The sequence below is a fragment of the Elaeis guineensis genome, chromosome 6 (genome assembly GCF_000442705.2).
Source record: "Elaeis guineensis isolate ETL-2024a chromosome 6, EG11, whole genome shotgun sequence".
Taxonomy (NCBI): Eukaryota; Viridiplantae; Streptophyta; class Magnoliopsida; order Arecales; family Arecaceae; genus Elaeis; species Elaeis guineensis.
The window spans coordinates 127,740,902-127,882,293 of NC_025998.2; the positions used below are offsets into that span (position 1 = coordinate 127,740,902).

The 141,392-nt window shown below is 39.3% G+C and overlaps 12 protein-coding genes, 2 long non-coding RNA genes, 1 other non-coding gene and 1 pseudogene across 26 annotated transcripts; 12 read left to right on the top strand and 4 right to left on the bottom strand.

Moving 5' to 3' along the window:
* The first annotated feature begins 1,787 nt into the window (after positions 1–1,787).
* On the top strand, positions 1,788–6,371 carry LOC105046648 (14-3-3-like protein GF14 iota). Its single transcript, XM_010925302.4, has 7 exons — positions 1,788–1,952; positions 3,138–3,444; positions 4,678–4,765; positions 4,831–4,940; positions 5,022–5,170; positions 5,778–5,827; positions 5,942–6,371. Exons 1-7 carry the CDS (start codon positions 1,880–1,882, stop codon positions 5,945–5,947), a joined length of 783 nt encoding a protein of 260 aa, XP_010923604.1. The 5' UTR covers positions 1,788–1,879; the 3' UTR covers positions 5,948–6,371.
* An 18,966-nt stretch (positions 6,372–25,337) lies between these two features.
* Positions 25,338–27,869, top strand: LOC140851011 (uncharacterized). Of its 3 annotated transcripts, none has more exons than XR_012142198.1 (3): positions 25,338–25,457; positions 27,203–27,263; positions 27,756–27,861. It is a non-coding gene; the product is annotated as an uncharacterized lncRNA (long non-coding RNA). The 3 variants fall into 3 exon arrangements; XR_012142199.1 differs by having other exon boundaries at positions 25,350–25,977; positions 27,756–27,869; XR_012142200.1 differs by lacking the exon at positions 27,756–27,861 and adding an exon at positions 27,459–27,744 and having other exon boundaries at positions 25,350–25,977.
* A 277-nt stretch (positions 27,870–28,146) lies between these two features.
* Positions 28,147–39,145, top strand: LOC105046651 (uncharacterized). 2 transcript variants are annotated; one of them, XM_029265010.2, is made up of 8 exons: positions 28,147–31,136; positions 31,246–31,391; positions 31,765–32,386; positions 32,471–33,819; positions 34,018–34,066; positions 34,148–34,395; positions 34,584–34,691; positions 38,538–39,145. In XM_029265010.2, the coding sequence occupies exons 1-8, from the start codon at positions 28,473–28,475 to the stop codon at positions 38,761–38,763; spliced, it is 5,412 nt and encodes a 1,803-aa protein (XP_029120843.1). In that variant the 5' UTR covers positions 28,147–28,472; the 3' UTR covers positions 38,764–39,145. The 2 variants fall into 2 exon arrangements, with proteins under 2 accessions (XP_029120843.1, XP_019706995.1); XM_019851436.2 differs by having other exon boundaries at positions 31,765–33,819; positions 38,538–39,144.
* Positions 39,146–41,506: 2,361 nt separating this feature from the next.
* On the top strand, positions 41,507–41,579 carry TRNAK-CUU (transfer RNA lysine (anticodon CUU)). Its single transcript has one exon. It is a non-coding gene; the product is annotated as a tRNA-Lys (tRNA).
* Positions 41,580–45,067: 3,488 nt separating this feature from the next.
* Positions 45,068–50,888, top strand: LOC105046652 (protein CANDIDATE G-PROTEIN COUPLED RECEPTOR 2). Its single transcript, XM_010925304.3, has 6 exons — positions 45,068–45,632; positions 48,045–48,236; positions 49,931–50,093; positions 50,186–50,288; positions 50,373–50,454; positions 50,565–50,888. Exons 1-6 carry the CDS (start codon positions 45,075–45,077, stop codon positions 50,640–50,642), a joined length of 1,176 nt encoding a protein of 391 aa, XP_010923606.2. The 5' UTR covers positions 45,068–45,074; the 3' UTR covers positions 50,643–50,888.
* A 4,798-nt stretch (positions 50,889–55,686) lies between these two features.
* On the top strand, positions 55,687–57,799 carry LOC105046653 (PLASMODESMATA CALLOSE-BINDING PROTEIN 2). 2 transcript variants are annotated; one of them, XM_029265012.2, is made up of 6 exons: positions 55,687–55,926; positions 56,014–56,122; positions 56,283–56,347; positions 56,476–56,715; positions 56,797–56,830; positions 57,332–57,799. In XM_029265012.2, exons 2-6 carry the CDS (start codon positions 56,115–56,117, stop codon positions 57,534–57,536), a joined length of 552 nt encoding a protein of 183 aa, XP_029120845.1. In that variant the 5' UTR covers positions 55,687–55,926; positions 56,014–56,114; the 3' UTR covers positions 57,537–57,799. The 2 variants fall into 2 exon arrangements, with proteins under 2 accessions (XP_029120845.1, XP_010923610.1); XM_010925308.3 differs by lacking the exons at positions 56,014–56,122; positions 56,283–56,347 and having other exon boundaries at positions 55,688–55,926.
* A 5,459-nt stretch (positions 57,800–63,258) lies between these two features.
* LOC105046654 (ATP synthase subunit gamma, mitochondrial) lies at positions 63,259–69,348 on the top strand. 3 transcript variants are annotated; one of them, XM_019851424.3, is made up of 10 exons: positions 63,272–63,493; positions 63,600–63,752; positions 63,977–64,041; positions 64,157–64,309; positions 65,938–66,051; positions 66,145–66,272; positions 67,473–67,595; positions 67,686–67,805; positions 68,826–68,947; positions 69,058–69,348. In XM_019851424.3, exons 1-10 carry the CDS (start codon positions 63,396–63,398, stop codon positions 69,125–69,127), a joined length of 1,146 nt encoding a protein of 381 aa, XP_019706983.1. In that variant the 5' UTR covers positions 63,272–63,395; the 3' UTR covers positions 69,128–69,348. The 3 variants fall into 3 exon arrangements, with proteins under 3 accessions (XP_019706985.1, XP_019706983.1, XP_019706984.1); XM_019851426.3 differs by lacking the exon at positions 63,600–63,752 and having other exon boundaries at positions 63,259–63,493; positions 63,998–64,041; XM_019851425.3 differs by lacking the exon at positions 63,600–63,752 and having other exon boundaries at positions 63,277–63,493.
* A 598-nt stretch (positions 69,349–69,946) lies between these two features.
* On the bottom strand, positions 69,947–73,053 carry LOC105046655 (uncharacterized). Of its 2 annotated transcripts, XM_029265013.2 has the most exons (4): positions 72,612–73,053; positions 71,478–71,822; positions 70,404–70,915; positions 69,947–70,302 (listed from the first exon to the last, which is right to left on the bottom strand). In XM_029265013.2, the coding sequence occupies exons 1-3, from the start codon at positions 72,906–72,908 to the stop codon at positions 70,406–70,408; spliced, it is 1,152 nt and encodes a 383-aa protein (XP_029120846.1). In that variant the 5' UTR covers positions 72,909–73,053; the 3' UTR covers positions 69,947–70,302; positions 70,404–70,405. The 2 variants fall into 2 exon arrangements, with proteins under 2 accessions (XP_029120846.1, XP_010923612.1); XM_010925310.4 differs by having other exon boundaries at positions 69,947–70,915.
* A 3,401-nt stretch (positions 73,054–76,454) lies between these two features.
* Positions 76,455–83,022, top strand: LOC105046656 (uncharacterized). Its single transcript, XM_010925311.3, has 4 exons — positions 76,455–76,617; positions 76,775–77,975; positions 81,122–81,552; positions 82,115–83,022. Exons 2-4 carry the CDS (start codon positions 77,159–77,161, stop codon positions 82,910–82,912), a joined length of 2,046 nt encoding a protein of 681 aa, XP_010923613.2. The 5' UTR covers positions 76,455–76,617; positions 76,775–77,158; the 3' UTR covers positions 82,913–83,022.
* A 706-nt stretch (positions 83,023–83,728) lies between these two features.
* LOC105046693 (uncharacterized) lies at positions 83,729–87,611 on the bottom strand (annotated as a pseudogene).
* Positions 87,612–91,660: 4,049 nt separating this feature from the next.
* On the top strand, positions 91,661–93,199 carry LOC105046657 (presenilin-like protein At2g29900). Its single transcript, XM_010925312.4, has one exon. It carries the CDS (start codon positions 91,768–91,770, stop codon positions 93,052–93,054), a length of 1,287 nt encoding a protein of 428 aa, XP_010923614.3. The 5' UTR covers positions 91,661–91,767; the 3' UTR covers positions 93,055–93,199.
* A 5,837-nt stretch (positions 93,200–99,036) lies between these two features.
* Positions 99,037–99,354, top strand: LOC109505986 (E3 ubiquitin-protein ligase MPSR1-like). Its single transcript, XM_073260125.1, has one exon. It carries the CDS (start codon positions 99,037–99,039, stop codon positions 99,352–99,354), a length of 318 nt encoding a protein of 105 aa, XP_073116226.1.
* A 1,655-nt stretch (positions 99,355–101,009) lies between these two features.
* LOC105046659 (uncharacterized) lies at positions 101,010–113,694 on the bottom strand. The gene is made up of 3 exons (XR_832290.4): positions 113,559–113,694; positions 101,450–101,676; positions 101,010–101,328 (listed from the first exon to the last, which is right to left on the bottom strand). It is a non-coding gene; the product is annotated as an uncharacterized lncRNA (long non-coding RNA).
* Positions 113,686–117,496, top strand: LOC105046660 (uncharacterized). Of its 2 annotated transcripts, none has more exons than XM_010925314.4 (4): positions 113,686–114,571; positions 115,065–115,343; positions 116,582–117,090; positions 117,200–117,496. In XM_010925314.4, the coding sequence occupies exons 1-4, from the start codon at positions 114,180–114,182 to the stop codon at positions 117,211–117,213; spliced, it is 1,194 nt and encodes a 397-aa protein (XP_010923616.1). In that variant the 5' UTR covers positions 113,686–114,179; the 3' UTR covers positions 117,214–117,496. The 2 variants fall into 2 exon arrangements, with proteins under 2 accessions (XP_010923616.1, XP_010923617.1); XM_010925315.4 differs by having other exon boundaries at positions 115,074–115,343.
* A 4,786-nt stretch (positions 117,497–122,282) lies between these two features.
* Positions 122,283–129,461, top strand: LOC105046661 (LRR receptor-like serine/threonine-protein kinase RPK2). Of its 4 annotated transcripts, XM_029265016.2 has the most exons (4): positions 122,283–125,958; positions 126,630–126,847; positions 128,494–129,034; positions 129,119–129,461. In XM_029265016.2, the coding sequence occupies exon 1, from the start codon at positions 122,553–122,555 to the stop codon at positions 125,913–125,915; it is 3,363 nt and encodes a 1,120-aa protein (XP_029120849.1). In that variant the 5' UTR covers positions 122,283–122,552; the 3' UTR covers positions 125,916–125,958; positions 126,630–126,847; positions 128,494–129,034; positions 129,119–129,461. The 4 variants fall into 4 exon arrangements, with proteins under 4 accessions (XP_029120849.1, XP_010923620.1, XP_010923619.1 ...); XM_010925318.3 differs by having other exon boundaries at positions 122,283–125,962; positions 128,494–129,461; XM_010925317.3 differs by having other exon boundaries at positions 128,494–129,461.
* Positions 129,462–130,516: 1,055 nt separating this feature from the next.
* On the bottom strand, positions 130,517–132,973 carry LOC105046662 (ninja-family protein AFP3). Its single transcript, XM_010925319.4, has 2 exons — positions 132,012–132,973; positions 130,517–130,944 (listed from the first exon to the last, which is right to left on the bottom strand). Exons 1-2 carry the CDS (start codon positions 132,628–132,630, stop codon positions 130,640–130,642), a joined length of 924 nt encoding a protein of 307 aa, XP_010923621.1. The 5' UTR covers positions 132,631–132,973; the 3' UTR covers positions 130,517–130,639.
* Between the last annotated feature and the right edge of the window lie 8,419 nt (positions 132,974–141,392).

Here is a 141,392-nt window from a genome sequence, read left to right on the forward strand (position 1 = left end):
TACACGGTTGCTGCCTACCATCTAGAGAAGGATATCTATAAATCCTATCTTAGAAGAAATCTGATTTTCCTCAATCAGACCAGTCTCCTCCATCATCTTCCTTTGCTTGTCACTAATGCGCATGACTCCCTATTCAAATCACACTCTCTCAGGCTGTCAAATCCATTAAATCCTCTCTTTAACCACCTATTATCCAGTAGTTTAGACATATGACTCAGGAGAAATCATCAAATACATACGGAAACTACCATATGTAAAGTAAGATCCTATCTCCTCTCTTCTTAAATGATGGTCTCTATCATCCAGCTAGTAGATTCTGTCGCCCAACAAGTGGATTTTAAACACGTGGATTTCATAAATTTTTTTAGTCTTAAATGTAATGCATCTTAAATATAAATATATCAACTATTGGATGGATGATGTGTGGTAACTCAACTAAAAGACATGTAGGATATTGGATGTGCGATACTTGTCGCATTGGGAGAGCACCGGCTTCCCCTTTAATGTAATTATATAGATTATCCTACAAGCTCAACAAAAAAAAAAAAAAATCAAATAATCCAACAAAAAAGTGGCACCATAACCCCTTTTCTTTATAAATAAATATTTTATTAGCATAAAATATAGTTTTAATTTGCTAAATCTTGCTGGGAATAAATTTGTATATTATCAAGAATTTTAATTTTGCGTTCAAAGTCTCTATTATCACATCAACAAATGATTCGAATAACAAATAATTCTTCTCTCATGCCAATTTTAACCAAAATTTATTTTATCTTAATGTTCTAAAATAACTGATTATCAATTTTAATAAATCTAAAATAACTTTTCTCCTTAGTCTCGTTAATATCTCACAAAGTGGTTGCAAATAAATAATCATGTCCATTTCTAAACCAATTAAGTTTGAAGGTTTAAATGTTTCCTTTTACTCCTTTTTTTTATTATGATTTTCTTTAAATTGCATATCAATTGATCAACTATTGCAATGTCTACATTAATTTCCAAGGAAGGTTTTAACAAGCCAAACGTGGGTAAGATCGAGATTTCCCCATAGCTGACTTGTGAACATTCATTAGGCAAATAAATTCCAACAAACAAGCCAACACAATACAACAAAGTTTAACAAATTAAGTGAGACTCAAAGCTTAGCCAAATCTATTCCCAATTAAGAAGTGGAGCTTCATTTAAGCATAATTAGAGATGAGACTAGAAATCATCTTATTTGATTAGTTTTGATCCTTTTTTTTTTCACGATAAGATAATTGTGTTGGTAAACACTCCTTCCATTGATACAAAAGAAAACCTTGGTTCCCTTTTGCCCTTATTTCAGCTGTTGACCAGCTTCAACCCATCCTAGTTCTAATTTTAGGGAAAATTATGTTAGATCCAATATAAGAATGCATGCCCAATCTTACTTGAGCTTTCAACCTATGGAAACCCCCCAAACCAATGGAAGGGAAACAAACCGAACCGGCCATTTTCCGGTTCATTGACCGGCTCACTGTCCGAGACGTTGGAAATGGAGGCGGGCCAGGAAATCTTTATTTATTTATACGTTCACATTCCAGAAAGAAACAGACAAGAGGGCATCCGTCACCCCTAATCGCGGCAAGAGAGCACCACACGTTCACCCAAGCAACGGACGGTCCAGATCGGCCCAGCGAAGACCCCGACGGGTTCCTCTCATCACGATTCGCGCGGGGTCGTTCAAACCGGAGGAACGGACGGGTGGATCCTGGCCCCCCCCACCCCCACCCCACCTCCACCCATAAAGTCCTCGACCCTTCACGCCATCCTTTTTTCTCCATCCCTCTCGCTCTTGTTTTTTCTTCTTCCCTCTTGCTTTGAAGCGTTTTCTAGGGTTCGAAGGATTTCGCCAATGTCGACGGAGAAGGAGAGGGAGCGCCATGTCTACTTGGCGAAGCTTGCGGAGCAAGCCGAGCGCTACGATGGTGAGCCTCAGATCCATGCTTTCCCTTGTCTCGCCTTGAAGCCCTGTGTTTTTTCGGCGTTTTCTGGCCTAGATTTCATCTGCTATAGTTTGTTTTTCATCGAGTTACATTTTCTCTGTATTCACAATCGAATAGGCCTTGGATCGGTTCCTTGGCGCATTTCCCTGTGCTTTTCTTTGCCTTTTTTTTCGATTTTTCGAGAAATGTCGGTTTTGTTTTAGTATAAGAGTTATCTCTTTCATTTGATTGGCATTTTGATTCTTGTTAGCTCGATTTTTTAGCTAGATCTATTTTTGCTTGTTTGATGCCCATTTGGATTATTGTTATTGTTACTAATATATTTGTGTTTAGGATGAGCTTTTTTGTTCATGATATAAAATATTGAAATCGCATGTTTTAATCTGTTATTTGAATTCCTTGGATGATCTTGGAGGTTTATTTGTTTGCTTATGATCTTTTTTGGCAATGTAAACGATCATAAGGTCAGCGGTTGTACAGTTTTGTGCCTGTAATCCTTTGCCAATTGCGAGAGAGAGGTATCGGCAATGAAAATATTATTTACAATTTGATGTGGATAGCATGAGATTTTTTTTGGATGGGTTTCATAACTGTTGGTAATATTTGTCAAATTTTCAGGAAAACGATAATATCCAGGATTTATTAATTATTTTCAAGCATAAGCAGAAACAAATCTGAAGGTGCAAATTTTGAATAAATATGATTTCACGTTATTGTAATGTCCATTAAGAAATTTTTGGGGAGGAATATGCCATCTGAGTACAGATGTAATACTAAATCAAATTTATTTCATGGATTTGTATACCATAAAGATGGTCATTTGGTGTGCACTGCTATGAATGGATGGTTGTAAGTTTTAGCTTCAAATAATGCCTGGGTTGGGTTCAGCATCTCATAGGTGTTGGAACATTACTTGTCATCCCCTCTTCCATTTGGAGGACATTCCATGTTTGAAACTTGCGAGGTGGTTCTCCAAGTATTTAGACCTGGGTAATTCTACTAGGTGGACCTTCACTCTGCTTTCATAAAAAATAATGAAGTATTAATTCGTCTATATTTCTTGCATTGTTTTTTTATTTGCTACCCATGGTATGAGTTATTTCTAACAAGTTTTTTGGCACCTGTTATGGCCATAATAGTCTGATAGTTGTTGCTCTCCTGATCCAGAAATGGTCGAAAGTATGAAGAATGTTGCCAGGCTTGATGTGGAGCTGACAGTTGAGGAGAGAAACCTCCTCTCAGTGGGTTATAAAAATGTTATTGGGGCTCGCCGAGCATCATGGCGCATCATGTCATCAATCGAGCAGAAAGAGGAGTCAAAAGGAAATGAACAAAATGTTAAGCTAATTAAAAATTATTGTCAAAAGGTGGAAGAAGAACTCACTAGGATATGCAATGATATATTGAGTATAATAGATCAGCACCTGATTCCATCTTCCAGCTCCGTTGAGTCGACAGTTTTCTACTATAAGATGTAAGTAATTGTTTCTGCTTGATTATATTTCTTATTCTGTAGTATTTGTTTAAAGGTTACGCCGACAAGAAATATTTGGAAGTTACTTGATACTACTGAGCTAACCTATCGAGATAATGGCTTCTTAAAGAGAGGCTTCATTTCCAGATTCTACATGGCATCTTTTTTTTCTTTCCAAAAAAAAAAACTCATGTAATCATGGCTAATATTTGGTTGCCCTCATGCATCAATGATAGAAGTGCTCAAAAACCAGGCGGCTGTCACTTAAGCCTGGTGTGTCTTGGACGGGCATGGGCCTAGTTTTTCAGCCCGACGGGCTGGGCTGTGCCAGAAATTTGGCCCTTCCTTTAAACAGGCCAGGCTTGGGATTGCATTGACCCAGCCCAAGATTGGCCCAAGCCCATCCTGAGCCTAGTTATTTAAATTGATACATACATACATGCATATAATATCCCTTAAATACTCTTAGAGTTCTACAAAATTACATCCCTAACTTAACCCTTAAATCCCTAATCCTATGGTCTCCTTGCCTCACCGCACCTCCTCGCTGCATCCTTCGCTCCCCCTCTTGCCATCACCATGTCATCCACTACCCCTCTCACTGCCACCGCAATTCAAAAAGCCGGAGGCCTGACGTTTGAAGCTACTGGGCTTGGGCCTAGCTAAGTTTAGTTATGTGTGGGGCTGAGCCTGAACCTGGCTCGGCCCGCCCGATTAGCATATGCCGAATCAATGAAATGGTGCAGAAGACATTCATATGTGTTTATCAGATGTGGCGGTCCAAATCCAGAAATTAGTAAGTGCTTCAATAATCTATAGAAATATATTTGCCGTCAATTAACTAATATTACTTTCTTCTTTTGGTCATTGCTTTCAACTATGGTAGTAACACGGGAAAGTAACACACGGCAAAATATGCCTACAGCTGATCCATTAGTAAATTGTTTGTCATGATTTTCACTTATATGATCGAGTGGTTGCATTGATATACCACAATTTTAGTCTTCTAACTAAACGTTTGTTTTAATCATCATTTTTTTGGTTCTCTTCAGTGGCGACTAGACATCTATATGCTTGCATTATGTATGTCATTGTCCCCATCTTGCTAAGGATAGAAATTTAGATGATCAGTCCCCACTTCTCAAGAGATCAGCTGGGCCTGTCCTTTTCTATCTATTGATGACCAATTCTGAAAGATTTACTTATTTCTCCATCTGATTGTGTACAATGCAGGAAGGGTGATTATTACCGTTATCTTGCAGAGTTTAAGACTGACCAAGAAAGAAAAGAAGCAGCTGATCAGTCTTTGAAGGGCTATCAGGCATGTCCAATATTTGTACTTTATTTTATGCCACTACTCTCTCTTACATTGTTTCATTTCTTTAGGCTGCCTCTAACACGGCCAACACAGATCTGCCCCCGACCCATCCAATCCGTCTTGGTCTTGCACTGAACTTCTCAGTTTTTTATTATGAAATTATGAATTCCCCTGAAAGGTATAACCAAGTCTTTCTAATATTTCATTTGAAGTGTTACCTTCCTCAATTTCCTAGAATAATATTTGGACATTTTTTCAGGGCATGTCATTTGGCAAAACAAGCTTTTGATGAGGCGATTGCAGAACTGGATAGTTTAAGCGAAGAATCATACAAGGATAGCACATTAATTATGCAGTTGTTGAGGGACAATCTTACCCTTTGGACTTCTGATTTACCTGAGGATGGAGGTATTGTACTATAAATATTACTTGATATATTACATTCTACCATGTTACATGTGAATGTATTCTTATCCAGTAAAAACAAAAAGAGAAACATAATAGCATTGGAAACTCAAACAAAGTCCCTCAGTTATTTTCTTTTTCAGCACAACCCACATTCGTAATAAGTCAAATATGCTTAACATCCTTTTTATATTAGTTATGATGTTCTCCCCTGTTTCTAAACCCTGTTTTGAATGTGCTTTATACTTTATAGTGACTATGAATTTTGCATGCGTGAACCAGTTGTTTGTATATGTATGTGCTCCCAAATTGCGGCTGATCATTTGGGTTTGCTGCATCTATGAAGTAATGTTAGCTAGATGGATTCTCAACTCTCACCTTCTGTTGGGGCGGGAGGTGTCAGCTGGCTTAGTAAAGTCACTGAGTATTGGTACCACCAGTGACCTGGGTATAATCCCACCCTTCAATTTTGACCCAGCTTCCTCCCCTCTGCCTGCATCATGGATTTTTTTCAACAGTAAAAGGAAACTGAAAGGATGCAAGCCTTGGCTTTGAATTATGCTTGATTAGAAAAGCCAATTCAATTAGCCTAATCTGACATGCATTGCAGGTGATGATGGTTTGAAGGGTGATGAGGCTAAACCGGCTGCCGAGCCTGAGGTATGACAGATCAGAATTGTTGTCTTTTCCCATGAAACAGTTGGTTGGGAGTGCTGATTTTTTTTTTTTTTTCTCTGTATTAACAATAGAGTAACTTTTGTTTTTCGCTCTCAGAACTAATGGTGATGCTCATGTTCTGCAAAATTGGGTCTGTCTTATACTTGGCAGCCATGAGGTATCGGTATTCACAAGGGGGCTCTTTGGTTGAATGGGAGTTGTTCCATTAGATGTCAAACTATGGATCTCTTTCTTAAAAGGGGTTTTATATTTTCTGTTTTATATCATGATAGGAGAAGGCCAGTCTGCTGTCTTCCTGATCTTCCTTCCTTTTTTGTCCCCCTTTTTTATTATGATGAAGCATCGTATGGTGGTCTGTATTATGTTTGAACAGATGCAGTTGGTGGTGGACTGGCAGTGGTGGTGTTGCTTTGTGTTGTTTCCTTTGTTTCATTTATTTTCCTAAATGTTTCTGAATTATCTGCTGAATCAACTTGTATCTCTTTTTACAGAACTATATAATTTTCTAAATTGCTGTTTTCCAGTATATTTAATCCAAATTCTAGGTTGCAAGGCTTGTAAGCTAATGTTATTAGCTATCTGGAAAATTAAAAGGTGGCAACCTCTCTCTTAGGCAACAATCATTTATTTCCAGAGATTTATCCTGGGAACATTGCTTGAGGTCCCATATTGCGGTATGTGTTGTACCAACTGATATGGTGTGTGCATGTGCGGTGATGTGCTGAGGATCATCACTGACGGTTGAGAGAGGTTTAGACCTCTAAATGTGTGGTCTGGTAGAATGAGGTTGAGAACGCTTGCTCTCAATTGAGCAGCTGCTTGAACAAAATGGTAAAGTGCCCATGCTGCCTAGTGATGGGACAAGTTGTTTAACTGATGGTGCATTAAAGATAGCTTGTGCAATTAAACCTCCACCTGTGTTCTTCAGATTTTATCCAGATTCAGCAGGAGAGATGTAATTTTATCCTAAAATTTACCAATGCTTTTGAGTCTTTCAGGTTATGTTTGAGATGATGTTCCAGCGTATTTTTATTGCACTTTTATCAATGAGTCGATCATGTCACCGAAGAGGAGTGGGGCAGAGGAAAAGAGAGGAACAAAAGCAAGGGAAATTTTTTGTTGCAGCATCATTGTCGGTAAATGCCCTTTCAATATTGCTGAAATGTATGTTGGTGATCTTATGCGAATAGTAAATTCCAGGTTCAAGCCGGTGTGAAAGTGTTTGGTTGGTATGGTTATCACCAATTTTTTTTCATGAGAATACTCCATTGAGTAGGAATGTCGTGCAAGCAATTGCCATGGTGAAGCAACAAGCGGCTACCACTCAAATCGTATACAAGCCCACCAGTTGATAACTTGTGACGTGCAGCTACCAGTCAATAGTATACAAGCAACTAACTGAAAGCTTGCAAGATTTATACATAAACTGATAAGCAGAAGCCGTGTACATCTCCAACCTCGATCAACTTCCCATTTACGAGCCCTTTTGCTTAAGGGATTAATGCATAAACTGACAAACAGAAGTCATGTACATCTCCAACCTCGAGCAGCTTCTCATTACCAGCCCTTTCACTTTAGGCGCAAGCCTTTGGTATTTGTGATGTCACATTTGGCTCGTGACATCAAAGACCCTAACAAGGTTAGGATGAAGATTAGGCTAGGCCGATTTGAACCTGAAACCTGCTACACCAAATCAGTAGTTGGAATCCTCTAGGTGGAACTGAGTTTGTTAACCTCCCGAGATTTATTAATTGTGATCAATATTAACAAGTGAAGGTTTTCTTCACTTCTCCAGAAAAAAAAAAAAATGTCCATATTGATGTTCCAATAAGAAGACAGTCTCAGTAACTCAAGGTCACAACTCAATTTAGAGTAATCCCAAACATAGTTGTGAGCTTTTAATTGGTCCATTTTGCAGACAAATAGAATTTACAAAGGATATGCCCCGAAGGAATCTGTCAATTTCCTTCGGTGGACTTGCAATCAAACATGCATGAAGAAGGTGGCAAGGCTTTGCCATCTTTCAGTTCCTGAAACATGGTGACCTCGTTTTTGAAAAGGAAAGGTGAAGCTATGCATATGTACATCAACAGAACATTCTTACAGCACGTAGAGAAGAAAAAAAAAAGAGGGGGTTGGGGGAGGGGGGGGGGGGGTGGTGTGGTGCGGGGGTGGGAGGGTGGAGGAGGAGGGGACAGATGGGTGAAATATCTGAAAGAGGGAAATGCGGCTTCTGGTACCGAGCTTTGTGCAGGTGAGGCTCAGCCAAAACTCGAGTGCTGTTAATAGCTCTCAGCTCCTGTAATTCAAGGAAAATTTTAGACATAACAAAAAATGACAGCAAGATGAACCTAAACTTTAAATTAGAAAGATAATTGGAACTTAAGTGGTCTCTCTCTTCCATGTCGCACAGTAATCTGAAAATCATTTACCTCTACTAGTATATGTTATTGCTCGTCCTTGACATAAAAAAGCTGTGGCAAAGAAAAATCTTCCTCCCGACATAAAGTCAGTGTCTCTTCATCACCCGGTTTCTGAATTGACGAGGAAAACACATCTAACTGCTTTAGTTGATGGTCTATCATCCAGAATCCAACATTTGACACAACTTTCATCTGAACAAACTAATTAGAAATCCAAGACCAGGAATTTGGATTCCAGCAATTTACAACATTACAACAGCTAATATAACATGCAAACTCGACTTTGAAGCCACATGTTGGATGTGGCTTGCAAACATCCAAAACCTACTTGAAAAAGAAGATTTTATGTTTAAAACATTGCTCAAGTATGGCAAGGATCTGAAAAGTATTCTTCAAAAAGCAACAACAAAAAAAAAAATTTGTTGCAACTTCTAAGAGAGGCGTTTAAGAGGTTTTGGTTAAAATAAATAGCTAACAAATGCCCTTAAGAAGCATCGGTTTTGTAACTTCTTGACTTTAAAAATCCCCAACAAAAAAATTTTTAAAAAAAGTGAATGAGAAAACAGGCGAGAACACTGACAGAATACACTGGGTGGATGCCGTCAAAGGTAGTTTTGTATGGTTGGTCATGTATAATGAGATTAAAAAACAAATAAATAAATCACTCACATAAAAGCAAATGCCTATGTGAAATGCATTAACAAAAGATTATATAGATGGATAAATTTTTAACTAATATATATATATATATGGACACACACACAAAAAAATTGACAAGAAGATGAATCGGAAGCATCCATTTAAAGAGTCAAAAAATAAGTACTTTAGGAGATCTAACGGTTGCACCAAGACAAGTGAAGGGGAAAACTGACATCATATTGCCATGCATAACAGAAAATGACTGGTTTCCTTCCTATTAACAAATGGGGGAAGAAAATTTACAATCCGAAATAAAGGTGCCAGGGTTTCTTTCAAGTTAGGAGCCTGTACAGAAGTTGTTGAACTGCATAAAGGCATTCAGGTGTGATACTCTAAAATGAAGCACCATGAAAGGTCGTATAGAAACAAATAGTGCTGCGCTGGTCAGCTTTATGCAGTGAGAAATGCATATATAAAAGGATCCCCACCTCAACTTATCAACAACAACGACAATTAAAGTATGTTTACATAAAACCTTAAAGTGAATGAATTTTATGAAAACCTCTATTTGATTGCTTTTTATAAAACATGGTTTAGAAAAACTGACTGGCTGTTAAACCAAAAATGAGTTGTGAAAAAACTGACAAAAGAACTGACACCATGAAGCAGGACCAATACAAATCATTGAGAGAGAGCAAAAAAACTGACACCATGAAGCAGGACCAATACCATGCAACAATGATCAAAACAACCTAGCCTAACAAAGAATGCACTTATTGGTGTGATTTGCATGATTATCTAGGGGTTATCTAATCTTTAAACGTACACAGTTATTACATAAGAAAACATCATTCAGACAATCAATAGTTTTCCACTGACAAAAGATTAGCAATCAGCATTTAAAAACCAACAATTAAGAATCTACCTTTGAAGTACTTTTATTTGTCTTCCTTTGATGGATGAGGCTCTATAAGGTTAAGGACCACTTTGTAGACATAAAAGCACCTTATTTAAAGCCTCTGAAGTTGAATTCAATAACTTCTTCGCAGAGCATCAATAATATCCTTGGCCTTTCATTTCCAATGCAGAATGCAAGGACGAGGAGCTATCACCCATCCAATTTCCACCATCAGTGTCTTCTGCTTTCCCACTAAAACCACAAAGGGGTTCTTGCACATTTTCCTATTTAAAAAACCTTTTGTATAATTGATTGATATACAAGAGTTAAACAAGACATTACAGAAGGGTTGGTTATATATAAGCTTGGTGCAAGGGAATCTTCATTGTTCAAGCATTATCTAGGTTCTTCTCTCTAAGATGCGAATATAAATAAAATCTGCAACATCTATTGCACACCTGCATAAGACTACTCTTGTTGACATGTTTCATAGTGACATGAAGCCCCTCTAAGTCAATACCTTCAAGTCAAACTGCAGGCTTGGTATTTCATCTGATTTTGCATCTTATGCCCACAGTTAAAACAATAAGACATGTAACAAGCACAGTCTTACTCTTTAGCATAGAAGTTTCTCTTCCCACCAACTACTGTCATATAGCAAAGGTCATTGAGTGAATGAAACAGTCCATCAGAAAATACTCACCATCAGGGCATGACCATGACAATTAACCTGGGTACATGTATTGTAGTGGGCTTCAGAATGATACTTCACAATAAAAACCTACGAAAGCTCATTGAAGACTAACATATCTATATTATAGTGTACAACAAATACCATGACACTTGAAAGTTCAAATGGCATGGTTGTGTGTACCATGCATTTGTAGCATCAGTTTGTGTCATGACATATTGGTGCAGCAAAAAATACTACAACTGGTACATAATGGCAGGCTAACTTTGTACAGTTTGTTCATCAATCATATTAATCATGCAGGTAGTTTACTCCCTCACTGCACTCTCATTTACTCACCCAACAACAACTAACCATTGCAATATCTGCACCCTCATTTACTCACCAACAGCAACAGCCAATAAGAACTAACCATTGCAACCATCTACACTGATTATGCTGTAGAACTAGCATTTAGTAACACTGCACAGCATTCTACAAACTGCCTCTGTCTCTACATTCTCTTTTTTGTTAGGGGTGGCTGAAATCTATATGCTCGTCAGCCTTCTAATTCACCTCCAGCTCCAAAAGAAACACCAGACAATGTAATTGCCTTCTTTTAAACTTCAGAAAAATGCTAGTCTAGACCCATTTGTGTGTATTTTTTAGCATCCCCTAGAAACTCGATTGCAATATCTTTGGTGATCGAAAGGTTCTTAGACATTCTCTTGTTTACCTTCTGAAATTAATCACTTCCTCTTGGAAGTATCCACTTAAAATATGAATTGGACCTTCTATGTTTAATACAATTTTTCTCCATATAAAATATTCATTACTTGATTTTCCTTGATAACATGAACACAAACCAGTTGACATTCTGTTACAACATCATAAATCTTGAAATTGTAAGAAACTGTCCTCCAACAAGAACTAATAGAGCTCTACTGAACTTGAGTAAGGTGACAGAGTTTATTACCGCAATCAGCAAAAGACGAGAAATTTTTGTTACCTTTTCCTACAAAGTTCTTTATGTGCCAATAGTTCACTTCCACTTTCTTTTATGCATTATAAATGACTTCATGACTTCATGAAATGAGACAATGAATCCTTGGCATTATAATTTGATTGTTTTACTGGTTACAAGGATTGGATCCCTTCACTTATCTGGTTCTCCACCTCCAAAAGCCAATCAAAAGTTTCATCTTAAGACATGTAGAATACCATTTCATTTTTGCATAGAATTAAGATTAAAACCTCTAACACACCCATGCTTCTAAGCATCTGAGCCATCAACAGTCATCAGGGTCCTGTCTCAAACCAAACATCAGATATATATATATATATATATATATATATATATATATATATATATATATATATATATATATATATATATATGTTGCGGCCAATCGCCTCGTCGCCCGATCGCCGGGAAGCGTGCACCTGCAAAAGGAAGTCCGCACTGACCGGAGGCGGCTCCGGCGGGGACCCTCCGACGGTCAAGTCAGAGAGGTGACTGGGCAACAGTGAAATGCAGACAGAGAGCTCTGAGAAGGAGAGAGGGAGAGGAAGAGAGAGAGGAGCGAGCCTGCGTATGTGGGAGAGACGAGCGGATCCCCCTCTGCACTGTTGCCTTCCCCGATATATATAGTGGAGCGCGGTATGGCGCCATCATTAATGACGCGGACAAGTGAGGAACTGTCAACTCACTGTAGACTGTCAGAGCCGCCGTGAAAATGTCATGTCGCCGTGTGGCCGTCTAATCACCAGGGTTGACCTCGCTCTCGGCGGGACAATGCCCCTGGGGAACTGTGCCGCATGTCCGTGTCAGAGCTGACAAGGTCTGGCGGCTGTACGGCGATGAGAGGAGACGGCCGACCCTTGGTCGGTGGCCAGCAGAGTGGCGTCGGGTTCCTCCGTCAGTCGGCGAGTTTCATGTGAGTCGGCCTCTGGGTTTGGTCGGTCGGGAGGGATACGCCCGACATACCTCCGGTCGGCGATTGGGCCATTGAAAAGGCCGTCAGTAGCGTCCGTTAGTCGGGCACTCCCGGCTTTCAGTCGGGGCGCTCCGATAGTCGATCGGTCGATATGCCCGTCAGTTGGCCAGTCGGAGACGGTCAGTCGGGCCGCCAGTCGGAGACGGTCGGTCGGGCCGCCAGTCGGAGACGGTCGGTCGGGCCGCCAGTCGGAGACGGTCGGTCGGGCCGCCAGCCGGTCGGGCCCTCCGATAATCGGTCGGTCGGTCGGTGGGTATCCCCCAACAGTTGCCCCCCTCCACTCCTAAGTCGGGTGGTGAGCTGGCGACTAGGAGTGGATTTGTCGTACGCGAGGATCCGACCGTACCGCCGATGGATACGGTGTCCGGCGCCCTATAAATGTCGAGAGGTTTGCTGGCGTCCGACATCCAGTCGGAGCCAGGCGTCTCGTCCCATCAGCATCAGGTGTCGGTCGGCGCCGGACGTCCCACCGTGCCGGGTATCCCGCTGGTGTCAGCGATAAAATCGGTGCCAGGTGTCATGTCCCATCGGGAAGTGGAACCGTCGTGTCCCATCGGGAAGTGGAACCGTCATTCCCGCCGTTCCCTCGGGAACTCCAAACGTTGCGTCCTGTCGGGAAGACAAAACGTCGCGTCCCGCCGCGACACGTGGCGTGTGGCCATCGGTTCGCGTTCGGTGGAGCGGATGGAGGCGACGTGGCGCAATCTGAAGGGGGGCGCGTCGAACCGTTGGATCGTGGGATGGCCCTGATGATGCCACGCGGCGAAATCTGGGGAGTCTTCGCTGGGCGTGCCTTCATCTCGACCGTTGGGGAGCACTATATATACAAAGTTACCCCCACATGGTTTTTTTTTTACCCCTCTCATTTTTACAGTCGAGATTCTGCCCACTTGAGCCTCCGCTCCAGGTACTTCTCCGCTCTGTCTCCCATTTGCGACTCTTTCCTTCCAAGGGCTAGAGTAGCCTTCCCCCTCTTTCTTTTTTCTTTCTTCCTTGCCATTTCTTTGAGCTCATGGCTAGGACGTCCCCATGAGGTAGTCGGTCGGGTGAGCCGACCGAAGACACTCGGTCGTCCCCGGAGGTGGAGGCTTCTTCACTTTCGGGGCCGAACGTCGATCGGCTCCGGGAGCAGTACTGCGTCCCGGAGCAGATTCGGCTGTTCGCCCCTGGCGCCGATGGTCGGGTTAATAGCCCGCCCGAGGGTCAGGTGGCCTTCTATCTGGAGGATCTCCGGGCCGGCCTTCGATTCCCGATTCCGGAGTTCGTCCGGAACGTTCTGGACTATTACGGGTTATGCCCGGCACAACTTGCGCCGAACTCGGTTCGGCTGATAGTCAGCTTCGCCCTCCTGTGTCGGCTTTTGCCGACCGAACCTCGGATCTCTCTTTTCCGAGTTTTCTTTGTCCTCCGCCCTCACCCTAAAGCCCGAGGGTGGTGGTACTTCATTCCTCGGAAAGGGCTCTCTTTCATTACTGGTCTTCCAACATCCATTCACGGATGGAAGAACCAGTTCTTCTTCACGTCGTCCTCTGCCCCTTGGGGGTTTCCAGTCCGTTGGGGGAACCCCCGAACCGATCCAAATGAGAACAGTCGGGTGGAGGCCGATGATCGGGAGGACTTCCATCGGCTAAAGGATATCTCGGTGCCGAAGCAAAGCGAGCTCGTCACCGAGCAGGCCTTGTACGACGCCGGCCTTAGCCCGGTCCCCCGTTTAGGTCGGTTTGCATTCTCCCGACATCTTCATTTTCTTTTCTGTCTTCTTCTTTAGCTCTAACCTTTCGTCGTCTTTTTCAGATATGCCGCCGAGGACGCGACTGTCGGCAGCCGACATACGTCAGCACGCCGTGAGGAAGAGGCCGGCGGCAGGTGCCGGACCGTCGCAGCCTCCCAAGAGGCCCCGCGTGGTTCCGCCGAGCGAACCAGCCGGGTCGGAGGCGGAGCCGGTGATCGCACTGTCGGTGCCGACAGTGCTTGTTGATGTCCCGTCCGAGGGACCGTCAGTCGGGGGAGCTGCTTCGCCCGACCGTCGAGCGGCTGACTCTGCCGGGGGCTCGCCGACCGCCCAGCAGATTCCGGAGGTTCGGGAGGAAGTCCGCGAACCTGAGCTGCCGACGCATGCCACCGCCGCGCCGTCTGCCGAGACTCGATCGGGCTCGAGCTTGCCGTCTATCTCCGACGTCAGGGCCTGGACGGCAAGCCGAGGTAAGGCCCCAATGGCGTCGGGTGACGAAGGTCGGTCGGCGGGCGGGTCGGCCGACTTTCCGCTTCCCGAGGGTGCGTCGGGCCTGGCCAACCACGACTTGGCCAGGAGACTATGCCAAGCACTCCTCCTTCCCGCCGACATCGAAGCGATGAAGAACCAGCGTGTCTCCGACATGCTGTCGTCCTTCTATCCGATGATGATCCGGGTAAGCTCCCCTTCCCTCTGTTTTTAATCGTAGCATCGCAAGTTCGGCTTACTAACAGTCGGCTCTTTTTTGTGCAGCTGGTCTTCAACATATCCGAGCTGGAGGCCGGATATCGGAAGTTTGGGGACATGCGCGCGTCCTGGAGAGATAAGGTCGCGGGCCTCGAAGCCGAGAAGGCCATCCTTCTCGACCAATTTCAACAGTCGGTCGACCGGGAGAACCGACTCGAGGGGGAGGTCTCCCGATTTTCGGAGGAGATCTCCGGACTCAAGGAGGCCAAGGCGTCGCTGGAGTCGGAGCTCAAGTCGGCGAAGGATGACGCGGCCAAGAAGTCCCGGACCATCCGTCGGCTCCGACACGAGCGAGACAGCGTCGGCAAAGAGTTGGAGGGCGAGCGCGAGCAACTTCGGGCGAGTCTCGAGAACCTCGCTAAGGCTGAAGAGGGCCATGCCGCCGCTCAGGCCGACGCAGACGTTGCCAAAGCCGAATCAGAGTCGGCGAAGGTGGCTTTGGGTCGGGCGGTCGAGGTCTTCCGGGACTCAGAGGAGTACCGCGAAGAGCTCCTAGAGAGCGGCTACCTCTCGTACCAAGTCGGGTACGAGGATGCCCGGGAAGCCGTTCGGAGCTTGTACCCCGAACTTGACCTCAGCAACGTGGTTCTGCCAGGGTCGGAGGCCCCAGCTGCGGAGGAGACGGCCGGACCAGCGTCGGATGGTCTCTCCACCAGGGCGGAAGCCGAAGACGTCGCAGAGCCGGTTGCCGAAGACCAGTCGGCTCCGATGGCTGAAGTCGGAGCAGATCTTCCGACCAACTCGCATCGTCGTCCAGTGGAGGACGTCGACCCCGATGATTAGTCGGTTTTATTTTGTCTTCTGTTTTGCTTTGGATTGTAATCGGGCTTCGGCCTTTACCTTGTAGACTTTCCTTTGTTTATGGAAAAAATTTCTTTAAGTCTTGAATGAATTCTTCTTTTGCCTTCTCCCCCAGTTTGCAATGCCAAACATGTCTGCAATGTCGAACGTTAGTCGCTGACTTAGTCAAGTCGCCAACTCGCATAAGTCGGTAGGGCTTCAGCAACTTGTTCAGCCCCGAGAGTAAAATGTGTCCCGACTTTAGGTCGGGTTCCGACAGTCGAAGTCGGCGTCCGGCGCAGTGTCGGAGAAATGATAGTAAGTCGGGTCCCCATACCCCTGCGTCGGGTTCGATGTTTTTCGACGTCCGGTGGTAAGCCGAATGTCGTTCAGCCGGCCGTTGGTCGGTCGGCAAGTCGTAGATGCGACAAAGGTCGCGTCGTGTGATGGACGGTGGCAAGCCGAACATCCCTCGACCGGCCGTAGCTCGGTCGGAAGTCGCGACAATAGTCGCGTGGGCTTTTTGCCTTTCTTCGGTCGGGGCCCGATCGGCCTGTCGGCCGACGGATTCTGCCCGAAAATTCGACCGTAGAGGGAGCATGAACTCCCGTTCATAAGAGTCCGTCGGCCCTTTGTGGAGGTCCGACAAGTCGTCGAAGGAGTATTGACTCCCGTCGTTGTAGATGCATCGGTCCGTGTAAGGGGCCGATGTGTCGTCGGTGCCAGGTCCGCGTCGGCGCGTCGGGGCTGAGCGCCGACCGGTAGTGGAAGAGTTAGAACTCCAATTTTTCAAACTGGACATGTATTCCGACAATTGAATTACAAAATTCACTGGCAATACAGCTTCAAGTTGTCGGCGTTCCAAGTCCGGGGAATGGTTTTTCCCTCAAGGGTTTCCAGCCGATAGGCTCTCGGCCCGAAGGTGTCAGCGACCCTGTAGGGTCCTTCCCAGTTGGGAGCCAACTTCCCTTGGTCCAAGGGCTTCGACACCTCCGCCTTCCTCAAGACTAGGTCGCCAGGCCTGAAGAGCTTTGGTCTGACCTTGGCGTTGTAGTACCGGGCGACCCTCTGTCGGTATGAGGCCATTCGGATTTGAGCCTCATTTCGCAGTTCGGGGAGAAGGTCTAGGTCGGCCCTCCGACTTTCGGAGTTGTCCGGCTCGTGGTACTGCTCGACCCTTGAAGACGGCAGGCCAATCTCGAGCGGGATCACAGCTTCTGTCCCGTAGGCCAAACTGAACGGCGACTCTCCGGTCGGGACACGGGGGGTCGTTCGGTAAGCCCATAGGACGGAGCCCAGCTCGTCGACCCAGAGACCTTTGGCTTCGTTCAGTCGGGTCTTGAGTCCATGGAGCAAGGTTCGGTTCGTCACCTCAACCTCACCGTTGGACTGTGGGTGCCCGACTGAAGTTAGTCGATGACGGATGTGGAGCCTGGCGCAGAAGTCCTTGAAGTCTTGGTTGTCGAATTGCCGTCCGTTGTCGGTGATGATGGTGTGCGGCAATCCGAACCTGAAGATGATGGACTTTTGGACGAAGTCCTCCATCTTCCGCTCGGTGATCTGCGCCAAGGGCTCGGCCTCGACCCACTTCGTGAAGTAGTCGATGGCGACAACGATGAACTTCCTCTGGCCCGACGCCGGTGGGAAGGGGCCGAGAATATCGACTCCCCACTGAGCGAAGGGCCATGGAGCGACAATGGGAGTGATTTGGCTGGCCGGTTGGTGCTGAATATTGGCATACTTCTGACATGGCTCGCACCTTCGGACCAACTCTGCCGCATCCTTCCTCATGGTCGGCCAGTAGTAGCCCTGTCGTAAGACTTTGAAGGCTAAGGACTTGCCCCCCAAGTGATTCCCACAAATTCCCTCGTGAACCTCTCGGAGGGCGTAGTCAGCGTCGGTCGGTCCCAAGCACTTAAGCAGAGGGAGGGAGAACGACCTCTTGTAGAGTCGGCCGTCCATGATCACATATTGTGACGCCGACCATCGGAGTCGCTTGGCCTCCGCGGGATCTTCGGGACTGGTCCCGTCAGACAGGTACCGGACGATCGGGTCCATCCAACTTGGTTCGGACGTTAGCTGCTGCACTTCTTCGACCCGATCGATGCTCGGCTGCTGGAGGTTTTTGACAAACGTCCGACCCAAAGAATCATAGGCCGACGTTGCCAATCTGGAGAGAGCGTCGGCACGGGCGTTCTCCATCCTGGGAATATGGGAGATCTCGAAATGCTCGAGGCGGGCCACGAGATCCTTTACCTTCTAAAGATACTTGATCATGGTCGGATCTCGCGCCTCGAAGTCGCCCTTGACCTGCCCCACGATCAGCTGAGAGTCGAAGAATGCCCGGAGGCTGTCGACGCCCAGTTCCTTCGCCATCCTCAAGCCCGCGAGGAGTGCCTCGTATTCGGCTTGATTGTTGGAGGCCTTGAAGTCGAACCGGAGGGCGTATTCGGTGACTACCCCATCCGAATTCGTGAGCAGGAGCCCGGCCCCGCTTCCCTGAGCGTTGGAGGCTCCGTCGATGTGAAGTACCCAGGTGGAGATCGGGTTTGGCTCAGAGACCGAACCTCGTCCCGGGCCTTCAGCTCCCGACGGTCGGTCGGTCGTCGGGCATTCAGCGATGAAGTCGGCCAAGACCTGAGCCTTCAAGGCAGGCCTCGGTCGGTACTGAATGTCGAACTCGCTAAGCTTCATTGCCCACTTAGCGAGTCGTCCGGATGTGTCGGGTCGGCGCAGTATGGCCCTCAGGGGCTGGTTGGTGAGTACCACGATGGCGTGGGCCTGGAAGTATGGTCGGAGCCGTTGCGCGGAGATGGTCAGGGCGAAAACCATCTTTTTCGTCTCCGAGTATCTTGCTTCGGCGCCGTGGAGCACTTTGCTGGTGTAGTAGATGGGCTGATGGGTTCGGCACTTGTTTTCCCGAACGAGCACCGAGCTGATCGCCTCAGAAGATGTAGCCAAGTAGAGATACAAGGTCTTCCCGACCTGCGGCTTCACGAGCAGCGGCGGGGAAGCCAAGTATCTTTTCAGGTCTTCAAAGGCCTGTTCGCACTCATCCGACCAAGAGAAACCGTTCGCCTGGCGCAGGGTCTTGAAGAACGGGAGGCACCTTTCAGCTGATCGGGAAATGAATCGGCTAAGAGCGACGATTCTTCCGTTCAGTTGTTGGACCTCCTTCTTGGTGTTCGGATGACGCATGTCGAGGATCGCCTTTATCTTCTCAGGGTTGGCCTCGATCCCTCTCTGAGAAACGAGGAATCCGAGGAACTCCCCCGAGGTCACCCCGAAGGCACATTTGGTCGGGTTGAGCTTCATTCGGTGTCGTCGAAGGGTGCGGAAGGTCTCCTCGAGATCCTGAACATGGTCTGGGATCTGCGTGCTCTTCACCAGCATGTCGTCCACATACACTTCCATGTTACGGCCGATTTGGTCTTTGAAGACCTTATTGACGAGTCGCTGGTAGGTGGCGCCGGCATTCTTCAATCCGAAGGGCATCACCCGATAACAGTAGAGGCCCTTGGGGGTCACGAACGCGGTGTGCTCCTCGTCTTCAGGCGCCATCCGAATCTGATTGTACCCGACGAAGGCGTCCATGAAGCTGAGCAGTCGAAATCCGGACGTCGCATCCACCAGCTGGTCGATCTTCGGGAGTGGAAAGCTATCCTTCGGGCATGCTCGGTTGAGGTCGGTATAGTCGATGCAGATCCTCCATTTCCCGTTGGCTTTCTTGACCATGACGACATTGGCGAGCCAATCGGGATACGTGGATTCCCGAATGAAGCCCACTTCGAGCAGCTTGTCCACTTCCTCGTCGATGGCCTTCTGCCTTTCTGGGGCGAAGGACCTTTTCTTCTGCCTCACCGGTTTCATCGTCGGGTCGATGTTGAGTCGGTGAGTCATTGTTTCCGGAGGGATGCCCGACATATCTGCTGCCGACCATGCGAATATGTCGGCGTTGGCCGTCAGCAGCTCCGTCAGTCGGTGGCGTTCGGCGCCGGGCAATCGAGACCCGACCCAAACTTTTCTGTCGGGATTTTCTCCTATCGGGATCGCCTCGAGCTGCTCGGCCGGCGAACCCCGCTCTTCTTCCTCCCATTGATCCAGTTTGTCGATTGTCAGGGGATCCTTTGTCTCATCGCTTTGGGCGGAGATTTGGAAGCATCGTCGGGCGAGCTGTTGATCTCCGCGCATCTCCCCGACTCCGTTTTTGGTCGGGAATCGAACAAGGAGATGGTACGTCGAGACGACCGCCCTGAGGGCGTTCAATCCGGGTCGCCCGAGTATGGCGTTGTAGGCCGAAGGAACTTGGACGACCGCGAAAATGAGGGAGACTGTGCTTTGCCGTGGTTCGGTACCGACCGTCACGGGCAGGGTGATTTTTGGATCTGTCGGGGTGGAGAAAGCCGACTATCGGCCGGGGGCCTGCTTGGTTCGGCGGGCTCCCGACCTTTTCTTCGCTTCTCCTTCGGACCCCTGGGCTCGACCAAGCGTCGGTCGGACGCTCCTTCGTCCGCGCGCATATACTTGTATGCGCGCTCCAGTAGCTCGGCGTACGTCCGGGGGAGGGTCTTGTCCAGAGAATAAGTAAATCGGGACGACCTCAGGCCCCTCTTCATGGCTGAAACCGCCATGTCTTCGTTGAGGTCCCGGACCTCGAGCGTGGCCGCGTTGAATCGCGCCACGAAGTGTCGGAGCGTCTCGTTTTCCCCCTGCTTGAGGGAGAAAAGGCTATCCGACGTTCGCGGCGGCTTTCGGCTGGTGCTGAAATGGGCCACGAACGAGTGCTTGAGCTGCGCGAAGGAATGGACACTGCCCGATCGAAGACCGGAGTACCAAGCCCTGGCAGCCTTGCGAAGTGTGGCGGGGAAGCCGATGCAAAAAAGAGCGTCGGTTGCCCCTTGAATTGTCATGAGAGCTTTATAGCTCTCGAGATGGTCGACTGGGTCGGTGGAGCCGTCGTATGGCTCCATGTTCGGCATTTTGAACCGACTGGGAATCGGCTCATCGAGGACCAGTCGAGAGAGAGGCTGGGCGGTCTGGAAGTCGACGTCGTTCGAAGACTTCTGGCCGTCCATCTGCAGTTGGGCGAGCCGGCGGTCGATCTCCTCGAACCGTCGCTCGTAGTCGTCCGCTCGTCGATGCTGGGAGACCCCGGGAGTGGAGCCTCCGGAGGATTCTGAAAGAGAGGCCGACGGTGTGCGCGGCCGCTTTTCCTTCCTCGCCCGTTCCAACGGGGAAGGAGAGGGCCGCTGAGACCGTCGGTCGTCGCGCCGCGGTCGCCCCTCCTCCTCTCCGTGGGAGCGCTGTTGAGAGCGCTCGCTTGGAGGCGACAGGGGTCGGCGCGGCCGTCGGCGGCTGCTCCTGGAAGGCATAGGTCGGGCCGCCGGTTGTTGCTGGAGGCTTTTGACTGCGTCGGTCAGTACGGTCATCTGCCGTACGATGGCCGCAATCTGGGCCTCCGTGGTCACTGCAGGGCGCGGAGAGCTAGGCTCCGCCGCCGGTGGGGGCGGGGAGGCTTCTTCCCGGCGGGAAGAGCGCCTTGCCGACCCAGTGACTCTCGATCGTTGAGCTCTTGTCTTTGTCATGCTATCCCCTACCTGGCGCGCCAATCTGTTGCGGCCAATCGCCTCGTCGCCCGATCGCCGGGAAGCGTGCACCTGCAAAAGGAAGTCCGCACTGACCGGAGGCGGCTCCGGCGGGGACCCTCCGACGGTCAAGTCAGAGAGGTGACTGGGCAACAGTGAAATGCAGACAGAGAGCTCTGAGAAGAAGAGAGGGAGAGGAAGAGAGAGAGGAGCGAGCCTGCGTATGTGGGAGAGACGAGCGGATCCCCCTCTGCACTGTTGCCTTCCCCGATATATATAGTGGAGCGCGGTATGGCGCCATCATTAATGGCGCGGACAAGTGAGGAACTGTCAACTCACTGTAGACTGTCAGAGCCACCGTGAAAATGTCATGTCGCCGTGTGGCCGTCTAATCACCAGGGTTGACCTCGCTCTCGGCGGGACAATGCCCCTGGGGAACTGTGCCGCATGTCCGTGTCAGAGCTGACAAGGTCTGGCGGCTGTACGGCGATGAGAGGAGACGGCCGACCCTTGGTCGGTGGCCAGCAGAGTGGCGTCGGGTTCCTCCGTCAGTCGGCGAGTTTCATGTGAGTCGGCCTCTGGGTTTGGTCGGTCGGGAGGGATACGCCCGACATACCTCCGGTCGGCGATTGGGCCATTGAAAAGGCCGTCAGTAGCGTCCGTTAGTCGGACACTCCCGGCTTTCAGTCGGGGCGCTCCGATAGTCGATCGGTCGATATGCCCGTCAGTTGGCCAGTCGGAGACGGTCGGTCGGGCCGCCAGTCGGAGACGGTCGGTCGGGCCGCCAGCCGGTCGGGCCCTCCGATAATCGGTCGGTCGGTCGGTGGGTATCCCCCAACAGTTGCCCCCCTCCACTCCTAAGTCGGGTGGTGAGCTGGCGACTAGGAGTGGATTTGTCGTACGCGAGGATCCGACCGTACCGCCGATGGATACGGTGTCCGGCGCCCTATAAATGTCGAGAGGTTTGCTGGCGCCCGACATCCAGTCGGCGCCAGGCGTCTCGTCCCATCAGCATCAGGTGTCGGTCGGCGCCGGACGTCCCGCCGTGTCGGGTATCCCGCTGGTGTCAGCGATAAAACCGGTGCCAGGTGTCATGTCCCATCGGGAAGTGGAACCGTCGTGTCCCATCGGGAAGTGGAACCGTCATTCCCGCCGTTCCTTCGGGAACTCCAAACGTTGCGTCCCGTCGGGAAGACAAAACGTCGCGTCCCGCCGCGACACGTGGCGTGTGGCCATCGGTGTATCATGCTAATATAAATAAATAGACACATCAATCGTAAATCTTGTAAAATGGCTATCTTTGTACTGCTCTTTATTTTACTTTCTAATGAAGAGATGATATCCTTTGCTCGGGACATAAGATGGAGAATAATGATAATGATTGTAGCATTTTAGACTAACAAAGTAACTTTGTGACGGTGACAACTTCCAACCTCTAACTTATCCCTCCCATTATCACTCCCTACCATCCTGAGTGGAGATCCAAGTAGAATTTTAGTTGAGCCTGAATCTAGTGTATCAGGTTATAAAAAAGGCTAAGATATTTATAGATGTTATTTAATGATCCTTTAGGATCTATTTGGATATTTTTATAGAACTGAACTAAAAAATTTATAAGAATTGGATCTGTTAGTCAATTTGACTTATATTTTCTAAGAATTTGTCTAAACCTGATCATAGCCTTTGGACTGCAATAAAGAAAAGATATATGAAGATTTCTTCTACAAGATTTTGGCTAGATGATATTTGGTTGATATATGTCTATACTTACATAGATGATCTAATGCACAAATCCTATAGAATTTTCAATTTAGTCCTATAATAATATCCAAACAAATTCTTATGATTCATTAAATTCTACCATTTAACCTACTCTATGCATGCAAATTTAAGATGCATAGTTTTAAGGCCTGTTCTTTAGTGGGTAAATATCATGAAAAAGTTGATCAACTTTTTCATTGATCAACTTACCCATGTTCTCATAGTTTTCAAAATGAATAAGTTTCTTTTCCATGGGTAGCATTTACCCATAAAATGAGGAAAAATCTTACCCATCTAGAGGCTGGCTAAATCATTTTTTCATCAATCGGAAAAGTAACTCTTTTAATTCATTCCTTATATACCCTTAACCATATAATAATATAATATAATATTTATATAATATAATATAATAATATAATAATATATAACAATATAATATTATAATATATTATAAATTAATATTAATAATATATTATTAGATATAATAATATTATATAGTATATATTATATTATATTAATATCTTATAATATTATAATATAATATAATATTAATATAATATAATATAATATAATAATGTATAATAATAAAATAACATAATATATCAATATTTTATGTTATAATATACTAATATAACAATATAATATAATACAATAATATATAATAATAAAACATATCGTATTATATATTTATATAATACTATAATAATATAATAATATATATAATATATTATAATATACTATAATAGATTATAATAATATAATATATAGCAATATAATAACATAATATATTATATATTAATATTTTAATATATTATACTATATTATACTATATAATAATATTATATAATACAATATATATTATATTATAATAATATATAACAATAAAATAACACAATATATTAATATTTTATACTATAATATTATAAATAATAATATAATATACCATTATAATATAATAATATAATATATTCTTGCATATTAATATATATTAATATAATGCAATATAATATATTATATTATATATTAATATATTATAATATATTACAATATAAGAATATAACAATATATTATATTATATATTTATATAATATATGATAATAATATAATATATTTTATATAAAATAGTATATATTAATATAATATAATATATTATAACAATATAATATAGTATAATATTTATATAATAAAGAGTATTATAAAAAATATAGATAGATCATAGCAACTTATCCAAAAAAATACTAGTACAAAAGAATATAGCTAACAAATTCTCGAGCCATTTTCCACTGCATAAAAGAACATGAATAAATTATTTTTCTGTATAAATATGGTCTGAAAAATATTTATCTAGAAAAATATAATTTTTTAGATAAATCTTTTATCCATAAAAGAATGAGTCCAAAAGAAAATTAAAATTTTTATACATGCATGGTATTTTATACTAAATTATTAACATATATCTAATTAAAAAAAAATAAATATATTTTTATTTTTATAGAACTCAACCATACAAGTAGGATGTTTCTCCCGCTATACAATTACTTTTGGGTGGAGTTTTCCTTGTTTAGAGTCAGCTGCATGCACTCAGGTTCCAACATTTTTTTTTAACATTTTTCTTGCCAAGAACAAAAAGAAGATATTAAATAGTCTTTAGAAGCTAAGTTACAATGACTACATTGGTTAATGAACTCGTATTTACCTTGTTGACTGGGAACAGTTCCAACATTTAACGATTATTACCGTACCCAGTGCAATTAACAAAATCCAAATCACCATCAATAACCTCCTTAATTATATCTTGTCCACTAAATACCACTTAATTATCAATCAATTTCTGACAAGAAACGCAGCATCGGGACCAAAAAAAAAAAAAAAAAAAAGAAAGAAAAGAAAAAGGAAAAAACGAACCGCCGCCTTTCAGGTCCACTGACCGGTCGGACATTTTCTCACGGCCTTGTGATCACTTTAGCCTTGGAAAGGCCAAAACGATAACGGAACCGGTACAATGCCGAACACCATCCGGCCCGTCACGAACCCAAACATAACGTCCGTCACGAACACCGTCCCCGCCACCAAAATGCCATCGGCACCGCGAAATCTCTTTGAGCGCATATCAGACGGACCTGATTCGCCGTCGATGGGGGATGGCAAAATGGACGGTCTTGATTACCCAAAACCCTCAGCCTAATTAAATCCCAACTTCGGGTCCAAGCCTACCCGGTTCGGATCCGAACCGGCGTTCTTGCCGCACCCCGAGTTCGTTGAAATATTCGATCACTTTATGTTTGCTCCGCAGCTCCATTCTCGCCGAGGGAGGGAGCTCAGAAGGCTTCGATTGCCCCTCGTTCGTCTTCCAACCCTAACCCTAGCTCGAAATCCAGAGGTATAAATGCTTACCCTGGTCTTGGGGGTATCGTTTTCGATCTTCATTCGTGGAACTCGTAGGCAATCCAAGTAAGCTAGCTGGAACCTCTCCATCTCCCTCGCTGGATGGGCGGTCCCCGTTTCAGAGCGATTCTTGTCTAGGTTTCTGGTTCTTTCTTTACTGGATGGGCGTTGGTTTTCGACATTTTTTTCCGCGTGATGATAATCATCTGCAGAGATTTTGGCAGTTGTTCTTGCGTGAATTGCGCGGACGAAGCTCGGGAAGGGGGTGCTTTCGGCATTTCGGCCCTGGTGTTCAATGGCAAGTGTGGTTTTTGGAAGTGGGTTAGGTGGGGAGGTGCATTCTAGGGTTTGGTGCTTCTTTTTGTCGTCCGTGCTGTGTAGAATTTCTCAGTTTATAGAGAAATGCCCACCTTTCGCTTCACTGATGCTTGAAGGAAGTGCAGTTTTGGGTTTTTAGGCCGTGGTTTTATGAGAATCGAGTTTCTTTTTGAGTTCGAGCATTTTGAACTAAATCGGTAGCAGTTAGGAATCGTTCAGGTTGCTTTTTTTTTTTTTTTTTTTGGTAGATTTTCTAATGTATGGAAGTATCGCTGCCATAAAATTTGAACTATTTTTTACTATATACTGCATCCATTTGTTTTCCTCCCGAAGAACGACGGTTCGTAGTTTTTAACTGGGGATATTAATTTGTTTCCGTGGAGCATGATTCTTTTCGAGGTGAGTATTGTTATTGTTTATAAAACCAGTTAAAATTGTTGAAGAATGTACCTCATAACAGATCAACTGTGGTACATGGTTTCTTTGCTGGAGCGTCGTCTATTGGACAGAATCTCCTCTTTCATCTTTCCCAATCTATGCAGAGTTCTTACTCTTTTAGTCGTGAATTTATGATAAATGTCTTAATTTTGCTGCATCATGCAATGTAGCATTTTAGACGCACTTCCTGATGGTTTAGGGACCAAAATGTTCGATCCTTCCTACAAATATCAGAGGTGGTTCACCTGGCCGCTAAGCTGTTTTAGTGTTCTTGTCTGATGGTTGTTCCCTTTGTTTTCTAGGATAGAAAGTTCTGATCCATGTTTTCCATCACCTGCTCTCACACTTCGTTCGCATTTGGCTTTGATAATGCAAATGACAAAAAAAAAAGATCACTGGTTCATTTCACCTACTTTCTTTTCTATTTCTTTTACGAAGAAAGTGCTCCATTGACCTTTCACTGACATGCCACTGCTTGTGTCCTTATTGCCACCTGGTCAATCGAAAATGCCATCTTTTTTTTTTATTTTTTTTTTAAAAATCAAATTATTATTCACATTGGTTCCATATGTTATATGATTATTTTCTGCTTTCTGACAATCCTAATCATCAAACTTCCTTTCAGACATCGGATTCATATTCCAGGTTTTATTTTGTCATTCAAGTAGAGTTTAATTGGGAGTTTAAAAAAGATGATGGTGCAACGAGGCCACATTGTGTTGTATGTGTTTATGTACATCTTTTCAAGCAAAATTCTTTTGAGTTATTTTTTTCTGTAGATCACTTGACTTACATCCCTTTTGTGATAGTACCTTTAATCTTTTTTCCTTTGAGACCATTGGTGTCCCCAGCTTGCAATTTGAACCAAAAGGAATAAAGATATAAATATTTCTAAGTGCAGAGTATTTTCTTTTTATTTAACTGTCTTTTCTGTTCACACTACTTTTGGCTGAATGTTATCTGAGTGCATGTTTCTACACGCAGGCCCAGCATGAATTCTTGATGGAAAAATGTCTGCAAGAATGGTACCAGGTGCTTCTCAAAGGTAAATTTTCATTACTATTCTTTTTTCTCGCCATATTTCACATTGATTAATCAGGTATCGATAGCCTCATTATTTTGAGCTATGATGCTCTTTTTTTGACTATTTACATGGTTTTCTAAATTATTTTGTTTTATTCACCGATTTCTTCACCAAGATATAGCATACTTTATGATGGCGATATTTTGAATTTATTAGGTTAGCTAGAAGGTATGAATGAGAGAAAAAAGGCTTTCAAATAAGAAGCCAGAAATTAATGCATTATAAGAAGACTCATTAAAGGATGAACATCTGCTTTTGTTGGACTGTGCACTCTTTTCTGGTTGTTTTCTTCATGTTGCTTTGGAGAAGTTATTACTGCAGTCCTGATGATTGTGGGAAGTGTAGTGTTAGCATGACTTCAGCTGCCATGAATGGTCACATAACATTGTTCTGGTGGGAGTTTGAATTATGCAATTGCACTTGCTTATTGACCATCTTTTTGTTGCTCTCTAGGACTGAGAGGCTGTTGAAGTTTACACATTCATTTCCATCTGGGTAGATTGCCCATAATGTTCCTAAACAATACAAAAGCACTAGCACTGGTTACTGCAAACGACCTCATCTATGCCTGTGAATGAAGTTGCTGAGAGGATCCATAACTTTACTGAGCAAGACAGCCTCTCTCAAATTCTTCAATCTCAAGTACAAGAAAGTTGGCCAGCTTTAAACAACAATCTGTCGGTTGGTACCCAAAGGCAGAAGGGAGTTCTTCATAATTTTGATTCAAAGAACTACATTGCTCATTCTTCAGGTGTGAACTTATATTTATCCAGTGAATTGCCTTTTCTGTTACCTGGATTGGGAACCTCAGTATCTCCAAAAGATTGCTAAAAGTTCAGTCTAGTTGCAACATGTGATTGTTTGTTAATTTCTTCATCTGTGTTTTGTACATCTTTCTCTGCATTTTTGGCAGACTGACTTGCAAAGTGAAATGAAGAAATCAAATTATTTTGATATCTTCTCATTGATTTGATTGAACAAATAGGAAGCTTCCTTTTGCAATTTCATGTATAGCTATTTGTGATTGGTCTGCTTTTGACAGAGTCTGAGCAGGGAAATGGCAGACAGTCTTTGCGAGTGCCTTTTGGCACAAATTTGATGCAGCCAACCCTAAACTGAGAATGTGCTAGAAACCAATCTAGAGGCCAAGAATTCAACTCAAATGGATCTATGCATGGTTCTCATGGTCTTTACCCAAGTTCCAGTCAAGTGGGGTTTCTAAGGGATGGAACAACTTCTGATAGTCATAGTCTACCACTGAGAGGCTTACAGACTTTTGAGTTGCAGCAGGGAAAGGCTCCTGAATATGGCTCTGGTCTTAAAAGAAGTTCAGAGAGGTCTGATGTAGTTGAAGCTTCTGCAAATTTTCGTTTTTTTGGTGGTCAACAACAGCTCCTTATGAGCCAACACCCAGGACTATCACAACCTAGCTCTAGGCAGCAGCAAGGATTTAAAGATATGCAATTATGGCAACAACACTTGATGCACAAACAGCTACAAGAGATTCAGAGGCAGCAGCAACTTCAGCAATTGGACCAGGGGGAAAGGCCATGGAGTTTACATGCTCAGCTACCTGGAGTTGCAAGACAAGCAGTTGTCGATCAGTTTCCAGGTGTGCTGAATGGCATGCCTGTTGGTGATTCATCTAATTACATGTGGTCAAATGAGTGTTCGGAAGGTGAATTGAAGACTCCAAGCAGCTCTCATATGCTCCTTGCTGGGAGTATGAGCATCGCTCAGTGTAGTGGTTCTTCCATGCATGGAATTTCAAATGAGCTTACATTTTCACATGACCAGGGTCAATTAATGCGACCTTTGGGATTTGTTTCACAACTTGATCAATCTTTGAATAGGACTCCTGTTTCCTACATGCGAGGCTTTTCAATTTATTTCTCCCAGTTCCAAGGAATGTCTCATGATTGCACTGATGCATTGATCAAGGCAGATGGGAACGAGGCAGAGAAGTCATCAATTCAGTCATCTGCACTAAATTGTTTTCAAAGTGATCATTTTATGGTTCCTGAGCAGGGATGCTTACAGGACAGTGTTTTGATTGCTAAGCAGGCATTTCAAGGAAAGGGTTCATTTGCGACTGCTTCAGTGCAAGGTTCGAATGTCATTGCCACATCAGGTAACTGTCGCCGGACAGATCATGCCTCACGTAATTTGCAGGCTCAAGAATTTCAAGGTAGGCAGGAAGAAAATGATTGGTCAGGAAGCTTACAAGAAGAGGCAATGATGCAGATAAAGCCTTCTTGTGGTGGATCTAGTCTAGGTCCGACAGAAGAAAAACAACTGTTTGGTGCAGATGATGATGGCAATTGTGCTTCTTCTTTTGGAAGTAGTATCACAAACTCAACAGGTTTTCTGCATGATAAACCTTTGGAAAGTAATGACCATTTTGGTGCATTTCCTTCTATTCAAAGTGGGAGCTGGAGTGCTCTTATGCAAGAGGCTGTGGAAGCTTCAAGCAGCAATTCTGGACTACATGAAGAGTGGAGTGGCTTGAGTTTCCAGAAAACGGATCTATCGAGTGGGAACAGGTCTGCTGCATTAAGTGATAATGGAAAGCAGCAAACGATGTGGGATGATAGCAATCAGCAGAGTGCATCATCTATGACCTCAAGACCTTTTGCTTTGTTTAATGATGCTGATGCCAGCTCAAATTGCCATACAGCCCCTAGTTTTCCGCACCCTACTCCATTTGCATATAAACTGAATGAGAGAGTATCAACTGATGCTTCCCATGAGTCCATTCAACAACCATCAAAAGAAGCTAGTGATGAGCATCTAGATCAGAGTCACCAGCAAAAGCAATCTGTAGGGGAAACCTTTCAGGCACAAATGCACTTGGATAATGTGTCTAACTGTGTTCAGGAAGGACAGATGTATCAACAGTCGGTAAACTTTGCACAATCTACAGGCATGGAGTTGAACTTGCAGAACATGCAGGCTTTGGTTCACCAACAGAAGATGCCTTTGCCTAATGTAAATAGCCAGCTTAGTAACAAGCCAAATGGATGGAACATCAATGCGTCGCTGTCTCCTGATAAATTAAAAGCCCATGATAATAATGTCACGAATCAAGATGCTAATTTTCATATGGAAAAGAATTATGACAGCAGTATTTGGAAGGTTGGTAGAAATGAAGCAGCTGTATCCTTCCCTAACTTTTCTGGTGGGTTACAGCCCGTTAGATCTGACAGTGGCAATCCTATATTGAGCAAGGATGATGCCTGTATGGGTGACTTTGCTGCTATTACAACTTCAAGCACCTTGACATTTAATCAGGAAATAAATCATCAGGTTCTTAACAGGCGTCAGGGTGATCATGGAAAACATGTTGCTGTTGACTCTTCTGTGAAATATAAAGGAGATGAAAATTTTACAAAATATCAAAATCAGTTAACTATGGGTCAACATGCTTGGGACTCATCCTTAAATAATACTGACCAAGGATCAAGTGAAAAATATAACAACAAACAAGAAAATAGCCTCCCAGAAGAGGTTGCTAATGAAGGCTATGATTACAGACCACCACATCCCACCCTGCCTGCTGATCCAGGAGGTTGTGCAAGAGAGAATTTAGCTGGAAATGAATACCATCCTTTGGAGATCAATGGCCAAAAATTGCCTGGCCAATCTAGTTGGAAAATTTTGGGGCCTCACAGGTTTCAGTATCACCCCAAGGGAAATTCGGGGATGAATATGGAAACTGATTCCCAAAATGACAGAGCATATTCTCAGAGCACTTCCCACTTGGTAGTTCAAGGTTTGAAGAATCAGGAGCAACCTGGACATTTTGTTGAATACAGTGCTGTTCATATGGGAAAGGTATATGGTGAACTTATTGCAGATAGTTTTTAGTAAAATGAGTTTCACTTATTTTTCCTTCTATCCTTTTTGTTGGCTGGAAGCATTGATTTTATTTTTTGTGTTATAGGGGCACTTAATTGGTACACAAAGGAGTGCAAACGAAACTGAAGAAATACAATACGAAGGCCCCATTCCTGGCCATGACTCTGATTTGCCTTCATTTGATGGATCAGCTTTTCATTTTTCTCAGAATAGATGTGCTGGCCGGTCAAGGTTAGTAATGGCTTTTAGTATTTGCTGCTAATGTATTGTTATAAGCACCTGAATATCAATTCTTGGAAAAAATGTCCCTCCACAATGATTTTTTGTGCATTAACGTAACAGGCTTGTAAAATAGGTCCTTACATTTTTTTTTCCTTTTGTAAGCATGCAACTCATGAGAAATCAACCAGTGCAACGAAACTATACTCAGATTTCTGGTTATCAAATTTTGTAATAACACTTTTTGATAAAAGTTCATATTTCTTCTTTTAATCCCTGTTGATTCTTCTTGCCATCCTGCTACTTTTTGCTATAGTGTTTGTCAGGGAATTAGCTTCCGTATGTATGCCTTTTTCTAACACAGCAGTAAATACAACTGTTGTAGTCAAAATATGCTTGATCTTCTTCACAAGGTGGATCAATCAAGGGAAAGAAACACTGTTGCATGTTTCAGTGATTCTGATCATAGTGCAGCATCTGAGATCCCTGAGTCAGCGGCATCTGATGGTTCTGCTCATCTTCAGCATATCCATTCATCTGTCTTGAAAGGGTTTGGTTTAAAATTGGCTCCACCATCTCAAAGAAAACCACTTTCAAACCATTACTTGCCCTCACAGACTTCGTTACAAGCATTAAATGATTGCGATCCAAAGGATCTGGACTCAGGGGCAGGAGACAAAGATCAGATGTGGTTGACATCGACATCCACCACTAGAATCCCATCTATCCCTCCACATGAAACATCTGAGGGAGAAAATTTGGATAATGAGTCAGGTATATCTGGACAGGCTAGCAAGTCAAGTATTTATGAAAACTCCTTGTCTCCCTCCTCACTTCCATATGCATGGAACAAAGATATCTCTAATGCAAATGAACTAGCATCAATGGACTATTCAGCAAGACCTTTTGGAAGCCAAGCTGATGAAGATGGTCATAGCAAACACACCTCTCATCTTAATGTGACCAATGACTCAATTGGTGGAGCTTTAGCTGATCAATCTGCTCAGGTCTCACTACCTAGTGTGGATGCCAGAGTTTCCTCTTCCAGACTTGTGTCCTCTGCTGACACTTATGCACTCTTTGCTTCGCAGGTTTATTTGCTAGATTCAGGGCATTCTCAGCTGATTAATGCAAATATTCATGTAATAAATTCAGGCCAACAACTCTCTCTTGCGGAAACAAAATCAATTGAGCAGCATTCTGCTACAGCAGGCTTTTCTCAACAAGGTGGTTTTTCAACAATGCTACATAATGTATCGCCAAGTATATCATCCCAACAACGCCTAGCTGGAGCCCAGCCTCAAAAGACAGTGCCCATTGTAAATCAGTCTACAAGTCCATTACCTAGCATGAGGGTCACAAATTCTTGTACCATGCATATGACTGTTGATGACAGAAACAGGAGAGGACCAAGTGCTCCATGTGAGTTTGGTGCATCTTCTATTGATTCCTTGGATGCTGCTCCGATGAAAGGCAGTGCATCCCAAGGGCAAGAAGTGGTGCAAAAACATCTCTCTGATGGAAATTCTGCTGTCTCTGTTCGATCACTGATCTGTCTACACCAGCAAGATTTCAATAGAGCACAACATGGACAGGACTCAAATTTTGCCTCTTTATATCATGATATGGGTGCCTCTGAACGAACTGTAAAATCACTAGATGCTCATACACAAGACTACTCCCTCCTTCAGCAGATGAAGGTGAAGGGTGTAGAGCCTGATCCTAGCAAACAGGTTGGAAAGAGGCTCAAAGGAGCAGATTTATATTCTGATGCTGTGCAGATGGGGTGGACAAGAGGTCAGAGGTTTATTTTTGGACAGAATCCAGTTTTGAAAGAAGTGGATGCAAGCATCCATCATAGTTCATTTCCTTCTGATGTCAAAATGCTGAGCTTTTCTTCAAAGGAAAATGAAGACAAAAGTGCAAGCACATGTTCTCAGATCACTGGTAGAGATTTTCCTTCTCAAGATCTACTTGCCTCAATACAGCATGATATGCAGAATCATGCAAAATCTCCTATTAAAAGTTCCAAGTCAACAGTGAATGAACAGCCACAGATTAGTCCGCAAATGGCTCCTTCCTGGTTTGTGCAGTATGGGGCCTATAAAGATGGTCAAATTCTAGCAATGCGTGATGGATTCAGTAATTCTCAAAGGACTGCAAATAGTGCCACCTGCTTCTTTGCAAAGGTTTCTGAGAGCATGCATAACAGTACTCTGGTGGAACAAGGATTTAATTCCAGTAAGGTCGGTACCCTCCAGCAGAACGCATCATCCACCATCATAGCTACCACTGATGATTCACCTTCTCATTCTCTACCTCTGGATGCCATTGATAATAATGTGATTCTAATGCCAAAGAAGCGTAAAAGTTCAACTGTGGAACTGTTACCTTGGCACAAGGAGGTGATGCAAGGTTCTAGAAGGCTGCAAACTATCAGGTGGCATTCAAAAAATAGCAACTTGCTCAATGGCTTCTTTTTTTTTTTTTTTATTAATTGGGTTCATTGTGGTCGTGCATGCATCCTTATGTTGGGGCAAGGACTACGTGTTTGCATGTTACCACATAAGCTTAAGTGCGTGCTTGTTGTGTCTGTCTCTCCTAGTTAATAATTGGTGTTCTTTCTTATTTTTTACAGCACGGCGGAGTTAGATTGGGCTCAGGTTGCCAATAGGCTAATTGAGAAGGTTCGTTTCGCATTTTGTGATTCTTTGTCTTGCTCCATGGCATTTTGGTACTGGAGTATATTGACCACTTATGCCCTACAGGTTGGAGATGAATTCAAGATGATGGAGGATTGCTCATCAATTACTCAATTGCGTAGAAGGCTTGTCTTGACAACTCTGCTTATGCAACAACTCATCCCCTCTGTACCAGCTAGATTTCTTAATGCAGATGCAACTGCTTCTTATGAAAGTCTTGCATACTTCATTGCTAAATTAGCACTAGGAGATGCATGCAGCCTTATCTCTTGCTCAGGAAATGATTCTCACATGCTTTTGAGCAATAGAAAAATGTAAGCTTTATAGCATTGCACATTTCAAAATGAGCAAGCTGCTTGCTTGTAAAATGCTAAAAGCATCTGACATGTGTGCTATATTTAATCCTTCGCTAACATAGATTCTGGATATCTTGGACTCACATGGTTAACTAGATGCTTCTCATTTTAAACATAATTAAATTTTTTCTTTAAAACTTGTTCAGGAGATCTGAAGAGCTTAAGTCCTCTGAGAAGTCAGGAGACTCTTTCTTTTCAGAAGTCATAGGAAATTTTATTGGAAGATTAGAAGAACTTGAAAGCAATCTCTTGAGGTAAGTGTGAGCTTTATATTGTAACGTTTTGCTTCAGTCAAGTTATTATTGCTATTGCTGCTGCTCATGATATTCATATTTAAAGTCACAAATAAAAATATGATGCCATTGTTTACATAGATCTCAAGTGCACTTTTCAAAACGTAGGTCTCTCATCTCATTAATGACAGGGCTATGCCCATATATTTCACCTATCTGAATTATCCTTGGAAGTCAATCAGCGACCAATTCTCGCTGAATTGTTTCTTCACAACTTGTTGATACAGTCTGTTAGCCATTGCAGTATCGAATTGGTCAATGGCCTCATCTCAATTTTTCAACTTATTGTCCAATTCAATATTGCTGCTACCTGCACCAAGGTTTTATTTTGTCTTTGCTCTCAATATCTACCATGTTGGCTGTATAGATCAATCGATATGCTGTACCAGAGTCAAACACATGGATATGGTATTGAAAAACTCTTAACATCCTGACGCTTCAGATCCTTAAAGAGCACCTTGTATGCAGCATGCATGCATGCATGCTGTGATAGATAAGTTTGAAGTCTCTAATATGCATATATGTACCATCCTGCATGATTATATGCAAATAAATTGTTGATGCTAAAATGATTGGAATGGCAATATAGACACTGATATTGGATATTGCAAATTATTATGCTTTAAAACAGAGGCATGATGGTTAATTGTATCTGTGCATATACTCATACATGTGTATCAATGTTATGCATAAGCACCCAAATAACTGCATATATGCATCTGACTTGCATAACCATACCATCATGCAAATATACTAGTTGATGCTTATTTTACCAAATCATAGGACTGATGGAACTCATCAGGATTGGTATCATCATGAATATAGCTATGTCCTGTCACTTTGGCCCCAAAACATAAACTGAAGGAGTGTTGAATAAAGAGGACCTAACAAAGCTCTGGTACCTCAATCTAATTTTACATCTTTTAACTGTATAGAATTACTGATTTAAGATGGTATGATTTATCAGTATTTCGGTTTTGATCTAATTGCATGATGAAGAAGGAACCCACTGTTTGCTTCTACTTATTTTGAAAGGTTTTTATGATAGGTGAAAGTTCACTGAATTGAATTTCTTATTCCTTTTTTTTTCCATTGCGTGTTCTCTTGAACTGATGTTAAGAAGATCTAAATTGGCTGGTGCCTGAGATTCTTGGAGGCTTATTTTTGTCTGGTGGACATGAGAAGAAGGATGAGAAGGTTCTTGGTGTGGAGATGTCAGAACATGATTCACAATTCATTACAGTTGGTGATTTGGAAGAAAGAATTAGAGCCATTGACCAGACATAAAAAGGGCCACTGAGGGGCACAAGGCTCCCGCTATTGCAAGGTCTTGGGATGGATAGATATATACAGCCTTACGCTCATGTGCTTGGTGGCTGTTTCCGTGTTTGACACCCAAGTCACAATGGAGCAACCTTATCGTTGCGCCAAGGCTCACCCTCAGCCATTAAGAAAACATCAAGGAAATATTTTTGTTAATATTAAATAAAAGCTCTGATATTTGAAAACTTTAAGAAAGGAAGGCCAGCAAGTTTTTTACTACTTGGTCTACTTTTTCTAGCAAAGGCATGTTGAAAGGGGATTGCATTTTCCTTATTTTAACATTACTGGTGGAAATTCCTAGCAGGGCATATATTTTGAGGGAAGAGGAGGGGATAAATTAGCCTACGTAGTGTGAGTAGGGAAATATAACAAATATGTTTAGACTACCCTTCTCCAAAGATCGCCTAGACAAATTATTGTCTTTTCTTCATTCTCAATTTGCTTTGTATGGGTAATGTGATCAAATCTGCAGATGTCTAAGAGACCATTGCCAGGCATTTACATATCGTATAGGCTTGTTTCAGCAGCATGCATGCTTAGGTGCATTGATATAAATCACCAATTAAATATATTGGGAATAATAAAGCCGATTATTGGCTCTTGACTTGGAAACTTTGGGAGAGAGATCTTGGAGGATCTTTGCTAGATGAAAAGGTAGATTGCTCTCATTAAGAGCTTTGACGATTTTTGTAAAGGCAGCTGTGTCCTACATTTCAATGTACATATTTTCTGCCTTTTGAAGTTTATAAGAGTAAACTAGGGGGCATGCAAATCAAGTTAAATGGATGGGCAAAAGGAGATGATATTGAGAAAGAGATCCATCTTACCGACTAAGACAAGGTTCATATGAATCTGATAGAATGGGTCTGTCTGAAGGATAGGAAATGGGTCATCTGGAATGTGTATCTGGACAAAAGGGAGGAAAAAGAATGTTGAACAAAATACTATGGAAGGTACCATAAATGTCTAAATTCAAAAAACTTCAAAATGGATAGTAAATGGATGCATGTTATATTCAAGAAATTTCAAAATGTAGAATTACATGACATAGCTAATGCATATGGATCACACTCTTATTGAGATTATAATAATGTTAAACATGGGATATGTTTTTTAAATCTGTTGTAAAGACTAATAAATAAAATAAGTGGGATATGTACATAATAAAGACCAAGAGACAGTTCAGTATAATTTATGTAATAGTTATATGGTTTAAGCCAAAAGTTTGTAGAGGAACTTAAAACAAAAAGCATTTTGTATAGCCAATTAATCTATAAGAGCATTCACCTATCTCATGTTTTGCAAGCATGTCTTCTGTTTCTATGTTATGATGCTCGATCTTTGGCTTTGAGGTAGCCAACAAATTAAAGAAAATAATGGATTTTTATATTATAATTTTCTTTCTTGTATAGGCAGTCTTAGCAATTAAGGAAAATCATACAACTATAAGTTCTGTGAATTGGTTGCAAGCATGTGTTCAACAACAGTCTCTTAGCCATGTAGAAAAATTTAGGTATTATATAGGTCTTAGATGAATCAATTGCTGCTATTCAGATTTCAGATTGTCATGTGAGCTATTTGTGAACTAAGTGTTAATCATTGAGACAAACTTTGCATGAACACTGAAGTGGAAATTTAGAGAAGCATTGAGACAAAGGGGCAAAAATTGATATCAAAATGTTTACAATGGTATAATTTTGTGGGAATGCATATTGAAATGAGGTCCCTGATCAAATTTCTAATGGAAGATATGACTTGCATGTTTGACTACTATGCTATCTTCATCCAAAATGATAAACTAATAGATGGAGGACTGGTATGACATGATCATCTTTTTTTTCTTTTTTTTTTTTTTTAATGAAACTGTCATGACCATCTTGAATGAAGAGTAGGGGATTCATGCAGAAGGGGTGGAGGATAATGCATTAGAAATATAAAGATTTAAGATGGTAGTGGGTTGTAGCGTTAGATAGGAATGCAGTCAGATCTACATTATCAAAACCTATTTGGATAGACAATGCTTGGTACATGATCACTTTCACAATTGTAGAAATAGAAAACCTTGTTGGATGGTTAGGAATAACCATCCAATGTCCTTTGTATTACTGGAAAGACCTTTAAAGTTAGAGAATTAGTTGAGCTTTTGCCTTTGTATTGGATATTCAAGAAAAAGGGTGGTTGTTCATTTAGCAAGGCATTCGATGAAGAGCCAAAGGAGGTTAAATCATAATGCCATAACCATTGATGCCTGTTTTGTTTTCACGTATGACTGAATAGATGTTGCAAAGGGAGCGCTGTAGGCTCTTTTTTAATGGAAAAAGAGCTTATGAGTTTTTTTTTTCCCTTGATAGATTACATGCTTATGACCATGGAAGAAATGTGTTCTTGTATTATCAACATAAATATATCAAAAGCCAACTTGTTTTGATATCTCATCATATTCCTGCCTTCTTGAGTTTCATCTGATCAATTTGTCTGTTTCAGATTGGAGAAGAGGTCCATACTAGATTTAAGAGTGGAATGCCGGGATTTGGAGAGGTGTTCCATCATCAATCGTTTTGCAAAGTTCCATGGTCGGGCTCAGGCAGACAGAGTTGGGAGCTCGTTGACCTCCGAAGATGCACCTCACAGAGAATTTCACCAGATAAAGGTGCCAGCTTTTGCCATGCCTGGAAATTTTGCTGAGGGGGGCCTATGTTTCTCTCTCTAGATCATTAACTAGTCGATTGGTTTTTCCTTCATCCTTGTGTTATCATCAATCATCTTTGGTGTTTTATGCACATCGTTCATACACAAGTAAACACAAACAGTAGTGGGGAAGTAGTTGCATCCACTAAATATTATGAAGAAGCTGATGCAACAATCTAGGGGCGTTGGTTTTTTGAAATCGATTGCTGTGGGTGGTCTTTTCTCTGTTGTGCCTTGGGTATAGGTTTTTGTATGTTCATGAAAGAGGAGGTTTGGCTTATCCATGTCATTTTTCAAATGGAAAGGCTTATTATTTGTTTATATGAGAAATGGCTATGATGCTTGGGTTACTCATAATCATCCAATTCATCCTTGACTGGATCTTGCTATTTTGCAGTCATATCAGAATGAAAGGTACTGTGTTACATAAAGACAGAACAAATGGTAATGCTACCATTCTTTGGCATTGTTTTTTTGGCTGGCAACATTTTGGTACGGATGGGGTTGGCAGTTAGTCTCTGGACTTGTGGCCAGACGTTTAAATTAGCAGACTCAGGCAGCTACGTTTCTTACAGCAGTGCTGTGAATGGGCTCCACTTGAACAGTAGGAAACTAGGAATTCTGGTGGATAGTCCTTCAGGAATGGCCGTTATCTCTCCTTTTCAACGCCCACCGATATCTTGTTTTTTATTGATAAATTCTTTATTTTAATTCGGACATTGGACAGGCAAATCCAACGGTAGCCCCTCGGTTTCTGGACCACCAAGTGACTTTAGCTGTCAGTTTTCTTAGTCATCATGAAAAGGGTTCGATCGTTGTCCCTTTTGCAGAATTCTAAATCCATCAAAGGACAGCTATTAACTTCCAACTTGGAAGCTGTGCTGCTGCTGCTGCCGTAGAATCACTTGATTGTCAGCTATAAAATTGCCTTCTCCTACAACGCCATTGTGAGGTTGATAGCCTGATATTTATATATTGGTAAGAATAGCCTGATTATATTTTAAGTGGTGTTTGTGTACCTTGTGAGTTATATATTTTCTTTTGGGTACAGAGAAAAACAATTCACGCTATCCTGTTATATGTGCACCCATTTCTTCCATGTCCCGCAAAATTGGCCAGCCGGTCAGCTGTGTTTCTTTGGCCTCGCAAAACACATGGCTTTGGAATGTGAGTGGAGGAGATGAAGTCTAAGCGATGCCAATTGCAAAGAACTGATAAAGTCCCACGCAAAACAATTACCGCTTAGAATTGCACATGCTATATTTTTTTTTACATTAACTTCTCAATATCCTGTTTTGTCGTCCAAAGAGAAACTTCCTAATTTCGTATACTGTTGTAGGTGAGATGAAGATGGGAGCCACACATTGGGAGCAAATCCTTTCATCCTGGGTCAGCCCTGCACTTACGTGCAATTTTGTCCTTCACTTGAGTCAAGACGAAAGTTAATAAGATTGATGGGTCGCATTAATCTAAATCTATACCCGTCCCACAAGTAAAAATTTATTATCCATATCCATCCCGTATCTATCTCGGATCGGATCGATTAGATCGGGTTAAATAAAAATATCGGTCTGATCGATTGCGTTGGATAGATAAGAGAGATTGGTTCAGTCGGATCGGATACATATAAATAATATAAAATTATTATAATTTTGAAAGGGGTAGATACTAAGGTTATATTGGGTCGCTTCGAATCGGAGTATATCATTATCCATATCCAATCCAAATTTACTTCGAATATTTTCTCTAGAATCTATACTCGTTCTGTGTTCTAATCAGATCCGATAAAATCTATCTCATTTGGATCGGATTAGATCGAATATCCGATAAATCGACTAAAATTATCATCCCTAATCGGCCTCTCAAATGTATGATATTTACTAAATAATCTGCCGGCAGGAAAAGAAATAGTGCTCCATTTGGAGTGGAATGCATGATATTCTCCTGTTCTCTTTTCGGTCATTATGTTTTATTTTGGCCCGTAATATGTTGCAGCTGCATTTCAGTCCGTAAATTCTCCAATTTTTTTCCCTGCCACATGGATGCGGAGATTCGGATGAAGCTCTCGTTAACTAGAGTAACGCCGGGGGCCGGGGGGGGTCACCTCGTGCAAGAATTGGTGTGATGTATGTGTATTAGCACGTTGCCAAGCCAACATTATGTGAGCTTAAGAAACTTTTTTTTTTTTTTGGATAACATGAGCTTAAGAAACTTTATACCCTCGTAGATGCCTCAGAATGGTTATTAGCTAGCAATACGTGTCGTCATAGAGTATGTTTTGCGAGCAGTATTGGAGTGAGGGATGCGGCAACGTGTTACACGTTGGACCCTTGGATTATTGCCATGTCACCTTCTAAACCACGATGCCCCTGCCATTGTGTAGATGGCGCGAATTGTGATCCTGCCAAGGTTTAAGATAGGTCTTGCTGCCTCAAGGAAATTAAGCAGTTATGGAACAGCATGGCAAATGTAACCCAAAACCAAAAAAAGAAACCGATTCTGATCGAAGTAGCCAATCTATGGGATGCATCTAAATCCGCATATAGAACCACAATCTCTGCTGCTAGCTTTGCATTCGGAGGATCTGAAAATGGCTTCCTTCATTATTTCGTGGAAACGAGCGAAGTGTGGAAGCTAGAGCTAAAGCAAGGTACAAAGCTATAAGCTATGGATTGGCATCAAAATAACGTGTATTTGAAAATTGGGTGGGTTTCACAGCATAAATTGAAAAGTGATAATTTTGAATGGGTAGGTTTCGTACACCAGCCCGTCTAGCTCAGCCGGTAGAGCGCAAGGCTCTTAACCTTGTGGTCGTGGGTTCGAGCCCCACGGTGGGCGTGAAAAAAGCTTTTTAATTATCAGATTTACGTTACAAAAAATAAAACGCCAGATTTCTTAGTTCTTATTTCTCTCTTAACTTCCCTCTCTATTTATTTTCCTCCGTTTTAACACACAATGTACGTTTCATCAAGATTCATTACAAAAAGTAAAATATCATTTCATTCTAATTTAAGAAATATAAGAGAATACAAAGGATTGATGAAAAAATTCCTGAAAAATTGACAACAACGTAAGCAAATTGGCCACTAATGTGAAAAATTGTTCTAAATCTACTGCTTCACATGTGTAAACTTATATTTGTCTATTTATTTCCTGAATAGGAATTCTAATAGGATTTTTTTAAAAACTTTTATTCATTTTATATAGTTCTCGATCATTAACAAATAAAACCATTCAACCTCTCTTCAAAAGCACCCCCACAACAATGTTTTAACATGGTTAAAGCCAACTAAGTATTTCTAAAAATAAATTTTCAGATTTTTGAAACATGTAACAGCATTCTTGGTTGCAAAGAAAATTGTTTCAAAAAATTATTTTGCTTGAAAAATCTAGTCTTTTTGCTAGTTTTATTTAAAAAATAAACAAGTTCGGAAAGCATATAACTAGTATTTCAAAATCTTTCCCTTTCACTGGAAAGACTTTTTTTTTTATTTTTATGCTTGGATTTCCTTTAACGCAAATATACGCTAAGGGATTCTCCTTATTGCAATATTATTTAGATGCTCAAAAAATTATTTGATTGAATAAACCTAAATAAATCTATTTATATTTATCCAGATTTACAAAATAACTAAACAAGAGAAAATAATAGTGGCAAAATGTCACATTGAAAGTACTCCAACACTCAAAATTAAATGATAATATAATTATGAAAAAAAATAGAGTCCGCAAATAAAAGTCCACTTTGGGTGAGGGGGTGGGCAAAAGTAAATAATAGTCGCAATATGCCATGTTGAAAGCACTTCAACATGCAAATTTAAATGATAATACAAATAGAAAAAAAATGGTGTCCACAAATAAAAGCCCACTTAGTTAGGGAGAGAGAGAGAGTTTAGATTGTGATATTCTTATAAACATCTTCTCTAAAAAAAAAATTCTTATGAACTTCTCATGAAAGGTACGAAAGATTTTTCAGATCTCAAATAAAGATAAAGCAAAATAGGTTACACCGTGACGTTAAAATGGAAAATTCATTGCTATCACCCACATCTCTCCAACAAATAATTGATGTCACTCGAATATTGTGACTTCCAATTAAATAGTATACTATAAAATTTGGCATGAACAAATCTTACAAAATGTTGTAAATGGATGTAGAACTCTATGATAATGGATAGTCATCAAGTTTGCTTTTATGATTGTAAACACGATTGTATCCAATTAAGAAACTGGGAATATAATGCTAATGATAATTTTATGAATAAATTCGGGCAATCACAGAAATAGTTTCATGAATTTAATATAAATAGCAAGAATAGGATTACAAGAAGAATAAATCAAAAAGCATGAGAAGAAATCAATAATTCTGTTTGATTTGAAATTTGCTTTTGCTAGTATTATCTTTCTTTAGCCCTATATGTTTACCTTTATTTAGGGCTCACTATAGTTGATCGATGGTAGACATAGACATCACCATCGCAAAGCATTGACTATTATTTATTAATAAAATATGAAATGGAGTGAACAACTAGAAGAAGACCAAATACTGTTATTTAAGTTTCAATAATAATCAGATTTGAAGTTATAACTATAATGATTTGCTTGTATCTCAATAGAAAGATACCTTTCTTTTTCATATTGAATCCTAGTTTAAAAATCACCTGAAAGTTTAAATGGCCCCATTTTGCTAATATTTGTATATTTTTGTGATCCCACAAAGGGTAACCGAACCACATGAACAAATTATTAGCACAATCAAAATTTCTGAGATAGAAACCAATCATTTTCATAAAAATAACTTTTGGGGTACAAGCAACTACCAGTTACCATCACTATATAGCTCGACAAGCTATTCATCACAATGATTTTGGGTCACAAGAGCTCTTAACTTTTTTTTTTTTAAATTTATCACTTAAACTTTGTCATGTAGAATAACTCATCCTTAATCAAAATAGTACCAAAAAAGAAATGAGTTGATTAAAGAATAGCCGAAATACTATTTCAAACTTTACTCATATAAAACAAGATGAACAAATTATTAGCACAATCAAAATTTTTGAGATAGAAACCAATTATTTTCATAAAATATCTTTTTGCGTACAAGCAACTGCTAGTTACCATTGCTATATAGCTCAACAAACTGTTCATAACGATGACTTTGGGTCACAAGGGCTCTTACTTTTTTTTTTAATCATCTAAACTTTATTACGTAGAATAACTCATCCTTAACCAAAATAGTACCAAAAAAGAAATGAGTTGATTAAAGAATAGCTGAAATACTTTTTCAAACTTTACTCATATAAAACAAGATGATAAATTTGGTCATTGATCACAATGCAATAAGAATAAAAAATACAAAGTTGTCAGCTAAACAAAAGCATGCATAAGATATGATGATAAAAAAGACAAATGATATTTACTATTTAGATACATCAACATGCCTACTACAAATGTTGGACATCTATGTTTCATATGCCGTTAACATATGTTACTGCCATATTTTCTATATTCATTCATTAGTAAAAGCATAAGAGCTAAATGCAAACAATTATGATGACAATTTAATTTTTTGTGAGCAAGGATGAGAGTGGAACAGATGGTCCTAAAATTTTGCTAAATTATACGAGTAGAGTTATAAATACCAGGCATAACTCATAAAATAAGTAAATAATTTTATTTTTGATAGATAAATTAAGCACAAATGATGATGAGATTACTAATAGACTAGCAAGGTTAAGACCCGTCGTGTCTTTATTTATTATCTGGGAGCTCTCGTCCTCAAGTTTCTTTAAGATTAACTTCGATGATAGTGTATTTGGTGATAATGATGATATGGGGTTTATTATTCGTCACCTGCTTTCAGGCCTCATGATGATAAGAGGGAATCATCTCTTTGGTATCTCAATCTCAAGAGTGGAGCTAAGGGTTGCTTATCCAATAACACCTATGGGGGATATGTTCTGGGCACTGATCATCTCATTATCAAGGGTGATTTTGCTATAGCAGTGGGGTGAATCTAGGGGTAGTTGGAATCCATGCACTCTTATCCCATACTTCATACCTTAGAACATTCCGAGGATGGTGTAAAGATATGCTTCCATGGATGTTAGACATGATTATTGGGAGGTAAATGGTCCTACGAACTTAGTTGCTTCTTATGTGACTCACCACTTTGGTGATGCTTTGTGGAAGGAGGCGGCTGATGTTTCTGTTGCCTCATATGATATTTTATTTTGTTAAAAAAAATTACTGGTACTAATTGATGGAAGACTAATTTGATCCGGTACTTCTTTTGACGAATTTGACCCATGACATCCGTTCGATTAACGGGTAATGTGCGTTAAGATACGCGACATCGGATCGCGGCGGAAGGGCCGATATGGGTCAGAGACTCCGCGTCTCGTTCTCAATTTGACTGCGCAAGCGTTCTCTCTTCTTCCTCCGTACGACCTAGGGTTAGGGTTTCTGAGAACTTCTCCTTCCGATCTCCGGCGTTTGACGATTTCTTCTGTTTTTAACCCTGGATCGAGGTTTTCGATTCGACTGGCTTCGAGTTCGAGGGTTTCTCGTGATGTGCTTCCGCGAAGAACCCCGGAGATGAGAGGATTGGAGCAAATCTCGGGGATCCCTCTCGCGATCTCGCCGGAAGGGCATCCTCCGGCGGACGGACAGGGGAGCGGGCCGGTGTTGTCGTCATGGGTCTCGGAGTGTCATGGGATCTGGTACAACATCGCCCTGATCGTTCCATCGGTCCTTTTCGTCGTGTACCTGGCTTCCCAGGCGCGGAGGAGCTTCGCAAAGCTCACCTATGGCCGGTCTTACATCATGATCGCGTACTACGCCCTCTTATGGTTCGTTAGCATTTTGAATCTCTTGTGGTGCGCTCTCCAGGTATGCTAATCTTTCTTGCTTTTTCCTAGAAGATGCTAAGATTTTAGTCTTCGGTATTCCTGTTGCTTTTCGATTAAGTTTTTTGAATAGGTTTCAAGAGTGCAACTGAGGGTTCACCTCAATCGACAATTCTCTTAAAAGTTAAAAGCTTGATATTTTAGTAGTCGATACTGACTTTTCTTGCCTCCTGCTGCGTTAGATGTCTAAAAAACACGATTTTTGGAGTAAATATTTGCAATGTAATTTTTTTAACCTGAATCCAACTGATGCCATGGTTTCTTTTTAAAAGAATGGATCAAAGTGATTAACCTCTGGTGCTATATAGCCCTTTCTGGCTCAGCTTTTTTGGCTGAAAGAGATTGAGTGTTGCACGATAGACTAAGTGTTTGTTGTTGTTTAATTTTGCCATTTTAATCTTTAGAATGTTCTGTGAGAAAGTTTCATCAAGTTTTGCTGGTAATGAGTGATGATGCACAATAAAAGAACACTAGGTCAAATCGGGTGAGGACTAAAGGAGGTAACTTACAATTTTTGGAAATGAGGGAAGCGTTAGCTTTATTTGTTTTAAACCATAATCGCACCTGTAATTCAGCCAAATAAACCACACAATGCAATTTCTGCTACCCCGCGTGATCATTGCAACTTATCAACTTATAATGGCTATTCTGAACAGATTAAAGATTAATGCATCATATAATTTGCCTATGCCATCCCTTAGCCAGCGCAATGTGCTCATCATGTCATACTGTTCTAATGCTAGGCATCCACCAGGGGGAAAATATCAAAGACTATGGTTTAAAACAAAAATTTATCAAAATTCTGTAATATGACATGCCGAGACATACTACTGTAGTTTGTCTATTTTTTTCTGCAGGCTCAGGTTGTATTTAATTCATGAATTATTGAAAAGAGATATGGTCTTAAGCTAGTCCTCAGTGTAGACAAACTACAGTCATTACTCATATATTTTTGTACACTTCTTTTCAGTTTATCTATCTATTGGAAGCACTTGCACCCATGTCTTCCAGTGCACAGTTACCTGCTACAACTCCCTCCTTGTGTCCCTATTGTGATACATATCTCCTTTAAGATGCCATGGAATGTATACACAAGGGATTTCTGGGGAGAATGATGACTTCTTTTATGGTATATGATAGGTTGACCTCATGGTTTATTTTAACTTCTTCTGGTCGCCATAGCCTTTTTCATGACATGTAGTAAATGGAGAATAGTCACTAAAGGGAGGGTTTACTATCTATTTCTCATCAATATAAATCCTCACATGCATATGAGCATAAAAGAAGGAATTACTTCACTACCTATGTGATTGAGATTGGCTAATATGTGCAGAAATTTTGGAATCTTTGTATCTGGGCTCTATCCATCCTGTAGAAAACCACCTGACTCGAAAATAGAGCTTTAGGGAACAAAGAATAATAGTTCTTAGTTGCCTTTTGCGGTTAAGGTTCGATATGTTGTCTTTGCAGTCTTGTAAGTCAAATCTATGTATTCATTCATGTATATGGTGACTACCATACACAGCAATACAGAAAGCACCCTAGTTATGTTTCTCTCCTTGAGTATTAGCTACAACAGCAGGTATCTTAGCTGGCTTGTACAAGTCTGCTAACGTATGAGGGTTGTAACCAGTTAAGCAACAGGAATTAATTGTTATAAGGAAAATGGAGTGATCTTATTCCAGATCTTCTTGAATAATGTTTCATTGCTGTTCTATTATGAACTCTATTGCTTTTAATCTTTGTTGGGAAAAATATTCTTTTACCTATATATGCAAGTCAATTCATAACTTAATAATATGTTACCTGGACACTTCATTTTAAGTTTTCTGAGAATATCAACACTTTTGGATACTTGGACATGGTTGGACACTCCAATTTGAAGTGACCTACTGACATCAGCAGAAAGTGTCTAAGACTTGGAACTTTTTTCGGAGTGTCATGTATGGGACTTTTGGCAACCCTTAAGGTTTTAAGCATTTCTAGAGGAGTGTCCTTGTATTTCAATATCAACTTATTAAGATTAGATGGATACTTAAAAGAAGTGTTATTATGTTTTTAATATAAAATTATCACAGTTATAAAATTTGATGAATACTTTAAACAAATATCGTTATGTTTTAATATAAATATATCATGGTTAGTCATCAAATTAAATATTAATTTAAATATATATATCCTGTCCCTGTGCCTAGATTTTTGGAGGCTGTTGTGTTCGAGACTCGAATGCCAACCCAAACTTAGTGCAGATTTGTCATAGTTTGTTATCATTATACCAATCACTGGTTACATTTGTCTTTCGCATTCTTCCAACAATGGATTCACTTTTAAACTATTATTGTATATAGTTATCTAGTTATCTCATTATCTAATTGTCATCTTCAACTCGGAACAGGCATGGCAATGTACTCCAGGAAAGGAATTCTCATGGAATATGTTATCATTGTTTACAAAATCGGGGATGTTGTTCTTGGAAGTTAGCTTGGTGGCCTTCTTACTTCAAGGAAATCATGCAAGTGGCCTGGAAGCTTTAACGCGTACATTTGTTATTTCAGGAGTCATAGTTTCTGCAGATATATTACTCAAGGTAAGCATTGCTCTGTATTATTGTTAAAATTCTATATAGTTCTTCATAACATGCTTATCTGATTCCATTCTTATGTCAGGTATCAAACTTATGATATTCTTCGTTCAACGCACTTCTGCGCCAATAGCTAGCCCTTTATGTTAGCTTTGCCTAGGACAATTTTAGATATTCTTATTTCTAGTCTTATATAACAGAAAAGAATTTGGGTAATGCAATGTGTCAAGTGTTACTTATGAGACCTATGGCATGAACAATTAGAATATAGATATGAGCAGAGACTCAGCTATCCTTACACTAACGGAATGTATTACTCTATCATCATTGGTAGCATTACAGATGATGATTTCTCTACTCATGACTACTATGGGCAATTTTATAATACATGATGATGAGAACTGATAGAGCACCAGCAAGAAAATGACACTGTAAGTGTTAAGCAAAGCTGGTTTGGTTTTAAATATATCAAAATTTAGATAAAGATCTTGATGAGCAGTGTGTAGGAGTGCTGAACTAGCATACCAAATCCCTGTGGAATAAAAAGACTATCAATTGCCAGACTATGTCACTTGGGTGGGGGTCATAACTGTTGAATGAAAGAGGTTGTTGAAAGAAGTTGCATGCTTCTCATACATAAATGAGATAACCTGCTTCTACAAAGATGAGATGTTTGTATGACTCTGTGGAAAAGGAGGGGGGGAGGTTGGAATCCTGATATGCCTTTGAATTTAGCAAAGTTTGTTACCTGAATTTTCTGCTATCAGAGAGGATGGTAATTGAGAAATACATGTGCTGACCTTTTCTTTCGAAAACTCTTTATGCAGTTTGTGCCCTAACTATTACTGGTGACGACCACGATCTCCATAACTGATACATAAGCACTGCACCAAATGATTGGTAAAAATGCAAGAAGGCATGACAATTCATGGCCAAACATTGAGAAAGTGGGTGCCCCAAAGAATGTGATCTGAAAAACAGAAACAGAGAATCCATATGGGAAAAGGGAAAAGGGGAAAGGGGAAAAGAAATCCATCTCAAGAAAGGAAAATTGAATGGTCAGATTAATTTTTTTCCATGTGGACGAATTAAGATGAGAAAGAATTGGACAAGAATGCCTGTTTAGAGAAGTGGAGAGGGAATAACCTGCTGTGCTCCCTTTATTGCTACTTTTATTGTTTGGAGGAGGACAGAAATGGATGAATTTTCAAATAGAATTTGTCATGCTGCCTAAAGCCCTACATATGGACATCATCACTAATAAGATACATTTGTGATGACTTTGGTTGACTTCCACTCCCCAACTTTCAATAAAAAATATGACTGGCTAACACAAGTCCTCCAAATGAGTGGGGTCCAGAAGGCATGACCTTGCCATTCAGAAAAAAAAAATTGACTATCTGAATATAAGAATTTAATATGAGTAGTTCTACACCAGTTATGACTTAAAAACATCCTAAATTCATTGGTTTAATGACTTAAAATGCATGAAATATAAAACAGAACATTCTCATTATGTGACTCATTAGATTACACCAGCTTGGGCATGGTTATTTCTGAACTGAATTGGCTTGAGTTTGAATATGTGTATCAGTGGAGACCAACATTTACTGCTAATCTTGATCACCAGTTTCCCTGGTTGTTGGTTATGTTTACATTGCATGTACATGATATGGTTCTGAAAGTTTTTCCTTCTTCAGGCTCTCTATGCATTTGGTTTTGGAGTTCCATTATTCATCGATAATACTGAATCAACCAATCGTGTGAAATGGGGTTTGTGGATTGTACACAAGCTGTTGCTTACTGCAGTTTATGGCATAATTTTCTCCATGCACCACTCAAAGTGGAGAGAAAGGTTACCAGGTATCCTTATCTTTAGCTTATATTCTACATGTCTCTTATAAGTCTTCTGTTCTCTGCTGGGCTGCTCGATAATTTCTTTTGACCCTCTACAGCAAGACCGGCATTCTACAACTACATCTGTGCAATGTTCTTGCTGAATCTGTTGTCCCTGTTTGCTTGCGTGCTTATGGGAAATGGAGCCGGATTTGGGTTTTGGTAATATTTTACCCAGCTGTTCAAAAGATGAGGTATCATTTTCAAAATAATTGCTGTCAACCATTTAATGTCGCTTCTATGCAGGTTGTTCAATCTAACAACTATATGCTACCACTCTCTTTATCTTCCACTTCTGTATGTAACATTCCTGGCAGATTTTTTCCAGGTTGGCTTCCATTTCCCCTTAGTATGAAATTCATACTTTTGGATAATTTAAGAATTACCACAATTGATACAATGCCCTTGTTTTATTTTCTGTTTTCTGGTTGGTTACAGGAGGAAGATTTGCGTTTGGAGAATGTCTACTACTCTGAGATGAAAGATGCTGGTTTCTTTGATTCTGACTGGGAGTAATACCTCAGCACAGCAAGGCTGTACAACGTTTTCGAGGTGTGAGTGCAAAGCTGTCTACGACATCGATCACTTACTATAACTTTGTAAATTAGTGCAGTACTGGATCCTGTTGGATTAAAAAATATTGTATGAATCAACTAACTGCATGATACTGTGTCAGACTGAATGCACCAGAAATGTTTATAGTGATATACTCTTAACAACGAGCTATTTTTAGTTATTGGATGCAAGATGTTCTTCATGATATCTAGGTTGTACTAAAAGACCGGAGAGAAGTTTGTGTTGTAATAATAGGTAGAAAGTTTTTTTTACAGTAGTTCGTATCTTCATAACATGTGGATGAATAAGCCACTAAATAGTGGTAGTACAAAGCATATGAATAATATCATGAAAGCATGGGGATGTAAATCAAGTAAAATAACCCAAGATAATGTCTAGCCTGGGAAGGCGAAGAGCTTGCTACTTTAAGAGCTCTATTGTCTCATAATGTGCAGGAGTTGCAAGGTCCTGCATTTATAACCACGTCAACCCTATAAGCATAGCAAGAGTTTAGAATAGACTAACTTTCTGTGTCTGAAAAGATGAACAACAGAGGAAACAAGCTGGAAAGAAAAAGGGGGGAAACTAAAACAATGTGAATGGAAATGAGAGGATAGTGGTTAAGTCCAAGGAAAAGTGGCTGCTGAGGTAAGGAGACTCGTAGGATGAAAGAAAATAATAACTCTAATCTCTGAAGTCAGGTTGGTTGCTCTAGCATGATTTTTATGTCTCCGAGGGCTGGAAATTCAGTCCCATCACCTGGTTGGGGATGGCGATTGGTCAGGTTCACATTGGGTTAAAAAAATCTTTAGACCATCAACTTATTTATAATGGAGTTGAAAGTATGGATCCATACCAAACTATTCATTCGATAGGGAGTCGTATTTACCCACTAATCTAACCAATGATTCATTTGTCAAGTACATAACTTAGTGCATAAAATAAAATATGATCAAAGATAGATGGGTGACTTAAATTTGACATCCAAATGAAGTTAGAAATTGACAAGCAAAAATTAAAATGGAGAAAAAAACATGATTAATCTTAAGGATGTATTTCCTCTGTAACTTGCATTATAGAGGATCTGCTACAAATAAATTCATGTCCTCATAACACAATTATTAAGGTTAAGATACATATAAAACTTTTTGGTTAGTGATGTCTTCAAAATTATTGGACTACTAATCCAGGGTGCAGTCCGATGAATTCTCTCTGCCGCGATAATTAGTTTCATCAGTATTTTCACACTTAGGGGACAAGGATATATCTTACGTAGTTTTTTGAATTTAGATCTTGTTGTGGTCATGAGTCAAAGAGTTGAATGGCTCGGATGGTTGACTTATGTCTCCACATCCGCATATATGAGATATTATCCGCTTTAACTCTGATCATCTTTGGGCTTCAATGGGCCTATAGCCATTTGGAGTCTTACGATTTTGTCCTTTAAAAAATATCTCATGTGGGAAAGAATATTTCAATCCAAATAAATCATATTCCCTCTTGACTCACAACTGACGTGGGACTAATGAATCCCCCTATTCTATATCACAACATATTTTTCCAGTCAAGAGGGAGTATGTGTGGGCAGGAAGTATTCCTATAAACGGTGTCAATATTGCGATCATGGATCAAAGGGTCAAATGGCTCGGATGGCTGGTTTATACCTCTATATCCGCATACATAATGTATTGTCCACTTTGGCTCTTACGATATGTGGACTTCAGTGGGCCTATAGTCATTTGGAGCCTCATAATTTTGTCCTTTAAAAGATGCCTCATGTGGGAGAGAAGATTTCGATCAATATAAATCATACTTTTTCTTGACTCACAACAGAGAGAGACCATAATATCTTCTTGTAAATTTTACGTCAAGAATTATAACATATACTGAGCTATTCTCATTCTATTTGGAACTGTTCTTTTCCCGATTTTGTGGATTCCATGTTACGAGTCCCCACTCTTATATTAAAACCGGGCTCAATGATAAGTCTCTGGATAAAGGGAACCTTCCAGGCTTTACGGTCTCTCTTTTGTTTTCTTTAAACCCATACTTTGTGCATGATTTCGAGTTCTTTTTGCCATTTACTGCTTTGAACGTGGGGAAAGGTCCCGTGGGGGCGTGGTGGTCATTTGAAAACAGTTTAGTATATAAACCATGAATAGTTCAGGAACACATAAGAAAAGTCCTAAACAACTCATAAAAATTTGATCATATGAAAACAGTTTCAAGAACTGATTGACAAATGAATTAATATTACGCATCAAGAATACAAAACGATCGAAATACAATTCAACATTTTTTTTCGCAAAAAATGGATTGTGATTTGATGTTCATAACAATTCTTTTATGTCATGATCATGGCTTTGCGTGATGCCTGAACATTAGCAATGTGCTCGGACTCTAAGCATGTGATTGGCTCTTTTTGTGGGTCTCATTGGGTACAAACAAGGGCACATGACATGTTATGCTATATTGACTACATCCAACATTTACCATGTATTCAACAAGCATTTCTAATGTCAGGAAAATTGATAAACATGTTCAGTTTTTCCTTTAGATTTTTTTTTCCCTTGTTCAATTATTTCCCTTTTAAGCATCTTTTACCAGAGACCTAACTTTATTGGATATAATTATATTTTAAACATCTAAAATGAGCTAAGAATAAAGGAACACATTGCTTTGATTCTCAACAAATAGTCTATGCAACCAAGAACTCGGATAATAGTGAGCATAACTAAAAGGAGTCCTTAAACCAGCATTCTAGATAATGGTGTGTCAAGAACTTCTTTTATTAGGCATAAAGAAAGAGTTCGAACTGGATGGCACTGAATTATTGCAGACATATTCTCTTTTCTTAGATTCCATTTTGAACTTAATACATATCTCTTTTTTTTTTTTTCTCAATTCAGAGAAGTTGATCTTATGAGGACCCACGTCGATGTATGTTTGGTCCTATAGAAGATCAAAAAATATAAATAATATTTTTTTAATTAATTTTTTTAGATAAAATTCTAGATTGTTACGGATTCCCCACTCTATAGGCTATTTGTCAAAGTAATATTCTTTGTCCTAGGATTTTTTCACACTCACAACATGTAAGTTTCCTGGACAATCAGTTCAAACTCAGTGTTCCAGAAGTGGAAGCCCTACTTGGATTAAAGTGGAGAATAACTAAACAGGAGATGCAACTTTATAGTCATCACCTCTTTTCTAAATCATCAAAGCAATTGTGGACTACTTAGATGATATACCTGACTCATCTATTTTTTAAAGCAATATGAAGAAATTTTGTAATAAAATAATTATACTGATCGTCCCCGTCTTCAAACATTCTCTTGAATTTTTCTACAAAGCAGATGCTTCAAAGTTTTGGTGGGCCAGCAGGTGATCTTCACAATTGATGTGCCACACCTAGGCTGACATCGTGATAGTGTTGTCCCTTCACTATCTGAACTTTATTTAAAGTGATAGAGACCATTCTAGCATCAACTCGAGGTGGTTCCTCGCCCAGCTCACCCTTTGGTTGAGAGGCAGCAATAGCTACGTGCCAAGCCTTCATCCTCTTCCCACTTCATCCTTTCAGAGGGCGCTGAGATGATGAGGACTCGGGTGGAGGGATTTGGAAAAGTATTGTCAACTGAAATATTTCATATTTGATCAAAATTTTCAAAGAATGGTAATTTTTTTTTTATAGAAATAAGATTTTAATATTTTATAAAAACATTCGTATAGGATATAAAAAAACTCATTTTATCATGGATTAAAAATTTAATATTTTTAAAATTTTTAGATAGAATGAGATGAGAACTTTTATCTTTATTAAGATAAGAATATAATAGATATTTGATATAATTTTTTTTAAAAATACTTAATTAAATATAAATCATCCGATCATATATCATTTTTTATGATCAATTATATATAAAATTTTTTTTAGACAACATATATTCAAATATCAATTTTTTAATAAAAATATTTTAATGAGATTTTTTTTTTCCTTAAATTCAAGTAGCAACCGCCCCTTAGCGTTAGTGGAATCACTGACAAGCAACCTTGACAAGGCCATGTCAGCGGAGCACAACATTCAGAAAGCTCTCGGTAATGACACTGAATTGGCTTCGAATCATGCATCGCGAGGGGAGAAAGATGGGTCCCATTTGATGGAATGGCTTTATTATATTCCCTGTTAGGCTGGTCTCCATCATCTGCAACGATATTGTGTCCTTCCAACCTACTTTAATGACGCCTATAAGAATATGTGCTGCTATTCACTTAAATAAAGTTGTTCTCGTGAATCACTGAACGTGCACTGCTAAAGCTTTTTTGTTTTTTCATATCACCAAATGCAATGTATGATACACATAATTTGTCATACATGCTTGCATTTATGTATATTTATGCATATTTCAACACTATATATATATATAATTTGTTATACATGCTTGCACTTATGTATGCTCAGGACAATGCATCATCCATTTTGTCTACTCCTGCATGCATCATCACCTTAAAGAATTAAAACTTGAGCATGATGCCAATTCAGAGATGGATGGCCTCTGGGTTTGAGAAAATGCATTGAAGTGTAGTTGTTAAACACAAAAACTTGAAGCATATTCAAGCTTCCATCCTTTACAAGCATTGATCATAGAGTTATTGGTGGACCAGCTTGAGCCCAAAGCCACTTGACTCCATTTGGTTAAGGGAAAATCAAAGTAGATGATAGAAATGATGTTGTTTAAAATCGTCTATATATGGACCCATGATGCATGTGGTGTGGGATAATTTCTCCTGTGCAGCATCAAAATGCTGATGCCAATTGCCCAGCCATGGAAGAACAAAAGAGCCAGCGGGGAAACCGGACATCAACGGGCCAAAAAGGAGGATACGGCCAAGTGGGCCCCAAACAAAAACCATGGTGGTAGGTGGGTTTAACTCTACTCCACATCCATCCAAGACCCCACACTTGGGTTTGTGACCATTATATAAAGGCACGGCCAAAAGCAAGGGTAGCTCGCGCTTCCCAAAGTACACACTTCCAGAGAGAAGCAGATGAACAATACAGTGGGTAAAAAATGAAGGCCCTGCGCACATACAGAAAGATAAAACCAGCACTTCCCCTTCTGCCACATCCCCACATCTAGCTTCACTCATCTCTCTCTCTCTCTCTGAGCACTTCGCTCATCTCTTTCAGTCATGGCAACTGCACTGGTTATGGTGCTCATGGTGGTCATGATTGGTGGATCAGGTGAGCTTGTCTTGTTCAGATATTGATTTATTATTATTATTATTAATGTTCTCTTTTTTTGGTTGCATTTTTTCACTCTTTCTTGAGTGTATGATGTCCTAAAAGAACCAAGTTAGCTGTTTCTAATCATTCCCCAGCACAAGATGTGTGACCTTCTTTCACTTCCCTAAGACATCTTCTATCTGTTTATGTCCCGGTATTTCTTTTGCTTTATTTGAATTTTCAGTTATTGAGGCAAGATGTACAACTCTAACTTACATCAGCTCAAAGATTGAAACTCACCTATATATGGTTTTACCTTTTCTTTCTTTTTTCCTCATCCTTTTTCCTTGTTTCTCTTTATATTTTGTGGTCAGGGAGGAGGCAGGGACTCTATGTTGCTTAAATCCATGCATCTGCATTTTTTCCAGAGAACATATTTGTAGATATGAATGATTCCTTTCCTTAAGTAGTTTTTTTGTATTATGAGAATTTTCCTATGCATGCAATTTCCTCTTCCCATCTACCTTGGTAAATGAGCTAAAAGTGTTCTTTTGTGTTGATATATAGATGCTGCTTGGTGTGTTTGCAAGTCTGATCAGAGTAGCACTGCTCTACAGAAGACATTGGACTATGCTTGTGGAGCTGGGGCTGACTGCAATCCTATTCAACCAAAGGGGGCTTGCTATAATCCCAATACAGTGGTTGCCCATTGCTCTTATGCGGTCAACAGCTACTACCAGAGAAAAGGGCAGGCTCAACATGCTTGTGACTTCTCAGGCGCTGCCACTCTCACTACAACTGACCCAAGTAAGTCACCAGTCCTCACACCCACAAGTATAAGCAAAACCACCCTATTTTACCAATTAACCTTTGTCTTGTGGCTTCCAGGTACCAGTGGTTGCACATACCCTGCAAGTAACGGGTACATTTTCTTTGCTCTTTGATGGAATCATTGACACCATCTTTGTTTCAATATCTGCTCTCCTTTGACATGAAAGCAAGATTTCCTCGCTTTGGACCACTGCTTGGCCCTATGATATGGTTTCTTTTTCTTTATCAAAAAATTTAAGGGAATAAAAAGAGCCTTCTTTGTGTTTTCTATCACCAACCACCTTTCTAAAAGATCTCTATTCTAGTGGGCTTTGAGAGAAATCTCATCCCCCTAAGTTTTTCTATCTTCCAAGTGGCTCTTCCTTCCATCTTATTTTAATCATACAGATTCTTCCTTCGTTTTGTCCATTGCCGAGGTAGAAGGAAATATTCTAAAATCCTTAAAAAAAAAAAAAAGACTTGCTTCCTAGTTCCTTGCAATACTTATTTCCTTGTATTAGTTCTGTAGCAAATTTGCTTGCGATACTAAATGATCTATTTCCTCTTTTTTTTTCCTTTCCTCTACTACACCAACTACTCCCACCACCCCCAGCACAGGAACCACCTCAGGCACAACACCCAGCACCTTCAGCCCACCCAGTAGCACTGGGACAGGAGGAGTCTTGGGAGGAGGAATAGGACCCTCTGGAAATAGCATTTCTACTGAAGGCAGTGATGCTGGCTTGCCCTCAAAGGCCTGGATGGGTTCTCTCCTCCTAACCATCACGTTCTCAGGCATGGTTTTGTGGATGAGTTGATTACAACCTGGAGGTCAGATGTTGAGTGATCCTACAGTAGGAAATTGGAGGACCAAATTATCTACATACATTCCAACTCTAGAGTTTGTTTCTTTTCCCAAGTGGCCAACGGAAAGAGTTTTGATTCCATTTGTTGGCTCTTGGCATGGAATGGTGGGCTTGGCTTGGTTGTCTTTGTCTACAGACACTTGTTCCTTTTTTTTTTTTTTTTTAAATTCAGGGAAGCAGAAATTAATTAATTGACTTGGTATATGGGTTCCTTCTCTGCTAGGCCTTTATGTGCTGTCACTAGTGAGTACAGGTTGCTATTTCATGTTATTTTCTTATGTTGTCTTATTATGTATTGATGCTATCATGCATCTGGATGGAACCCCTCTGAGTGCCCAAAAGGAGGTGCTGGAAGTCAAAACCAAACAAAGCAATGCCTTGCTAAAGAAGCATAAAGTTGGTTTAAGGGGAAAAAAAAGAAATATAAAGTAAAAGAGAATTTGATTCATACAAGCTATAAGAAAAGGAAGATGGGGTATATTTACGGACTTGTTTGGTTTGTGAAAATAATTTTTTTTTATCGAAGATAATATTTTAAAAATATAATATTGAAAATACGAGTTTGATATATTTGATTGATCATATAAATATAATTTATTTTAAAAATATTTATCTTTAATTGAACATCTATTTTTTTTTAAAAAATATAGAATATGTATTATATTCTTAATAGATATAAAATTATATGTTTTTGCTTCCTATCTTTATAAAAATATTGGTAATATAATATAACATTAGATTATAATAATTTATTATATTAATATAATATTATATCCATATAAATATTAATATATTTTTAAAATATTATATTATTAATAATAAATATATTATATTAATATAATTATTGAAATATAATATTGATTTATTAGTATAACTATCTAGTATTTTATCTTAATCATTGTTTGATATTTTGTAGAATTTTAATCGTAGATGCTCAAAGGATAGTTTTGGAAAAAAAGAGCAATCAATTTCTATTCTATTAAAAATTTTAAAACTCTCGTGGATGTTTATTTCATATGAAACGTGAAAAATATATTTATATAGAAAGAGTTTATTCATTCTCTCTTCTTTTAAAATTTCAACCAAACAAGAATGTTTTCCTCTGATTCTTAGGCATCACCTTCCTCCCTCTGGCTCTTGTGAACCAAACGTCCTGTACGTTAGTTGCCTATAAGTATACTTTCATATGGAGAATATTCAACTACAAAAATACTGAGGAGTATTTTATCTCAGAGTTTTAAAATGTGTTCAACAAAGGCTTAGGATTTTCTTGCATCCATTCCATTTATTTGGACTCGGAAACAAGGTATACCATGGAGTGATTATAATTAAAATCTAACAAGGTGCTGTAACTTTGGACATACACGATAGAAAGCGATAAGAGGCCTCTTTTTCCTTTCTTAAAGTTCGGGGGGTCGAAAAGGTGAAACAAAGAAAAAGGAGCTTGGCTTGGAATAAATTGTCGGTAGATGTTGGTCTACGAACCTCATAGTCTCAGGTCCTGAGGTTTGAGCTGAGCCTTTCTTCCATTCATAAGAACAGGGAACATTGGATGAGAGAATTCTACTAATGCTTGGTGTCTCCATGACTCCATGTTCTTATCCCTCTAGAATGCACATGATAATTTGATCATAGATAAGAGGGGTCATAAAAATGGCCATACTGGATATACTATATTGATATCGAATTGACATGCAGTTTTCTATCAACATTCGATATGTCTCACCATCTCGTACGAACCATATCAATATTGTAATAGAATAGAATCAATACAGGATCCAATATTAAGACAGCAAATCTTGCTTGAAATAATATTCATTACTTTTAAGCATATAGAACTGACTAGGTAACCTAGTATGATTTAAAGCTTTTTAGCTGGCCAAAATGCATTAGGTTTCTGTGGTTATGAGTGGCAACTTTAGGAGCCATGAGTAATTGTGGATTGGCTGACATAAGGTCCCCACCCTTGTGATCTTTCATGCTCCAATACTGTGCCAGGGTTCCATCGTCTGAAACTTCCCACTGGAACCTATGCTTTTGATCACACATCACATGAAATTGCTTCCCCTTGCATGGGAAACAATGGTGAAATTACACCACTATATCATTTCTACTAAGGAAACACAAGCAAGAGGGCTTCTCTTTTAACTGTTAGACAAGAATGCTTCATCAGTTCAGCAAACTGAGAAGTTGAGGACAAATTTAATGTTAGGAACAGAGTTTTTCTACAGATAAGAGTTCACATAATAAATTAGTAAGATCACAAATAGGGTGGGACATGTCGACATTTCTATCATGTAACAAAATATACGAGGCCACAGTAGGCCTAACGTGGGTACGTAGCAAAATAGTAGCCATGGTAATGTTAAAGATTATTAGGAAAAAAAATGACAGTTAAGCTGGGGATCAGAATATAGCAAGATTTTTGAGCGGAAGCGTGGTATAATAAGATATCAGAGATTGCCAACTCTCATGTTTAACTCCAATAAGCTTGAATCTGGAAAGGATAACGCAGTTGTAGCTGTAAAGATAAATTAACAATTAAAGAGCAACTTTGAGGTTATGCAGTCAAAAATAACAAGTGAATGCAGAAGCAATATGTATTAAGCTCAAGTAGTTTTCATAAAACAGGCAAGATTTATCTATAGTTACAGTTCTATTGTGAGAATGAACCAGAACATGATGTCCCTGTCACAACTGGTCCAAGCATTTCATAGAATTTCCTGATTAATAAATACACAGCTTCTTGGATTAGATGATCTTATTTTACATGGACAAGCATGCATGATAGAGAAGGTTCATGCTTTAAGAGTTTAGGTCATCATTTATGTTAGAGAGTCTGAGCTAAAAAGGTCATTCTCATGCAAATCAAGACATGGTGCATGCAATTAGCTCATGCAGGTTATAATTTTCTTCCAGGTAGTGTGCCTGAGACTGCAACAATTAAGTGACAGTGTAACCAACAACAACTACAGCTGCAAAGAAGATATGGCTTTGGAAAATGAGAAATAGAACTTCCTAGGAAGAAATCATTCCAACAAATGAGCCTACATCCAAGTAACTATGTTTCTTGTTTGCTTGCATTGCTCCTGTCAAACAGTAGGATCAGAAAGAGACTTTGGTGAAGGCTAAAGCATCAATAGAGACACTGGGAACAACAGAAAATGTGGTCAAACGGAAGAAATATACAAGCAAATGATTTAAAAATGTTCCAAAGCAGTCATTTAGAGAAATAAAGATTTAAACTACTCAAAAATCTTGACCATGCAGCATGCACTTAACCATCCGAAATCATTAATCTGACCAGAGTCCTCAAAAAATTATGTGTCTGCACAACCATGCGTTCCAACAACTCAAACCGGGAGGAGGATATCCCTCACTCGGATGCCACCGAGGAGTTATTTTCTTCCTTGTTTATTCTCCATTGTTTTTCTTGGGCATCTAATCTTTAACTTTCTTCTAAATTTTTATTAGGGCATGTTTGGATGGTTGGACTGAAAATCTTATGAAATTTATAGGTTGAGCCAGTACAATCAATAAGATTATAAGATTATAGATCGGACTAGACCTATGTTTATAAATATCTAGGAATTACTTTAGAGTGGGCCGACCTAAATCCTACAGGAGAAAAAAAGATCTGCTAGAATTATGATGGGGCAAAATGAGAGAGGATGAAAGGTCAGGGACAATGGCGAAAGTCTAAAATGGTTAGGATCAGAGATGAAATGATGAACAAATTCTGTAAATCTTCTCCTTTGTGCGCTATTGTATGATCCATGCTTTGTAAATACTTTTCATCTTTAATAAACCAGGGAAGTGACTTACTTCTTCATCATTAAAAAAAAAAGTAGAAATGCTGAGCAAATTTATAGTATTGATGATGTTTTTCCAATAAAAAGGAGAGACGTTATAACCCCTTCAAAGATATTTCTGCATGCAATTTTGCATGTTGACATGGCTATGCGTGCTTGGCAATGAAATTAGTATTAGCTCAGAATAGTGCTGACCATGGGTGGTATTTGGGCTCAGAATATATCAAATTTTAAATAGATCGAACCCAAAACCCGACTAACAATAACTATGGTGTAGGGCTGAGGCCCAACCCATGATTAGCTCTAATTTAGAATGAATGCGGAACCAATGATGTACAACCAGATATAAAAGTCTGTTAAAAAATAGATTTTGCATATAAAGAGTTTTCCAATAAAAAGTGTTTTGTGATAGGCAACACCAAGATGCACATAGAATGTTTGAACAATATTTTTAAGTTGATATGATATTTTTCCCTTCTATTAGATTGCTTTCTTTTCAGTCAAATACTTAAACTACATGTGAAAAATCAATGCCATCCATCAATATTACTGCCTCTTAAAATATTTGACAGTATATCTACCAAAATATATATATATATATATATATATATATATATATATATATATATATATATATATATATATATATATATATATATATATATATATATCCTACAGCAGTTAACATATAAACATGTAAAGGTAAAAATATGACAGATATAGGACTAGTCAAAACCACATTGAAGTTTTCTTGGATCTTAATAATCATCTATAAACTTGCTCTAATCTTATCCATTAGTTGTGTGTCACCCATTCATTCTCTACAATCAACATAGCTAAGCAACATTTGTTTGAACAGCAAAGTTGCAGATCTCATATACATTGAGGGAGGAAGAGAAGGCAATAGAAGTAAATTTATACATATCATATAACTGGAATTGGGTATACTTGGAGGTATAGGTTAACCTATACTTTAAACCCAAATCCTAGGCCAATTATATCATATACAATGCATCTATTGTCTCCATTATTGGCTAAAATAGTATCTCGCTAATCCATGCATGAATATTATTTTCCAAGTAGGCAAGTAAGTATTACTTTCTATTTTCATATGAAATCTCCAAAGCTAGGCTAGCTGATAACATGCTACCTCATCTTTTATTTTCAAGTTTGTTCAAATAATATTGAAGCTCTCTCTCTCTCTCTCTCTCTCCTTCCTTTTATAGCTTTTGAGCCTTTCTCAATTGTTAGACATTTCACTGGTTTTGAAATCCTTCCAACGGTGCATCTGAAATTAGTCCATCATTTTATAGATACATATGTATTTACTCTTTATTGTAGATACATACATTGATCAGTCATATTTTTTCATTTCAAGTTGATAAATAAAATTGAAAATAAAAAATTATGATCATATCAAATTGAATATAAAAATATAAATATATTTAAAAGATAAAAATAAAAATATACTCAAAGATGGATGATGGTTAGGATGGACGGATAATTTCTCATTTTTATTCATAATTTTAAAAATTTTTATTCATATCCATCTTTCCTATCTCATTTATTCTTCTTCTCATGATTTTGCCTAAGTACAAGGCTAGTTAGTGCTCTACTGCTATTACTTGACTTTAGTAGAGCTGATGAAAAATTTGAATAATAAAAGAGGGAAAAGAAAGGGAAAAAAAAAAAACCAATGGTGTTAGTCATTTTGCTTCCTTCTTCATCTCAGGTGCATTGATCCGCAATGTGGAATGGCAATTACCAGATTTGGATAGACATCTATGTACCAGAAAATCAAATCAGACGGTTAAGAATGTCGCATTGGTGGATTTCCTTCAGATTCCAATCCATCGGCTCTCACAAAATGGAGCCATGATGGAGGCTTTTCCAGTGAAAATTATAGTCTAGGGGAGGCGGCTCGCAGATCATTGATTCGAGGTAGCGGATTTTCCCGATCGTTCCTCTGCCGGCGGTAAAAGACATCGTTACGGCAGCGATGGCGATGACGGCTCTGAGAAGAGAGGGGAGGCGCTTCCTTCTCTCTCCCATCCCACCCAATCCTTCTACTGCCGCTCGATCCACGATGCTTTCGGAGTAAGATCCCATTGATTCGCCCTTGGTCTCCTTTGATTTCCAAATTGTTTGGATTTTATTAGAGACAGATCCTGAGAAGTTTTCTTAATGCTTCGTTTTGATATAGATCTACTGCTTACGAGATGAGATGGTTCTTGATTGTTTCACTTGGTGATGACTTGATTAGTGGAGAAGTTCCCAAATCAAATATTCATAGAAAGAATCACGGAAGGAGTAGGAGATCATTTGTTTTTGTTTGTTCTTTTTTCGTAAACGCTGGGTAAAGGAAATTGGCATGAACACCACTCGGCTCTATTAAAACTATTTTTTCATCCCAATGAGATGATTTCTGAGATGTTTGATTTGAAAACTTGATGATTTGTTCATATTATTGACATGATTATGTCTCGTCAAATTTCATTAGTCTGGTCAATCTTAATTGATCGATTATGGACCATTGCTTGGTTTTTGTTATTATTTATATTATGTGCCTTTTAATAACAGTAACATGATGCTGTATTGCAGAGACTTGAGCCTGTTAGGCATTCGATCCATTTCAACTCAAGTAGGTGAGAACCCTGTGATTCTTGATTACTGCCTTTTCCCCTTCTACATAGTTAGATCATGCCTATAAGACCAACTGTGTTCCAATTAATTGTGTATGTTTCTATGTGTACCCTGCAGTCAGAAACCGGATGAAAAGTGTGAAGAATATTCAAAAGATTACAAAGGCAATGAAAATGGTTGCAGCATCAAAGCTACGGGCCGTTCAGTTGAGAACTGAAAATTCTCGTGGGCTGTGGCAGCCTTTTACTGCACTTCTTGGGGATACCCCGAGTATGTTTCTCACTTCCATTTTTCCAACGGGCAGATGCTTTTAGAGGTTTTATCATCTAGATAGATTTTCTGTTTGATGCATTTTTTTTTTTTTTTTTTGCACGAATGCTTTTGCCCCTGCTTGCCCCAAATTTTGTCTTTCCTACAAATAGATAATCCCATTGGAAATAATGGAGTATTAATGTTTAGGGAAATAGGATGAATAATGTGGGAAGCCTTGCTCAGCTCTCCAAACAACCAAGTATTGTGTCATAGCAGAAAGGCTTTAGTGCTTTATTTTAATGCGTATCTATTATCCTTATAATAACGCCAACTCTCCTGATATATATCTGTTAATGAGGCATGTTTGTCTTTGCAAGCTTTCCATTCCTCTATCTTTGTATTTGCATTTTGCCATTCTGCCTGCATGCCCTGCATCTTGGCATTTTTTCAGCTCATTTGACCAGGGTAGGTAACTGGTTAGAGCATGTGTCTGTTAACCATAAGATCGAAGATTCAAGCTTGCTTCTCCAGTGCATATACTTTATTCAAATGGGTCTCGGCCTTTCCTTCTCTTAGAAAATATAATCACATGCATGGGGCCACTGATTAGTTTGATTGCATTTTGAATTTCCCCATTACACTCCACAAGACCAACCTCCTCTTGTCCTTTCCCCACCTTCTCTCTTCTTTGCCTTTCCTCTCCATTTATATTGTCTATTGTCAAAACCGATGGTCATATTTTCTACTCTTTTGCTTCTCATGTTGTACGGATATGGAGGCAAAGGTGTCTGGAAGCATCAAATCCGTTCTCACTCTTCTCTTTGTTAGCTTGTATTTAGTATAAACTTCTAGACCCTCTAATGTCTTTGTTAGCAGAGACTCGGGGCTCTTTAGTTCATTGTATTTATGAGCAATTTCGGATTTTTTGAAAGAATGAAAAAGGGACTCTTCAATTTTGGACCGAACTCATAAAGCTAGCTGTCTTCTTAGACCACCAATCTATTTGTTTTACCACATCTACCTTCCTCTGGAATTACTGAGGTTCGATCATAATTTGTTTCTTCTTTCATCGAAACATTAATGAACAATACAATGCATGGGGTAGCAATTAATGGAATTCAGATCCTGCATCGCAATGTGACAACAAAAATGACCTAATTTACCAATTAACCTTTAATATTACACTGTATGTTTGTCTGGCTCTTTCTCACACTATATGCCCTACACCATTCATCATATGGCAGTCGGAATCTATCTTGGACAGCTTGCTAGGAGCTGCTAGACAGCTGCAGGCATAAATGCTACATGAACCCACGTGTTTGATTTTTTTTTTGGGAGATTTTTGCCATTTAAGTCAACTTTTTTCTGTTGTCTGTTTGTAATGTTGACATTTTTTGAGATCAAACAGGATGATATATTGTCAAATCATAATAATACTATGATAAAAGCTTGCTCACTTTTCTTTTATCTAGCTGCATATTCATATCTTGCTCTCTTCTGCATGACATTTCTCCTTTCCTAGTCTGCTGTTGTGGCATCATTTGTTTTTCATTCTAGCTTTTACATTCACCAAGTGACTATTTGACTTGTTCTCTTGTGATTTTCTTCCTAGTTAAATGTTTTCACTGCGACATGTTGCATTCCAGGTGTTGATGTGAAGAAGAATGTCATTGTGACTATCACCTCTGACAAAGGTCTTTGTGGGGGCATCAATTCTACATCGGTCAAAATCAGCAAGTCTCTTTACAAATTGACTTCTGGTACTATGAAAATAATTGTATGTTTTGGTAGCTTTTTTTTTTTTTTTTTTAATGATAACTTTATTCTCAATTTTTTTTTTGTTTGGCTATTAGGTCCCGAAAAAGAAACAAAGTATGTTTTATTGGGAGAAAAAGGGAAGGTTCAAATGGTGCGTGACTCAAAGAACAGCATTGAGATGACCATAACTGAGGTGCAGAAGAATCCAGTAAATTATACTCAGGTCTGTTTACTAATTATGATTATTATATTGCAAGAAATTTGTAGAATTTGCATTATTATGTTCCTTGTCTTGTTAGGTTGCTACATCTAGATTTTGTCTTAGAATGATAATGCATTGTCATTGGCTTGGTAATTTCATTTTACTATATCTTCGCATGGGATGTTCCATTTTTTTTGTGGTTTACTTGTGTTGAAAATTTGTTCTTTTGAAAAGAAATGTTCTAAGTCACAAATTCACCTTTGATGGCATTAGATATTCCAACTTCATGCAAGACCAGGGAGGTAAGAAAAACTAAGATGGTATGAGCCTGGCTCAAACAGGTCTCATATATAGATGCCCGGACCCAACTAAAAGGCCAAGAACTGAGCTTGGGCCTATTTAAGCTTGGCATATGCCTGACAATTGGAATTTTGCTGATTAGACATTTGAACTAAGTGCATAGTTTTCTCTTCTCCAAAATAATGTGTATTTTGGGTGGATTTAGGCTAAGCCTTTGTTGAAAGGGGTTGCCATTAAAAGGCTTAGCTGCTCAGCCTAACCTGAAATCAAGGATATCGTTCCTAAGCTTGGTCGTTGAACACCGGTGTCAATCCAAATTTTGCTCCCTCTTAAGACATAGAAACATGCAAGGTTTGCAATCTCAATTACAGATCCTGTACTGGTACCATGTTGGTGCAATGTCAGAATGTGCGGCATGGGGGTTTGTTCGGTGCATTCACACTCAGTATTGCTCCCTGTACTGAGTACAGTTCAATACTAGTACAATATGGTACACCTGGTATGGGCTGGTATGCCCCAATCTTGTGAACCTTGGGAGGATGTTAACTTTAATGAGGTTGTCAACTCTAAAAACTGTTGATGGTCCTTAGGTCATGCAGTGATAATTCAAATAAAAGAAGCTCAGTATATCATTTCAGGAAAAGCCCGAAAATTAGGTTTTCCTGTTGGAAGCTGCATTTTTCCTTTTTCCCTCCCAGAAAGTTTGTTGCTTCCTTATCCTTTATGGAAACTCAGCAATATTCTTTTTAGTCATTTTGGTTCTCGACATTTTATAATATGCATGCTTTGAGACAGCTCTTGGTAACTGACAATATAGCCCTATAATATAAATGTGTGATAAATCTGAAACACTTATGACTATTAATGTGTTACTAAAATTTCTTTCTTCTTGTTGGTCATCTTCTCATTGTCTGTTGTCAGGTTTCTGTTCTTGCTGATGATATTCTAAAGAATGTTGAATATGACGCTTTGAGGATCATTTTTAACAAGTTCCATTCTGTCGTCTCATTTATTCCAACAATTTCAACCATACTATCTCCGGAGGTGATTGGAGCTTTCTTTGTTACTGCTCTCAAACATCTTAACCAAGCATAATCGAGCAAAGATAAATGCTATACTTCATACTGCACACAGGTAGTGGAGAGAGAGTCAGAATCAGGTGGTAAACTCGGTGATTTGGACTCATATGAAATAGAAGGTGGTGAAACGAAAGCTGAAGTGCTTCAGAATCTTGCAGAGTTCCAGTTCTCTTGTGTATGCCTCATCTCTTCACAAGCTTAAGCATTATACATGATATGAAATGCATCTTATAGTTTATCTCTTTTCGTTTCTATAGTATTGTTTCTGTCATCTCCTAGGCTCACAGAAGGACAAAGGCGATGATGTTTAGAATTTGGGTTGTCAGAAATTTGAATTAGTTTAAGATAAACTTTCAAAATGGGTTCCATTGGATAGGGAGATGGATGTGAAAAATGTAGAAGTGGCATCATCATATAATGAAAATGGGTAATGCTAAGTCAGCTATGTTGTGATCTTCACTTGCTGAATGATAGATATGCTGGTACTTTTAGGAACAAAGGTGGGAAGGACTGCCTGGAGAATCAAATGGCAGGTACTAGAAGCAGGGTCTACAATAGCAAACTTAGCATAAGTAACTGGAAATGCATTTGGTTATATTGAAAGACCACCGCCACCAAAAGAAATAATGAACATCAACTTAATGCTGCTTCTAACATAGAAGGTTTTGTTGCTACCATGGAATTTATGTCATGATTAGAGAGGAAGGATAATCTTTGTAATAGCTGATTTTTGGAGATCTGTGCAGTGAGACAAGCCTGCTTGCGCCAAGTGAGAAGGATATGGAAATATTTAGGCCAAAGTAGATGCTAGGTTGATTGTTGGACATATAAATGGTCAACACTGTTGGCTGCTGGAGAGATTTTCTTGCATATTTTGCTTTGTCATTTGGTGGCGAAGTTTGAGTTTTCATGGGTGTCTTACATTTAGAGGGAAGCAAAATGGCTGTATATTGGGTGACTAATTTTGGAAGGTTAAAAATGTGAGTTGTTGGAACAGAGATTTTCCCGGCGAATTGCTGAGTTTTTCGAGCAGAAATGATTTTTAAGAGTTTAATATTAGCTCTCAGCTCATTTATGTTGTAAGCATGCTGGCTGTACTCTTAAGCTCTGCATGTTCCATTGGTGATGACTAGTCATGCATTAGAGGTGTCGTGGCTATGTGCTACTTAGATTCCAAGGATCCCTGTTGTTGCAGGTTCTGTACAATGCTGTCCTGGAAAATGCATGCAGTGAATTGGGAGCAAGAATGTCGGCCATGGATAGCTCCAGCAGGAATGCTGGTGAAATGCTTGACCGCCTCACCCTCACTTATAACAGGTCTCTCTCTCTCTCTCTCTACACCCCCCCACACCCAAAGTTAACAGTTTTGAATTTTGATGGCTAAGCATGAGTGCTGACAATAGCCTCCCTTTTTTTTAACTTATCAGGACCCGTCAAGCATCAATTACTACAGAGCTCATCGAGATCATATCAGGAGCATCAGCTCTCACTGGCTAGATCCGAGTTCATGTGCTTCGGATGTTCCTTAAGACTATTCTGTGTCAAGATTTTGCAATAATTGGCCCAGAGATTGACGAAGTCGTGGGAGTAATTTGTAATATGTTCCTCTTGTTTTACAGTACATTCCCAATGGGATTGACGATTTCTTTGGTTTGTGTGGATATTCCAATGATGGTTCATTAAAAAGTCTTCAGCCTACAGTTAAGCAGGGCTTTTTACTTGCACTGCTGCATGTATGTTGGGATAATTACCACCACTTCTTTCCAAACGAGTCGTCTCCACAAAAGTAGCGGCATGCATTCGAACGTTTCATCCGAGACGAGACGGATGGTTGTTGGTCAGACATTATCTGAAATCATAAGCTACGACTTCTTTATACTCGAAAAAGCAATGGCAGCTGATCTGCAACCTGGTCACGGTTATAACACTTTGGTGGATGGCTTTTGCTGGTTGAGGTATTGTTTAATAATAAAATCATTTTTTCAGAAAAGCAGCAGTAAATGAAGTACAAAAAGAGGAGAAAAGAAATGTTGCTGCTATCTAAGTAAGATGGCATTTGATAAAATCATTTGGTGTGTGACATGATCCTGCTCTGGAAAGAAGCCACCTCTTTGAGGACTGGTGTCTCGTTAGACGTCGAGGTTCCTTGTCTTTAGACATGCGTGCAACTACTCATGCGTCTCCGATGGATGCATAAAAGAAGAGAACGGAGAGGACAACCCCTGCTCGGTCCTAAACCGTCGAGTCCAACATGGGTTGGTAGTATTATTTAATTTTACCCTCCATCGATGTTGCAGCGAAACCAATGGCAAAATAGAAACGAAAACTGAAAGGTTGAGAACACAACAAGGTACAAGTGGAAACACAGTGCTTTGTGCATCTCAAAAAACAAAAAGAAATAAAAATCAATTAAAACAACATGAAAGATGTTTTGTGCCTCCAATGTAACGCATCCTGATCAAGGCCCAAAACGCCCAAATAGAAGCCCCACCGGTTCGTCTCCTCTTAAGACCAATGGGCTTCGAAGCCTCTACTTTTTAACCCGAAGGCTCCATTTTTCTTCATCTCTCGAAATACATGCAGCTTGTAGCTTGTAGCATTCATGTCTCCCCATTTGACTTGCAGAACTCTTTATCTACACAGCCATTTTCTTCAAAACCTCTACCTTCCACCTATCAAACACCCCAAAGAGTAAAGAAAGAAAGAAAAAAAAACATGAAAGACACAACAACATCTCCAACAAAAACATGGAAGAAGAAGGCAGAGCTGCTACAGTCATCCGGCGTGGTTGTCGTCATTGTCTTGCTCTCTCTTGAGGTCGGCCGGTGGCAGGAAGACCTCCATCGACAGACCCCATAGGTTGAAGTCCACTTCCTCAATGGTCCAAATCTCCTCCATTTTCCTCTTGTGATTCACCGACCCCTCCCCGTACCGGAACAGGGTGACGCCGGTCTTGCCGGCGTGTGCAATGTTGATGCCATTGACGTAGCGGTAGTCCTCGATCACCGACTCCATGCTGGTCTCCCAGAAGATGCTCTCCCCGCGCCGGCCGGACTTCATGCGGAGGAGGTGGGAGTCCTCGAGCTGCATGAGGAGGCCGGTGCGCTGGCTGAAGTAGCCCCAGATGGTGTGGTGGATGATTTCGAAGGTGGCGGCGCTGCGGGCTTTGAGAGTTGCAGGGTTTGCTTCTAGCTTCAGGATGAAGCACTCCTCGCCGTTGATGATCTTCTCGCCGATGCACACAGCTTCGGAGAAGAGGTTGGCGGTGGACTTGGGGTCTAGGCCCTGGGAGTGTAACAAAGCATGAACAAAGAAGAACTAGATACAGTCTCCCTCTTACTTGCCATTGATGCATGGTTTCTTTAGTAATGTAGTAAATTCTTTTTCACATTTGAATGAAGATATATTTCTTTCGATGACAACTAGTGAGCTTGCAAAACCAAAATGCACCATCATCTACAAGTTGGTCACCCACCATGCAAGTTGCTAATAGCACACGAGAACAACATGAGTGCAATCTTAGACTTTAGAGGATGCTCTCTTTCAATCATATATAGTTTCCAACTACTATATATATATATATACATATATATGAGTTCTAACAACGAAAACAATTGGTAGGACTTGAAAATGGTATTCTTCATGATCCTAGGATGCATAATATATCATAACCTTTTTCTTCTTTCCCCACTTAGTTTCATAAAGATTAACCAAACAATATACATCCATAAATTTCCCTTAGTTTTACCTCTCTCTCTTTAACTCGGTAGTATAAAATCTAAAGCCAACCAGTCCGGATAAAAACTTAGAAAAGTGGTAATTTGAAGTGTGGGAAGAAGAGGACTACCTGTAGTGTTCGACGCAATGGTCGTGGAGGGCCTCTGGAGGCATGAGATTGTTCTGAAGCTGACTGCCTCCATGCCACCTTTCCATCGCTCCCAGCGCTCATCTTGCTGCCACCCATAATGAGCTCGAAGTACCAGAGATCAGGGCTCTTTTGCCACAAAACATACCCTCCGACCTCGCCATTCCCTTTGGCTTGTGCTTTCACGGTCTCGTCGCCGACGTGGAACTCCGACGCGCTCATCTTCACCTTCCCCACCGCGTACATGCTGCTCACCGACATCAATGCCGCCTGCCCTCCCGTCGCCGCAATGTATTGTTGGATGATGTATTTGGCCGTCGATGCTTGCTTTCAAAACCACAAAAAAAAAAGAAAAAAAAAAAAGGAGAGAATAATAAAGGTGTCATATAAGTGCTAAAGGATAGTAATCAAGGACCATGGTTGCTTCTTTTTTTTTCCCCATTTTTCTATGATCATGATGAGACATTGCTAAGTATTTTGGTTAATAAAATTTATTTTGTTGGACATGTAGACGCCAGTTAATCTGTAATTATATTACTTGACATGAATTAATGGTTTTCGTGCATTAATTTTTCCCTTCTCTCATTACTTCTTCTATGTGATAACATGCTAGGTGTTAGTTAAGACGGTATAAAAACTATAGCACAAAACCTGTATTATATTCAATAAAAAAGTATACGATTACCCTTATATTGACAAAAAGGAATCTAAACAAAAACAAATTAAAGTTGTTTCTTCAGAAAATCCTGCCAATAAAGTTCCAGCGTTAATAAGATTTAATGTCTATACATTATTAATATTACCAGGAATTTTAATGTTTATAATAACACAAAAGAAGGAACAAATGGGAAGAGATCGAGAGAGAACAGACCCAATAAGAATTAAATAGGAATGATTTCTAAAGAATAATGGCATTTGTTTTCCTACATTATAAGAAATCAAGAACTAACGTAGAATTAATTAAAAAACCAAAAACCATGTAGCCGGATGGGAATATTGTTGGCACGATCTTTTATCTGCATAATTTCGATTCTAATGCTTGTATTAACAAAACCACAACATGCAAATGGTGTTAAAGATATGAAAATGAGTACGTAAAGGTTGTACAGATCTTACAATGGAGCAGTCGCGGATGGAGCGGCCGAATGTGAGGTCATTGGGGAGGGGGCAGGGGATGAGTGGGGAGCCAACGACATTGAGAAGGAGCTGCAGCTCGGCATTGCGGCCGGTGAGCTCGGTCGGGGCGTCGGTGGCCTTGTCGAAGGCCTGAGCCTTGAGCCAGTTCCTCATGTTCTGCCACTTGGCGCCGCCGGTGCCGGTGCCGGTGCCGGCGAACATCTCCTCGGGGATGGGCACCTCGAGCACGGTATCGAGGCCATCCTCGCGATCGAAGTTGGGACAGAGCTTTCTCATGTGGTGGTGATAAAAAGTGGTGGTGGTGGTGGATGGCAGTGGGCAGAGAGAGAAGCGGGCTTTCAGGGAAGGCCCACCCACCCTCTACCCAGGCGCAGGCTAACGGCTTTGTTGTTGGAAGGCACGGAAGAGGAGGAGGAGGAGGAGGAGGAGGAGGGAGGAGAAGTCATTCTGGGGCTTGGCTGAGACCAAGAGAGGCCTCTCCTTGCTTGTAGAGGGCTTGTGGGCTGGTTTCTTCTTTCAACCTATCTTTCAGGGGATGCAATGGGTCTCAAGGGAATCCCACAAAGCGTTTTTACGTGGCTTTTTGACCGGCCTATCCCTTGGTCTTGACTCATGAGAAAATTTGGTTAATTTTTCCATGTTTTTTGGGAAGGATAAAACCGTGCTAAGCATTACATTCTGCTACCTAGGCTAATCACATAATTGTAATAATATATTTAATCTTTTGGAACATGATGAAGAATAAATTCTATCGCATAAGTCACCTAGATGCCAGCCTCTTGATTGGTGGTGGCTGTACATTATGCAGTGTTTTTGAGTCAAGAATACACAATATGGCGAGGTACATATGCTTGCTGCTTGCAGCTTTCATCTGATGCAACCTGTTTTGTGTTACTTGTATATACTTCATCATGCAGATTAATTAACATAGATTTCATCATTTATACTTCAGTTTCCTGATTTAAAATTTGATGTCTTTGGATGCCAAGTTTTTTCCTTATCTTTCACTTTTGCTTTTGTTTCAGATCCACTCTTGTCATATTTGAGTTTATTTCAATATAAATCTATGTATCTCTAAGATAACAGTGCTTGGCTTTGCCTCTGTTGGCTGAAATTTCACTCAGACATGTGCAGTGTTGATAGCTGGACAGATGCTGTCACACAAAGAAAAAGCATTTTTTCATAGGTTTAGATAATAAGGGCATTAGGTGATTTCCAGATGAAAAGTTGGACCTTTTGTCATTATTAAGATAATGTTATTTTTTAAGAGACTAAATATGTCTGTTTATATTAAATATGTCTGTTATTTTTTGCCTTGATCTCTACCACTATGACACAAGATCTTATAATTTTTCATTTTAAAAGGCATCTCATAGAGGAGAGAAGAACTTATCTCATATAAAATAGAATTTCTCTTGACTCACAATCAATGTGGGACTAATGATACCTTCCCACCTGTACCACAACAAGTACATATAGAATTTTTTAGAGCATTAACTTTTTTCATCCTCAAACTTCACAAATAGAATGTAAATTAAGGCTAGATTAATTTTCATCACTATTCATCATCATAATAATCATTGCCAAATTTATGATAAGTTGTTCAAATGTAAGATCTTTTTGTATACGTTTCCTATATAACTTATGACAGAGAAAAGGTAGACTCCTCCATTCGGCATTTTTTAATAAAGAAGTGGCCCATTAGCCACTTTCAGAGGATCCAGGTGCAGGGATTGGTTCTTCCATGATTGAATAGGTTCATTAAAATATCTCAGTGTCACAGCTTCTGTTGGATGACCTCATTCTCCTGCACAAGTTGAGATGGAATTCAAATATTGAATAAAGATCAAAGTGTCGAGTCTCTCTGTCATTAAAACAAGATAAGAGAAATATTTCAAATTTTCTTTTGTATGTTTTCCCTGTCCAATGTTTTAGCATAACATTCTTTTAAACAAAAAATATTAGTACAGCATGCCAAATGTCAGCTGATATTTTGTTTTTTGGCCGATTCTTTCCCAAGCGACTGGCGATTTTTTTTTAAAATGTGATTTTCTTGTTGTGATTTTTCTTTCAGTTACTCTGCTCAAGCCTATGGAAAAACACTTTAGAGAGGTTAAATATTTTTCTTATCCACAAACTTGGCTATAGCTCGGTAGTTGTCATATTTTTTTCTTCAAAAATTTTGTTTATTACTGTTCTTTATATCAAATGTATCACAATTTCTTTTTAAAATCTTCTTTCCTCTCTCTTGTAATTCTTTCTAATATTTAATAAAGGCCAGGTGCTATTTCTGTCTACCTTTTATTCAAAAAAAAAAAAATAGCCCAGCAGTTGTCCCCCTATTTGAGGTTCCATTTCCGTTTACCGGAAGGTGTTTATTAAGTGCTCGACATAGTTAATTCGTTAGGTGGTGCTCCTACACTGCCATTCTTTAAAAAGAAAAAGAATAAAGATAAATTTTTCTAAATGAAAAAGATGAGAAAACTTGTTCCACGTCTCTTTTATTGTCAAACTTTTCTCTCAATCTTCAAACTCCTATTCCACCTAATCTATCCAACTTACCTAACTCGGCCCAATCCCAATTTTGCTCAAAGTAAGGTTGAATTTGATTAGGATAGGGAGATATAAAAATTGGACTAAGGCTTGTCCTTACTTCAGTCCAACCTATTTGAATTGCAACCCTAATTATAATGGTTTTGAAACGGATCTGGTATATTCGACATACTAATTTTTTTGGTATGTGCATTGCATGTGCACTATTAAGCAAAGATAACTATAATCCAACTTATATATTTTCATGTTAGTAAACTTCATAATATTATTTTTGTGCTTAAATAATTATTGTTAACTACTATAGTAATATATAAAAAATTCATATATGAGATTTTTATTAGGACTTACTAGGAGTGCAATCAAGTCGAGCCAAGTCGAGTAGCTAGAAACTCAAACTTGACTTGTGCAATCAAGTTTGAATTCAAATTCAAATTTTAAGCTATCAATAATATATATATATATATATAAAAGCTCATGAGCTTTCGGATCGAATATCTTGCTACTCGAGCTCAATAATAAATTAGTCGAGTCAAGCTTAAATTCGAATAACTTACAAACGGCTTAAATTATTTATATGTATGAGACCAACAAAAAAATTATTCAAATATATAAAAAATTACAATGTTATAACCTAAAGAAAGAGCCAATATCCAACGATAAAAATTATCAAGCATGTCCGCATAAACGAGCATTGTTAGCATCATCTAGTCAAACTAATCTTGTGTGGTTGCTTAACTAATCTAGCACATTATAGCACACAAAACATTTGTAGCATGCTCTAAATTGGCTATTATTTTAGATCAATACCTATTTTGGCAATCAATCTATCAAGCATTCTTTTCTCAATTATGCATATGCATTGCATATGACGTATTCTTCAAGACCATCGATCATGTGCTCTCTATTCGACCAATAATATACCAAATTGTAGGTGGATCAAACTATCCTCCACACTCCTAAACAAGAATATATTTTGTTGGCCAAAGAGAAAGTAAGCTAAAGCTTTCAAACCCAGGACCCAACAACCACCCCAAGCCCCACCACATTGTATTGCTTACAAATTAATGCACTAAATTACTATCAACGTCTAAAATACCTCGTCGGCGACGAACTTTGTAGAATTTTAAGTAGGATCCTGGCAGATCCCAAGTGACATGATCACGGCCGTTCAAAATGGTAAAATAGGAGATACAACGGTGGAGATTATTCATACACGTTTCTACCGTGTGGACAGCCCGACCATTCCCATTTATTTCGCCCGTCGGCCCATTGGTTATCTCGAACAGAGAGAGTACGATGTAATTGAGGGGAGAGCTGGAGGAGCAAAAAAATCTCATCTTTTTTTGTCTTCTTTAGGTTTGGATTTCTCTCATTGCTTCCGCTTCTCGATCCATTTGGAATCTCTGTGTGGTCTGGCTCTCGCCCTTCTGCGGTAAGAACCCCAGCGTCCCCATTTTTCTCTGGTTCTTCGTTTTCTCTCGATTTGGAGCTCGTTTTGGGCGCTTTATTCGGATGGATTTTGTCCAGTGATGAGTTTTTTGAAGCCAAGATTGAATCTTTGTCGTTTTTTCGATCATTTTTCGTTGCAGTTTTTTGAATTTTAATCGGCTTAGCACGGAAGGATTGATGCTGGATGGATGGGGTTTACATGAGATCGGAGTTTTCTCTCTAGTGTGGTGTCTGCTATCAGCTCTCAAGGCTACTGGGTGTCTCTGGTTTTGTGGAATTTTTTTCATCCATGGAGTGTTCCACATTGAGGGTTTTATTGAATTAAAATGATGAATTCTTTGAGGGTCCGGCTCATTGAGCTGGCGTTGGTTTCGTCGAAAGGGGTGAAACATAGATGGACTTGCGGGTAGCTGCGGCAGCGAGCGGCGCGGGGTGTTTGGTCGAGCGTTGGCGAAAGGCTGTGAAGAAGGGGAAAAATGCTTGTCAGAGCCACTTCATAGGGTTTTACTCACAAGAAATCCAAAATGCCGTCGTCGATGGACAAGAAGAATGATCGGAAGAGCTTTGAATCTGGGGGCAATATTTTTCAAAGATTGATTAAAAGGCAAACCGCAGAAGATTCTTCTTCTGGTAATGACAAGGTCCCTTGTAATACCCCTAGAAAGTTTTGGGAATCAAGGGTTAATGCTCCATTAGAGGGAATGGCTTCTAGTAGTGGGGTTAAAGGAGACACTTTGATGAGTTCAGGCGAGTATTTAAGGGACCACAGTAATCTTTTGAGTTTGCAGCCATGGATTTTTAGAAAAGACAGTAGTCAAATAGGTGAGAAAGGGGGGAAGGTAAATGGTGAGTTTTCTGATAAATCTGGGTATGAAATGAATAGGTTCAGCAATGCCTCACTAGTCGATGTCTCTCCGATAAACGTGAGCCTTAGTTATGGGCATGGTAAAGGCCGAAGAACTCTTAGGAACAGACGGTCTCACAGGTATTCTGTGAAGCCTCTTACTTCTATGGAGACCTGTCTCATCCCTCAGCTTTACGAAGAAAATTTTGAAATTGAAGAATATGTATTTAGTTCACTGTCGCCACCTAGTGCACAAGCTGCAAAGCCATTTGTTATAACCGATGGGAACAGAGTAATCAGCAAATCGAGTCATGAACATTTGGGCAACAATGGTTTGCATAAGGATGTTGCAGATAGTTCAGGAGTAAAGGAAACTGTTGTTGGAGTTTCTCCTCTTCCAGACCTAAAGAAACTGAAACGAAAGAGCAGGGAGATGCAGCATGGAAGGTTGGTCTCTTCCAATTCTCAGAGATCCTGCAAATTTCCACATTCACAAGGTAGCATAATCAACCTCTGCTTATGATTTTTTAGGTCATGATATCTTACATATCATAACGAACTGTGTATGTTTGGCAGACCATATTAAGAATATGAAGCTTCCTAAAATATATAACATATGAAGTGAGAAATGGCATCACAAAAAAGTTTGGAATATGAAGTTGCAGTGCCGAATTTTTCTAAATAACGTATTGGTATACTAAATTGTTTACACCGAATATATAATGGTTAGCTTGGTTTTTGCTACGTCTAATAGTTCATGAACTATTCATTCTCCTGTACATGATTACCAGAAACCTCCTTTTGGGTCCTGACATTTGATGACAGACCACTTTGAGTCTCACTGACATCCTTACACACAAATTGAATCACATAATTGATTTGTTAATTACGTTATCTTAGATGTTTGCCGGATTCTTAGTTTGTTAATTTTTTTCGGATAGTTTGTTTTTACGTCAAAGAATCTCATCAGTCATCACATATGTAGGTCCCACCTGTTGTGTCATCCTAAGTGATGGCTGATCCTGAAACCAAATGAAAATAATAATCCTTTTGTTAAGCCCTTGACACTTTATATTTCAAATACTGGATTCAAATGTTCTTTTACCCATACTGTTAATGTAATATCTTCTTTTGTTTAAGAAGTTCTACAATCTAGAGCCCATGCCATTTTACTCTTATTGTAGGGGCAGCAAAATCTGACCTGCACCCAGCAACCTACCTGAACCAACCCAGAATAAATAGGTGGGATTTTTTTTTTTTTAATATTTTAAGGTTGTGTTGGTACTGAGTCAACCTAAAATAAACTTGATTATAAATGGGCAGGTATGGTTTTAGCCTGTCGGACCCAATTGGTCACCCTAGAGTGAACTAGATGGGAACCATTCCACACCCAAATCCAACACAGTTGATGGTTCTCTAATTACTTCCATGTGGTTCAGTTCAAAAGAAAAGGGAAAAAAAGGCTTATAGAAGGTAATGCAAAGGACAAACAACAGGATTTTGGGATGCTTGGTTGCATTTTAGCTACTTTTATTCTTAATTAGTTTATGATTATTATATCCCAAGTTTCCTTTATTTATTTATTTTGCAAATATGATGATGTATTTGGAGTTGAATTAGATTTTGTTGTTTGATCTTTGCATATCATGTTTTGCTTTGTTTTTCAGTTATATGTATGATTGACAATCGAAAAGTTATGAGTTGCTGGGTGGGTATGGGTTATGTAAAATATATGGCTTTGGTATTGGTTTACATTTTCCATCTTGATAGGATCAGGTATGGGTTGAGGGTTTTCTGACTTGAACCTGGCTCGACCTGACCCAAGTCATTACTAGTTGTTGATTTTTCATGAATTCCTAGTCCATGGTTTGGGCTTGAAATCACTGTTAACTCTAAGTAATTATTAAGCGTGTGCATTCCAAAGTAATGAAATCTGGAGCCTATCATGTCATTCTAGAAAAGAATGCTTGGTTTTATTTGGCAAAGGGGACAAGAACAAAAAAAAGAAAATATGCTTAAGTGATGATGTGTTTAATGACTAAGAAATTGAAGTTCTGGAGTGATTGATGCAACCAAGTTGAAATCTAAATAAATAGTGAGTTCAGTTTTTTTTCTACTTCTTGTCAGTAGACTATCAATCCTTTGTCTTTCACTGCTACTAGATTTTGAAGTTAGTTGGCTTTTTTGATCACTGGCCTTCCAGAAAGTTTGTGTTTTCTGGCAAACCTTTAGTTCTGTTTGAATGAGTGGTGACCTAATGCAAGCATGCTTCTTCCTTAAAAAAGACTACTGCATGGCAATTCTCTTCATCCTCAATGAATATTCTTCCTGCATATGCATTAAATAATATTTTCCAGAAAACAAATTGTTACAATGTAGAAAAGCACAAGGCAAACCCCTAGGAATCTCAATCGGAAGATTATCTAGACCAGCTTGATACTGCAAAAATGTATATATGATGAACAATATTGAATTTAATTATAGGTTGATTTATTTGGTGAGCATCCTCACGACAAGACTGTGCACAACTATCAAAGGCAGGGATATCGCATGAGAATTCTCATCCTTTCAAGCAACAGAGAGGGAAGGAGGGCAGGAGATCCGAGAGGACGTAGGGAGATAAGTTCAAGGGGAGATATATTGAATTTATGAGAGAGAGAGAGAGAGAGAGATGGAATGGTAACGAGGAGATCCTTTCATAGAATGACTTCATTCACTAATTGCGAGATATCATGACAAGTATCTTAAGAGGGAGGGTAGTAGGGAGAGGATGCATTTGCACAAGGAGACGTGGCAGACAAGGAATCTTCTCATGGAATTATTTTATCCACTAGTGGGAGATTTCATGACAAGTATCTTAAGACATCAAGCTTATGGATTATTGTCCCAAAAAGAAAAGATGTCACCGGATTAAACCTCCTTCAGATTTTAGAGGTGTGGATGTTTGGTGACCCTAGCAATTAGGTAGGATCTTGGGAATATATGAATGAGGAGGTAAAAGAAGTTGTTTTGATAATTTTTCCTTCTATTGAGAAATATGGATTTTAGATGCTTTTTTATCCTGGTTTATAAACCTTACCTCTCTTTTCTGTTTTCTTAATACTATCCTTGCAACTTTTGGTGGATTCTTGCACGGATTCCCAGCACATTCAATCCTGCACATGACTGGTATCTTCTTGTCATCGGTATGGTTTATTTTGCATTTGGAACATTCAGGCTTTAAGACAACAACATCTCTAGCAATTATTTTGAAAATTCTGTGAATGCACCCCTTAAACAGGCTCTTGCATAATCTCCTTGCTTGTTCAACCTTTTTGTATTTCTCATCAAGCCATTTTGATTGTAGATTTAGCAATATAGATCAAATATTAGTGCGCAATTTCTTGCGAAAACATTTTATTTGGTATCAAAAACTTTTTTCTTGATTGTCACATATGCACACAATGACAACACCATCATATGTAATTACTTCAGATATCATCTATTTTCTTAGTTGTTGCATTTTAGCTTTTCTTATAAGCTTAAGCTTTAATCATTTTCTTCAAATTCCTAGTGTATTATCTGTAGGGAATCTTTTGGTTTGGTTTGTTCTGAAACAGTTCTTCTTCTTCTTCTTCTTCTTCTTCTTCTTCTGCTTTTTCAGAGTCATTTGATGGAATGCTTGTTTTCTGTCTTGGAGTGAGTATTGGTGTGATATCCACTATTATGTCGAATAGAAAAGAAGTTGAAAAATTAAATGACCAACTGAAGCACACAGAAAACTTGGTTCGAGATTTACAGGAAGAGTTGGAGATGAAAGATTCACTGACTGTTGAGGAATTAGCTAATGAAGCTTGTGGAAGCCATGGACATGATTACGGCAAGGCAAAAACAGAAGATTCCATTGAATCCTTTAAGGAGAAGGTTCCAATGTCTTATTTTCCTGAAAAGGAAACAGTGGAATATAACAAACTGCAATTGTCCAATGTTGAGTCAATGAGTAAAATCGAAGCAGAGCTTGAAGCTGAACTTGAGAGACTCGAGTTAAACATGAATGCTAATAGTCTGGACGGAAGAATCTCTGCCTTTGATGAGGTATAGCCTAAACCCATAGATCATCCAAGCCTAAGCACTAAGTTAATGCAATGAAATGTTTATTTGTCATTTGTTTGCTGGAACTTCTCCTTTTTCTTATTTTAACCTAATATATCCTTTGAACTGGCATTTTAGTTGTGGACATTCTGTGACATTTTTCAAATAAAACTAGCTAAGCTGTCTCTCTTACACATACGCTGACTTGACATTGTTGTATCCAGTAATTTCTTATGTATAAAGAATATAATATTTTCTTTTCAAAGAGATGGTATATTTTCATTCTAGGAATTAGCAACAGTATTATTACAATTAATCTAATTCGCAGTTATTCTTGATCATGCTTGTCTTGCATGCTTTTAGTGCAATTGAAATTTCTTTAATCATGATATTTTCTTCTTGTGTGTCATGTAAGTGATGATAGTCATATGATGGAGCCCGTAACTATTTTGTGACGGCGGGTTTGATGTTTACATACTATTTCCCTTTTACTCCTTGTAGCATTGTAAATGCCTCGTGTGGTTTTACGAAAGTTTTAGTTTACAAGATGGAAATATGATTGCAGTTTGATGAAGACCTTATCGCTGATGTCATTCATGGGGAGCTGCGAGAAGATATGCTTGAAGGGGGAGCTCATAACAGGAAAGATGATAATGACGCAGACAGCAAGAGAACCTCCACAACTGAGACACATAGTGGGAATTATGCTGTTTCACCTAGAGAGCTCAGCTTACGGCTCCATGAAGTGATCCAACTCAGACTAGAAGGACGAATTAAAGAACTTGAAAGAGCACTCGAGCAAAACCAGAAGCAATTGCAGTTGATGGAAGTCGATAGAGTTCTCTCTCTGAAAGCGTTCTCGAGCAGTGATGTGGGATCTTATTCCACCCAAGAAAGCCTGACCAGGATAAGAACTGATAATTCTCCAAGTCAAGCATTCTGCTTAAACCTATCAGGTGACGCATTACATGCATATGATGAGGCATATGAGGAGTTCTCTCACATGACCAATACCGAGAAGGAGAATGTGCAATTAACCGCCAACAGGAATAATAAAAATTTTTGTGTCGCTGGGCTATATGCCGATTGGAGTCCAATATGGGGTATGGAAGGTGGCAGTGCAGACAAGTTACCAAAATGTGCACAATTTTTTGAACAGGAGCCAACACATGAGCAGTTTAAAGAAAACAAGGAATCAAATGATGCTCTTGAGAGCAATGAAGATAATGAAGATGAATCCGATGATGATGATGATGATGATGATGTTGATGATGAATTGATCCAACAGATTGTAGAGAGGACCAGGCAAGGGTCACCTGGAGTGTTACATGCTCAAAAAATGCTCTTTTCATGGGATGAATAATTTTCCAGTGGTCATTACCCATGGGGATTAGAGTTTTTTTGTCTAATACAAATCAGGAAAAAAGCAGCAATTATGAATTTAATCCTTAAAAAGATTGATCCCTAACTAAATGATTTCTTCAGTCTTCTCTGGTATCTGGTTCCTCCTGTATGGCTCTCTTGTTTTGCTACAGCAGCCCAAATGCCGTCCACATCTTGCAAGGCTTTTGAAAGCCATGCCACCCTGTAGATTCCTACACATCTGTTCATATTGCTGAAAGCCTATTGAGCTCGATACCAGATGGTTCTAGTTAGTAAGCACAAGCTTCTGAAATAATCCGTGAGAGTCGCCACAATGGGGAAACCAGTCAAGCTTGATCCAGTACCAGGACCAGACAAATCCATCAAGGTGCAAAAATACCGACAATAATCTCGGAGAGCAGAATCAATCTAGAGTTGCTAACTGCTGGATCATCAGATGATTTGTTGGCACACAAACCATGCCACTTTAAAGACAATGGGATTGCAGAATGGTGCGTGAAAAAGAATTGACAGGATTGGTCCGTTTTTGCTTCAGCTTGAGTCTTCTACAGAAAGGTTGCTTGTTTCCATGAGCAGACCATTAAGCATCCTGAAGCAACCAAGCTCATAATTGCAATCTAAAAATATCCTTGGAAGTGCCGGATTAAGAGACTAATGACATCGACTGTCCTGAAATTGCAACACGTAATGTACTAGATAAATTGTTTCTTCCAGTAATTATCATTGAATGAGAATCTTATGTCATGCGCTTAAGAATAAAACCTATCAAGACTAATAGAATACTAGGTATGAAAGGTTACATCCTGGAAACAGCATTGTAGTATGAAAAACTGAAACAGAACATAAATCCTTTCTCGCACTCTGGTTCCACATTGTAATTTTCTGTCCCAATGGTCCTCAGACTGTGCGGAGCCTCAGCCATAGAATAATCCAGGCCTGAAACTGAAGGACTAGTCTGTAGAACCATTCAACAACCACCCATTTACAAAAGCTGAATCAGATGTTGCAATAAAATATCCTGATTGGGAGTTGTGTTAGTTACCTTGCAGATAGGACAATCATTTGTAAATCCTTGGGAAATTTACATGAGGGGGGAAGGCCATATCAACTTGTAGAGAGAGATAGATGCGATTCTCAGAAGCAAAACACCCTGCATCTTTCCCATCAAATTTGTAACAATTATCTTTAAAGACAAATTACTATTCAACTGATTAAGAACAAAAAAGTTCCACCTTATGCTTTCATCGTCGAAAATTTTGAAACAAAGATCAAAGGAAAAAAGTAACAAAAAGATGTAACGTAAGCTATATTGTTCCCCATGTTTAGACGTAATGCTTCGTTCATGTCAATAGTTCAGATATCATCCTGCATGTTCTATTCTGACTTGGATATTGTAGGTTTTAATCAGCCTTGGCTGGTGGCATAGCCACTAGGCTCATCAAACTCCTTATAATTGCTGCCCAAAGTCCTGGCAGCCATTATGATAGCCACCATCTGTGCTGCTGCTCATATTGCTGTAGTTATTTCCACCATAGCTACCTCCGCTGGTGCTGTAGCTATCCCCATTATATTTACCACCTCCACTGCTGTAGCTATTTCCATCATTGTTACCACCACCACCATCACCATGGTCACCACCCACACCACCATAAGCACCATAGCTATTGGCACCATATCCACCACTATCATAGCCGCCGCCACCACCACCACCATATCCGCTGCGGCATTCATTAGCATACTTCACTCTAACAATGCGGCCATGTAGATCCTAATCACAATGTAATATAAGGTCATAAATGACACCTGATCTAGGGAGTTGCAGCATTTTCTCACATGAAAAAGGTCAACAATATGCTGATTCAAAAAATAAAAAAGTCCTGCAAATCCAGTAATCATTCAATTCTGCTAAGCTGGTTAAAAGTGCTTATTTTGTTTCTATATAAATGAGACAAAGACATGGTCTTGTAAATACAAGCAAAATACATAGTCCTCACACCAATCTGTAAGGAGTCAACAACTCAAGTACAGACTACAGCTTACAGTAAAGAAAAAGTGTCATAGCATGACATGTAGTGCTAGGCTTATAGCCCTTAAAGAATCTAAGAGTGTGTTTGACATTGGTTTTGATCCTTTTTTTTGTTAATTGCTTTTCAAAAAGCATTGTCATAGAAGTGCATCTTAAAAAAAAAGCATCTCTTCGCATATCAGTGTTTGGTAAATGTATGATGTACAAGCACTCGCCAATAAGAGAAGGGAAAAAGTTAAAGGAGAAACACACATATAAAAAATGGAGGCACAAATGGGTTTCATCAACTTCAGGTCTGACTTAAACTCAATCTAACACAAATTGGACAAGGATTTTAAAGAGACACTGGACACAAAGCAATACTTAATATATCCAGTTCTAACTATGTTCAATCCAATTGTGGTACAAAATAAATCTGATCTACTTCCCTTTAATGTCTGCATTAAGAACTTAGATCCAACCTGCATGTTGAAATATTGGATTTAGATTGAGTTCAGGATGATAAGATTAAATATGGTTAAGTTGCACCTCCAATCATTTTGTTCTTGAGAGTGTCAAAGATGGATTTAGAAACAATGTCATGAATTCAAAAAAGCATAAACTAATAGCTAGTTCTTTTAGTTTCTCCTGACAGCTACTTTCTGAGTATTGGTTACTTGATAAGCAATAACTATATGGCATTTCCAAACACAAACTTTTCTTACGGAAAGCATTTTTCACTTTAAAATCCACTAAAGGTTCATGCCAGACATGACCAGAGTTACCCACATCCATTAGTACCACCTACTCATATGCACTAATTTTCTTGTTGTCTTGTCTAACTTGCATGATACAGCTCAAGTTTCTTTACTTGCAAACACTTTAGATTGTCCAATGGGTGTGAAGGAAATTGTCATCAACTCAAATGTACTCCTGGCTATAGTTTTTCTTTCTAAATTTTTCAATGTTACATATCAAATGTTCCAGATTGACATTTTTATTCTTCCTAAATGAGCTCAGATTGTGTTCCATTTGCTTTTCTCGCCCTCCCTGAGACAAATTTAGTCACTCCCTCATCTTTTCTTGTTTAAAAGGTGTGGGGAAAAAATAAGACAAGTTCAATAATTGAAAGTGCAAAAGGATTATGAAAATCATAACATTTTGTTTGTTAGGACGATTTTTTTCCAAAATGCATCAAGGATATTGAGACAAATACTAAATTCAAATTCAATTGAAGCATTCAATTCAAATCTTATTAAGCAGCAAGAAATATCCCACATGAACGAGTAAGGAATATCATTTTATCAAATCAAATCAATACACATTATTTTAGCAACTTTATATTGTAAAGAGTAGTGGAAAGAAGTTTATATTATATTTGTGAGTGTAATATTTATGTTGTGCAAAGTCATGATTGATAAATATCTTATACATGAGTAAGATGATAAAAGAAAAAAGAGAGTGGCAAATTTTTTTTTAATAAAAAAAGGCAACCACAGATTTAATCAATTGTCATAAACAACATATTTTGCTCTTTTCAAGAAGAAGAAAGGTCTTCATTTTAAAAGGATGCTCGGTACCTCCTCTTCCTTCTAATATGTGCATGATAAATTAATATTATGCACATTTCTTTTTATTAGCATGGGCCAACTCAAGTAATTTAAAAAAAAAAAAAATCAAAGTACATGAAGAGGAAATGAGCCCTGTTCTAATGAATAGCCATTGATATTATCAAGGCTGAAAAGAACATTTTCTACGGCTAACTGCCATGTAAGTCAAAATATGCATCAAAGGGAGAGCAAAGTGTAAGATCAGCATTGCAGACAAAGATGTTGCATTGAGTTCTGGTAGTGGAAAGGGGTCTTGCAATAAGGTTGAATAGTCACAACAAATAGGAAGACCAAGACTTGGAGGCTGGGTGGTAGTACAAATAGTAACAATATTAATAGTAATAGTTGTTTTAAGGTAAAACTTTGGATGTACAGCATACTTCTCCAAGTCTAGATTAGCTCTTCTGTTTGTTAAGGGATTTAAGTGGCAATTTGATGGATATTATCATTTTTTGTTTTCAAATATAAAAAAATCATATGTTATACTGATCTAAACATTTGAATTCATGGAGGCTCTACTTTAAGCATGACTTATAAATCATAACTCAAATATGATTGGAAAATTAATTAACAAGAAGATACCTTTCTGTCCATGCCACTGATGGCAGCAGAGGCCTCTTCACTTGATGCGAAAGTTATAAAGCCAAACCCTCTGGACCTATCAGTTTCCCGATCCATGATAACCCTAGCTGCACAGAAGGAAAATCTGACGTTAATAAGGAAAATGCACATACAAATCATTGCTATTAGAAATAATTTGCTAGGAAAAAAAAAAAATTGGATAAAACACATACCTTCAATCACTTCACCATAGCTCGTGAAGGCTTCTCGTAAGATCTGATCATTGGTGCCATATGAGAGCCATGGAAGATAGGTATTTTGGACACCAAAAGCTCTGAGATACACAGGAATTAAAGAGAGAGAGAGAGAATAAGATTGGAAATAATATGGCTAACCTCCAACGAATAGCTTCGAGGATAACATACATCATATTGCTTGGTATACAGACGGATTGGAAGTTATAGTTTGCTTAATCAGATTACGATTTTACTAGCAAAAGCCATTGTCAAGAATCTGAAACCAATGCCCAAAGAAACATGGAAACTATCAGAATTTGTTTCTGGAATAGAGTAGCATAGAAAACTAATCTGCTCTTTGTCAAACATGATTCACGATCCGAAACCATTGTCTACAGAAAGGTGGAAAACTATGAGTCTGTTGTTGGAATCAAATATAATAGTTATACTACATAACATTGGTTTCATCTTATGCACCCATTTTGGAGCGAGAAAAGCAAGAGTTGGACATAGACAAGGTTCAAGCTTTAAGCCAAATTCTTAGCTCCAAGCAAATAAGCATTTAGGGCATTAATATTCCAACAACCTCATATTACTACGGTGAGTAACAATTTCGAAGTGTAACTATAGATGGAGGTTGCATTGATATCACTTGATTATGCATATTGATGCACAAAAAACTATTGTAAAGAAAATACATCAGTAAGTAGGCTCAGCATCATAATGGTTTTGGACAGGATAGCTTAAGCAATCAACAGGACGTCTCCTTAATTAGCACTATCCTAGTGTCTATCATGATCCAGCATTTTGGCATCAGTTATTAGGTGCCTTATAATGACCTAGTAGGTCCTTGATATTTAAAACATCAAAACAAGTTCACGCCATATGAAAATTAGCTACAACTACATGAAAGTTAGCTATATGAATTGCTAATGTCATGCTATCATGATGACCATTAGTTTACGTCGACCCACTAATAGGGAAAGATTCACGATAATCTATGAGAACAACCAAGGTTTAACCTCCTGCACCATGCCTCTGCCTCTGCTGCATCCATTGGTCAATATAAGACCACACACCTTTCATACTCTCCTGATTATTAAAAGCGTTGCTTCTCCAAAATAATCAAAGATTTTGCTACGTTGCTCCGAAGAATATTTCAATCTTTTTATTATTTATATATTTTTAAATATTAAATTAAATATAAATTATTCAGATTCCAATCAAATATTTGATTGATGCAGTAAATATTTTAAAGATTAAAAATATTTTAATATTAAATTGGTGGCAGTTTTCATAAATTTTTTTTCAAAATATATCCGACCAGTGAAGGAGTGATTACGATTAGAGAACTCGCGAACATACGAGAGGATGGAATAGCCACAGGTGGTGGGGGTGGTGAGGATTGAGGGCATGGGGGTGACCGCAGGCTACCTCCGATGGAGGACCCGTGGGTATGCGAGAGGGCGGAAGAGCCTCGGGTGGCGACGAACAGTGTGGACCGAGGGCATGGAAGGTGACTGCAAGCGTGGGTGGGAGGGGTGTGGCGGACGACCTGCGGGTGGCCATAAAGGTTGTAGCAACGGGGGATGGTAGTGCGGACAAACCGCCGATGTCGGTGGGAAAATTGACTGCCGGCGAAGGACGTGCAGGCATGTGGGGGGGGCAGACAAGCAGCCACGATGGCATTGGGAAGTAGAGGCTGGGTGCGGAGAAGTAGAGGGAGGGAAACTGACGGAGAAGTGTGGAGAGAGAGTAAGAAAAAAAATAATAAATTATTATTTTTTAAAAAAATAACATATATAAAATCATAATATATTATATTTATATTATTTTGTATAATAAAATATCATTAAAAAAAAGTACCGAAGCAAAATTCAATAACTAAATCATCTTTTTGTTTCGTGCCAGAATATAATTCAAACTACATAGCCAATAGTGTATTAAGGAGCATATCATTTTTGTCATGTTCAGCCTGATGTGATACTCCATTTCAGTAAATGTGAACTGAAACCATAATAAAAAAGCAAGAATAAAAATTTTGAAAGCGAAAACGTCAACTACATCATTCCATCTACCACCATTCCATTTAGATATATTTGCGTGCGTGTTCGTATATAAAGATTAACAAACTAAAAAGGAAAAAAGAAAACGAAACAAGACAGCAGTGAATAAATCAAAATCAAGATGGCTAAAATGCTTCAACTTCAGCATCATCCTGATTATATCACCCAAAAGAAATTGACCAGAATCACCGCAGAAATCATCTGGTACAATAAAATAAGCAGAACCAAGATTGTGATGGTGATGTCCGATATTATAGCTAGATATTGAGGGGAAAAAAAAAAAATAAAAGGTACGTAGGCAAATGATATGATCTAAGGAAGAAATTTTTATTTCTTGACGGGCTACTACTGTACAAGTGTCAAATTTAATCCTTAACCGTTCAAATGGCATGACCACCACTATCATTCCACGGTACTAAAAGATATAAAAACAAATTTAAATTCCAAACTGAATGATGCAACGAGTAAATTAACAAAAAGAAATAGAAAAAAAATCTTCGAACAATACCAACATTAGTCATCACCGTCCACATGCACATCAAAATCTTCGCTATCTCAATGCATGTGCAAATAAGGAATAATTGATTTCCAAACTAATAATATCTATACATGAACTCTTAGAAGAGAGAAGAAAAGAATAAAGAATGCCTTCGCCCAGAAGCATAGAGCACTAAAAATTAATGGATGGAAACGAGGGTTGGGGCTTTAGAGGTGCAGTACCTGAGGGAGGTTTCCCCGACGACACCCTTCGAGATTTTAGAAAAAGAGTGGGATTTTAGACGTCATCGTGCATCTGAGGTTTTAGAAGGCCGTCGGAATTCTGGGAGGAAAACTAACCGTTGGATTGGCCGATATCATTTGGAAGGGAAGGCGTCAATTGATAATTTTGGCGATCCAGTGGAAGGAAAGTCCTGTCTGTGACTTTTGTTTGATTCGCGGTGGAAACGAAATCAGAAGGAAAATTGGAATAAAATAAAATCGAAATAAAAATTTAAATTTTTTAAAAAAATAGAGATTGAATTTTAGATAGATTAGATCATTTTTATTTAATTATCGTAATAAAATTTATTCCAATCAAATTATTGTAATGAGATCATTCATTTCCATTTCGATTTCAAACTTCAATTCTCTCTGATCAAATATTTTTTAAAATTTTTTTATTTTTTTAATAAAAAATATACACATATATGAAAATTCATATTACTTTGATGAAGATAGAATTATATAAAATTATTAATATTCTCATGGTATACAATACACAACAATTGTAATCGTTTCTTTTCAAGAAACAACCAATCTTCTGTATAAATATGGTATGAATCAATATATTTATAATATATTATAATATTAATATAATTAATTTTCACTATATTAATACAACTAATATAATATTGATAAATATAAATAAGATATTTTAATAAAAAAATAATATTTTCAACCACTCGATAATGTGATGTGGATAAACAAATATCATTATTAAAATAATATTTATGTTACTTTTTTTTTCAAAAAAATAGATATAGAATCCATCATTTATTTTATCATCTCTATCATCTTTTTTTTTTTTTTATCATATATGGTAATCTAGCATGAAACTTATTTTTTTATACTAAATTATTCTAGCCCAATGGGCCCCAAGGATTAAAAAAATAAAAATAAAAAGAAAGCTAGAGGCAAATCAGGTAGCAAAGTAAGTTATTTTTACAAAGAATTGAGTATTGTCCTTGAAAAGATCAACCAAGCATAAAATGAACACATGGCTTTCGTACCCATTTGGACCACTTGCAGATCATTAAGAACTCTCATAGTATACTCATTCCCTATTTAATATCAAACAAAGTTGTATAAATCTACTGTACCAATGCTAGGACAAATTCAGGACTTGGTTGATATAGCTTATGAACATTTTTCTTTTTGGCATTTCACTGCCTTGTAGATCCTCCTCTATTATACCAACCAAAAATATGATAACAGTAAACCAAAAATATGACAAATTCAGGACTTAGTCGATATAGCTTATAAAAATAATATAATATTGTTATTTTTATACATTTTCTTTTTGAAAAATAATAAAATATTATTTTTAAAAAAATAAAAATATATAAAAATAATAATATATAATATTTTAAATATTTTTAAATAAAAAATTATTAATATAAAAAAAAGCACCGTTGCAAAATTTGCTAAACTAATATTGGTGGGTGAAACAGCTGCCAGTCCAACGGTCAATATATTGATTTCTCGAGTTGTAAGGAAAAAGGTGAAAAAGAAAAAAGAAGGGGAAAAAACAAACGGGAAGACCCTTCGGATCCCTTGCAGGAGAAGAACCCCCAATCGAGCAGCTCCCGCATCCGCCGATGGCGCAGGACCCCGACTCCACCCCGAGCCTCCTCGACTCCCTGGGCGAGGAGATCATCCGCATCGTCGCCCCCGTCTCCGCCTGCATGCTCCTTGTCGTCCTCCTCGTCTCCACCCTCTCCTCCTCCTCCTCCTCCCCCTCTCCCCTCTCCTCCCTCATCGCCACCGCCTACTCCGACCCCTCATCCTCCTCCTCCATCTGGGACAAGCTCTCCGGCGCGCTCCTCAGCTCCCTCGTCTTCGTCGCCTCCGTCACCCTCATCACCTTCCTCCTCGTCCTCCTCTTCTACTTCCGCTGCACCCGATTCCTCAAATCATACATGGCCTTCTCCTCCTTCGTCGTCCTCGCCTTCCTCGGTGGGGAAGTCATCCTCCTCCTCGTCACCCACTTCGATTTCCCCATCGATGCTATCACCTTCTCCCTTCTCCTACTCAACTTCTCCGTCGTCGGGGTCATGTCGGTCTTCATGGCCAAGATGCCGATTTCCATCAACCAGGGGTATTTGGTCATCATCGGCGTGCTCGTCGCCTACTGGTTCACTCTCCTTCCGGAGTGGACCACCTGGGCTCTCTTGGTCACCATGGCACTCTATGATCTTGCCGCCGTCTTGTTGCCCGGTGGACCGCTGAGGCTTCTTGTGGAGCTTGCAATCTCTCGGGATGAGGAGATACCAGCATTGGTGTATGAGGCGAGGCCCGTGGAGCCTCTCCCGGGTGCGAGGAGGAGATTGTGGAGGGAAAGAAGAGATTTTGGTACGAATTCCGGTTCTAATTCCAACCCTTCATCGCTTGGATACATGTTTCGGCAGACAGATGAAAGGAGAGATTTTGGTACCAATTCGAGTTTAAATTCCAACAATTCGATGACTGGAGAGGTGTTGCCGGAGACGAGGTTGGTTATCAGTGAACAGGAGTCTGCTGGGGACTCTTCGGTATCAGAGTTAAGAGCACCCTTGTTGCAGACCCAATTAGATAGTCATGGAGAACAGGAGATTGAAGGAATTGGATTGGGTTCGTCGGGGGCGATCAAGTTAGGGTTGGGGGATTTTATCTTTTACAGCGTCTTGGTTGGGAGGGCAGCGCTGTATGATTTCATGACAGTGTATGCTTGTTATCTTGCTATTATAGCTGGACTGGGTATCACTCTGTTACTTTTAGCATTTTATCGGAAGGCATTGCCTGCTCTTCCGGTGTCTATAATGCTTGGTGTGTTGTTTTATTTATTGACTAGGGTCTTGCTAGAGGTGTTTGTGGTCCAGTGTTCAACAAATCTATTGATGTTTTAGAATGAAATTACTGTTTAATAGGAGGAAATTTAGCCTATTCCTGTATGATGCTTTCTGTAATTTCCACTTCAAATGCAAATGCATAGAAAAACTCAATGGGATTTTCCATGGGTTGATAAATTTATGATAGCATGAAAGTTTTTCATGTAGTACCTTTCGTTTCAACTTTTTTCCTGTCGACTTAATTATGTTTGTAGATATTGTACATTGTTCATGTTCAGGACATTGTGAAGGGAAGCAGGTTAAAGAGCAGCCTGTGTTTTTATAGGCCAACATTCATACTTGTTGTTTTCTTAATGAAAAAAGGAACTGTTTTCCATGCTTTAGTCTTGAGGATAATACTTTTCCTGAAATAATTTCTTTTTAGTTAGTTCATGTGGAACTTCTGAAGTTAATTCCCAAATGCATGAAGATTAAAACTTCAGACCTATTGCTAATGACGAGAAGAATGCCTGACACCACAAAATCATTGGACAGGTTCTGCTTTGGAATTTCTTTACTAATTCAGATGCTCGTCACATCATTTGTTCATTTAGTAATAACTTAATATCATGTAGCCTATTTATTTGTATTTTTGGCAGCCTAGCTCAGTTGAAGGTTTCTTCAGTATTTGCTGATTGAGTGAATCAACCACAACATGTTGTGGTCAACTAAACCAGATCTGGTGCTTTGCAAAGAGAAAAAGAATGAGGATACACCTTATATCTTTAATAACTGCTAAATGGGCAAGTCAGGGTGGAAAATTATCCAAATTTTTTAATATTTGCAACTACATTATCAATGTTCATGGCTTTCTGCAGAAAAACATATATAAAAGTGTTGCACTAGAAAAAAAAAATCTGAAAAAAGGTATGTGGAACTTGTTCTTGAATGCAAATACACACCATGGCTGCAGTTCATGTTATGCTATAAATAAAAATACACCCGTACATGTAACTGTGCAACTATCATCTTTATTTGTTTTGAATAGCAATTTTTTCTGGTTTCCATTCTCTAAGGTTCACATTAAGCTTCCCATGTTTCAATGTTGGCCCCTGATCTCTTTATGTTTTAATCATCTGTTTACTTACTGTAACTTGTTTCATTTGTAGATATTTTGTTTTCCAATGAGGTTCAGGTTTAGAAATCTCCAAGTAAGCAGTAGCTGGAATCAATATAGCATGGAAAGAGAAGTCATTTTGTTTAATTCTATGTAATTTTGGTAGATCATATTTGCAACTGTTTGCATGTGTAAATGATTTTATGCCTTATTCCAATAGTGTGCTCCATCATTTCAGTTCTCTTGTGCACCCTAGATTCTATTAGCTCTTTCTCAATACCAGTTGGTTTACTCAATTCCCTTATGCTGAATCAAGACCTGTTTTCAGAAGAAAAAGTCCTAAATGAAACAAATGTTTTGACACATAAACATTACTCATGTATGAAGCATGTTCTTGGATGATATGTAAACTTATCATTATATGAGGCCAACGAGGACTAACTTTAAAAGAACAATGATTTTAAGTCTCTCATTCATGAACTTTTCTATAAAAAGGGGCGCCTAGAAGCTAGAAGTAGATCTTTCTAGCTCTGCTCAAATAATAAATGAAGTATTTCTGATTGACTGGAAGAAGTTAATTCCATGCCATTCAATTGTCTTAGTTAATTTTTAAATCTTGTTAGTAACCAAATTGTTAAATTTTATTACTAACAACACATTTTTGTGTTCTTGCATAAACTTTTTAACCCAACACCTAATTAACCTCTGCAATGATTTGATGGAGATCTTTTTGGAAGAGAAGGTAATGATCTATTGTCCTATGAATAGAGAAGAAGTAACTATTTGATGATCCAAGGACTCTTGTGAATCAAGAAGATTCACAAACTCTACTGAGGATCATTGCTGAACTGATCCTTCAATTATGGATTCTCTCCTTGGGTTGTGCATGATGTCTTGCTTCATTCATGCCTTTGAAATATAATTCTTTGGTTCGAATATTGACATCTTGAAAACATATTCTTTTCTTCCTCTCACTCAATCAGACATTTTGGCCAATTTATTCTCTAGCAATTACAAGGAGACTAAGATCTTCTCATGGAAGTCATCAAGAGTTTTCCAAATATTGCAAGATAATTTGTGACTTATAATATGCTCAAAGATATTACAAGTAGATCTCTTGTGTGTGGGTTTACATTTGTTATCCTTCATTTCTTCAAGACCTTAGCATTCTCTCTAGTGTTTGTTGGAGTGATTTTTTATATTGCACCAACAACCTTCCTTAAATCTTTACCAAAGAGATAAGGTTCCATAAGTGTCCTCCACATTGTGTCTGGTGTGGCTTAGTAACTCTGCTCCAAGCTTGCTATAACAATTATTTGGAATCCACAATTGGAGAATTGATGGCTCTCATATCAACAGGAGTCTTGAAATGCATGGATTACCATGTCCTAGCATTTATTACATGTGGAGAAAGGAGGATTTCCATTTTCACATGCCAGAAAGTCCCTTTCTCAAGTAGTTATTACATTAGGTTCAAACTAGCCCAAGATTGACAACCAAATGTAGAACAAAATAATGAAGTTCACCAACCTACAAGATTATGCAGATAGACTTTAACAACACGAGTTTCAGATAACATAGAGCTTCAAGCTCTTTAGGTTCAATAATCTTGCATCTGTAGCATCGTATGGAGATTCATGAAATTGTTGAGTTGTCATAAGAGATTGAACAAAGGTTGTTGTAAAGAAAGAACATGAAGTTTTCTCATTAAGAATGATGAGAGGCTTCAACAAAGAGGAGGCGTTAATGAGGTTGGTGGATGTTAGACAATAATGGTCTAAGGGTGATATGCTTGAGTGAGCTAGCAATAAACGAGGATATTCAAAGTTCGAATTTGGTAACAGTGCTGGATGGAAGTGGGAGGGATAAGTTTATAATAAATATGTGTGCCTCACATATGTGCGAGCTACAAAAATGAGTCTTCATCAACCCATGCAAATATCACACCTAGGACTTGCTTTTCCTTAGTTGCAATGCGAATTATAAGTGATATATGATTGTTGCAAAAGGAAATCATGGAGATAGAACAAAATCTGTACATAGAAATTTTCTATTCATGTCTCCATGCTCAAGCTTTGATTTTGAAGCAGAAGGTAAAATTGGTGAAGGTGGGTGCAAGGCTTGTTGGCCAACAGGGGTATAGCAATATTTATTGCGTGCAAAACTTTCCAACCAAATGACACATATACTAAGGAAAATAAAATATACTAACTAATAAGATGACAACATGACCATAATTTCAAAAATTACTCTCTCGAATGGAGTCAAATGTTCCCTTAAAAAAGAGTGTTAAATTTGTGATCTAATTTCATGATGGTTTATGCCTTTTATCTTATGGTCATAGCTAAACTTGGTATCACTTATTTACTTCTAACATTCTATAAGAAGGCATTGCCATACCTTCTAGCATCCATAGCATTTAGTGTGTTCTTTTATTTATTGACTAGGGTATTGTTAGAAGCATTTGTGGTTTAGTATTCATCAAATTTATTGATATTTTAGAATGATGTTACTGTTTAATAGGAAATTTAAGCCTATTGTTGTATGATGCTTTCTGCATTAACTGTTTCAAAGACAAATGCTTAACAGATCTTGGACAAGATTCCTTGAATTGATAAATTATTTCATGCAAGACTTAGATATCACCAATTTATCTATCACATATTTCTTATTGCATTCTTAGAAATATCTTGCGTTTTCACAGTTTGGGTGATTGTTGAGAAAACTCATTACAGAGCTGCCTATGTTTCTGTAATCTAATATTGTGCCAGTCATTTCTTCCTTCATGGAAACGGAAAAATGTGCACCACACTTTACTCTGGAGGATAATGGAAATAATTCATCTTTAACTAAGTTTTGTTCACTATCTTGATTCAATTCTCAAATCCTTGAAGATGAAGGATTCTAGACCCGTTACCTATGATGAAAGAATGATTGACAGTTACAAAATCATGGAAAAGATTCTGATTTGGAATTTTTTGACTAATTCAGGTACTCATTAGACCATTTTTTCCATTTATTTTATTTCATGCATTCCCCTCTGCAAATTTGCTGGCATATAGATGGGTTAGAAAATAATATTATTGATGACTTCCTATTTGTATTTTGGCATATTAAGTTGCGATTTTCATCTGCATGTTTTTAATTGAGTGTATCAATCATGCCAAAGTCTTGCAAAGTAAACTAGATCTTCTGCTTCACAAAGCTTAAATAAAGTTGATACAGTTTGTGTCTTTGATTACTGCTTAATGGTCAAGCCAGGGAAAAAATGATGAGAATTTGTTACAATTTGCAATTAGATTATGCACACTCATGGCTTTCAAAATTATAAAGTGCTACAATAAAAAAAATTCTGAAGAAAAAATGTTAGTGGAAATTGCTCTCGTTATGTGGAACTTGCCCTTGCTGTTCTTTTCTCATCTAAATGCAAACAAAAATCATCGTTGCAATTAATATCATGCCTTAAAACAAAAGTACACTTCTATTGACTTTCCACATGTATCCGTGCAGCTATCATCCTTGCATATCTTAAGTAGTGAAGTTGTTGCTTTGTAGATTTTCTGGTTCATAATGAACTTCAGGTTTAGGAATGGCCACTTGAGCAGTCGCATCAAGATAGTATGAAAGTAAAAGTTACTTTTCGGTACATTTCAAGTAATTTTTGCTTGATGGTATCTATAATCTTTTGTGTGATTGCAACTTGTTTTATGTGTTTTTGCGCTAGCGCACTCCATCAATCCTGTGCTTCCAAATTTCTATTTTTAAGCAACATTATTATCTCTAACAACATCAGAAATGATTTTGATGATTCAGAAATTTCATTGCAAAAAAAAAATCATGCTATTGGAATTTAGGATATCAGTTTGTAGAGCCATCTAATTTCTGAAACTATTTTTTCAAGCAGAAATTAATTTCACAATGAAGATGGACGCATGCACAGCTCTTTCACTTTCTTAATCGTCAACGATAACTATCTCTGGTTTCTGAATGAATGAGAAACCAACTGTTATCCAAGTTCCTGGACAGGCATAGATTTTGCAGATCTTTTCAGTGTGTTGTATTTGTTGTTATCTCTGTGGAAAAAAAAAACATTTATTTGTCTATTGTCACCTTTTTTTGTCTCATATTCTTCTTTAATTTTCATATGGTATAACAGGATTTTAAGCCGAGATCAATTCAATTCCCTGTGTCAAATGATCCTTCTACTGGAAACGGAGAGCAGCATGACCTTAGGACAAGCAAAAAACAAATATGGGTACCAATTTTGAAAATCCCAGATCAGGAACAGTCACCAAGGATCTTGTTTAGTGAAACTAAACATTTCTTTTCCTAAATATTAGATTAACAATAGCAGAATGCAGCTGTCTCTGGGAGTGAAGTATTCCAAGGGAAGAATGCAGAGCATTTTGTCACATGGCTAGCTTTTGAGAAGCTTGAATTATTGCAAATAGATAAATGAGGCGGATGCAGATAGAAAAGAAAGGATCATGCGTTATGGTGTTGACACAACTTTGCATCATGAAGCGCTAATTTGCAAGGATGGGGACTGCTGGAATTTGGTAGATCCACCAGGAGCAATGATGAACCCAAAGAAGACATCTGTGCCCACCTAAAAAAACTTAGCAATCAAATAGCTCAGAGTAGTGATTTTCCTCGGAGAGAGATCTGTGCACCTCCACCTTCACATCCACAAGTTCTTTGATGGATGTCTAAGGTTGGCCTACCGGCCCAAGTACACTGATTTCAATCGGCCACTTGGTGGATCCATGAGATCTCAATTCCATGATCCCTGATATCCTTTCCCATACTAGCTACAATGATCTGGATACTTGGCGGTTCCGGGAGGAGAAGCTCACCAACTGTGCTGCCAATGCAGGCCCAATGGCTTTCAATGCTGGTGTCCAAGAGCTGGAGCTGACTGTTGAGATATATATATCCGCAACATGGCTCGGCGGCTGCTCAAGGAGGAGCAGGAGATGGTTGAGGTGGTGAGATATATTTCTGAAGAAGGAATTGGAGCAGGGGACTTTGGTGGTGTGCCGGCATCGGACACTCCGATCAAGGAGCTGGAGGTGGTGAAGTATGATGGTGTTGTAGGTGAGTTTCAAGAGAATGAGTGCTCGATATGCTTGGAGGAGTTTGAGTTCGAGATGGAAGTGATTCAATTGCCTTGCAAGCATATCTTCCATGGTGGCTGCCTCACTCAGTGGCTGGAGAACAGTCATCTTTGCCCTCTCTGCCGTTATGAGTTGTGCTTTTAGTGCAAGTGTAATAGGAAGGTGCTGGTCTAAATTTTCTGTCATTTTGTTGTTTTGTTCAAAAGGTTGGATGTTTTGTCTGTTAGATGTGGCTGGACTTGGATTTTGATTACAGGATAGCTTTTATGTCTCAAGTTCATAAAAATATAATAAGATTCTATTATCAAATTTTTGGTTATTTTGATCGAATGGTTTCCATGTCCAATGGTGCTTGAATTCTTGGAGAGATTTGAGTTCCTCTTTAACGGTGGTGAACTGTTCTGCAGGGATTAGAATTGGAAACAATATAGTCCCTTTCAGATTTTCTTCTAGTGACTGAGGTGGTTCGTGTTATTAATAATACAGGAATCAGGAATTCTGTTTTGAGTTACAGTTGATGCTCTTGAAAGGATACTTATTTTTGATCCTATAAGACTTGGATTTGGATAGTCTTTTATTCCCTATTTATTGATGATGGGGATGAGTTCTCCACACATGTAGCTTCTGTTGGTTAATTCAGTTTGAGTTGTATTTGGAGTTCAAAAATATGTTTTTGAATCGGGTTATTGATCCTACATTCATTCAATTCATGCTAGAGTTCCAAGTTATGTTGTTGACAGGGGAGTTCCTCTTTTGCTATTGTTGTAAGTTTTTTCTTTGAATTTTTTTGTTATCTAGTTTGCTTTGTTTGCAGATACTCCTTGGAAATCTTTTATGAACATTTTATTTCATATTTCTGGTGGTGAATGAAATAAAGATTTGTGTTTCACCAAAAAATAATAATAATAATAATAAAGATTTGTGATTTCGTTTAAATGGCTTTGTCCTTGCATTTATGCTTGCTAGTTGCACTGCACAATGATTCCTCCACAGATGCAACCAGTTTGCATGTAAATGTAGCTGTTTATTGAGATTTCTATATATTATCTATTTTTTTGCTTAATATACATGTACATTTTTGTAGCATAGTTTTATTTGGTATCTCTAGCTGGTCTCTAGGGCAAAGATCTGTTGTTTGTATTGGGATCTGTCCCTAGCATAGGCTAATGGAGCTGTTGGATGTGGTTTTTTTAGATTGTTGGATAGTGGATGAGTGGTGTTCTGTTATTGGGCTTGTTGCTCTCTTATATTCTGCCTATTTTTATCTAAGAAGCTGGTATGTTCTGTTTATCAAAAGATATAAATCAAAAGACTTATTCATTCTTTCAGTGGTTGTCTTTCGTATGTATATCTTCCTGCAGATGGCAAACTGGGATTAGATATATGACTTGGTGCTATAGGATTCTCTTGCTGTTCAGTATATGCTGTTTTTTCTTTTATTTGATATCCAGCAGTGCTTGATGTTGCAGAATCTGTATATCTTTGTTGCATTTGGTAAGTGGGCTTCCAATATGTCATAACTCCTTTTTAGTAATATATTTGAAGTACTTTTATTAATATACTGGTTGATTATAAGGCTGTGTCATTGTTCTTTTTGTAAATATGGATATCTTACCTGCTTTATGTTACTGCAGATGCTATCCGGATATTCAATATATTCGCTAAACAGTCTAGTGCACCTTGCGTTTTAATCACATCCTGTGGAAAAGGATGGATACTATAAATTCAGAAAAGAAAACACTTTTTTAATAGAAAAACTAGCATTTAGTATGGAATAATACTTAACAATAGCAGCAACATTCAAATACAAGTTGATCATTTAGTTGTACGCGTGACATATCTCTTGATGGTTGTAAAACAACTTAACCATCAACACATTCTGAAGATTTGAAGGCTTCAGTCACCGCAATCCTCAATAACTACTTTTTGTCTCTCCTGCATTGCTTCAAGCTAAACCCTCATCAATAAGCTCTGGCAAATGTATGTCTGGTAATGGAGCCTTCCTCTTGCTCCTCCACTCACTTCATGTCTTGATGATTTTAGGCATGTCATCAGAGATCTCTCCATCCTTTTTGTAAGTATCCTCCATATCCTCCCCAGCTTCAGAAGGTTGGTCCACTGCAAGACTTTCATGACTTATGAGAGAGAATGGTTTAAACCAGCAATATCACAGAGTCAGAAGCATAATGTACATTTAAAATGAAATCCACATATAGGGCATCCACTTCCAATTTTATACCAATTCTTTTCTCCTTGGAAGCTGAGAGCTCATGAAAATCTTTGCCGCATATATTTGTGGTTGATCAGTTGTCCCAGTCCTCGATTTTAACCTCACTCTAATGGCCTCAGTATTTCCATTAGACATGTCCGCATCAATCGAACAGCTAGACTTCTGAAGCTTAGCATGCATGGCTGGCTAGATGTTGTTATAGTGCCTCCATTAGATGCAATAGCCTCTGCAGTTACCTGTTAAGGGATCCATGGTTATTGTGTGGATATATATATATATATATATATATATATATATATATATATATATATATATATATATATATATATATATATATATATATATATATATATATATATATATATATATATATATGGAGGTCAATTAATTTATGAAGATAAAATAAACTCAGTTTAAATTCCTCAAAATAATCAAGTTGAAATGTAATCGGTTATCCTACAATATTAACTAAGAACCGTTTTAGGCATGATAAATTAGATGGAAGGTTGGAAACAAACAATCTCTAAAAATTTATGCTCCAACAAAACAATCCCTACATCAAATGCAACCGGAGTCTCTCAATAGAATTTTCATAGCCCTTGCACCACTTGAGATCATGGTTGATCAGCTTCTACTGACCTTCCTCCGACTAGAGATGAAAATTCCTGAGGTATCGAAGTCGCATCCCCTCCTTTTTGCACCAGAGAACCAACTGTTGGACTCGACGAGGAAGCCCTTACCACTCCCAAAAGATCACACTCTATGATTCTCGATTCTCCTTTGAAAGAGGAGGAAATCCTTGATTGCTAGTTCTCTATTTTACTTACAAAATAGCCACTTCCAAAATCATGAAACTTAAGTCATGAAATTCCCAAAAATCAAAGCATTCTTATAGGTACTTAAAGCCCACCTCACCTCATCCTTGCGGTTATCTATTTCCAAATCACCCTGTTGCAGCTGGTTTCTGATTGACGCCAGAAGATAAAGGAATGCAGCGCTGGAACAACTTGCAAAAAGTTTGGATCGGAGGATGGTACTCCGACGAGGACCCTCTGATGCTCAAGTCAGAATGCGTAAATAGAGAAGCAGAGTTTTTGAGCTTAATGAAAATGGATTACTTATCTAGGTCCTCGAGATTTGATATTTATAGAGAAGACGACTGTGTAACCATTTTTGGAAGACTGGCCGACTGAATTTGGTACAATGATTATATTGCGATTCTCCGAATCAGATGGTTATACTGGCGAGATTCTTTGGATCAGACAGATATTCCCGCATGATTCTTTAAATCAGGCAGTTACGCTCAGATTGGAATGACAGCTGTGGCCGGTTAGTGCCTGCCTTTTATACTTGGGTATGGTTGATCCGCTTTCAAAAAAAGATCAGAGAGTGTGGCGTGCTAACTAGAAATTGGGACTGATAGCTTTCCAACCAGGACTCGATTAGACGGGTTAATCCGAAAGTCTAACTGATCTGCAGTTGTTATGCTGATCAGAGGTTATCCCATTATGCCAGTTAAATAAGGATCGGATGCATCTAGAGGTCAACCAGCCAATCCTTCGATCGAGGGTCGGAATAGACATTCGACCCGACTATGAGTCGGGCTGACCACAACAATCAGGTCGATCGAGGGATGCCGATATGGACTTGCTAGGTCACAATGGGATTAAGTCTCCATACATCATCGGTCCATTCCAAATTACTCCCAACAGATACTCTCTTACTCCCTAGTCCGAGCTCTGATCAGGCTATGAAAGTATTTATTCTGACATTCTGAATGATCGGGGATGTAAAAAGTCTTTTTAAACTATATGTCTAGATGTAGTTTTTCAAGCGAAAAAATGATCGAACTAATGATGAAATTTTTAAAATATGCACGGACGCCACTTTAGATGCTGCTGTTTTCTGCTAGGATGCATTAAATGTAGAGACCATCAGCCAGTTGTGGAGCTAATGAAGGCTTAACACGTGGTTCATTTTAAGAATTGGTATTGACTTGACATCCTTCAAGAGACATGCGTCCTTCTACTTAAAGGGATGGCTTCTTCTGCTTTATCTCCCCTTATTCTGTTTTATCTATGAAATCTTTTCCTCCTCTGCCATTTTTCTTGCTCCTAAGTTCTCACAGATAGATTTTCTTCTTTCTTCACCATGTGAAGAACTCTTGGAAGATAGTTGCCTCCTTTCGATTTCTTATTTGAAGGTTAGTCCCTCTTACTTTCTTCTTTGGTATTTTCTTCCTTTCATTTTTCTCCTTAGTTCTCTGCTTCCATAGCGGGTTTCGAAAATTCTGTGAGTAAGAGTCCCATGCGAAAGAAAATGAAGGATTCGAAAAATCTTAGGTTCAAAACCAATCCTCAATCCGGACCTGGGGATATTCAATCCAAGTTGACTTTAAGTGACTTAGAGTTGCTCTGAGCTCAATACTCTATTCCGGATAGGTTTCGCCTCAAACTTCCTGATTTCAGTGTCCGAGTCCACGATCCACCTCCAGGCCGATTAGCAGTGTATGAGGAAAATCTTCGAGCAGGTCTTAGGTTTCCCATCTTTCTCTTTATTTTCGAGCTTTTTAGGTTCTATGGGATTGCTTTCTGTTCTGTGTCTCCGAATTCCTTTAGGTATATCATAGGGTTTCTTATCTTCTGCTTCCGAACGGGAGTCCAACCCTTAATTCCTCTCTTTCGAACACGCTTCAAATTAAAAAAACATACATATGCTGATTAGTTGTATGTTTCCTACCAGAGGGGTGCCACTCCCCTAGTCTCTGGTACTCCCTCATCTATTCATGGCTGAAAGAGCCATTTTTTTTTTGTTTCTTATGCTTCGATAGAAGATTGGGGGATTCTGAACTGGGGTCAGATTGAAGCCTCATCCTTGAAGCCCACAGAGTTGAGTGCTGAGGAAAAGAGAGGACTTAGTGATCTTCTGAATCGTAATGCTCTTTATCTGGATGAGCTTTTATCTAATGAATCCCTCTTCTCGACGGGACTTTTTTCTAGCAAACCCAGGAGGTGAGTGGGGTCACTCATGCTTTCTCTCTTTTTCTTATATATATATATAACTTTCTATCCTGACGTTTGTTGAACAATTGTAAAGATGGAACCCTCGGCGAAAGATATTGTAAAATTGAAGGCCTTTCTTCCACGGAAGAGGAAGACACGAGCTGTCGAGATCGAGAGAAGGAAGAAAATAAAGTCTGTCGAGTTCAGCCAAGGGCCTGTGTCCGCTGACCAAGCACTTTCTTCTGAGGTCAGGATAGTTTTGGCAACACCTGCGCCTACTCTGACCTTGACCGCCGACTCTCGAGAAGAGATCGTTGAGCGATCTCAGTTTTTCAAAATTTTTGCTCAAGACGAGTCTTTTAAGAAGGCTGACGATGATGAGGCTCTTTCTGACGATGCTTCGGAGGGCTTATTTTTTCAAAATTGAAAGGTAGTGCAGAAAACTATCGAAAACTCCGTCATTCCAACGAAACTGGAGCAAATGGACAAGATGAGCGTTTTCGGTCAGAGGAAGCTATCCTTGACTATTAGCCATCAGGTATAGCATTTATTCTATTATCCCTTTCTTCTTTTTAATCATGATGTTCCTTCTGACTTGGCCAATTTGAAATGCAGCTACTCCATATTCTTGTCAATCTGTCGGACCGCTCGGCCAGGAAGGCTCAGGCGTCAGAGGTCGAGAAGAAAGCTAAGATGGACGCCCAGGTAGCTCAAACGAAAGCCAAAGAACTGAAGGCTGAGGCCAAGCATCTTCAAAGGGCCCTCAGGCAGGTGAAGTCCGATCTTGCCCTTGTCTTGAAGAGGAAGAGAGAGGAGGAGAAAAGAATTGAGGAACGCATTCAAGATGCCAAGCACTCCTCCATTGAGGAATTCAAGGCATCACCTGCCTTCGCCGAGGAGATGGCTCGAGCGATCGAGGTATTTAGAGTGTCTGAAGAATATCGCAACAACCACGTAACCTTCAATGAGAAAATTTTTCATCAGACCTATAAAGAAGGCTGAGCTGACTGTCGGAAGCTGATAGAGGAGGAGCATCAGGAGCTTAATCTCGCCTTCCTGGACTATGAAGATGAAGAAAAAGATGGCAAGGAAATCCACGCTGTCTCTAAGCTCCCTGCTTTCGAGAAGGAGAAAGTTATCGAGCCACCCTCCTTTTCAACTACTGACGTAGATTCCTCAAAACCTTCTTCAGATATGACTCTCCAAGTAAATATTGGGGATTAAACACGTGCTTTTTGCCCCCTCTCTTGTTTCTTTGTTTGTTTTTTATCCATCTCTATAAGAAACTTTCATTTAATGAAATAAAATTATAAGCTTTTTGAATTTACCGCTCTCAATTGTTTGCATAGTTGGTGGACGACGTTTGTAACATTGGCCTGACAGCTGTTGCTCCTTTACCGGCCACTCCTCTTCCTCCAATGATGGCAGTCGAGATCAAAACTCACATTGAGAGCTTGGAGAAGAAATTTAAATTTTTCGAGAGAAAGGCTGTCAATCAGGGAAAGAGACTGCAAAAAGTTCAAAAGAAACTTGGTGAGGCTGAGAAAGAAGCCAGCATACTCTAACAAGAAGCTCGGTGAGGAGTTGTAGCTCATAGTGCCAAGAAGGCACAATTAATTGAAGAGATATAGAGGATATCCGACGTAGCAAGAAAGAAATCTTGGGATGTGGCGATGAAACTGACTGTATATTATCGTCAACTAACTCTGCTCATAGAGAAATTTATGCCTTAGAGTCCTTGATCAAGTGCAGGAAGTTTGGATAGGCGAGATCCGAGCGTATATTACAAATTCAAGATGAACTCTGCAACGCCAGAGAAGAAATTTCAAAGTTGCAAAAGATGTTAGATAGCATAACGATAGTCGTCACTCCCAAGGATATACAATAGTAAGGTATCCAAGTGACTACTCCCATCACCATTGTCAGCCCAGGAGAATCTCTTCTGGTTACCCATGGCTACAGGTCCCAGTCGAAGGAGCAGGAACCAATAGGTCGATCTTCAGTGGGAGGAGAAAGAGCTGCTTCTTTCCGACCCAATGAACAGCTAATAGATAGTTCTCGATTAATGATCCATATGGTCTTTGCTGGTGGACGTCATTCTGGTTATAGCCTTTGTCGGAATGCAGTTTGAGTTTTATACCCAAAACTTGATCTGTCCGAGTTTTTCAATCTCGATATGGACATGGACGATGCTTTAATGCAGCTAAAAGAGAAGCGAGGGGATACTTACGTATTTTTCGAATTTGTAATTCTTCATAGAGTGCGACGCGTCGAAGATCTCAATGGTGGGGTACTTTTCGAGGTTGATGAAGTGCAACCTACTAACGATGCCCCACCATCTAAGTAGTCAACTCTCTCTCTCTCTCTTTTAATATCAAACAAAGAGCTGATTGGACTCTTGTAAACATTCTTCGTCTGAATGAAGCAATAATTTTTTCAATCATGCATTTATATCTTTTTTCTTTTGCTATTTTTTGAATCATGCTGACTTCATATGATTGCCATAAAATTAAATTTAAATATAAACCGATCAAAAGCTTTTAGTATCTCAAAGCCGATCAGAGGCTGAGTTTGAATATCTCAAGATCAAGTTTGAATATCTCAAGGCCGATCAGAGGTCGAGTTTGAATATCTCAAGATCAATTAGAGATCAAGTTTAAATATCTCAAGATCGATCAGAAGTTGAGTTTAAATATATAAATACCGACACTGACAAATTGAAGCATTCATTCATGCGTATACTTCAGCAAAGTTACAATATTACTGATAATACATGCAAAAATTAACTGAGTTCCACGATCTTTGGAGTGGAGTTCCGTCAAGCCGCTTCAGTTTATAAGTCTCGGGGCGCACTGCTTCATCTACTTAGTAAGGATTTTCTCAGTTGGATGATAGCTTTCCCTGCTTGGTAGGTTGTGAGACTTCAATGCACCGTAGCACCAAATCACTAATCCGAAATTTCTTAGATTTGACTCGAAAATTGTAGTATCGGGCTATCTTTTGTCGGTAGAAAGCCATTCTCATGGCAACTCGTTCTTTACTCTCCTCAACCAGATCAAGGTTGGTTCACAATAATTTCGAGTTGGTGTCCTCATTGTAGTCCTCGATCCTAAAGGAAGGAAGCTCGATCTCAACTGGTATAATGGCTTCGGTTCTGAATACAAGGTTGAATAGAGTTTCACCAGTCAGAATCCTCTGAGTCATTCGATATACCCATAGCACATGATATAATTCATCCACCCAAGACCCCCCAGTTCGATCGAGTCTAGCTCTCAGACCTTGTAAGAGAATCTTGTTCGTCATCTCAGCTTTCCCATTAACTTGTGGGTATCCAACCGAGGTGAAGCATTGTTCAATCCCAAGATCTTCACAAAACTTCTAAAGTCAGAAGCCACTAAACTGTCTACCATTGTCAGTTATCAGCACTCTCGAAAGACCGTAATGGTAAATGATGAATTTTCAGATGAAGTCTTTAACCTTAGCCTCTGTAATACGGGCTAGGGGCTCGATCTCCACCCACTTCGTGAAGTAATCAATAGCCATCAGAAAGAATTTGTACTGATCTGAGGCCTATGGAAAGAGACCCAAAATGTCTATTTCTCACTAAGCAAAAGGCCATGGAGCAGTGATGGGAGCAAGGGGTATCGTTGATTGATGTTGAACATTAGAAATTTTTTGATAGCAATCACACCTTTTAACAAAATCTGAGCCATCTTTTTGCATCGACTGTCAATAATAGCCTTGCCGAAGAATTTGTAAGAAAGAGTTTTTATGTCCAAATGATTTTCACATATTTTCTCGTGGACCTCCCTTGATGCATAGTCTGCTTCGGATGGTCGCAGACACCTCAGAAGTGGAAGAGAGAAGGATTGTTTGTATAACTTGTCATCATGAAGCACATAGCGAGCAACCTGGTTGCAGATTTTTCAAGCTTTCCAACTGTCTGACGATAATTCATCCGATCTGAGGTACTTTAGCAAGGAGTCGATCTAGCAGGGCTCTTCATCAATTTGCTGGATAGCATAAGGTTCCTTCAAGCTTGAGGTTTCCAATACCTCAATGTAAGTGCCTCTTTGAAACTCAGGTGGTATGGAGGCTGCTAGCTTTGACAATGCATCCGCTCGTGTATTTTGCATCTGAGACACCTGTTGGATATCAAAGCTTAAAAAAGATGCGGTTAGTTCTTTCACCTTTTCGAGGTACCTCTTCATGTTTTTCTTTCAAGCTTCATATTCGCCCTTAACTTGCCCTGTCACCAGTTGAGAATCACTGAAGACCTTCACGTACTTGGCTCTCACATCTTTTGCAAGTCTGAGGCTGGCATTCAAAGCCTCATACTCTGCTTTATTGTTGGTAGTTGAAAATTCAAACCGTAGAGTGTACTCTGCCACATCACCCTTCGGTTCAGTTAAAATGATCCCGGCTCCTGATCTCGATGAATTGGAAGACCCATCCACATGAAGAATCCACTGGTCCTCAAGATCAAGATCCGTAGTTATTTGTTCCTCTAGCACTACCGAGCTACCTTCTGCAGCCTCCGATCTCTCCTTGTCAGGGATGGTGTACTCAAGGATGAAGTCCGTCAAGACCTTAGCTTTAATTGAAGATCTTGGATGGAACTTATTGTCAAACTCAGAGAGCTGCAAGGCCCATTTTGCAATCCATCCCGACGTATTCGAACGGTGAAAGACTACCTTGATCGATTGATTTGTAAGCAATATTATAGTATGAGCTTGAAAATAGGGTCGGAGCTTTTTTTTCGTGATGACTAGAGCGAATATTAACTTCTCCAACTTTGTATATCTGATTTCTGCATCCTGAAGGACTTTATTTGAGTAATATACCGATTTTTGAATTCATCCTTCTTTTCGGATAAAAATCGAACTAATTGCTGTTGGAGATATGGCAAGATAAAGTAGCGATTCTTCTCCTGGCTGGGGCTTTGTAAGCAAGGGTGTCGAGCTGAAGTATTGCTTCAATTTCTCATATGTTTTCTGACACTCAATCATCTATTGGAAGTCCTTTGGCTGCCTAAGGGTTTAAAAAAAAAAGTAGACATCTCTCAACCGATCTAGAGACGAAATGATTGAGGTAAGCAATCTTTCCAGTGAAGCACTAGACTTCCTTTATATTTTTTGATGGGGATATCTCCAGAATCACCTTTATCTTCTCTAGATTTACTTCAATTCCTCGTCAGGAGACCATAAATTTGAGGAACTTTTCAGAGCTAACTCCAAAAGCACATTTCGTGGGATTCAATCGCATCTGGAAGCGATACAAGATGCTGAAGGTTTCTTGGAGGTCGGCTATGTGATTCTGGGTTGCTCGATTTTTTATCAACATATCATCCATATAGACCTCCATGTTGCGACTGATTTGATCTTTGAATATTTTATTCACCAGTCACTGGTATGTCACCCTTGCATTCTTTAGCCCAAAGGGCATCACTTTGTAACAGTAGAGCCCAGAGTCAGTAATAAAGGCCATTTTCTCTTCATCCTCAGATGCCATCCAGATTTGGTTATAGTCAAAGAAGGCATCCATGAAGGTGAGGAGCTCGTGCCCAAAAATGACATCCATCAATTGACTATTCGAGGAAGAGGATAACTATCTTTGGGGCAGGCTTTGTTCCAATCAATGAAGTCGATGCACATGCATTATTTTTTGTTCGCCTTCTTGACTAGCACCACGTTGGCTAGCCAATCAGGATAAATTGCCTCTCGAATGAAATCAGCCTTGACGAGCTTGTCTACTTCCTCAGTAATCATTTTTTAGCACTCTGGGGCAAAGCTTCTCTTCTTCTACTTTATAGGATGAAAAGTTAGATCTACCTCCAAATGATGGGTCATCACCCTCAAATCTATGCCAGGCATATCTGTCGCTGCCCAAGCGAATAAGTCTGTATTTTTCTGCAAAAGAGCAGTTAGTTGAGCTTTAGTTATCTGATCCACAGATAATCCGATCTTCACAGTTTGATGAAGATTTTCTTTCCTCAAAGGGATCTCCACTAGATCCTCGGACGGCTGAGCATGCTCCTCAACCAGATCATCGTGGGCGTCCAAACCTATTGGGAGTTCAGGTTGGGATGCCGCCAGTTGTTCCTTCACCTGTAGCTTAGCAGCAAAGTACTGTCGGACTATTGTTTGATTATCTCAGACTTGTCCCACTCCCGCCTCCATCAGAAACTTCATCATTAAATGGTAGCTTGACACTGCTACCTTCAGTGCCCCTAGACTTGGTCGACCAAGAATTATATTGTAGGCTGACGGTAGGTCAAGCACAAGAAAATCAACATGGATGGTCACTTGTTTGGACTTGGTTCCCACCGTAAGAGGTAGTGTTTTAGTTTTCTCTGGAATTATCAAACTCCTGGAGAAATCTTGGATAGGAGTACTAAATTTACTTAGCTGTTCTAGAACAAATTCCATTGCAGTGAAGGCAGCAAAGTATAAAATATCGACTGAGCTTTCATTATCAATAAAAATGCAGTGTACATTATAGTCAGTGATGTTAGCAGTAATAACTACCGCATCATTATGCGAAGTTTGTACACCTTCAGCATTTTGTTCAGTGATGACTATTGGTTCCTCGAGCCAAGGTTTTTTTACCGCATGCGACTCCACTGATCCAGTTATCATGTTAATTTCACCTCGCAGGGGTCGATCTTCTACTATCGCCTGCCCCTCAGCCTGTGGTTGTGTTGGAGCCAGTTGAGGTTGAGGCTGAGGAGGCTGGTGCTATCGCTGCTGAAATGTGGAGCATCTCTGCCGCTGCTATTCAGCCCTTGGAGGATATCAGCGCAGAGGACCTTCTCATCGGATGAACCGATCTAGCCTCCCTTCTCGGAACATACGCTCAATTTTCTCCTTGAGCTAGTAACAATCTTCAGTATCATAGCCGTGGTCACGATGATAGAAGCAATACTTGTCCGGATTGCGGCACCCCAGGTATGTTCGCATCTTTGCGGGTGGAGGCAGCTCAGCTCGTGCTTCCATTAAGATCTCTCTTCTTGAAGTGTTCAACGGAGTGAGATTACCAAATCGCCTCTGAGGTAAATGATTCCTCTTTGGCGAAACATATCTTCTCATCAGTGGGGACCTTGAGCGGTGGCGATTTTCACTATTTTGCTTGGACGAGTGAGCCCCGCTCTGCTCTTGATTTCCCACAGCTGGGGTTGCTCGAACGGTTTCCTCCATCAAAGAATCTTCTAATCAGGCATATTTCTCTGTTCGAGCCAATATTTTTGAAAAATTCTAGGAAAAAGTCTTCAACAGCGACTGTTTGAAGTCGTCCATCAATAATCCACTCTTCAGGGTGGACATTGCGACCAAGTGATCTAGGTCGCGAACTTTCAACATAACTCTGTTGAAACAAGCCACGTAGGATCGAATGGACTCGCCGTCCTTCTGCTTGATAGTCTGGAGGTAGTCCGAATGCTTCTGCTGCCGCCGACTGGTAATGAAATGAGCAGCAAAGGCCTGGCTTAACTGTTGAAAAGAGTGAATAGAAGCCGGCTTCAGATTGGAATACCAATATCGAGCTGTCCCCTTCAAAGTGGAGAGAAAGGCCTGGCACAGGATAGCGTCAAAAGTATCCTAAAGAAGCATAACTGTTCGAAAGTAGTTGATATGATCGGTGGGGTCTGTGATCCCATCGTAGCTCTCCAGCTGAGAAACCTTGAAGTTTGGTGGGATAGGCTCCTAGAGAATACTTGCCACAAAAGGCGGTTCAGAATCAAACCCATTGGATGATGCTGATGAGTTGTTGCAGATCTGCTGGATCTTTTGATCCATTTCTCAAAATCTTCGCTCGACTTCCACATTTAAGTTGGTATGCTCTTCAGAGTGCGGAGGTGATCGCCGGTCGGGGGTTGAATCATGCCCCAACGGAGAACTCAGAGACTGCTGTCTCCTTGGTTCTCCGATCTGATCCACAGCCATTCACTGGGCTGGAGGGATCTAGATTTGAGTCGCCGATTGAGGTGCCAGTGGAGATTGAATCACTGCCTAAACGATAACCGTGAGTTGCTGCACCTGCTAAAAAAGCAGGTTGAACTACTCCACGTCATCGCTGTGGGATGCTGTGCCGGTGCAGGAACTTCCACCGTCGGAGGTACAGGGGCAGAATGATTTATCTCATACTGCACCTGACAGAAAGTGGAGGTGTTGGCTCGTCGAGAGGATGTCCTGCGTGGAGCCATCATTAGGAGTTTTTGATTTGTCTGCTTCTTTTATAGGACCAGAGATTTGGCCCTTTCTCTATCTATTGTGACTGGTTTCTGATTAACACCAGAAGATAAAAGAACGCGGCACTGGAACAACCTGCAAAAAAATTCGGACCGGAGGATGGTGCTCAAGTCAGTATGCGCAAACAGAGAAGCAGAGTTTCTGAGCTTAATGGAAATGGATTACTTATCTGGGTCCTCGAGGTTTGGTATTTATAGAGAAAACGACTGTGCAACCACTTTTGGAAGACTGGCTGACCGAGTCTGGCGCAATGATTTTGTCGTAATTTTCTGAATCAGACGGTTATACCGGCGAGATTCCCCAGATCAGATGGATATTCCGATATGATTCTCCGAATCAGGCAGTTACGCTCAGATAGAAATGATAGCTGTGGCCGGTTAGTGCCTGTCTTTTATACTTGGATCTGATTGATCCACTTCCAAAGAAAGATCAAAGAGTATGGCATGCCAACTAAGAATTGGGACCGATAGCTTTTCGACCAGGGCTCGATTAGACGGATTGATCCGAAAGTCTAACTGACCTGCAGTTATTATGCTTACCAGTGGTTGTTCCATTATGCCAGCCAAATAAAGATCGGATGCGTCTGGAGGTTGACTGACCAATCTTTCGACCAAGGATCGGAACAGACATTCGACCCGACTATGAATGGGTCGACCACAACAATCAGACCGACCGAAAAATACCGATATGGACTTGTTAGGTCATAATGGACTTAAGTCTCCATACATCACCAGTCCATTCTAAATTATTTTAAATATATTTAAATATTAATATTATAAAATTATTTTTTTAAAATAATAAATAATATTTCTGAACCGTGTATAAAAAAATTTACTATATTTTTTTTCCACAGCAATAAAACACACTTACCTCCAGCTTCCAACGTGCATTTGTTCTCTCGTCTTCCCATGCTAACTCTTGTCCCCTTTGGTGCAAATAGAAGGCCGTGGATAAGGGACAAGTAATAATTAGACGTGGATATGGGGGCACCGTGAGAGGATAACGTTCACAACCTTTCGTTCCCAGAATACCCCCACTCCATGTTATATCCCCATTCTGCCCCCACGATGACGAAAATTTCTCAAATGCCCCCACAAAGTTTCCAAACATTACTCCCTTCCGCTCCTCCTCCCCAGATTCTATTCCTCAAATGCCCCTCCCCCCTCCCACCGCCTCTGTACGGCCGATTCCGGCTGCCGGAGCTCGATCCTCCGACGTATTCCGACGATCTCGATGGAACTTTCACAATCCCTCTGTCCTTATTCCAATCCAATTATCGATGGTCTTCTTTCTGATCCGTTCGACTTTGAATTTTTGTGCAGTTTTCCTCGATTTTTCTCCCAATTTATGATCCTCTTCGTTTTCCTCGATCCCTCGATTGCTATGAAGTAACTGAAATTGGATTCGGATCCGGATTCTGGGTATAGGTGGGAGAATTTTGGATTAGAGAGAGAGAGCTAGAATTAGGGCTAGGCCTTCCCATATTTGGGTATGGCGGGAGAAAAGGCGAAGCTCCTCTGTAGCTTTGGCGGCGAATTTATAAGCCAGCAGGGGAAGCCCTTCTATGTAGGGGGAAAAACTAGGCTGGTGTCGATCGATCGGTCTGTAAGCTTCCGATCCCTCCTATCGAAGATGTCGGAGCTCTACGATGCCGATCCGAGCTCATTGGATATCAAATTTCAGCTCCCCGACGGCGGCCTCGAGTCGCGGCTCGTGTCGGTGGAGACTGATGATGATGTGAGGAATATGATGGAGGAGTTCGATTCTAATCGGAAAATTCCAATCTTTTTGTTCACTGATAAGACTCAAAACACGGACGATGATGAGATTGCTGTCGAAGACGATGTGCCTTATCTCGAAGCAGCTGCAACAGAGACCGTCAGGTATTGCACCTAACTCACAAGAGCAGTTCATTTATATTTTTGTGAAAAAAAATATCTTTTTTTTTTTGGAGAAGCGTATTTGTTGGATCCTGTATGAGCTTAAGTTGCAAATTCTTCTTTCTTTGTGAATATTATTGAATTTTATATAGATTGTTTGAATCTGAATTGTGTAAGTGGTATCACGAATGGTATGTTCCTCCATAAAAAAATCAATTGGTAATTTTATAGAATTAATGACCCATAATAAAAAAGTTTTCCACAAAATAATTCGACTATAATCTGAAAGATTACTTATTCTTTTTATTTAATTCAATTATAGTTGCTCTTGCCAGAATTTTTTTAAAAAATTTTACCTGAATCACAACCCAAAGTTTCATAATTATCGTCGCATTTGTCTAGTCGCTTATCTTTGTAACTTTAGAAAAATATTTATTTTACCTGTTGTTCTTTATTCTGGATTTTGTTGAATTGCTAAAGATTTTTCATAAAAAAGAAACTACAGAGAGATGACAAGTGTAGCAGCTGAAGAGCCACTTGAGAGCCAAAGTGGTCGGAGCACTTCGGCAACATCTGCCAGAAGAGATTATGGTAGACACTCATTAGTTGGTCCAAGCATGTCTGGAGAGAGATTTCGAAGAGAATCACAGTCATTAGTTGTTGGTCAGGAATACGAGGATGTGCAGACATTTCGAAATGCACTGACGAGTGCTGCCATTGCCGCTAATTTTGAGCTTCACATGATCCGGTCAGACCAGCGTCGTGTTACAGCCAGGTTACAGCTAGCATCATATCTATATATGTATAAGTTATCATTATATTACTAAATTTTTATGAACGAAAACATAGTTTTGTTTCAAATCATTTGATGAAGATTGGATGGTCAACCTCCCAGCCTTCTGGCCCAGAGTTCTAGCACAAGCTGCATATTTTTATTTGCCTATGAAAGTGCCAGTCTTTACAATCCTATCTCAAATTTACTCTCACGATTGTCACCTAATTAGAACAGTTCAGAGAGAAACATTCTGCTAAGAGCATCAACAATTTAAGTGGATAAAATACAAAGATGTCCTTTTGCTTCAGAGTCTGTCTCGGGATACATTTTTCCAATGCTTACTGGAAAAGATTAAGGTGAACCTATTTGTATTTTGAGCTTTCTCCATATGTTATTTTTATTAAAAGCTTTTTCATTGCACCCTATATTTTTCGAACCTATGTCTAATGCACTCGCCATCTGAACTGATTTCCAAAGTTAGATCTTAAGCTTGGATCTGGCCTCTTATCCTATCAACTATCTTTCTAGAAAGTAGAAACACCCTATATAACAAACCTCTGCCAAAATTTCTAATGAACCCTATTCTTGTTGTTGTGCTTATGTCTTTCTAAAACCAAATAATTTAAAATCCTTGGCTACAAGGAATTTTCCTATTTTAACCAACTACAACTTTATAGTGTCTTCCTTCAATCCCCTTAGTTTATGGCTTATTTTTCTATGTTGCTTTCATTTAACTTATAAGACCATGACTGATCAAAGTGCAGAAAAGAACAGTCTTTCCTACTCACATGTGACACAAAATGCAAATGAAATTGCCCTTTTTAAACTACCTTTTTTGTTTAATGTTCTAACATTTTCTCCTACTGCTTTATGCAAGGGGCCCCTTCTACCTCCATGTCCAACCCCAAAACCTTGTCACACTTGTCTTAGTTACAAATTCTTTAGTTATTTCCTTTAGATAGCCAATGTGAAACCTTCCAGGCTTTCCTCTATAGTCTATATTCTAATTCTTGCAACCCATCCCATCTATCCTCCTCTTTGTTCATCTTATTAAATTACCACCGGGAAACCTGAAAGCCAATTCCCTCAACATGCCCATCACAACTCACGTTTCTATCTTGTAATCACATTTCTGAGCTTGCTTTTCACTGAAGTGGCTTATATGTTGTGGCTTCTTGAATCAATGTTTGTCATGTTATCATGTCGCTAAGAACTTAATTTCTGGATGTATTTCACAGGTGTGCAGCAGAAGGATGCATGTGGCGTGTGCATGCATCAAAACTCCCCCAAGTCAGCACATTTAGAATAAGGACCTTAACACCAGAGCACACTTGTGTAAGATCAGAAGATGCTGGCCACCGACAGGCAACTGCAAAGTGGATTGCCAATTGCATAAGAGACAAGCTTCGGCAAAATCGAAACTATAAGCCAAGGGAAATTTTGAATGATATACACCGGGAGTATGGGGTGCTTATTACATACAAGAGGGCTTTCCTTGGCAGGGAAAAGGCATTGGAAGAGCTAAGTGCTGAGCCAGCAAGGAATATGGTTCCCATAGAGGGCAGTTATGAGGCTATCATGGAGAACCATTCAGAAGTTCAAACATGGGGTGAGATACATGATCCCCCAAGAAAGAAACGGGCTTATAGACCCCATCAACCCAAGGAAGTGCGACCATTGCACTGTACTCGGTGTAATCAGATTGGGCATAATAGAAGGACTTGTATGGGAGCTGAATCAATGCAAGGTTGAGCTTATTCCTTGTTATCTTGATTTATTTTCTAATGGATTATTTCTCTTGTATGTTAGCATCTTGCAGTTTCTTTTTGCTAAAACACTCTTGCATTTCCTTGCAGATGGACTCAGTTAGAGCATATGTATCAGCAAGATAGCCTGTTTCAGTAAAGTTACAATATATAGATGTTCCATGGTCCTCAGCCTTCATATTGCTGGTGTGATGATTATTCATGCTTCCAAAAAGCTACTAATAGTCTTTATAAGCATTCTTTGAGGTGGAGACTATCAGCTTGTATCCATTCTTTCTTTCCCTCAAGACAATTAAATTAAATAGTTTCAGTAACTGTATCATATGGCATATGTACATTCAGCTACGGGATATAGACAACAGTAAAGAATGTTCTGCAGTTATTATAGTTTGCTGTAAACTTTCAAATTTACTGTCGATTGGAAAATAGATTTAAGGTTTTCAGAAAACCCAAAAGATCTCAAAGTTTTCCTGAAAATATGGGAATGACTATTTCAAGTGACTACTGCAATAGATACTTTAGCTAAATATCTTCTAAACCATATCTGCGAACTGGTTCAATTGTCCAAAGTGATAAGATTTATGCACTTAATGGAGGTCCGTTTCATAAGAAATAGAGGCATACTTCTATAATTCTATTAGATATAAATATAGAAATTAGAAAATTTTATTTTATTTGAAAAATAGATATTTTTATTTTTATTTGAACTTTATTTTTATTCCGAGTCTCTGACTGTAAGATTAGAATTTGATGAGGACTTTAATATTTTATTTCTATGCAGGCTTTTATTGGAATTTGTGTCTGTATAAAACTATTGAGTTATTGAGATTTAAGAATATTGAGTTGCCTTCTGCCTCTCCTTTCTAATCTTTTCTTCCCTCTTCTCTCTCCTCCTCCTGTCCTGCATTGGTTGGTATCAGAGCATGCTATCCTTCCTGTCTCCTGAGCTGACCTGCATCAGCATTGACACATCTAATGTCAGCAAAAAATAATGAGGTAAACCTGGCTGCAGCTCAAAACAGGCAATGCTGAACTTTTAGAGGTAAGACAGGATACAGCTAGCCATCTGGTGATGGAATGATGGGCTCAGTACCTATTCTAAATTGAATTAAATTATCACTAAACAGTTGGTGTCTTTGATCTCATTAGAAGTTGAGAACATCATACACATTATTATTTTGCCTGGCTTGTTGTGTGATGGAAATTTCACATTATTATCTTTCTTCCATAAGCCTTGAGAAAATGCCCTTCCGTGACAGATGCTTAGAGAGAACAAGACAAGAACCCCGGATTTACAAAGGATTGCCCATTCTGGGAGCCTGGGTGGGATCAACACTGAAGTCATCCTTTATGATGAGATAAACCAAGGCAAGGTCTTTTGCAGGCAAGAATGGATTGTGAAACAGCATCCCTTGGTGCAGTGGACTCCGCCATATCCAGGCCATGCTGACTCACCTGGGACACCAGCTATGCTTATCCCTCGTCCAACAACTTTCAAATTTAAGTGAAACATATAATGAGACCACTCTATTATTGAATAACTACAGCCACACAGAAACACCTCAAGTGCTTGGAGCTTCTATAACTTAAAGTCACTTCGGCTGCAAATTGAGTTGCAGCGTTACTGCTGCACTTTTGAAATAGACTTAAAATTTTACTTGCAGGTAGATGCTAGAAGAGACAAATTACCATACTTTGATTCACAAATGGTCCAGTTATATGTAACAAAATATATTAGCTCCAACAAATCTAGAATCTTACACTGAAAAGAACATTAGGGGAAAAAACCTATTAATTTGATGCTTTATTATTATTCTTGGGACTGAAAAGTGACAACCATTAAAGATGCTAGCTAAGAGCAACAAAAATGCTCCATATTGGTGTAATGTTCTCCTTTTTTTTTTTTTTTTTGGAACGAGATCTTCGAACAATTTTTTCTTCCAAAAGGCCACTTGATCTTGTCGACTTTAGGTGGTGGTGCCAACTGACTTGGTTGGTAAAACCATTGAGAATGGTGCATACTATTTCATACTGATCATATAAGTTCACACTGATCATGTGATGAGAAAGTCTCTTTCCAAACTATGCACCAGCTAACCTCCACTGAGCCCTTGGAGCATTTGGTGAACCTCCATGCTGGCAGTGCAACGCATGGTCCCACCAAAGTCCAAACTCTAATGTGATCCAAAGCCAGTTTCCGTGTGGACGACGTTGCACCTCCAAGCTGCCTTCCACATCTCATTCAGCTTGCATTCCAAGGCGTTTGAGCCCCACCACGAAGTGGACTCTCCTTATCGTCCAACATTTCCACCAAGAGTTTCTCTCACGGACCCTTAAACCCTACGGTAAGCTATGGTCCCCTCACTCTCCATCTTTGGACCAGGAATAGCAAGGGGTCAGGAGACTCTTACCTATATATCTGCTTCACGCTTATCGTGGAATAGGACGGGATGGGCAGAGTTTCGGGGCGAAATAGGTCGGATAGAGTTAAACAGGATGAGTAGGATAAATCATGTTTGGTAAAAATATATAAAAAGTTTTTCATACAAATCAATTATTTTTGCTCTAAAGAAGATATATATATATAGAGAGAGAGCGTCAAGTTAGAATCAGATCGATCGGATCTCGACTCAGATCCGATCCAGTCAAAACTCTATAATAAGAGTTCTACATCAATGATCCAAACCGTTGAATGAGATCTATTATCTCAAAATTACTTGCACACAAAAAATCATATGATTTGAAAATTCTAATATGTGTATCAAATGATCAAAAATTGGACAGACTAAATAAAATTGAATTAGATATATTTTTTGATTACTTGATGCATAGACTAGGAGTCTTCAAAATATATATGATTTTTTATGTATAAATAATTTTGAGGTAGTAGATCACATACATCCATTACAGATTAGATAAAACCCATCCTATTCAAATCGGATAACCGATGAGATGCAATAAATTGCCATCCCTGCTTTAGACTGAAATTTTTTATATCTTGGAGGTGGTTTGCAAGTCACACATGTTAGCTTTAAATGATCCAAGAGTCGCTTCACATGCTTTAAAAATGGTTGAGTTCATAAAACAAAGGGTGTATAAATTGATGAAAAAAGTTATCTTTCTCAGACTTGGATGATCGGAGATTAGTTTATTTGAGCATTTTACTCAATCATTCAATGAGCCCTTATATTAATAGCTCATTGGTAAAAGAGCATCCAAGCTGGGGGACCATGTTGACAAATCCATCCACTTCTTGGCTACATTTTTTTTTCCTGGCCCTTCAATCCCTATCAGCTTACCTACTCTATAACCATTACAACTAGCTTTGTACTGGCTGTCTTCCGTCGGTTTATGGAATCCCACTGTAGCCTTATTTTGTTTAGGAGCACATTCCTCTGTTATGACTTAGGTCAGTTTATTCTTTCCTATATCCCGAAATGGAGGCATGTGTACAAGCCCTTCACCTAAACGAGTTTCCTCATATCTTCATCATGGTACATGAATACGAGTGATTCTTTATCTTTAACAATAAATTTTCAGAAATGATTTTATCTAGTCATGTTAGATGGTATCGATGACGTATTCTGTCACCTTTGCTGATTGGATACTCCCTACCAAAAATTTTGTCGAGCAATACAGTATTAAAAGCCTCGCTAGGCATATTGTAAAGTCATCCTATGATTTAAAAGGCATATGATTCCCTTGGCCATGATGAATCTTGCATTTACTCGAGTCTCTCCCTCTCCCTCTCCCTCTCTCTCTACTATTAGATTTGGCAAAGTGAAGTGTACCAAAAAATGTTTTCTATATTCATATAGTCTCTAGTAATCCACAATAGGTCTGGTCCATAATAGCTGATGATTGCGGTCAACTACAACTACATACTTATCAACAACTTTATTCCATTTTCATTTCTTATAAATAAGAGTCTTTTTTAGCATGTGTTTGTGCTTCATTTTCACAACTAGCTTTTTTACATCGATCTTCAAATTAGTAATTATGAAGATTTTGCTTAAAACACATTCTTTAAATGGTTGTGCAAAATTTAACGATTGCACCATAATTATTAAGGTTATTGGCAAGATGAAGAATGCATATCATGTAGACTCATTTATATTGCCAATTAATAGTGAATCATATCAAATAAGCCAATTTTGATCTTTGGGATGCCAACTTTCCTACAACCTCCCTGAACGAATGTTCTCTCTTATTCTATCCCCACACATTACATCATGTTGTCCATGCGAGGTCAAATTGTCAACTTCGCTTTTCATGGTTCATCATGTTAAACATGTTTCGGAAAGATTTTGTTGGATAAATGCAGTTTCCTTTATGTTTCGGATAAACCTAAAAGAATCAAAAATTTCTTCCAACAACTATTACAATGATAATAACCAGGCAACTGCCAACTTTCACTACAACCTACACCTTTTTGAATGGTGTAATCTCTAGAGATCCACCCTTAGACACTAGCAACATATTAATATTAATATATATATATATATATATATATATATATATATATATATATAGTGCATAACCTATGTCACCATGGCACTCCAAGTAGACTTCCTTCAAAATATGATCATCATAGCTAATCCAAGATAGCAACGGTCGCTATGGTGGTGGTTCGATATTGGATTTATGAACAATACTATAATAATCAATTGTGACAGAACATTTGTTTCTTTTTTTTTTTTTGGTAGAAAAACAGTAGTTTCTTTAATTTAATTTCATTTGCTCTGGTCCCTTGGATGCCAATGGGAATATTCACCACTCATCAGGCCCTTGCTCTCCCCAGTCCTTCCCTCCCTCCGGAGACACACGGCCACCCTCGGGAGGGGAGTCACTAACGTGGACCCCCATCTTCCTGCCACGTGAGCACTTCGGACAGTGCGCGGGACCCACGTGACCTCGCCGCCCCCTTGACCATGTGATGCATGGGTTGACCAGAGTTGGCGTTCACATCAGCTCTCCGATCCGAAACACCAAACACTACTCCACACCACGCATCCTCCTCGTCCTCCCTCCCTTTCTTGTGAGAGCCCCTGACACGTCATCAAGAGTAGGATTGCTGTCCGAGTTCTGGACAGCTGATCCGACGGTCCGGTCTCCGTGGGCCACCCATATGAAGTAAAGTAAGTTGGTGGAAGAGATTATTTAAAATTAGAAAAGGAAACCCGAAAAGTGCCAGTAGGGGGAGGCCGCGGAGAAGAAGTAGAAGAAGGAACAAGGCAACAGCCATTGAAGAAAGAGAGAGAACCTCGTGTTTCTCTTCTCAAACCCCCTCTTTTTTCCCAAAAATTATTTCCCAGTCCTCCTCCTCCCTCCCTCCTCGCTCGCTTTCCGATGCCCGGATAATTACCGCCGAGGGCTTCTCTTCCGAGACCTTTACCATTCTCATCCCCTACCCACCAAAAAAGGGGTTCGGGCTTGTCCGTTGATGCCCGGCCCGCCACCGTCGGCGATGACGCAGCGCCGGCCCTCGGCCTTCTCTTTCTTCCTTCTCTTCCTCGCGGCCGCCGTCGCCGCAGCCTCACCGGAGGCGGACACCCGCGGAGTGGAGAAGGCCTCCCTCCTCCAGCTCAAGAGCTCCGTCTCCAACCCTGCCGGCCTCCTCCGCCAGTGGTCCGCCGCCTCCGGCTCCGACCACTGCTCCTGGGCCGGCGTCTCGTGCGACTCGAGATTCCGGGTCGTCTCCCTCAACATCTCCGCCAGAGCGAGCGATGGCGGTTCATCTTCTTCTTCCTGCTCTCGATCGGGGCCGTTTCTGCGGGGCTGCTCGGATCCCCGCCGGCGGCTCGCCGGGAAGCTGAGCCCGGCGGTGGGGAAGCTCTCCGAGCTCAGGGTTCTTTCGCTGCCGTTCCTCGGCTTCGATGGAGAGATCCCTGGCGAGATCTGGGGGCTGGAGAACCTGGAGGTGCTTGATCTAGAGGGGAATTCGCTCTCCGGGGCCCTCCCCTCGCGGTTCCCTCTGCGGCTCCGTGTCTTGAATTTGGCGTCTAATCTGATCCAAGGTGAGGTCCCACTCTTCCTCTCGAGCTGCGGAAATTTAGAAACCCTAGACCTCTCTGGGAACCAGCTCAACGGTTCCATTCCTCGGTTTCTGGGTAATCTCTCCAAGTTGAGAGAACTGTATCTCTCTTTTAACCGGCTCGCAGGGTCCATCCCTGATGAAATTGGTGCTGGATGCCGCAACCTGGAGTACCTGGACCTATCTGGAAATCAACTGGTTGATGGCATTCCTCCTAGTTTGGGCAACTGCACGGAACTTCGAGCGCTGCTGCTGTTCTCCAATCTTTTGGGTGGTTTCATTCCCTCTGATCTTGGACGACTGAGAAAGCTTCGGGTTTTAGATGTTTCAAGAAACAGCTTGAGTGGCCCTGTGCCTGCAGAGCTTGGGAACTGCCTAGAATTATCTGTTCTCGTTCTTCTGAATCTGTATGATCCGATGCCCAGCGATGACTCTTTGAACTTTGTCGATGTTGATGAGTTCAATAGTTTTGGAGGTGAGCTTCCTGAAAAAATCACCTCCTTGCCGAAGCTTAGGGTGCTTTGGGCTCCGAGAGCGATGCTTGAAGGCGACATTCCGAGCAACTGGGGCACTTGTGAGAGATTGGAAATGGTTAATTTGGGTCAGAATCTACTCACTGGAGGGATTCCAAAGGTGTTTGGCCAATGCAAAAATCTAAAATTTCTTAATCTTAGCTCAAACAAATTGATGGGTTGGATTGATGAAGAGCTTCTTGTACCTTGTATGGCTGTCTTTGATGTCAGTGGGAATCAGTTATCAGGCTCCATCCCAAGGTTTAGATACAAACAGTGCCCTTCATCTCAATTCTTACCCAAGGACCTGTCGTCTGCTTATTCTACATTCTTCATGTATAGGACTTATATGGGTCTGTCCTTGCCTTATTTTGAATCTGGTGGTGCATTTGCGATATATCATAATTTTGGCAAGAATAATTTCACAGGTACCCTGCCATCTTTACCACTTGCCACCAACAGATATGGAAACCAGACTATTTATGCATTTCTTGCTGAAGGGAATAGTCTTAGCGGATCATTAAATGCCATTATATTGGAGAAATGCAAGAATTTGAATGGGTTGATCACTGACTTAAGTAACAATATGATATCGGGTGGAATTTCACCAGAAATTGGTGCCATGTGCAGATCTCTTATGGTTTTTGATGTAGCAGGTAATCACATTGCTGGAACAATTCCCCCAAGTCTTGGGTTATTGGGTAATCTTGTTAGTCTGGACTTGAGTAGGAACCGTCTTCAGGACAAGATACCTGCAAGTTTTAGCCAGTTAAAGAGCTTGAAGTACCTATCATTGGCTGGTAATAATATTAGTGATCGCATTCCCTCTGGCTTGGCTCAGTTACCATCTCTTGAGGTTTTGGATCTCTCTTCAAATTCTCTTACTGGTGAAATTCCTGGTGACCTCGTGAACTTGAGAAATCTCAGTGTCCTTCTGCTTAACAACAATAAGCTTTCTGGAAAGATTCCTTCTGCTTTTGCTAATGTGACAACACTTTCCATGTTTAATGTGTCGTTCAATAATTTGTCTGGGCCGCTGCCATTGAATGCCAGTACAATGAAATGTGATAGAGTTCTGGGAAACCCTTTACTCCAGTCTTGTCGGGTATTTTCTCTTTCTATTCCACCATCAGATGTGGAAGGTCACAGTGGGGATTCACGAGCATATACTGATCCACCACCAGGAAGCTCTCCTACTGAGAGTGGCAGTACCGATTTCAGTCCTATCGAGATTGCTTCAATTACTTCGGCAGCAGCCATTTTTTCTGTCCTATTAGCTCTGATTGTCCTCTATGTCTACACAAGGAAATGCGCACGGAGGTCTGCTATCCAGTCTTCTGGCAGAAGGGAAGTCACAGTTTTTGTGGACATTGGCGTTCCACTGACTTATGAGAGTGTTGTCCGAGCCACAGGGAATTTCAATGCAAGCAACTGTATTGGAAGTGGTGGCTTTGGTGCCACATACAAGGCTGAGATTTCACCAGGAGTTCTAGTGGCTATAAAGAGACTTGCAGTTGGAAGGTTCCAAGGCATGCAACAGTTCCATGCAGAGATCAAGACTCTTGGGAGATGGCGGCATCCCAATCTTGTGACTCTAATAGGATATCATGTTGATGACGCTGAAATGTTTCTCATATATAACTATCTGCCAGGGGGTAATTTGGAAAGGTTTATTCAGGAAAGATCCAAGAGACCTGTGGATTGGAGGATGCTTCACAAGATTGCTTTAGATGTTGCATGTGCACTTGCTTATCTGCATGACCATTGCGTGCCCCGTATCCTTCATCGGGATGTTAAACCAAGCAATATTTTGTTGGACAATGAATTCAATGCTTGTCTCTCCGACTTTGGATTGGCAAGGCTTCTAGGAAATTCTGAAACCCATGCAACCACTGGTGTGGCTGGAACTTTCGGATATGTTGCTCCAGAATATGCAATGACATGTCGCGTCTCTGACAAAGCAGATGTATATAGCTATGGTGTGGTGCTACTGGAATTAATCTCAGACAAGAAAGCCTTGGATCCCTCCTTCTCTCCATATGGCAATGGTTTCAATATTGTTGCTTGGGCATGCATGCTGCTGGAGAAAGGTCGGGCACGTGAGTTTTTCACTGAAGGGCTGTGGGAGGTGGGACCTCACGATGATTTGGTAGAAACGTTACACTTGGGTGTCAAGTGTACGGTTGATTCACTTTCTATCAGGCCAACAATGAAGCAAGTTGTTCGACGGCTAAAGGAACTGCAACCCACACCTCGCTAGCACCAGTAATATATACTTGAGCAACGTATTCACACTTGGAAAGGTAGGTATGACCTGGAACATTATTGACTATATGTGGTTCAATTTTCTAATCACCTCAGGCTTGAAAATGAGTTCTTGAAGTTGTCTTTGTAATGTAATTCTTTTTTCCTTTGTTTGTGTTTGTGTTCCTCTCTGGGATAGCTTTACTGATGAAGGAAAAAAAAACAGATGTTCAGTTTTTAAGATATTCAGTTTCATACCTGTGTGTTTCCTGGAAATTTTTAGAGTACACATAGTTGATTTTGTTAACTATTCCTACTTTTCAATTGCCTAGATAAGGAACATTGATGACATTGGGCTTCATTAACACCCCCCACACCCCCCCCCCAAAAAAAAAAAAAGGAATTATGTGATGATTTATTTATAAAGCTAAATTAATGAGTACCTCATCAAAGCTTCACCCTGTCATAACACTTGTTCTTTTTGAGTATCTAATAAAAGAAGTTTGAAAATGAAGTAAATCAAAAGCTTCTTATTCCAGGATTTATGTCTTGATAAGCCAGAAATAGTGGAGTTATGAGTACATTAAGAAGCAAACAACCTTAAGTATTAGAGCAGAAAATTGTATACAAATATTGTTGCAGAGGGTATTCTTATTATATTTTATATTGTTTTCTTCTGGTGGGAACATGCTTTTATTAACACTTGTTTTTGTGGATTCTTTGTTTGCAGCCTCAGACAAGTTGTGCATGAAATGGGAGGCAATGCATACCACTTCCTGCAGAATAAAGTTGCAATTTCTTCATTTTATGTTGCTTCAAATGCTACAAAAGGAGGTTTTTGATGTATGACAACAGGTGATATCGTATAGATGCATGCAATCTCTTAGTTCTGCAGTAACCCAGGCATCCTAAGTTCATGATCATCTCCTGCAGTTAACACAACTCCAAGTATGTTAGACGTGATGATATTTCTCACCTCGCATATTTATGCTTGTCTTATACCATCTTATAACTGATCTGCAAAATGTTTTAGCTATCATACTGTAACATATCAGTAGAGAACTGATACCTGGTAGCTACACCATCAGTACCGAGTGTTGGTACCAAGAAATACGCCATTCTGACACTACCAGTACAGACACGGTACCGAAACTAGTACTTAAAACCTTGGTTTTGCATGCTTGTTATATAATCTTATATTGTAAATTTTTTCCTATAATTTCTACAATATCTAGATTATTTTATCCATTGCTCGTAGTCCTAATGTCAAAACCTTGTTGTTTTGAGGGATTTCTAATACTAAATTCTTTATCATTAGAAAGATATTTTATATTTATTTGTTAGCTGAGTTATTTTCAGTTGGCCGGCAAGTGGGTTGGGTAGACCTAGATTCAACCCATGCCAAACCCGGTCTGTGCCAAAGCAATACCATAAATTCCAATCCATGGGATTGGGTATGGACCTCTAACCAAGACCGCAACTCTGACTTGCTCATGTATCAATCTAGTAAAATGGGACCCAACCTAGTCAGAACTGAATTGATCTGATTAAAGCTGATAAAACTTAGATCATTGCGTATCCTATGAAAGTTGCACTCACTCTGAAATTAACCTGTGCCACCAAGTGAATGGGTCAAAACTGGGCCCAAACTTTTGACCAAAAGGCAGTTTTGTTTCGATCCATGTAAAGTGGGACGCAACCCACTTACAGCATCAATTATTAAAGAGAGTAAGGGACTATATTCTTATCTCCTATGTAAATTTCCTTGTAATTTGAAAAGATGTAAAGTCTATTTAATTGGAAAGACTAATGGTCTGTAAAAGACATCATATAAATAAAACTACTCATATGGAACTACCATTAGACTATGTGACCTGGACCCTTGTTTTAGTCTGAAGTGCCTATACCTACACTTAAATATGGGCATTGGTATGACACTTGAAGTGGGCCCATAAGGAAAAAAATTATTAAAAATTGAAAGCATCAGGCACTTAGACATGTACTTGACAGTTGTGGCCAAATCCACATAACATAGCCTTTAAATGATGCTTCTCTCTAATTCAGCGGTCTGAGCACAAGCCCTTATTGTAGTAGATAAACTTTGACTGCTAAAAACTATCAATGGTTATATTAGAGCTCCAAAGAACCATATCCAACACCTGTGATAGCTGGCCCCTTAAATCTCAAAGATTCATAGTTTCACATGGGGAATACTTGAATAGTATGCTCTATTGCATTTAGAGAGAAATTAGATTGATTCATGCAGCTGTAGCTAATGTTAAAGCTAAGAAAACTCAGGGGAATTGTTTAGGGAGGGATGTTGAGAGTGAGCCTCCACAGTGGATCTGTCTGCTAATATGGAAGTTTCCTGCTACTGAACTTCCACAGTATGTTTGATACTCTTTTTCGAGTGGTCACAGTATGTTTGATAGTTATAAATAGTTTGTACCAGCAGTATTTACTTCATTGTCATTGTCTCAGTGAATTACAGACAATATAAATGTTTGCTTGTTTAGGTGAGTTTGTTTGCTGATACTGGATCATGTTTCTTGAATAGCGTATATAACTTGAAAGCACCTTGGCTTTTCATGTAGGTAAGCTGCGGGAGGTTCTCCAAGAGAAAACTGCTTGCAGAAGATCCTGCATGAGACAATGACTTATGCACGTGGCATGTACGCCACATCCCATTGTTTGGATGGTTGGCAGGGGGACGAGCCACAGATAAGCTAATCTTCAGGGGCATTGCTCCTGATATCAGGTTCTGGTTTTTTGGTAACATGGACAACTTTCTTGGCTGAGAAAAGAAAAACTTATGAACTCAAGAGGTTTGTGGGTTCCTCAAGCAGCATTCAATCTCAGTTTGTGTGGACTCAGAAAGACAGAAAACAATTGTCACCTTTTTTGCACACCATGCAGCCAGGATGGTATTCTTATGGAATGCCGAAGGCAATCATGATCTATCACCGATCGCTGATCTATTTGTGCAACAGAATATGTTTGTGCAGTCTTATGGGGCTGCATGACCAGGAGTGAGTTAAAGATTGCATCAAATCAGTTTTGCAGCAGCAACGAGTCAGAGAACACAGCTTAATGGAAAGAAAATTTATCTGAAGAAACTCCCAGCTGCTATTTAAGGTCAGTGGATGGAAATATGCCTATCTGGGGAGCGGATCAGTTTAGCATCTGCTGACTGTTTGTTTGTTTTTTGTTTATGATCAGACCAGGAGAGAGCAGGGGATTACCCTAACTTCTGTAATGGTCAAAACAACGTATCCACCCTTGTTTTCTCACAAGGAGCTTGTGCCTGTGGGTCTCATTTGCCACCAAAAGTATAGTATTTGTTTGCCATGTTTCCTTTCTTGAAATGAAATGAGGTTAAGCCGAAAATGGTTGATCAGTGTATAAGTTCAGTCATCATAAGCTATTTTCTTTGTTTCCGGTGTCTCTATTTCGCTCTTTTAAATGATAACGTTCGCCAATCCAGGACGGACCGAGCGAAGTGAAATTTGTGTTCTTTGCCCTGTACAGTTGAGTTATAGTTCAATATGGTTTTCCAAATTCATTATTCATGGCTGAATTAATTTTATGCTTTTTGGTTGATATTATTAGTAATAATATCTTGTTTCGAATATTTACCCAGAGGCTGAATGTTCTTTTATATTTTCCATAGTTTTTAATTAACAAATTCTTAGATAATCACTATCAGGTATTCCCACCAGACTATGAAAGATGAGTAGAACGGTATAGCTGCACGTCTTATGCTCAGAAAAGTTGAATGTTTACAAAGGCTAGCTGATGGGAGTTCTTCATTTCCGGAAGCAAGCTCCTGAGTTCTCCATTAATTTTATCAGTTAAAACAGGTATTCCTTCACCTGCTATTATTTCAGCTGCCTATGCTTGTGCTGTGTCTAGTGGCCTTCTTCTGGGCTAATATATGTATGGCTGCTGCCATTGCTAGAGGATGATAACGTTCCCGTAATCAACTTCATGGTTTCTAGGTTATGCTTAATGTCAGTCTGCTGTTATTGTCACTCTAGTCTAACCTACGATAAAATTCAGACTGGAGTCCACATTATCAAAACTCATCCCACTGTTTATAAGTAAAGTTGTAACTTATTTTGTATGGTTCTCACGGCGCCTTTTTTGGTGCTATACCCATTATAACAGTTATCATTTCAGCAATTATTTTAATATTAAGAATAAAAACTTAGATAATGGCCAATAATGACTTCAATGAGGGGCGATTATATTGGGATAATATGCTATTTAAAAATCTTAATATAATTTTTTTTGTTTATCTGACTGGATGTTATCGTACATGGCGAACCACGTAGCATCTATTCTCAATTACATCTTCCTATCCAGGTTTATAATATTTTATTTTCTGACTTCAGTAGATGTATCTGCCCTCATTTAATTTAAATCATCCAATTTACCCCCAAAAAAAAAAAAAAAATGTTCAGATCATGTTGATAAATTTATCCTTGATACAGTTGTACTTGTAGCTGTTAGTAGGACAAGGGACAGCTCAGGGTTAAAAAGAGTTATTATTAGTGGATCTCAAAATGACCGGTTTAATGTAGGATACTCAGTCACTTGGCTAATTGGATGATCAAATAAAAATAAAGATAGAAAGGCTTTTTCTTGACTGGATATTCTTTTTATAGATCCACATTCTTGGAACAAGGCTTTTTTTTGGGTTTGGCTATTATCCTGGGTAACTAAGGGTGACCACCACCATCACAAGGAGGCTGATGGGGTTGGGTAGACAACAATGTGCCTGAGGGGGTGAGCCACATTCCCACCTCCGGCATGCCTTACAAACTCTGCGGGCGTGAGGAAGCTGCCATGGCACACGCACACAATCCTCACCTCCTTCCCTTTCCCGTACCTGTACAGCAACCCTTCGATCCTTCTCCCATTTGGACCATCCCCCCTTGTGGACACACGTGGCATCTCCTCCATCTCTTCCCTCACCCAACTTGCTCTCCCTCCAATCTTCTTCCAGGATTCTTCTACCTCTTCACGTGCCCCACCATTTGATCCTAAGACATATAATTAAATATGACGAGAGAGTCACTAATGCTTGGCATTAAGGATACAAAATTAAAATTCAAAAAAAAAAAAAAAAGAAAAAAAAGAACAGGCCACTGGAATTTTAAAGAAAAACAATGCATAAAGAAGGGCATAATCTGGAGTTCCATCAGGATTCTTATGGATTTCGACTCAACAAGCAGCACTCAATCTGAGATGCCCTTATCTATATGACCTCAAAGATCTTAAGAAACATGGACAGATTATTCAATTTTCTGCTTCCATATATATGCCCTGATGATGTGATGATGGAGTTCTTTGCAAAGTTTTTCAAAACAAATAAACTATCAGAGTAATAAATTGAAGAAGTCGAGATAAAGGGCAAAGGCGATGAGTAGTAAAATAGTAATTTTCCCCTCTCACAAATTTCTAATAATCAATAGAAAGAATTAAAAACAGTAAGTTAGAGAAAACAACAGATGTTTCAAGAAAATAGGAAATGGAAAGGACCACATACTGTCTTCCTCATTTAACAAATAGTAGATGTTTAACAAACAACAAGGTAAACCAAACTTTAAAAAAAAAAACACTAACCAAAACTAAAGAACAAAACTTGAAAAGAAAGCAAGCCACAATCCAGCAACAAGGTAACCCAAACTAAAGAACACCTACCAAAACTAATCAATTAAAGACACGATGGGAAAGCAAATAGCCAAAGAAAGAGGAAAGAAAAAGACCATAGGAAATCCATCAAGACCCCGACCTCCCACTTCAAAATTTCCTAAAGAGTGGGAGAAAAAAAAAAAACAGCCGAGTAACAAATCTCTTTCCAACTCAAACTACCATCAATCCCCAAACCAATATACATCAAATTCCCATCATGAACTCCCTAAACAAGCAAGACCCATAGCTTGACCATGATCTCTGAACATCTAAATGGAAGGGAGAAAAGAGGATTGAATATATTGTCAACAAACTCGGTAGCTTGAGCATGATCTCTGAACCACTAAAATGGAAGGGATCGAATAAATTGTTATACTCCAGCAAATATTGGAAGAGCACTGAACTAACATTATACCTTGCAGCATCTGGCTCTCGAAATTGGACATGCCAGAGGAGCTACTCCCCTGTGATCCGATGGACCACTGAGATGCTGGTCTGAAGCATCTGGATGCATCTACTTGCCGAGCACCCGTCCCGGTCGATGCCGATCGGGGGAGCACCCTACCGTGCCCACCATTCGTTCCCTCATTAAAATTCTCCTCCCTCTGATCTCTCGCCGCCAACTTCGACAAATTTCTCTTCTCTGATCTCTTCCTCTTGACCTCCAACCTCTTCAAGCTCTGCATCTCCTTCCTGTTCCTGTGCTCCTCCTCAGCCTCCATCGGCAGGGAGCACGCCCTTGTGGGGGGAGCAGCCACCGGGAAATCGTTCTCCGATGGGAACATCGACAGGGTGGCGATCGACGATGACCGAACAAGCCTCCTTTGTTCTTTGGGCTCCACTCCAAAGCGACCGCCTAGAGACAACCCGAGACTAAGCTCAATCTCTTCCACCTCCTCTCCTGCCGCCGCCACCACCACCGGTGGCTCCTCATGACAACTATTACCTCCAAATCGCCTCAAGAAGTCTCTCGGACAGCCCTGTATCCGGCCGGAAAGCTCCTCTATCTCCCCTTCCATTGCCTCCGACGCCATTGGTACGGAGGAAAAAAAATCGATCTTTATCGTAATTCTTCACTAATTCTACCTTCTGGTCGCATTCTAAATAAGCTTAGACGCTGGATTTTTTTTTTTTTTTTTTTTTTTTTAAGTTATAAGAAAGTCGGGCAACTCGGAAGAAAAAACTCGTAATACCGAGCAGAAAGGAGACAACGAATTGAGAAAAGCAGGAAGAATAAGAGAGCTCTTGGCTTTTTCAAATCGACAAAAGGGTATAAGGGAAGGCCAAGAACACGAGGTCCGACGGAGATCGAGCTAGGAGCAGAGAGATTAGAACACATATGGTGGAAGAGAAGAAAGAGCGATAGAGAGACAGAGAAAGAGAGGAGGGCAAGAGAGGGAGGGGAGAAATCTTTGGGAATCCAAATGCGTAGCCACGTGTCTCCGTATTGGGCGCCATTTGGATACGTGTCTAGATTTGGTAGCTAGCGGCAGATGCTGAGCAAAAGTCTCCACCCTCGGCTGTCGCAGCGCCACGTTTCGAAGCCAAGATCTCGCCCCTCGGTACGGCACGTGTCTGTCGTGTTCCCTCGCTCCTCCCTGCTCTTAGCCATCCGGGCTCCAGGTCCGGCACGTGTCGGCCATCCTCGAGCGCCCGTCCCCACGACTCCCCGCCTCGAGGAAATTTAAAACCGGGGGCGGGGCCCGAGAGCACAAACAGCGGGCGACGCCTCGCTGTCCTGCCTCCGACATCTTACAACGGTTTTGGATGACGTGACATCGATCAATTGGATTCACAATCGGCGCACGTGTGCTTTCTGTGGGCCCCGTATTTGACCTTGAGGAAACAGAGCAAATCAGCCAGACTAGGATGACGCACGAGACGTTGATCCGCCCACTTGTGGAAATAGAAATACACGTACGTATATCAACGCTGTCGTCCACTACGTCTGAGTATTTGACCAGGGTCAGAACGTTCCCTCCGTGATTCCTCCGTATTGCATGCATATGGTACAATTGGACCGTACAAATCCCACGATGAATAATACGCCACACGACCCTTTGTATTTCATCGATTTCTGATTGCACGCTCCCCATCGTATATGTGCTCTACAATTTGCTCTTATTCATTTGCACCTGGTGTATGCAATAATTTTTCGTCAGGACAACAAAAGTTAGTGGCCCATCTTTTAACAGGAACGTAGATCCTAGTTTATTGGTCCTATTTAAGGATGGCGATCGAATTTAATCAAATATAAATAGATTGGATCAGATACGAATTAATTAAAAAAATTTAAATTTAAATTCAATTTATTTATTTAAACAGATCAGATTTTAAAATCAAATTCGACCTACTTAATATATGAATTATGCAACTCAATCTATTTACTATCCATTTATAATAATTCAATAAAAAAATCAATCGAACCAACCAGACCCGTTTAAAAGAAAAATAAAAATCTGAGAAGGCTCTGCCCCATCAGATCTCCACCAGACCGCCCTCCTTCTGCTCTGCCCAACCACCGCACTATCAACCGCCTCCATCTCCGCCCGACCACCATGCTATCGATCGTCTCCAGCTCCATCCGATAGGAAGCGCTCGCCTCCAGCTCCACCCACGGTCTGATCGAAATCTTAGATGCATCCAGCTCCGCCCGTAGCCTGACCAGAAGCCATTGCCTCCAGCTCCGCCCGTGGCCTGATCCTTAGCGTGCCCCTTAAACTTAGATTTCTCCCCCCTACCCCGTCGACTCCACCTTCTCGATCATCTCCGTCACTCCCTCACCCTCCTCAATTAGTCCTTCCTCCATCGTCGCCTCCCCCTTTGATTCCCCGCCTCCTTCGCCTCTCCTTTCTCCACCGTGACTATCGATGTCCTCACGCTGGCCTGGTGTCCTTGCGGCCGTGCCCCACACGAAGCCCCTCATCGGCAAACCCTTGGAGGGGACAAGAAAACCTCAGTAGCCGTGGTCTTGGCCTCTGCGGTCTTCATCTCCGACAAGTCTCCGATGGCGTGAAGAAGGAAAGAGGAGGGCCGAGGGGAAGAGAAAAAAAGCATAGGGCTGCGGGATGGGAACAAGGAAATCAAGGGTAGCATGACGTGTTATCAACGAGATGTCAATATTTCACATGGATGCGGTCCAATTTCCTACGCGCGGGTGGGCGAATTCGAAAAAAAGAAGTGCACTCTACACTGTAAAGGCTTTAAACATATTATGTTATACGAGTTGAATGGGTTATGTTACAACCTGACCCAATCCAATCCGATCCAACCAATTTATTAGACGGGTTAAATGGATCAACTATCTGAAACTTGAATCCGATTCGATTATTAAATAGGTTAAACAGGTCAATCCATTTATGATCCGAACCCTTTTAATCCAAATTCAAACCTATTTAAAATGGATCAAATGCAGATCGGATTGACAGATCGGATCGATTTTTGCCACTCCTAGTCCTGTCGGCTTTTCAATGGGAGAAGGGCACCGCATTCGATTCTATGTAATGGGCAAAGACAGGCACACGGATGGCCAAACCCGAACAAAAATCATATGAGGCGGGTACTTGGGACCGGCCTAGTTTCATTTCTTTTTTTTTCAATATTTAAGAAAAATCTAAAAATAAAAAAAAAATTAAATTTTCCTACTAATGAAATTCGTTAAATCTATAACTAAAATAATAAAAAAAATAAAATATATATTTAACAGAGATCTTTTGTAACCGTCCATATTTTTCTTCTTATCAAATCTCTCCATCCATTATCTTTCTTATCAAGCTATTTTTTCTATCTGTAAGGTCTTCTTTCCAAGTCTCTTTCTCTTCCAAACCCCACATGCCATCTCTCCTATTCATGAGGTCTTCCTCGAGTTTTTTCTCTTCTTTCAAATCTTTTTTTTTCAAGATCTTTATATCTAAAAGTTCATAAAAATTATGTATTATTTTATCTAGAGGTGTGTATTGGAATATTGGACTATGTATCATTTTATCTAGAGGTATGTATTGAAATATTTGAATAAATATTTTATTAGATGCATATCAACTATCTATATATTATACATCGGTAGATGCTAAGTTTGGTAAACTATGTATCAATTAATCCGTAGATATATATTGGATCGTTGCTGATGTATATCAAAAAAAAAGCTTATAGTATGTATCAGTAAGCCATCTAGTATATATTATTTACTCATATAAGCATATATTATTTACTTATATACTATATACTAAAGAGTGCTATGTTCTAAAAATTGTGTATTGTTTTATCTAGATATATATATTGAAATGTCAGATGAATATTTTACTAGGTGTGTATCATATAGTCATATACTATGTACTGATAAGTACTAAATTTGATAAATTATATATTAGCTTAGTTGTAGGTGTATATTAGAACATTGCTGAGTGTACCTCCAAAAAATCTTATAGCATGTATCGCATGATTATATATTTTGTGTGTATCATATAATTATATAGTATGTATTATTAAAAAATATATGTTAAAAATAAAAAAAATATATATATTAATTATGAGACTAATAATTTTATTAAAAAAATATTTTTTATTTTTTAAATTTATTTTTTAAAATTAATTTAAAAAAAATATGACAATATGAAGTCTGCCCATATGATTTTTTATAGTGCCCGCCCCATATGATTTTCGTTCGCTGAACCCATGACGACGTCAGCATGAGAATGCACGTGGCAGAAAATCTTTAGAGATTGCCTCTGCCGGACATGTTAGCGGATTGATGAGAGGCGCATCCCGAATCGCAACGCGACAACTCTTCCTATCACGTACCAATGTAGGTAAGGCCTCGAGCCAAGGCTTTCTCTTTTTGGGGATCGAAATCGAGCTAAGGTTTGTATCGTAGGTTGAATTGGAACATGGAGAAATTAGTATCTGCACCACGCCCAAATAGACTAGCGCAAATTTCGGTGCACATATACTGTGGATAACATGCAATCGGGAATTCGTGAAATACAAAGATTAATGTGGCATGTTATCCACTGTAAGATTTGGATGGTCTATCTGGGCGTGGTTCAGACAATAATTTCTCTTAGAACAGATTGGTTTGGTTATGGAATGCTCTGAAACATTTTATAGCTTTAAATTAGATATATTTTTATTATATTTTTATTTTAATGACTTAAAATTTGATTATATTTTTCTAAATTTATAGTATAGAAAGCTACAGGCCCGATAAAGATACAAGGAAGTATTGGGGATGAACATTTTATCCATCATGAAGTAACAACTCTTCATGCAGTGTCTATATTATGTCATCCATAGCCAAGCAAATCAGAAAGTCTAAGTTGCCAATAGATGGGGAACATTCATGCTGCACGCTATGAGATGGTACATTTAGAATGGAACTATGCAACAGTGTATGCATGGAGTTCATTACCTAAATAATTTTTTTTAAAAAAATATTTATTAAAATAATATATTTTTTAATTTATTTATAAAAATAATATAAATTTATAAAACGTCATTTGAAATGATGTTTTATAACCGCCACATCACCATCCTCTCTCATCATCTCTCCTCCACATGGACGACAAAAAAAAAATAAATTAAAGTCACCATTTGAAATAGCATTTTTGAAAACGCCATTTCAAATGACGACTTTAGTTATTTACTTCCAAAAAAAAAAAATAATAATAATAATTATAATTTTAATTTTATAAAAAAATAAAAATTTTCATTTTGATTCAAACAAAAATCATCATTTCAAATTACTTTCTCCATTTCAAATTAATTTTTTTAAAAATATCTAAAAAAAATCTAAAAAAATAAAAAAAATAGAAATTATAATTCTAAATTTTAAGAAAATAAAAATTTTAATTTTAATTCAAATAAAAATCATCATTTCAAATTAGTATCCCCATTTCAAATTAATTTTAAAAAAAATATCTAAAAAAATAAATCAAAAAAATAAAAAAAATAAAAAACACCATTAAAAAAAGAAAATAATCAAAAAAATTCTAATTCTAATTTTTAAAAAAATAACAATTTTAATTTTAATTCAAATAAAAATCACCATTTCAAATTAGTATCCCTATTTCAAATTAATTTTTTTAAAAAAATATCCAAAATAAAAAAATACCTCAAAAAAATTAAAAAAATAAAAAACAGCATAAAAAAAGAAAAAAATCAGAAAAAAATAAGAATTATATTTCTAAATTTTGAAAAAAAATAATAATTTAAATTTAAATTTAAATAAAAAACACCATTTCAAATTAAATTTTTAAAAAAATACCTCAAAAAAAGAGAAAAAATACCTAAAAAATAAAAAAAATATCATAAAAATAGGAATAAAAGTAAAAAATAAAAAAAATATATAATTATAATTTTAAATTATAAAAAAAATATAATTTTTATTTGAATTAAAAAAATCACTGTTTCAAATTACTTTTCCAATTTCAAATTAATTTTGTAAATAAAATATCTCAAAAAAGAGAAAAAGTACCTCAAAAAAAATAAAAAATAAAAAAGATCATAAAAAAATTAAAAAAATTATAATTATAATTTTAAATTTAAAAAAATAAAAATTTTAATTCTGAGACAGATGAGACACATGAGACTCTGTGTATCCATATCCACAAAGCATAATATCTGATCACTTGAAATGGCATTTTCAAAAATAGGCTTAAATATCAAAAAAATATAAAAATATAAATTTTAAATTTCAAAAATAAAAAAAATAAAAAAATAAAAATTATAATTATAATTTTAAATTTAAATTTAATTAAAATAAATTTTAATTAAAAAATAAAATAAAAATTTTAATTTTAATTCAAATAATTTTTTTAAAAAAAATAATAATAATAAATCAATCCGTATCATCCCCGTACCGACTTATAGCAGCCCAAACTGCATCACACCGAGCGGTTGGTAAAAGCACCATAATGTATCAGAACCTTACCGACCTATACCGGTCCATACCGCACCATACGTAGCTGTTCGTGTCCGTACCAAGTCAAGATGTACCAGTACGGTTTGATTCATCTCATTTATCGAAAAATCAGTTTAAACTTTGATGGTTCCCCACCGACTTGTCTGATTTAGCTTATTTTTAAATATTTTAAAAAATATAATTAAATTATCCGACATATTATTATTATTTACGTTATAATTTCTATAGTCCTTTTAGTATAACTTTTTCTCCCCTAATGTTTTGAGACACATGAGAGTATGTGTATTCATGTTCACAAAGCATAATATCCGATCACTTGAAATTAAATAATATAAAATAAAATCAAGAATTAATAATATAAAATAGAATAAAAATATTAAGTGTACAAAAAATAATACAATAAAAATTTCAAAAATACTTAGTACAAATCTAAAAAATAATAAGTCCCACAAGGACGTCGTGGTGCTCGTGGTCGCTTGGACCTTCTCTGGAAGGTCTTCAACGGCTGCTCCTGCTCCTATATCTACTGTGATGGCTCCTCCCCTATATCAGTGAAGGTCTACTGATCATGCTGTTCAGAAATAACTGATGCTGTCGGATCATCTACGGACTGAGCGACCTCCTCAACCCTCTCATCTGGATACACGAATGGGCCCGAAAAGAAAGTGTCATACTCATGTGGCCAACTGGTACCCGATGATGTCATCTGAGGAATGTAGAAAGAAAAATGTGCTGCCATCTGTGGATCAAAAGGTGGTAGCATCTGTGCAGCGTCTAGTGATGACATCTGCAGAATATACGGTGATGGCATATGTGAAACATATGGTGATGACATATATCTCATATCTGACGCATCGGCTGTTCCATACTAAGGCGCATAGCTATATGGGTCAACACCAATCGCCACTAATATTTTAAAATTTATTCTCTCTATCTCACGCAGTATCTGAATCCATTCATCCTCATCAGTCGTAGATAAAGTACGACGAGCGTCCAACACAAGATCCGACATAGAATCAGTCTACATAATAAAAATAAAATTAGCAATATACTGTAAAATATAAAATATAAATATAACACAAACAACTAAACTATTTTTCAATCTTAATTATTAGAAGTAAAGATATTGATATAAAATATAATTTTCATAGTCTTACCAAAAGACGCACAGCAGAACTCTCATCCTCATATTTGAGAACTTTATACCGAGGCTGTCTAATGACTCGCACTGTAATGCTAAAAAATCAAGTCATGTAGTCCTCGATATATGAACGGCCTCTCAAAATAGGATCATCATGAATAATGTGATCTCGACGTGCATCCCAAATATCGATGTACTCTACATATCTGATACACCAGTCAATACGAGCTTTCCCTCATCGATCAATACGATGAAGTCTCTGGCTGGTATCAAACTGCTCTGGGATGCCCTGAATCTAACCAAACTGCCGCAGGACACGATTGGAAAGATGCTACTCTATCACATCAAAATAAATAAGTGGCACTCTAACAGTCCATATGTCATGTCCAACTGTACATATCTGCAGCAATATAGCCAATATCTCATGTGTATATGGCTCCCACAAAAACTGACAGAGTTAAAATAAAAAAAATTAGTAAGCTAAAATTTTAAAAGATTATGAATACTATAAAATAATATTTATAAATAAATAAAATTTATCCATCTATGTATATCAACTAATGTATCCAGCTGGTATCTATAAATCTGTACCACTCTCGTCGATATATGATGAACGTTGAATGCAACGTTCCATCTGCTTGACAGTCTACTCAAGTTAAATAAATTTTTTTGGATTTAAAACAGCACTAAATTTTAAGTAAACGAAGTAATATTTTTATACCTATATATCAATGGTCCGTCTAGTCTGAATGGAATATCAGGATCATGCTGCTCTGGTGGCATCTTGAGCAATTGTCGCCGCAATGGACTAATAGTCGACATCCTCTTTCATGCCCAAATTTATAAATTTCAAAAAAAATCATACCTGATATATCAAATCAAAGCTATAATATTAAATTTTTAAAAATATTAAAAATATAAAATTTTAATTTATATATCTATAGTAGTACAAGATAACTATTAATCTCGCTCTGATCAGCATAAAAATTTCGGCACATAGCCCTGTACAGACAAGCTAGTGCTGCACTGCCCCAACTGAGCCAACAAACAAACTCTAAATCCTCCAATAATGATAAAAACATCAACTTCATCTTATTCGATGAAGTATCAGGTAATAGAACACCACCAAGCACCGCAGCACCTGACCCCTGACATACTGCTGCACCATCTTCTCTGGTGCATCATCTTCAATGTGAAAATATCGATAATGATCATCCAAACATTCTATCCTGAGTCATGAATGATCGAAAAACTAGATGTCGGGCTCAAATCCTAACAATCGTAAGCATAAAGCCTGCCACTCCGGAATGGTAAGCATGAGATCAACTCCAGTAACTGGATCGCCATCAACCGGTAGTCCGGTAAGAATGCTGACATCCTGTAACATGATGGTCGCCTCACCGAATGGAAGATAAAACATGTGTGTCTCTGGACGCCATCTCTCAATTAAGGCAATAATAAGACCAACATCCATCTGTATGCGATAAATCCGATACACTCCATAGAATCCAAGATATCGCAAATAATCTATCACTCTAAGTGGGATATGCTCTGTCCTTCAGAAGTCAGCATCGGATCGTCGTAGTCTAAGGTGTCTGGGCTCCTGCAATAAGATATAATAATTAGATGATGTATATAATTTTAAAAAAATATTAATAATAAGAGTAGGATTGAAATACTTACGCCGTCATCTAAAATAGTCTGTGATCGATGGTGCTCCTGCAATGTAATAATACTCG

Excerpts from the sequence above, each read along its gene's own strand:
- LOC105046648 (XM_010925302.4), top strand. The coding sequence starts at position 1,880 with ATGTCGACGGAGAAGGAGAGGGAGCGCCATGTCTACTTGGCGAAGCTT. Across the intron at positions 4,766-4,830 it reads AGTCTTTGAAGGGCTATCAG|GCTGCCTCTAACACGGCCAA; the intron begins GCATGTCCAATA and ends TCATTTCTTTAG. Across the intron at positions 4,941-5,021 it reads ATTATGAATTCCCCTGAAAG|GGCATGTCATTTGGCAAAAC; the intron begins GTATAACCAAGT and ends ACATTTTTTCAG.
- LOC105046651 (XM_019851436.2), top strand. The coding sequence starts at position 28,473 with ATGCATGGTTCTCATGGTCTTTACCCAAGTTCCAGTCAAGTGGGGTTT. Across the intron at positions 34,067-34,147 it reads CCAATAGGCTAATTGAGAAG|GTTGGAGATGAATTCAAGAT; the intron begins GTTCGTTTCGCA and ends TATGCCCTACAG. Across the intron at positions 34,692-38,537 it reads CTTGAAAGCAATCTCTTGAG|ATTGGAGAAGAGGTCCATAC; the intron begins GTAAGTGTGAGC and ends TGTCTGTTTCAG.
- LOC105046652 (XM_010925304.3), top strand. The coding sequence starts at position 45,075 with ATGTGCGTTAAGATACGCGACATCGGATCGCGGCGGAAGGGCCGATAT. Across the intron at positions 48,237-49,930 it reads CTGCAGATATATTACTCAAG|GCTCTCTATGCATTTGGTTT; the intron begins GTAAGCATTGCT and ends TTCCTTCTTCAG. Across the intron at positions 50,455-50,564 it reads TCCTGGCAGATTTTTTCCAG|GAGGAAGATTTGCGTTTGGA; the intron begins GTTGGCTTCCAT and ends GGTTGGTTACAG.
- LOC105046653 (XM_029265012.2), top strand. Across the intron at positions 56,348-56,475 it reads TTTTTCCAGAGAACATATTT|ATGCTGCTTGGTGTGTTTGC; the intron begins GTAGATATGAAT and ends GTTGATATATAG. Across the intron at positions 56,716-56,796 it reads TCTCACTACAACTGACCCAA|GTACCAGTGGTTGCACATAC; the intron begins GTAAGTCACCAG and ends TGTGGCTTCCAG.
- LOC105046654 (XM_019851424.3), top strand. The coding sequence starts at position 63,396 with ATGGCGATGACGGCTCTGAGAAGAGAGGGGAGGCGCTTCCTTCTCTCT. Across the intron at positions 64,042-64,156 it reads ATCCATTTCAACTCAAGTAG|TCAGAAACCGGATGAAAAGT; the intron begins GTGAGAACCCTG and ends TGTACCCTGCAG. Across the intron at positions 66,052-66,144 it reads TCTTTACAAATTGACTTCTG|GTCCCGAAAAAGAAACAAAG; the intron begins GTACTATGAAAA and ends TTTGGCTATTAG.
- LOC105046655 (XM_029265013.2), bottom strand. The coding sequence starts at position 72,908 with ATGAGAAAGCTCTGTCCCAACTTCGATCGCGAGGATGGCCTCGATACC. Across the intron at positions 71,823-72,611 it reads CCATCCGCGACTGCTCCATT|CAAGCATCGACGGCCAAATA; the intron begins GTAAGATCTGTA and ends TGGTTTTGAAAG. Across the intron at positions 70,916-71,477 it reads CATTGCGTCGAACACTACAG|GGCCTAGACCCCAAGTCCAC; the intron begins GTAGTCCTCTTC and ends TTACACTCCCAG.
- LOC105046656 (XM_010925311.3), top strand. The coding sequence starts at position 77,159 with ATGCCGTCGTCGATGGACAAGAAGAATGATCGGAAGAGCTTTGAATCT. Across the intron at positions 77,976-81,121 it reads CAAATTTCCACATTCACAAG|AGTCATTTGATGGAATGCTT; the intron begins GTAGCATAATCA and ends CTGCTTTTTCAG. Across the intron at positions 81,553-82,114 it reads GAATCTCTGCCTTTGATGAG|TTTGATGAAGACCTTATCGC; the intron begins GTATAGCCTAAA and ends ATATGATTGCAG.
- LOC105046657 (XM_010925312.4), top strand. The coding sequence starts at position 91,768 with ATGGCGCAGGACCCCGACTCCACCCCGAGCCTCCTCGACTCCCTGGGC.
- LOC109505986 (XM_073260125.1), top strand. The coding sequence starts at position 99,037 with ATGGCTCGGCGGCTGCTCAAGGAGGAGCAGGAGATGGTTGAGGTGGTG.
- LOC105046660 (XM_010925314.4), top strand. The coding sequence starts at position 114,180 with ATGGCGGGAGAAAAGGCGAAGCTCCTCTGTAGCTTTGGCGGCGAATTT. Across the intron at positions 114,572-115,064 it reads GCTGCAACAGAGACCGTCAG|AAACTACAGAGAGATGACAA; the intron begins GTATTGCACCTA and ends TTCATAAAAAAG. Across the intron at positions 115,344-116,581 it reads CAGCGTCGTGTTACAGCCAG|GTGTGCAGCAGAAGGATGCA; the intron begins GTTACAGCTAGC and ends TGTATTTCACAG.
- LOC105046661 (XM_010925318.3), top strand. The coding sequence starts at position 122,553 with ATGCCCGGCCCGCCACCGTCGGCGATGACGCAGCGCCGGCCCTCGGCC.
- LOC105046662 (XM_010925319.4), bottom strand. The coding sequence starts at position 132,630 with ATGGCGTCGGAGGCAATGGAAGGGGAGATAGAGGAGCTTTCCGGCCGG. Across the intron at positions 130,945-132,011 it reads CGAGAGCCAGATGCTGCAAG|GATCAAATGGTGGGGCACGT; the intron begins GTATAATGTTAG and ends TATATGTCTTAG.